Source organism: Rhinopithecus roxellana, chromosome 2, assembly GCF_007565055.1.
Source record: "Rhinopithecus roxellana isolate Shanxi Qingling chromosome 2, ASM756505v1, whole genome shotgun sequence".
In the NCBI taxonomy this organism is placed as follows: Eukaryota; Metazoa; Chordata; class Mammalia; order Primates; family Cercopithecidae; genus Rhinopithecus; species Rhinopithecus roxellana.
Genome location: NC_044550.1, coordinates 33,550,992 through 33,695,170, shown reverse-complemented (window position 1 = coordinate 33,695,170; position 144,179 = coordinate 33,550,992).

Sequence of the window (144,179 nt, the reverse complement as noted above, 5' to 3'; positions counted from 1 at the left end):
GGCAGGTTCCATATTTTTGCGATTGCGAATTGTGCTGCTATAAACATGTGTGTGCAAGTGTCATTTCCATATAATGGCTTCTTTTTCTCTGGGTAGATACCCAGTAGTGAGATTGCAGGATCAAATGGTAGATCTAGTTTTAGTTCTTTAAGGAATCTCCACATCATTTTCCATAGTGGTTGTACTGGTTTACGTTCCCACCAGCAGTGTAAAACTGTTGCCTTTTCACCACATCCAAGCCAACATCTATTATTTTTTGATTTTTTAATTATGACCATTCTCGCAGGTGTAAGATGGTATTGCATTGTGGTTTTAGTTTTCATTTCCCTGATCATTAGTGATGTCGAGAAATTTTCATATATTTGTTGGCCATTTGTATATCTTCTTTTGATAACTGTCTATTCATGTTCTTGGCTCATTTGATGATGATATTACTTGTTTGTTTCTCACGGATTTGTTTGACTTCCTTGTAGATTCTAGATATTAGTCCCTTGTCAGACGCATAGTTTGTGAAGATTTTCTCCCATTTTGTGGGTTGTCTGTTTACTCTGCTGGTTTTTTCTTTTGCTGTGCAGAGGCTTTTTAGTTTAATGAAGTCCTATCTATTTATCTTTGTTTTTGTTGCATTTGCTTTTGGGTTCTTGGTCATGAAATGTTTGCCTAAGTCAGTGTCTAGAAGAGTTTTTCCAATGTTATCTTCTAGAATTTTTATGGTTTCAGGTTTTAGATTTAAGTAGTTGATCAATCTTGAGTTGATTTTTTTGTAAGGTGAGAGATGAGAATCCAGTTTAATTTTTCTACATGGGGCTTGCTAATTATCCCAGCCTCATTTGTTAAATAGGGTGTCCTTTCCCTACTTTATGTTTTTGTTGACTTTGTTGAAGATCAGTTTGCTGTAACTATTTGGCATGTATTTCTGAGATTTCTATTCTATTCCATTGGTCTTTGTGCCTATTTTCATACCAGTACCATACTGTCTTGGTAGCTATAACCTTGTAATATTGTTTGAAGTCAAGTCATATGATACCTCCAGATTTGTTCTTTTTGCTTAGTCTTGCTTTGATCACACAGGCTCTGTTTTGGTTTCGTATAAATTTTAGATATGCTTTTTCTAGTTCTGTGAAGAATGATGATGGTATTTCAATGGGAATTACATTGAATTTGTACATTGCTTTTGGCAGTATGGTCATTTTCACAATATTGCTTTTACATATCCATGTGCATGGGATGTGTTTCCATTTGTTTATGTCATCTATGATCTCTGTCAGCAGTGTTTTGTAGTTTTCCTTGTAGAGGTCTTTCACCACCTTGGTTAGGTATATCCCTAAGTATTTATTTATTTTGCAGCTATTGTAAAATGGGTTGAGTTCTTGATTTGATTCTTAACTTGGTCGCTGTTGGTGTATAGCAGAGCTAACAATTTGTGTACATTGATTTTGTATCCTGAAACTTTACTGAATTTGTTTATCAGGTCTAGGAGCTTTTTGAATGAGTCTTTAGGGTTTCTAAGTATATGATCATATCATCAGCAAAAAGTGACAGATAGACTTCCTCTTTGCTGATTTGGATGCCCTTTATTTCTTTCTCTTATCTGACTGCTCTGGCTCTCCCATCCTATGTTGAATAGAAGTGGTGAGAGTGGGCACCTTGTTTTGTTCCAGTTCTCAGGTGAAATGCTTTCAACTTTTCCCCATTCAGTATAATGTTGGCTGTAGATGTGTCATAGATGACTTTTATTACCTTAAGGTATGTCCCTTCTATGCCAATTTTGCTGAGGGTTTTAATCATAAAGGAATGCTGGATTTTGTTTTTTTATTTTTCTGTTGAGATGTTCTTATGATTTTTGTTTTTAATTGTGCTTATGTGATGTATCACATTTATTGACTTGCAGATGTTAAACCATCTCTGCATCCCTGATATGAAACCCACTTGATCATGATGGATTATCTTTTAGATATGCTGTTGGATTTGGTTAGCCAGTATTTTGTTGAGAATTTTTGCATCTATGTTTGTCAGGGATATTGGTCTGTAGTTTTTTGGTTGCTGTTTTTATGTTCTTTTCTGGTTTTGGTATTAGCGTGATACTGGCTTCATAGAATGATTTAGGGAGGATTCCCTCTTTCTCTAGCTTTTGGAATAGTTTCAGTAGGATTTGTACCAATTCTTCTTTGAACATCTGATGGAAATCAGCTGTGATTCCAGCTGCTCCTGGACTTTTTTTGTTGTTGGCAATTTTTTTTTTGTAACCATTTTAATCTTACTGCTTGTTATTTGTCTGTTCAGAGTATCTATTTCTTCCTGGTTTAATCTTGCAGGTGTGTATATTTCCAGGAATTTATCCATCTCTTCTAGGTTTTCTAGTTTGTGTGTGTAAAGGTATTCATAGAAGATTTGAATGATCTTTTGTATTTCTGTGTTATCAGATGTAATATCTCCCATTATGTTTCTAGGTGAGCTTATTTGGATCTCCTCCCTTTTTCTCTTGGTTAATCTTACTAATGGTCTACCAATTTTGTTTATATTTTCAAAGAATTGGCTTTTTGTTTTATTTATCTTTTGTATTCTCTTGTTTCAATTTCATTTAGTTCTGCTCTGATCTTTGTTATTTATTTTCATTTCATTTCATTTCTTTTTTTTCTGCTGGGTTTGGGTTTGGTTTGATCTTATTTCTCTAGTTCCTTGAAGTGTGACCTTAGACTGTCTATATGTGTTCTTTCAGGGTTTTTGATGTAGGCATTTAACGCTACGAACCTTCCTTTTAACACCTTTTGCTGTATCCCAGAAGTTTTCATAGGTTGTGTTACTACTGTCATTCAGTTCAAGTAATTTTTAAATTTCCGTTATAATTTCATTGTTTACCAAAATATCATTCAGGAGCAGATGATTTTATTTCAATGTATTTACATGGTTTGAGGGTTCTTTTTGGAGTTGATTTTCAATTTTATTCCACTGTGATCTGAGAGCATATTAATACAATTTTGATTTTCTTAAATTTATTGAGACTTGTTTTGTGGCCTATCATATGATCTATCTTGGAGAATGTTCTGTATGCTGATGAATAGAACATATATTCTGCAGTTGTTGGATAGAATGTTCTGAATATATCTGTTAAGTCCATTTGTTCTAGGGCATAGTTTAAGTCCGTTGTTTGACTTGTTTTTGATGACCTGTCTAGTGCTGTCAGTGGAGTATTGAAGTCACCCACTGTTAATGTGTCATCACTTATCTCATTTCTTAATTCTAGGAGTAATTGTTTTATAAATTTGAGAGCTCCAGTTTTAGGTGCATATGTATTTAGGACTGTAACATTTTCCTGTTGAACTAGTCCTTTTATTATTCTATAATGTCCCTCTTTGTCTTTTTAAATTGTTGTTGCTTTAAAGTCGGTTTTGTCTGATTAAAGAATAGCTACTTCTGCTTGTTTTTGGTGTCCATCTGCATGGAATAACTTTTTCCATCCATTTACTTTACATTTATATGAGTCCTTATGTGTTAGGCGAGTCTCTTGAAGAAGTAGATACTTGATTAGTGAATTCTTATCCATTCTGTCATTCTGTATCTTTTAGGTGGAGCATTTAGGCCTTTTACATTCAGTGTTATTATTGAGATGTGAGGTACTATTCTATTCATCCTGCTAGTTGTTGCCTGACTACGTTTTTTTTTGTTTTTGTTTTTGTTTGTTTGTTTGTTTTTCTGTTGCTGGTGAGCTTGCGTGATCATTTGGGGTGTCAACGAAACTTGCCTTGTCGTATCATCAGAATTGTTTTTCTGGGTCCTTCTCATTTGGGTAGACTATTTCAGAGGAGAGATCTGGGACTCAAGGGCTGCTAATCCGATTTTTTTTTTCCCATGGGGTGATCCCTTGATGTGGTTCTCTTTTTCTTCCCCTAGAAATGGTGCTTCCTGAGAGCAAAACTGCAGTGATTGCTATTGCTCTTCTGTGTCTAGCCCCCAGTGGAGCTACTGGGCCCGGGCTGGTACTGGGGAGTCTCTGCAAAGATTCCTGTGATGTGATCCTGTGAAGACCTGTCTTCAGGCCTCTCAGCTGTGGATGCAAGTACCTGCTCCAGTGGGGGTAGCAGGGGAGTGAAGTGGACTCTGAGAGTGCAGGTTGTAGCTTGTTTAGTGTGCAGGTTTTCTCAAATGCTGGTTTGCTAGCAGTGAAGTTGTCATGTGGACAGACTCAGGACGTCTGGCTAGCCAGGGTGTTACAGGTGGTGTTTTCTCCTTTCTTGGAGTAGGATTGTTCTAAGTTGCTGTAATGACTTGAGTTGGTTGACCTCCAGCCAGGAGGTGGCACTTTCAAGAGAGCATCAGCTGCAGTAGTAGAAGGGGGATACAGGTTTGCCCTAAGTTGGTTAGGGTAAGTATTCGGTCGTCTCAGGCAATAGGTGAGGCCATAGAGCTCCCACAAGTTTCTATCTTTTGTCTCTGGTTACCAGGACAGGGAAAGAAAACCATCAGGTGGGGGCAGGGTTAGGGGGGTCTCAGACCAGACTCTCCTTGGGCTTGCAGTGGCCACTGTGAAGGATGTGGGGTGGTTCTCAGGCCAATGGAGTTATGTTCCATGGTAGATTATGGCTGCCTCTGCTGCTTCCTACAGGTTGCCAGGGAAGTGGTAGAAAGCCATCAATGATAGGCCTCACCCAGCTCCCATACAGCCAGCAAGGCCAGTCTCATTCCCATCATACTCCCCCAGCAGCCAACAGTGCCGAATTCATAACCAGGCCTCTGGTGCACAGGGCTGAGATCTTTCTCCAGGCTACAAGCCTCCCTGCTGAGAGAGCAAGCATGGCTTTCAGTCATCACCCTTTCCTTCCTGTTGCGACTTCTGTGCTCCTCTCTGTACCTCCCGTTCCCCACACCCCGACCCCCTGGACTGCCCAGGAAAATTTGTACTCTTTGGAAATTATTATAAAGTTCAGCTGGAAGTCTCCTTCTCCCTGTGGACCTTCCCTAATTCCACTGACTGCCCTCCTCAAGGACCCCTGTGAGATAAAGTCAGGAACGGCTACCCTTGGCTTCCCTGGGGACCAAGAGTGCCTACAGTTCTTTTCCCACTTCTTCTTTTACTTTTCTATTTCGCTCGGCTCTCTAAATCCATTTCAGCTCTAGGTAAGGTTAAACTCTTCTCCCGTCTTTTGGATTCTCAGGTTCTCCAGGGCCGATGTGTGTTCGGAGACGGATTTCCCCCCTCACACCTTAGGCACTCAGTTTTTTGGCACTCATGGAGTTTCCAGTGGCAAGCTGCTTATTTTAAATGGTCTGTGAATTCTTTTGGTTTTTCTGATGTGTTCCTGCTGTGGTTCTTCACCAATTTTATCTCGAATTATATTTTATTCTACATTATGATTGCTATTTTTCCTTATTTTTCTTTGTATTTGTGATGTATTTCTGCCATTTAAAAAATTTCTTACTACTTCTCTGACTTTTAACTTTTGGTCTTTTTCTATTAAGTAAAGATTTTAAAATAATATTTTAGTTTGAGAGTCTTCAGTTTTAATTGAACTACTAAACCGTTTTACACTAATTATATTATTCTTTTTTATCTTGTCAGAGATTCTCTATTTTGCTTACCTATTTCTTCTCTAGTTGTTGTTTATTATATTGACTACATTTTTTTTTTTCTTTTAGGGATTTGGAAAGGATTCCGTGATGGTTAATATTGAGTGTCAACTTGATTGGCTTGAAGGATGCAAAGTATTGTTCCTGGGTGTGTCTGTGAGGGTGTCACCAAAAGAGATGAACATTTGAGTCAGTAAGCTGGGAGACACAGACCCATCCTCAATCTGAGTGGGCACCATCTAATCAGCTGCCAGTGCAACTAGGATAAAAATCAGGCAGAGAAATGTGGAAAGACTAGACTGGCTGAGTCTTCTGGCATGCATCTTTCTCCCATGCTAGATGCTTCCTGCCCTCGAATATCAGACTCCAAGTTCTTTAGCTTTTGGACTCTTGGACCTTTGACCATAAAGACTGAAGGCTACACTGTTGGTTTCCCTACTTTTGAAGTTTTGGGACTTGGACTGGCTACCTTGCTCCTCAGCTTAGAGATGGCTTATGTGGGACTTCACCTTGTGATCGTGTGAGTCAATGCTCCTTAATAAAGTCCCCTTGATATATACATCTATCCTATTAGTTCTGTCCCTCTAGAGAACTCTAATACAGATACACAGAAAGTACACTTTTCTAAATTCTAAACATTTTAAAAACTTACTTGAGTCTATTTGTCTCTCATCATCTGTGGACAGAGTAAAACAGTAACTATTGTCATTCACATCCCTCCAGCTCAGATGATACGTTTGGTATAATTTTCACATTTCTATTTTTCCTTCACATTGGTTTGCTGATGTAATCTCAGATTTCAGATCCAGGTTATTATTAATTATGAGCTTCATAGTATGTGTTTTTATCTTGTAAATACAATATTTGAAATTTTAAAGCTAATCACTCTATAGAGCTAAGAATTCTATTTGCTGAGTTATTTATATTTATTTCTCAATTGACTTAAGTGACTTGTCAAATAGTTTCTTTTAAACAAAAGAATTTTAGATGACATTGCCTCTCAGTCTAGCATATCTAAAAGCAAATTTCTGTCACTCTAGCATATAAATATGAGCTTTTCTAACTAATACGCCTTGGATCTCAATCTTTTCTGCCCAAAGCTCTGTAAACATTATTTCATTCCTTTGCTTTTCTTAGCATTTAATATTGCAAATAAAGTCTGATCCAGAGACATTCTGTTTTTTGTTCCTTTATGGTTCATGGGCTTACTTTATATGAGAGGAATGTATTCTGAGGGGTACTAGAATATATCATTCCAAAGTATGCCTCTTTGGAGTACAATTTTTTTTTTGTTTTTTTTTTTTGCTAAAGGCCACTGAGAAAACTTCATTTGTTTGTCTCTAATTAATCTGTCTTTGGCTAGTCTAATTCACAGGGCCTCTGCTGGAGAACCTAAGATGAGTAGAGGAAATTATTTGTTGTTTTCCTCTCCTGAAATACCTAACTGTGGGTGTTCATATTAGTGATGATTTTTATCTTCACACTTTTTTCCTGATCTTAGATTGTTTCTTCCATAACATTGCACTCCTCGTGTTAGTCTTTTTCAAGGGAATGATAGAGAAATTTATCACAACAGCTCTTTATTTTATTCACTAGGTCAGAAAAAAAAGAGCTCATCCAGGCTCTCTGGTTGTCTTGACCATCACCGGACAGATAAGGTGCCTTACGTTTTGGAGCAGAAGGGTCACTGTAAGCTACCTGTCTACCTTCCATAAATGCTGATCTTCCACAGGGAGGACAAAAGTGAGCTGGTCCTTTAGGCTTCCATCAAATCTTCGACGTGGGCACAGATGCTCCTTGACTTACAATGGGGTAACATCTGGATGAATCCATCATAAATCAAAAATATCATTAGTCTAAATGCATTTAATACCCTGATAAACCCATCTTAAAGTCAAAAAACCATAAGTCAACCCATCATAAGTTGGGACCAGTCTATGTAGGATCTAGCAGATTGTTTTAACTTTCTAGATGTGGATGATTTTCTTAATAGTTTCCAGAGCTGATGCAAGCTTTCTTTTGTTTGATATTTGGTCAGCCATTTTCAAGTAAAAATGAGGGAACACAGGAGGATCTGTGCTCTGATCTTCAGTCTACCATATTCCCAGCACATTAGGAGTCTTAAGTCTGATAAAGTTTGAAAAGGAAAGAGAAAAGCTGCATTCTGTGCTCTCTGAGACAAGGAAGCCCAGCAGAAATAAAATATCCAGGATGTGGAGCGGGTGAGGTTGTGCACCATTAGTATGTAAAGCCTTGATTCAGATGAATGGTTAGGAGTACAGTGCCAATGAGAGAGAGAGAGAGAGACCTCTGTTTGGACCTGGCATCTTTGCTGTTTGGAAGAAACCTTTCATCCAGACAGTTTGAGTCTGACCTTACCTCATTCTACTGGTGAGCTGTACTATGTCTTGCATAGTGCTGCCTCCCTTTTTTTCTGTGGCTCTTTGACACCCCCACCTCCCTGCCAGCCTGGTGTGGCTGATCAAGCTGTTCAAACAACTGGAAGACATCAGAAGTTAAACACTCATTATTTTAATTTGATGCTAATCATGTGTTAATGAGACTAATCCTTGCAATGATTCAGGTAATTTGCTTAATGGCTGCCTAGAGTACAGATTATAGCAATCAGTCACGTCTGATAAGATGTCTGTTGTGGAAGAGGCTGTCAGGTGAATGAGGTGGGAAAAGGCTCAGGAGTAAGGGTCTGATGTCAGGCATGTTCTGTGTTGGAGGGTAGGAATTAAGGGAAGGAGACAGCTCAGAAATCCAAATTTTCAACCAGAAATGAACATCCTAGTGTTCTTGTTTAGAAGGAAGTTGGTGTTGACAGGCTTTCTCATCTTATAGTGACGCATACACACTGAGATAAGCATGACAGTTTGAAGAGAATTGGATATACAATTCATTTTGCTCTGGAGAAGTCAGTACAATTATTAGTAGGCATATTCCTACAACTATTAAAATTGAGTTAAAATCTTTTTTCCTATCAAAATGTCAAAGAAAAGACGAAACCACGCAGAGCAAAGGAAGACATATTTTTTCTTCTCATCTTAGGAAACAGATGCTAAAATCAAAATTCTAAACTGAAGCATTATTATGTTTTTATTATACCTAAGCATTGTAAGTCTATAGTCATCCCTTCATATCCATGGGTTTCATATCCATGTTTTCCATCAATCATGTCTTTGAAAATGTCAGAAAAAAAATAGTACAACAATAAAACTAACACAAAATAAAAAATGATACAGTATAATCACTATTCACATAGTATTTACATTGTATTACATTTTATGAGTAACCTGGAGATAATTTAAATTATAGAGGACAATGTGAGTTGGTTATATGCAAATACAATGCCATTTTATATAAGTGACGTAAGCATCACTGTATTTTGTTATTCTGCAGGGGCAGCACAGGTTAGGGCAGACATCCTGGGACAATCCCTCACAGATACTGAGGGACAACTGAAGCTACAGTCTCTGATGTGCTTAAACTAATCAGTGAGTCCTATGTTGGAGGCATGTCACTCTCTACAACTTTGCTGGATTGAATCATGATATATTTTTGAATAAAATATTGAAATTCAATAAATTATAGAATGTACAGATATAGAAATAACAAAATACCTCTAAAGTATATGTTCAAAAATTCTGCCCATTATTTGCTTTACTTTGTTCATACTGATAGAAAATTTAAAATTTATAGATTTATGATCTAGATATCTGAATTGCTTCATTCCTGTTCAGTATTTTGGTGAGGAAGGAAAAGTAAAAAAAAAAGAAGATAGATTCAGGCATGAAATTAAGATTTGTAATTTATTTTATGTTTAACTTAGTTGTTTTGATACATTCATGATACCCTCTTCTATCTTCTGTGGAATGCAATTTAGTTCAATGTAACAAACATTTCTCCAGTATATGTTATCTTCGAGGAGATGTTATTTAGTTTCTTTATTTATTTTTATTTTTTTGTTTTACAAGACAAGTGGCAAGCTTCTTTCTTGGGAACAAAGAACGTGCCCATCTTACGACAATGAGAGTAGAATGGACAGGGAAGGAAAAATTGGAGTCAGCTGTTTGAGGACTAGACGTTCAGCTGCTGTAACTCAGAATGTGAATTTACAATGAGGATGTAGAGGAGACACTGTAACATGAGCAGAATGTTTTGGATTGACATCAACAGAAGCATTACACATATGGGAGGGATCATAGCATCTAGGAAATATATAGATACAATTACAGGTGAGCATTAGTCCTGTAAACCCAAGTTAACAGTTTTCCCTTTTCACCCTAGTTAAGAAGTTATTTTATCACCATAAAAGGTTTTCATGCTACATAAGTGCAAATAAAATGCACTTGTATCAGTGACAATGCTATGGATGAGACTGGTTTCATTTTTAAGAACCAAGATGATTGTTTTATAAACATGCACCATAAAAAGAACAACTTGTGGCATGCTCTAGAATTTGAGAAGCTAATGCTCTTAAGGCAGGCAGACCATTGTTTTGGTAGTAGTTGTTTTTGTTGTGATTATTTTTATCATTAATTATTATTATCAACCCCATTTTATCTAAACAAAGGAGAATGGCTCATTTGGCTTGCTAATGATAAGATAATCTGCACAGAAGCAGGAGGTAAACCTCTCGAAACACTGAACTTTTACTTCATGGCTTCCTTATAGCACATTGCCACTTCCATTAAGCTGAGGCAAGAAATATATAGAGGAAATGAAGTGAAAAATGCTAAACATCTGTATTTATGTAAGACAATAGAGTTTGAAGAGAATAAGGTGATGCTTACAATGCTTCGTTTATTGGAAAACTACTTATATAGCCATGATGTAAGTGTTTTAGTACATTCAGGCTGCTATAACAAAATATCATAAACTGTATGTATTATAAACATCAGAAATTTATTTCTTACACTTCTGGAGGGTAGGAAGTGCAATACGAGGGTGCCAACGTGGTCAAGTTCTGGTGAGGGCCCTCTTCCAGGTTGCAGACTACGAACTTCTCACTGTGTCCTCACATGATGAAAGGAGCAAACTAACTTACACTAATCCCATTCATAAGAGTTCTGCCTTCATGTCCCAATCACCTCTCGAAGGCTCTAACTTCTTAAGGTTATCACATTGGGGATTAGGTTTCAGCATATGAATTTTGGGATGGAAAGGGCACAAAGGTTCAGGCTATAACAGTAAGTTAGTGTTATTTACATAAACTATAGTAAACACAGGTACCTCTTTAGACTGATCCCGGCTCTTGTTTCTCTGTAGTAACATAGTGTATCTTGGCATAATTGTTTTCATTCTTCCCTTTTATTTGAACTTTCACGTCCTTCAGAAGTTAAGCTAAATGGAAAATCCTTGAGGAGATACTTACACTAGCCTACCAATAGTAGGGTATTTGGCCTGTGCTGTTGAAATCACTTTAGACATCTTTGTTTGTTTTTAGGAGGACTTTGAAATAATACTTGTTAAGATACTGTGAAATTATACTTTCTTTTTAGAAGTTATGCAGTTTGTAGAATAATATTTTACAAGATCATAAAATCTCATAATTATTTCATATCTGCGACAAATGACACAAATTATTGGTTTTTTTTCTTCATGTTTTCCTCCATGAAATTTAATGGACAGTGCCGGTTCACTTTAACACTAGGTTTTCAGAGTATTAGGATTTATCTAAACACTAAGTTGATTGAGAAAATGTCTCTTTGCCTCATCTATATTGCTAAGCTCTTCAAATACTAAAGTGTGTTATTTTGCTTAAGTTATGAATATATTACAAATGATATAAGAAATTCAGAAAATATTAGGAGGAGGAAAAGTTTTAGCCCCAGGTAAAGGGATAATTTTCTGTTTTTCTTTAATTGTGGCATCTTGGTCTGACTTATTTTTATTTCTAATTTTCAGTTTAAAAGTCAAGTATTAAAATATTACTAAAATTATCTTCATTTCAAGATAAATTAATATGAATACATTATTGATATAAGTAAACTAATGTGAATTTCTCACTTGCAATTATTGCATTTGCATCTATTTTGATTAATGTGTTACGACCAAAGTGATTTTTAGATTTTACCACCAGAACAATTTGGTAAAGGGATTCATACTCCTTTAGTAACTTAAAACCGACAAGAGATTTAATTTTTTAAATAGATTTAATTTTTCCTATTCCTCTCACTAAATAAACAAAAACCCTGGAAATTATTTGCAAGGCAAATAGAAGACTGAAATGTGGAGGAAGGAAGGCAGACCAGTTAGGGACTTTGAGTCCCAAGGAAGTACATGGTGGTGAGTTCCATGTGAATGTATGTATGTAGATAGGTATTTATTGCCTCATAGATCCTAGACTTGGACCTGAAGTAAACAGCAATCAAGAAACACAAATGGTAGAAGACAGACAACAACAACAACAACAACAAAAACAACAAAGAGAAAACACCCACTTCCAACAAAAGCCTTCTCTCTTTAGTTAAGCCTGAAAAGGTACTTAGCAGGATAACAAAAATGTTTTAGAGAAAAGCTACTATATTTCAGCTAAACACCACAGAGAAAAACTGTGGCCCCACTCCATCCATACTAGCAAAGATCACATGGGGACCTTACACATTCATTTTTGCCAAGATAAAATAAGTTACCCCAATTTTCTTACTGGGATGGTGTAAGAGAAGGCTGAGTAGGAAGCCTATAATTTTACTCTGATTTAACAGGAATGAGATGCTCATTCCCCCACTGACTTTCACTACTGCCCAACAGTAAGAAGGCAATCTCACTATCACTCCCGTGGCTGGCCATCTGGGGAACAGTAATGAGGCACTCCTACTTCTCGCAGCCAGAGAAATAACAGTGAAAGCTTAGTATGGAGCCAAACTGCCACCACCACCCAACAGCAAATAGGGCTCTACCATTCCTTGTATGTCAGTGAAGGCTGAGGGGGGAACCTGGACTTCTAACTCCATCTGGAAGTAATGAGGCAACAACCTTCACCTCTTCTCTTGCTGGAGTGGTATCAGAGAAAGCCAGCTAAAAGTCTAAATAAAGTATACAGTCTCATAACATATATCTAAAATGTCCAAGTTTCATTAAAAACTTATTCATCATACCAAGAACCAGAAAAATCTCAACTTAAATGTAATAAAAAAATTAATAGACTCCAAAACCAAAATGTTAGAGCTCTCACAGTTATACAGCAAAAATGTTGAAGCAGTCACAATTAAAAAAAATAAAAAATCTTTAACAAGGAATGATGAACACATTTGAAGCAAATAAAGTAAATGGAAATTCTCAGTAAGGAAATAGAAGATATAAAGAAGAAGTAGGTAAAAAATTTAGTGTTGAAAAATACAATAACCAAAATAAAAACATGAGTGGACTCAATAACAGAATAAGAGGATCAGAGGAAAGACTCAGTGTACTTGAGGAAAGAACATTAGAATAACAGAAATGACCTGAAGTGAATCACAGAGAAAAGAAGTTAGCAAAATAAAAAGAGCCTCAAAGATCTGTGGAATTATAACAAAGCATCTAAAACTTATATAATCAGAGTCCTAGAAGGGGAGGAAAAAGTGGGTGGAATGGAACAAGTATTCAAAAATAATGGCTCAAAATTTTCCATATTTGGGGTAAAATATGCACTCACAGATTAAGAGACTGAGTGTAACTTAAACAGGATAAATCTCTGAATAACTCCTATCAAGGCACATGATAAACAAATAACTAAAAACTAAAGACAAGAACTAAAAATCTTGAAAGCATCAAGATCAAAATGTCACCTTATGGGGGAAGAGACAAACGAAACTGACATTACAACGGTGTTCTCTTCAGAACCTTGTGACAGAGGAAGTGGCACAACATTTCCGTGTGTGTGCTGAAAGGAAATAACTGTCAACTTATATACATTCTGTGAAAATGTCTGTCAGAAATTGAAGAGAACGAAAGCATATTCAGGTAAAGGAAAACTACGAGTGTGTGACCGTCAGGCTTACTGTAAAAGTATGACTAGAGAAATCGATCAATCAATCGATCAATCAATCATCTATCTATTGAATATTTATATAATACATAATATATACATATTTTTATATACATATATATATATATATGTAGAGAGAGAGAGGGAGCATATATATAATGCCTGGAGAAAACAGTAGAAAAGTTATACACAGAGATTCATTCAAACACCATATAGATAAAATAAAAATAGAGTTCTAAAAAACTTCCAGTTTACCCTCAAAAAGGCAAGAAAAGAAAGAGAGTAACATTTTAAAAGAAAACAGAAAGAACAACAGAATGAAAAATAAGATGCCAGACTTAAGCCTTAACATATAAATAATTACTTTAAATAGAAATAGTCTAAATATAACAATTAAAAGATAGAGATTGGCAGAGTGAATTAAAAATATGAAACAACAATATGCTGCCTACGTGAAACTCACTGCAAATATAATGGAATAGACAAGTTGAAAGTAAAGTAATGGGAAAAATATGTATCATGCGATGTGGTTTGGCTCTGTGTTCCCACTCAAATCTCATGTTCAATTGTAATCCACAATTTTGGAGGGAGGGTCTGGTGGGCGGTGATTGGATCGTGGGGGCACTTTCTAATGGTTTAGCATCATCCCCTTAGTGGTGGTGTGGCAAGAGGGAGTTATCAAGAGATCTGGTGATTTAAAAGTGTGTAGCACCTCCTCTTCTCCCTCTTCTCGCTGCCCTGGCCCCCTGTAAAGATGCCTGCTCCCACTTTGCCTTCTGCCATGAGTAAAGGTTTCCTGAGGCTTCCCTAGAAACCACTATGCCTCCTGCACAGCCTGCAGAACTGCAAGCCAATTAAACATCCTTTTTTTAAATAAATTACCCAGTTTCAAGTATTTATAGCAATGTGAGAACAGACTAATACATCATGCAAACCTTAATCAAAATAAGGCAGAAATATTTCTATTTATTATAAGAGAAAATAGACATCCCTGCAAAGAAAATTACCAGAGACAGAAAGGAAGATTGCATAATGATAAAGAGGATCAACTTATCAGGAAGGTGTAGCAATTTTAAATGTCTATAAACCAAACAATGGAGGTGCATAATATGTGAAGCAAAAAAATCTGCAGCAAAAATTACACTCTATAGTAAAAGACTGAATGCTTTCCCCAAGTCTATTAACAAGTAGGACTTATCTGCTGCCACCACTCTTATTCAGCATAGTATGGGAAGTCTTAACCACTGCAGGAAGGAAACAAAAGGAGAAGAAGGAGTTATACAGATTAGAAAGAAAGAAATAAAACTGTAGAAAATACAAAGTAATGTACAAAATTTTCTAGACTTAATAAATGAGTTAAGCAAGTTTGTAGAATACTAAGTTAATTTACAAAAATCAAATATTTGTTTGTAATAGACATAAGTACAGTAAAATTAAAATACAATTTTCTTTACAATTGCTCAAAAAATGAAATATTTTGGTATAACTCTAACCAAAGATATGAAAGACTTGTATGCTAAAAATTTCATATCTCCTCAAATTGATATATAGATTTAATGCAATTTCTATCAAAACATAACACTACTTTTATAGATATAGGTAAGACTATTTCAAAATTTATGTGAAAAATACAGAAACTAGAGTAGCCATAACAATTTAGAAAAAGTAGAATAAAATGGGAGAAATCAGTTTACTTGATTTCAAGACTTATATGGCTACAGTAATCGAGACTGTGTGGTCTTAGCAGAGGGATAGACACATAGAACAGTGGAACAGAATAGAGAACCCAAAATATAGATTTATATAAATAAATGCAACTGATTTTTGACAAAGTTGTAAAAGAAATACAATAGAAGAAAGATAGAGTCTCAACAAATCTATCAGGAAAGATAGAGTCTCAACAAATAGTACTGGAGCTATTTAAAATATCTAGCAAAAAAGAAAAAAAATCTTCCATTTAAACCTCATCTCTAAACTGAAATAACTCAAAATAGATTATGGATTTAAATATAAAATGTAAAACTATAAAACTTAAAACAAAGTCTTTGGGATCTGGGACTATGCAAAGAGTTACAATCTACAAACTAAGAGAAATGTTTGCAAATCACAAATCTCCCGAGAATCTAGTATCTATCCTATGTCTAGAACATATAAAGAAATCTCAAAACTCAAAATTAAGAAAATAAACAATCCATTTAGAAAGTAGACAAAAGACATGAATAGGCATTTTTCCAAAGAATATAAAGTTGAAAATAATTACTTGAAAATATATTTAACATCATTAGCTGTTAGGGAAATGCAAACCAAAACCACAAGAAGATATCCCTACACACCTATTAAAATGTCTAAAACAAAAAGTTGTAACACCACCAGATGCTGGTGAGGATGCAGAGAAACTAGTATCATTCATATTTACTTGTATAAATGTAAAGTAGACAACCAGTCTGGAAAATGGTGTGGCAGTTTCTTTAAAAACTAAACATGCAATTATAAAACCCAGCAATTGTACCCCTAGACATTTATTCCAGAAAAATGTAAACTTAGATTCACATGAAAATCTGTACATTAGTCGTGTTCATAGCAACATTACTTATAATAGGAAAAAATTAGGAACCATCTAGATGCCCTTCAATGGATGAATGACTAAACTATGATACATCCATACCATACTCAGCAATGAACAGGAAAATGCTCCTGATACATGCAACAGCCTGGTAAATCTCTAGAGAATTATGCTGAGTGAAAATAAGTTGATTCCAGTTATGTACTTTATGATTTCATTTATATAATTTTCTTGAAATGATCAAGTTATAGAAATTGAGAAGATTATTAGTGGTTACTAGGGATTAAAGAGGGGGTGGAGTGAGTGGAAGAAAAGTGGGCATGAATATAAAAGTGCAACATGAAGAATCCTTGTGATGATGGAAGTTTCTGTATTTCTACTGCATCAATGTCAGTATCCCAGCTGTGATATTGTATTATAATTTTGCAAGATATTGCCTTTGGGAAAACCTGGAGAAATATGGATGAGATTCCTCAAAATTATTTATTACAATTCTGCGTAAATCTACAATCATCATAAAACAAGTAGTTGTGGGGAAAAAAGCCATCCCCCAAAAGATCTCAAATTCACTCTCAACTCCCTAAACACAAGTACTTTTTATTTGGAATGTTTGAATTCGGCAAATTGAAGTGTTAAATATCCAACACATAGTTCCAGAACATGTGTGCTCTAGACTGATAATTAACCATTTAGCTGCTCTTCTGTCCTATCTACATTGTCTAATGCTTTTAAATAGTACTTGAAATATAGAAAGTTTTCCTCATTTGGAACAGGCGATGCATTCAGACATCATTCGCTTTTTATAATTTATGAACATTTTACATATTGCAAATGGAAAGAAACTCTGTCTTTCGTGAATGTATTATTGACATTAAATATCCATTAAATGTAAAAAACCCAAAACCTCCAATTCAATTTGCCCACCAGTTATAAGACATTGGATACTCTATGTTCTTGCAAAAATAGGGCAAAAATCAAACTTTTTTAGAGTTTGGCAATTTGTTGTTATTAGGGAATTATTAAATGATTTAGCAAGTTTCCCTCACATGTTTTACAAGTCATGGAAAGCTTTACCCTCCAATTTTGTTTCCAATTTCTATTCCTGAGTGTCCCTTATTTCCCGCTTCTCCATCAGCTATGATCTCCTTCTCGTGCTTTTGCACATCTTACTTTTTGGTTACCTTCTTCATTGCTACACTCATTCTCGAAAAAAGGTGTAAGAGGAAAAACTTGTTGCATCCCACAGAACTAACTAAAAATGTTACTGAGGGTATTACAGGCTATAGATCTAAGTCAAAAGTGTTAGTGTTTCCCAAGTAACTGTAACAGAATTTTTACAGTGTCTGGGAACCACAGATTTGCTTTCATCTTACAGTTTTTGTCAGTAGGCTAAAGATGCAGAGTGAATTCAAAAGACACGTGAGAACAAATACACTTATATAACCCCAAGACACGTTTTAGTCTTTATTTTCAGACTGATGCCTTGGAAAAGATCACTTCTGTTTTGAGTATATTTCTTAGGGCCAATTTTGCTAATTCATGTGTATTTATATTTGGGGGGTTATGGAGTGTGCATTTGAAACTCAAAATAGCACATCTCCTGGAAAAGAAGTGATGACTTCTTTCCAAAGAAAAGAAAATGGAGCCTGGCATTTTTTGCTTAACGTCTATGACCCTAGACAGAAATTTATATCAGTATCAAACAGCTGTAGTTCTCCAAGGTTTCCAAACTCCACCTTCCTTTTAGGAGAGACATTTTTCAGTCTAAAATTAATTACTAAAATGTGAAACAAATCAAAAGACAAAACAAATCAGGCTGTTAAGGCAAACATTAAAAATCAAATTATGCTCTCAAAATAGGCAATTTACAGCTTGGAAGGGTAATTGGCAAACCTGAAATGCATACAAATAGTTGAAATTACTGACTCAAGCTGTATATTACCTATTGGAGGGTATAATTTGACAATGACTCTTGCAAAAGGGTAGAGATTCTATCATTTTTCATGATTTAACAGCAAAATATGGTATAGCACTCTGTCTAAAAGAGTCTGAAGGCGAATTAAATTGAAGAAAGAGCTTTAGCTGAAAGGGAAATGGGTGTTGAAGCTATATGTCAGGAAGAAGCATGGGCTGGTTTTAAAGTTTCACAGTCCTGTGTTAAATGAACACTCTCTCCAGAGGCAACTACTGACCACAATGTTTCAGTAAGTCATTTTAGGAGTTTTAACTTGCTGATTTTGGAAAGGAGGATAGGAAGTATTCAACTTGACAGCTGAATGATCAAACATGGTTTTTTTTTTTGTTGTTGTTGTTGTTGTTACACTTTAAGTTCTAGGGTACATGTGCACAATGTGCAGGTTTGTTACATACGTATACATGTGCTATGTTGGTTTCCTGCACCCATTAACTCATCATTTACATTAGGTATTTCTCCTAATGCTATCCTTCCCTCTGCCCCCCAACCCCGACTGGCCCCAGTGTGTGATGTTCCCCAACCTGTGTCCAAGTGTTCTCATTGTTCCTTTCCCACCTGTGAGTGAGAATATGCAGTGTTTGGTTTTCTGTCCTTGTGATAGTTTGCTCAGAATGATGGTTTCCGGCTTCATCCATGTCCCTGCAAAGGACATGAACTCATCCATTTTAATGGCTGCATAGCCATTAAATGTGCCACATTTTCTTAATCCAGTCTATCATTGATGGACATTTGGGTTGGTTTCAAGTTTTCGTGATTGTGAATAGTGCCACAATAAACATACATGTGCCTGTGTCTTTATAGTAGCATGATCATCTCAGACATAAAGTTCTCTGAACATTAACACATTTACTTACCAAATTCGATTTCAAATTCTAAAACAAAGAACTCACTATTTGCACTTGTAGAAAGGTTCGTATTGCCAGTATATTCTTTTGTTTATTGGGAAAAAAACAATAATTCACTTGAAATGGCAATATTTAGAATTTTGGTAGCAGTAATGTGGGACAGGCGACAGTAGCCAAAGATGGTACAGAGGAAAATATTAAATGTCAGGAGAGGGACAAATCCCATGTGTCTCAGCTAGATTGTATATTTTTCTTGGGGCCATTCATCAATCCCCTCAGTTCTAGTTTACCACTATCTTCTAGCTGTGATGTTTCTTTCAACTGTATCATTTGGTATTCCCTTCTCAGGACAACCTCTCTGCCCTGCAGACAGATTTAGTCACATCCAGATTTTTTCAGCTTGGGCAATTAATATTCTTATGACCAATAAGGCTACAATTTCTATATATGCTTGACACAAGCTATACCCGAACAGGGTTCTTTTATTAACCGCTTTATTGAAGCATAGTTAATGTATAATAAATTATAATGTACAATTTGATAAGTTTTGACTGACGTTTGCACCTGTGAAACAATCACTACAATCAAGATAAGAAACATATCCATCACCTTCAGACGTTTCCTAGTGCTCCTTTTAAGTCTTTCCTTTCCACCCATTCTTTTTCCCTCTCCCCAGGAATCCACTGATATAACTTATGTCACTATAGATTATTTGCCTTTTCTATAGTTTTATGTAAATAGAACCATATAGTAGATGCTAAATGGAATCACATAGCAGATACTGAAGTTTCTCAGTCAGCATAATAATTTTAAGATTTATCCATGTTGTGTGCATCAATTGTTCATTCCTTTTTATTATTAAGTATTAACAACATTTCATTGTATGAAAATACCAAAGTTTGTTCACCTGTTCACCTGTCAATAGATATTTGAATGGTTTCCAATTTTTGGCTCTTACAAATAAAATTCTTAATACTGTGCACATTCACATACTAGTCTTTCCATAAATGTATGCTTCAGAAAATATCTAGAATTGGAATATTTGGATAATATTGGGGTTATATTTTTCATTTTTAAAGAAACTGAAGAACTGTTTTCCAAAGTAGTTTTATTATTTTACTTTCCTAGTAGCAATGTATAAAAGTTTTAGTTCTTCTGCACCTTCCCTAAGACATAATATGATCAATCTTTATTTTAGTCACCCTCATTGGTGTATAGCCATATCTCATTATTTTCTTAATTTGCATTTTCCTGTTGATTAATTGTGTTGAACATATTTTTGTGTTCTTATCTGTCATTACTATATCTTTTTTAGTTAAGTGTCCATTTACATATTTTGCTTATTTTAATTGGGTTGTTTGCTTTTTATTGTTGTGTTGAAGAGTTCTTTACATACTCTGGATATATGTCCTTGATCAGATATATGCTTTGCAAATACCTTCTTTTAGTCTATGGCTTTTCGTTTTCTTGAAGTTACTTTGACAAGCAGAAGCTTTTAATTGCAATAAGATACAATATATCACTTTTAATTTTTAGGGATCATTATTTTTGCATCATATTGAAAAAACTTTGCCTAATTCAGAGTCACAAAGATTTTTTTGTCCAAGTTTTCTTCTCAAACTTTTATCATTTGCAGTTTTACGTTTATATCTATAATCCATTTTAGTTGATTTTTGTGTATGATGTGAGGCACAGTTTGAAGGCTTTTTGTTTTTGCATATGGATGGCCAATTGTATCAACATTACTTCTGGAAAACACTATCCTTTCTCTCCTGAATTGCCTTCATAAGAGTTCTTAACAACAACCCACAGCCCTAAAGCTATTCACTAAACAATGTTTGAATGATAGCATGAATAAATTCAGGAATCACATAACTCTACATATTTTAGTAAAGTGCAAAATACGTATTTATAGGTCTCCTATACAAGAGTAAGATTAAGTTAATCACCAAAGACTTTGATAAGTGTCCTTATAATCAGTACTTAGGAAATGTTTGTGAATAAGTAAATGAATAAATGAACAAATAAGTAGTTTATTAGAATGTGTAGATCATGTTTTTAGTTCTGTTGTTTAGGTCATTCATTCTTTTCTTTTATCTTCTTGTAACTCTTGACTTCAAATAATACTCGGAGTTTATGAAGTTTTTCCACGGGGAATGAGAGTCCAGCTAGTTCACAGGATTTTACTGCTCTCCACATAATTCAGTTCCAGAAAGATTAAGTCCCAGTTGCTAACAATGGCAAAATGTAAATCCGTGTCTATTTATTGATTTTTGTTTACCCTTCCTTTCTCACTTTCCCCATTCACTCACTTTTGCTGCCTGAATCAATCCCAAATAAAGTACCTGAATATAAGATCTGGTTTCCAGGTGCTATGGGGCAAATCCAAATGAAGGCATGGGTGGATTAGTGATATAATTCCTCTGAAAAGCTGCCAGACTGACCAAAGGGGATCCAAATATGGAGTTTGGATTTTTTGGTAAAAAGTTGAGCCCATAGAAACTTTTACGGATAAATTGAATAACCTAGTCTACTTCAATTTTTCATTATTAAATATAAGCAGAACTGAAGGTTGTTATGAAAACAATGATGATTAAATGTTTTATTTGTGTTGAACTTCTCTGTGAAGTTGTTCATAACACATTTTATACACCATAAAATGGAAATTTGACTACCTAAAAACCTTAACATGTAGACAATTGCTTGAAACATACTCTTTGACCATTGGATATGTTTCAATGCCTATAATATAATATTAATTCTAAATATTAAAATTCAAATCTGCCTCATTCTTAAAATGGGTATTAAACAATCTAAAAAGCTTAGAATATTATTTGCTGTAAAAATGCTGTATTATTTGCTTTACTTTCATATCATTTCTGATTTATAGATAATATCTTGAATACATTTTGTACATATATATTTCACAAAAGTCAAGTCAAAAGAACATGAAAAGAATAGAATAGACAGTAATAGATAACCGATAGAGCACATTTAAATTACTTACTTGTGTGTAGTGCTGCTTTAATATGTAAAATCTGTTGCATATCTTTTTAAAAAATTATGACTGATTTTGATGCCAATATTATAATTTCTATTTTGACTTTATTGGAAAGATGGATTTGATTTCTTGTGCCCATAACTGTAATATAGAGATATCCCCAAATTGGAATTTCAACCTATCTCCACCCAGGTTCTTATGATTTAATTATGACGATTGTTTTTTTTGCCTGTGATTTTTGCTCATTATACATTATTCTCTGCTCAGTTAGATAACATTGTCATTGGTTTGTTCAGTCCTCAGTTTTTTCAATTATTTTTACACACTTTGGGTTTAATCAATTAATTTTCCAAGCTGTAAATTATGCATTTTGAGATCATAATTTGTTTTTAATGTATGTCTTAACACCATGATTTGTTTCATGTTTGTAATTAATTTTGGGCTTTGAAAATAAAATTGCATGACAAATCATTACGGGTAATGCCACTGCCATAGACAGTAAAGCTGAAATTTCTCAGATAAGCAAATTTTCTTTTCATTTTGATTTGTTAAAAAAAGTTTAAACAATTAAAAATGAGTGATATTGAGTCATGGCATTCCAGGAAAATACCAAGCACATTTTCACATTAAAGCAGCACTACCAATATCTAAGTCATTGTGATACATGCTGTATCATTACCTATTACTGCATAACAAACCCCTCCAAAACTTAGAACCTTAAAATAATAACCATGCATTACTTTTCACAAGTCTATGGATCAGATGGACTTTTGTGTTGATCGGATCCAGGCCTGATTGATCTTGACTGGACCTGCCCATGCATTTATGTTCAGTTAGCAGGTCATCTAGGTGACTCTATTTCTGGGAGTTGACTGGTTGTTGGGTGGAGTGATGGTGCTACTGGACCATATTTCTCTTAACAACCAACAGGGTAGGCAGGGTTTGATTATTTGGTAGTTGCAGGGCTCCAAGGGCAAGAGTAGAATCATGGAAAACTCCTTGAAACCTAGGTTCAGAACTGGCAGATCCTTTTGACCACATTCTATTTGCCAAATCAAGTTACAAGATTCAATTCAAGAAATGGAGAAATAGAATTCTCTTGATGGAAGTAGCAGAGACTCAAATTCAAGGAGAAGAGAATTATGGCAATTTAAAAAATCTCCTCTTTTCAAATAAATCTGATCTCTCAACCAACCTTTCAGTTTTCAATTACCCTCTTCTATCTCATTCATAAAGTGTATTTCTGAAAATATATATTTTGTGCATGCAGATGTATTATTATTATTCAGCATTTCACAGGTCATTATACTATTCAACTGCTTATTTTTCCCTTGTAAAAAATATGGTGTTCACAAAAGTATAGAACAAGAAAGTTTAAATAATTAAACTTTGTGTCCTGTTTGGTATTATAAATATGTTACTATCTACTGTGGAAACCAAATTTTTTATAACATATAAATATATGTTACTATCTACTGTGGAAATCAAAATCAAATTTGTCCCAGGTTACCATATAAACCTGAAAGTCTAGTTTTAAATTTGTTCACTGTCTATGTAGATTTCATTGATTCAACTCCTGACTCTATCTCTTGGGAAAGTAGCTTATCTTTTGTGCCTGAATTTCCTCATCTGTAAATTAGAAATAATAATCGTACCTGCCTTATACTTTTGTTTTGAGGATTAAATGAGGTTAAATATGTAAAACACTTAGAACAGTTCCTAACATATAGAATTACTCAATACCTAACAGATAATGTTTTGATTAACAACCAAATGTCCATAATTGGCTTTCAGTTGACCAGTCTTTATCCTAATTTTTTTTGGGGGGGGGGGGTCTCTGTTATATCATGTAACTAAATTGGGGAGAAAAATGTTTTGGAATTCAGTAAACTGTACTGATCGGGAAAATTAAACTTGAAATGTTCAATTTACATGTCAAAATAGAAATACAAAATTAAACAAAATTTTGAGCAACAGATATTTGACTATCTCCTGCTATGTTAGTCCTTGTGATAGATGCTGTGAGTGTAAGGAAGAGTAACACACAGTTCTAACAATACAATGCAAAGATTCCCTATAATCCTATAATCATCTTATCCTGGGCTACCATGTTGACTACAATAAGTTTTTAAGTGACTCCTGGGCATATATCATCGTCAAATATAAACAACATTATTATTACTTATTTTTCTTTACTGGTTGCCAATAGAGGATAAAAATGACATTGTAAAATCTGGAATAAGTTGTGGTATGGGGATTGGAGGTGGGCAATGTGTTAAACAAATTGCAGAAACCTTTTGTATCCTCTGAGGAGTACCCTTTCAGATCTATGGAATACATCACAGTGAAGAGGAGGGACTTAGGGAGAGAAAGAAAAACAGTTAAACAGTGGCAATTTTAAAAGAATTGTGGCCATTTAAAAAATCTGCTCTTTTCAAATAAGTCTGATCTCTCAACCAATCTTTCAGTTTTCAAACTTTTCACCATGATAAATATTATTTTCTCATCCTCTTCTCTCTATCTGATTCATAAAGTGTATTTCTGAAAATAGATATTTTGTGCATGCAGATGTATGTATCATTATTTCTCAATATTTCAAAGGTCCCAATACTATTTAGCCACTTATTTTTCCCTTGTAAAAATTATGGTGGTAGGAACAGCATAGCACAAGAAGGACACAGTGAAAGAGAAAGGGAATGAGAATAAGCACATAAACTTGAGCTGCTGGGGAAGGGAGTAGAAGGAGTAATCATTGATAATGATGGTAAGTTTCATCTTCTAGGGTATGAATGAGAAAAAAATGGTGTGCTGGCTTTTATACAGGTGTATGGAATGTAGAAAAAGCCATAGAATATTTCCAAGAAAATCTAGGAAAGCAAAATTAAGAACTAACTAAAATGTGTTATTCTAGACCAAAGAATAATTATTAAGAGCATTTTTTGAGATTTCTTCAACCTGTAAAACATTGACCCTCCCAGTTATTCATTTAATAATTGTTACTAACCATAACGACAATATGTGTGTTATTAATGTAGTTAATTTATGAGACAATAAATTAAATTTCTATAGCAGCCCTTAGGTTACAAACCACATGCACATTATGTCATGTTGATACCAAACCCAGGCTGTTTCCCCGTGGAGATCAGATTGAAAAGTCCTCAAAGAAAAAGTATCCATTTTCTTTCATTTGGAGAAGTGGCCCTTTCCATCAAATCCAAGAAAAAAAATAAACCCAAGAGGTAGAAGCATAACACAAATATATATTATGTTTGATAATATTTAACCATTTCCCAAATATGTGATGTCACTTTTTTTTTTTTTTCTTTTAAATGGAGTCTGGCTCTGTCACCAGGCTGGAATGAGTGGCACGATCCCGGCTCACTGCAATCTCCGCCTCCCGGGTTCAAGGGATTCCCCTCCCTCAGCCTCCGGAGTAGCTGGGACTACAGGCGTGCACCACCACGACCAGTTAACTTTTTTGTATTTTAGTAGAGACAGCGATTCGCCATGCTGGTCAGGATGGTCTCGCTTTCCCGACCTGGTGATCTGCCTGCCTCCGCCTTTCAAAGTGCTGGGATTACAGGCCTGAGCCACCATGCATGACCTACGTCACTATTTTTTAACAAACCCAATCACAGGCAAGACAAAATATGAAATATTATACCCATTTCATTATGTGAAGAAATTGCAATGCATTTTTATTTCTATTTGTACTTACCCTATACTTTAATAATAAAATCTAAGAAACAAAAATTGTATGAGAAAATAAACAATAATAAAATTTTTATTTAGTCGTTTGCAGAATAATTGACTTCTAAGAGCTTTATTTAAATATCTTTGTTATTTTTAATGTAAAATTTTGATAGATTGTGTATTTGACAGTTGGTAGCAGATTTCGGAACATTAGAAGGTGATTCTTAATGAGATCAGTATTATTATGTTAATACTCCCTAAGACTCCATTAGGAAAAGATTTAAAAATAGATAAGAAATATAAGGACGGGAGGAGAAGAGTGGAGAGAAAAAGAGAGAGAGGGAGAGGATAGACATCTAATTCTAGCTCTTAGATGTACAATATATAGTTTTATTTTGATAAAATGCCATCTTTAGTACTCAATTTTTCCTTCCTTCACCAAAGATAGTGTTCACTTTGCTATAATTCTCTCCACTTGCCTTATCTCTGTTATCTTTTTTCTACCACACATTTATGTTAGGCAGCTCAGACTAACTACAAAATAGAAATACATTTCTTAGCAGCTGTTACCATAATTCTAAAAATATACTTTTCTTTCTTACAGGATTTCAAACCTTCTGGGTTTCTTCCCAGCACTAAATCCTGTCGACTGGATTCACTAGGATGAATAGAAAAAGAAGTGCTACATTTTAAGGTAATTTCTTTACTAAACACACAGAAAGGTAATAATTCTGGCATTTTATAATGCATGTCAATGGGCTTTCTCAATGCTTTTTGTTTTTCAAATGTTTGCTAACCAATTTTGTTTTAGTTTTTTGCTTTCTTACGTATTTATTTTTTAATTATTGGGAGTCATGAACTCACTGGAAAGAGTACATTTAGAATTAGGGAGTTGGGTGCATCTTTGCATGGGGCAAATATGAAAAATATTAACAGCAATGATACTTACGATTAGCGTGCGCTACAGTGAACTTCCTATCATGCTCCCAGGAAGGAGGTTTAGCCTCTCCTGGAGTTCAATGTTATACTACTAAGTCTAGCACATTGCTTTGCTTTTCCAAAATAGCAAATGTCTTAGCACTTACCTAATGATGATCTAAGGAAAAGTACTAGGGAAATGGCATTATTCTGAAGACTTTGTTGACAGCTGCAAACCGTAGGCTATGACAGCATTGTGGGAAAGCAAGAGAAGACTCACCTTTACCACAGAACCCCGCCCCCCCCCCCCCCAACACACATTCTGGCTATACCCATGGTATACCCTTGTTTGAGTTCTGTTCATACTGGACATAATAATTAGATTTTAGATAGTTGGCAGTTACACTCCTCTTCTCCAAAAAGATTTCTTTTTCCTCTGCACTCCCCATCAGTTAATCTGAGCTCTTTTGTTCTGCTAAAGGAAGATAAGGAAAAAATATTTCGTAGCTCTATTTAATCACTGGCATGCCAGCATTGGAGCTACTGCTCCATGGAGACTGCCAAAAACTCGACCTAGTTACTGCTCCTTTTTGTGGCATCTTACCGTGCGGTTTGTGACACTTTGGAACACAAATTCACAGTTACCAGAAGTTAGGTTTATCACTGTTGCAAAGCCACTGAGTTCTGATCCAGTATCTCACAAACTGGTACATGCCCACGCAGATCTAGCCTGTCCAGATAGACGAACAGGAAGAAAAACGCAATGCCAAGAAGGAAGAAACGGGGTCCTAATTAATCAGAAACAAATAAGTCATTTTAATAGTGATGTTGCAGGAGGTAGAAATGTATTCTTATGAGAACCCTATGTTCCACCAGAATGACACTGTGAAATTATTCTACTGCCAGTTATTGTCACTAAGTTCTGGAATACTGAAAAACAAATGAGTCATTTGGAGTGTGTTCCTATTTTTTGTTTTTATATTTTAATGCACTTCAAGATGTAACACAGCTTCATGGTCTCCTTTTTTTTTTAAAAAAAAAATAAAATTTCCTTACACTTAATTCCAAAATGATCCTTGATTAGCAGATGGACAGATATGGAAACAACCACTTTATCTGTGGAATCAGTTATAAAAAGCGATAAAATACACTCAACACCCCAAAAATTCAGAGTTTAAGATGGGGAAATCCTTACCATTGCCAAAAGAAAAAAAAAGATTTGACTGTTAGTGGGACCATTTCATTCAGTAAATGTTTATCAGGCATTTTCACTTTTCTGCTTTTATTGCTCATTTGATTTCTGCTGCTTGAAATATTCTCCACTCACTGTCTTCCCCTGAAGACAAACACAAATGTCACCTATGTTTGAAGCTTTCTTTAATTGCCTTTTTACCCTGAACTCATGAGCCCTTCATTCTCCCTTTACCAAAATTCTCTACCATTTATTAAATACAGGATTGTTTAATACATGTCTTAAAAACTCTTCCTGTGCTATCAGTTTGAAGTCTCCATCTTTGAGAGTTAGGCTTTTCTTATTCATATTTGTATTTTTTGCCGTGCATTGAATCTAGTGGTAGCTCAAGAAAATATTATGTTCAATTTAAAAATCACTCTTCTATTTCTAGTTTTGCAACATCTTACTGAACCCCAGCACACACTGAAAATAGATCACATATTTCTCTGGCAAACAATTTACGATTTGCATTTTCAATGAGTCCAGCGCTGATGGAATTGTGACAGGACGTGTGATTATTTGATGGATTCAGAATGAACCTATTAATAGCTTTTCAGATAATTCATCTAACGTGGCTGTAGGAGAGTCACAAAGTAATAAAGAAGTTGAGATTTCAGTTAGGAGAGTATCAGATAATATGACTCCTGATGGACTGGGCATAACAACTTCCAGGAAGCTTTAGCAGAGATTTCATTTCAAATGGTAGAGAGAATTAGCCTCTCTCCTCTGTCCCTTAGCACTATGTCTAGGATTGGCTGGTATTTTAAATTCTTTATCAGAGAATTCCTAACACTGAAACAACATAGATAACAATGTAAGAAAATTCCATAGGGGAAATCTAGAAATGTTGACCTTTTATTTGAGAGGAAAGTACCTGAATTAGCTTTCAGATTGTCGAAAAGAAAATACAGCTATTTCCAAAACAACACAAAAAGTAAATTAAAAAAAACTATATTTGGAGAAGAAAATAATAGAAATAATCTGGAATTAGAGAATAAAAAGTATAGTATAAAAGAGCTTAAACTGAGCAAGTGTTTTTCAAGATAAATGAATGATTGGATCTTCTTTGGGATTTGATTGGTAGACATTTTTTGTGAGTTTCTGAAAATGGAGCTGTTCCATAAGACATGAATTGGCCTTCAATCTAATAACAATTTCTAACTACTGAACAGCATCTAGGAATCATTACTGTTTTGAAGTTTCTATAATATGTATGAATTATGACAACTGTATTGCCAGGCTTACAAATAAATAGTTGTTAAATAACAAGATAAATACATTAAAACGAAAAGCATTTTAAAATAAGCTCTGTACTCTCTAAATATCCACACTGTATTATCATCTTATTATGTTTATTTTTACATATTCATTTCTGAATTTATTTTTATAAATCAATCCTTCCATCTATATCTATATTTATCTATCTCTTTATATAGCATCCTCAAGATACAAGGCAGATGCCACGTTCCAGTATGTTTTATGGCATAAAAAGGTACTCAGTATATGTTAAATTGAATAAGTAAATATTGAAAGATATTGAGCTTAGACAGGCATAAATATAGTATCATATTGAAGGTGAGCTATGTGGAAATGTATAAGTGAAATTTGAAGTGACAGTTTCAATTTTGCTAATAAATACTTTCACAGTAACAATTCTTAAGGGAAGTGAAAGAACAGTGCTTTCCCTAGTATTATTTGCTAACATGAGTGAAATACACTTTAAGAGAAAATTACATGGATGAAACTGTCAACTTCCTGTGACTATTTCCTTGGTTTCTAAGTTAGTCATTAAATAATTTTAGGCCAAACACAAAAGTGATTAAGTGCACTAACGTCCTATCTCTACTTCGTATCGTGAGCAGACTTCTTCAGCTGCCTAGGACATAGATACCTTTTGCTCTGTTGTACTGGTATATTTTCCTTACATTCATGCAAAAGGAAACTTCTGACCTCACTCCAACTAGGAGACATCTGTCACTTCAGTCACAAGCTGAGGACTACAATTTAATAACCAATAGCTGACAAAGAAAAAAAATTTTAAAAACTCTCCAAATAGATGGTTTAATTAACAAAAAGAAGACCCCTAAAATGACAAAATAAACCCCAGAATAACGTTCAGTTAAAGAATAAAATAAACACTTCTCAGTCACCGCATTTAAGCTTGAATTAGGCTTTTGAAGGTACCTGTAAAGACCTTATACTTCCCTCTCGTTCTTGCCTTAGAATACCATCTTACGTTTTCAAATCCAGGTTCACAGCAACATATAGGTGACATTACATTAAGATAAAAGTTTGTATAATATATTTCTTATAATAACTTACTATTTAAATGGCATGTCTGGTTTAGGATGTCAACAGGACATGTAATGATTGGCAGTAAATGAACAAAGGTAAATTTGTACAAGAATTTTGTGCTAAGTTTTATGTAACTGGTTCCCAGAAGCTATGGGAAAATAAGGAATTCTGAAAGTGAATTAATAAAGAATAATGAATATTTTAAATATATACAAAACCTTTAATGTGCCTAAAATTGGACCTTAGGGGGTGATAGGGCTCATAGTACTTAGATTTTGTCTTGCTTCTCTGTAATAATGCATTCCAGATATCTTTCATGGTTATTGAACAGATCATTCAGGTGTAAGTGAATGGTACTGAACATATCACTTGGGTAGATTATTGTGAAACATCAGTTTCACTAGAGCGACATGATGAAAAAAACCCAGATTTTGAATTAAAGAATGCTGGAATTGTGTATGTATTGGTGATTGGATGAAGAGAAGTCCTATCTAAGGGACTGCTACTATGGGTTCAGAAATGGGAGGTTTCATAGACTGACTTTCATGAAATATAAAGCTATGCTAGAATCATCTACAGAAAAAGGACTAGGCATACCTGAGTAAAAAGTGTCTCAGATATTTCTGATTAGAGAGTGATGTTAATCTTTAGCCACAGACTGCTCATCTTCAGTGGAAAATAAAATTAGGAACACTTTATTATGCCAACTTCCCTGAATCTGACATTTACAACCTTGTCTTTGAAAAATTGCTAATCATGATTTAATTGAGATAATACTTTTTCCTCATTTTTCTCTATAGTGTGTGTGTGTGTGTGTGAACACTGATAAGTAAAAACTGAGACTATATACATATACATATACATCTAAATATGAAACATCAGGACCTGTTTTAGGAGATTTAGAACCAAAGCATAAAGATATTCAGAATGCAAAATTACAGTAGTATAGTTGGAGTGTAGGGAGGATAACAGAGCCTGGAGAGGGGTTAAGGCAGAAAGAAAACAGTGTAAGAAAACATTTAGGTGGAGGATGGTAAAAACAAGCACTGATGATTATTTTTTTTTTTCATCTGTGTCATGACTATTCTGCTTTGTTCCACCTTTGATGTCTTATAAGGAAGACCAATCAAGATGAAGTTGTTTTCATCGTGTGTGGTTTGAAGCGATTACGCTATTTGTTGGGAAAGTCTTACTCTGCACAAGAAATGCCTGAGATGTGTCTTGCAGGCTATGGTGTAAATTGCCATGAGCATTGGTTCAAAAGCATCAAAAGCCAGCATTTTTAAGCTCTTGTATTTTTCTCCACTCCTATACTTTCCCATGGTGTATATTCAGAAGTTGCCATGTTGAGTTTTGAGTAGCTGTGATCTTGTAAATATTCTTTCCTCAGCTTTTCTAAGAAAAGCCATGTCTGATAATGTTCTGTAGATGACAGGGAACCTGGATGGTACTGTTCATTCTACTTGACCCTCTGTTCCTTAACTGACTGAATATATATATGTGTGTGTGTGTGTGTGTGTGTGTGTGTGTGTGTGTGTGTCTGTATTTTCCAGAGGCTGTTATTTCCCATCTTCTTTGATGATATTTCTATATCACCAATAAACAACCACTTCTACTGTCTTAGTTTTGAAGCCCATCCAGTAGACAAATCACCATTCTTTCTCTTCTATTTGGCCTTTAGTGGGGCAGTCATATACTTGGACCAACCAAGAATCAAGTGACCAGGGTCATTTTCAGGACCGTGGTTAGACCTACAGAAACAAAAGCAAAATGTGTTGAAATTCCCAGTGTGAAAACTGTGCCTTTAAATAGAAAGCCTGCTATCAGTCTCAAAGGAATACAATTATTTCCGATGTCTCTGTCTGGGCAATTTTAGCATATCTACCAACCCATCTACTCTTGGGAAGAAATTGAAGCATTTCTACCAACCCATCCTCGGGTGATTTCCATCTCACAGGCTGCCTTAGGACTTTTCCTTATTAGTTAATGTTGCATTAAATATTGTAGCATAATAGTTACCTTGAGACAGTCACTCTGGGCTAGAATCAGTTTTTAAGATTTCATTTCAATCATAAGACTGAGTATCTATCAGGCAAAAAATACATTGTATCAAAAATGAATAAATGAAACAAGTCCACCATTTGAAAACCACTAATAAGAAATTTTCAAAGTATGTCCAATTTGATGAAATACTAAATGTTTTAAGGATACTAGTGAGTCTATGTGTCTTATTAAAAGTACACCTATCAATTGGTGAAAAGATAAAGATATAATTCAACACTAGTTTCTACCAACGTATTTCCCTTACTCCACATCATCAAAACAGTAAGCTGTTTGCTAGGAAATTGAAGTAATATCTTATGTAGAACTGGAAGCTATAATAATTATTGAAAAATAAGACTATAATTGATATTCAAAATGTTTTAGAAATTCTAGAATTCTAGAAATTCAAGATTTCTAGATAGGCACAAAATAAGTTTGATAGTAGTATAAATAATTTATATTACCTTGATAAAATACTCTTTATTTTCCAAAAGAAAAATCCCCACAATAGCAAAGGACACTATGTCAATAGTGCAAGTGCAAAAGAAAGTGCATATATTTTCTACCTAACATGTTTGGATTTCATTGCCCTCTATACTACTCTGGTCATTGTATTTTGTATAATCCTTATCAAAAGCAACACTTTTTTGTGTCCCCACTGTAAGGTAAGCCCCTTACTCTCAAGTTTTTTACAACCTATTTGGATAAGAACTATTTTCATTTATCTGTGATAGATGCTGACTGAACATCTATACTGTGCAGTGTACGGCGAGGAAGGAAAGCATATTGTCCCCAATTTTCAACAGCTCATTTACTCTACATTTTTTTCAAGTAATTTTCCATATTTCACTCTTAATTTGTCTTGTAATTCCTATAATATAACGAAGGTAAGTATCCTAAGAGAAAAATGGAAGCCTGGAACATATAAGAGAAAAAGTTTACAACTAATTGGCAGAAAATAAAATATTAAAGACTAAAAGGAGGTCTTCTTACTGGACCAGAAGTCTATTCTCTGTTTTGTGTTGTATTTTGTCAGTGATAAAATTTTTCTGAGTAGGAAAAAAAGTCTGAAAAAAAATTTGATCTTTTATGTACATAAAAATGTATAAAAAATCCTTCGCATACAGAATGTTAAGGAGAAAGCAGTTAGAAGAAGTTGTGTCTATACTTTTAGTAGTCAATTGGTCTGTGGGATTATGTCAAGACTACTTTTAAGGAGAACAATTAAGTGTGTTTCACTTTCATGGTAGTCATAAAAGGGATCTAAAAGTATTAACTTGCCAAAATTATATGATGAAATGCAGTGATTGGTTTAACCAAGGTAATTATTTTCCAATTTTTCGGGATGGTCTTCCCCTGGGCTACTGTAACAAATATACTATAGATTAGGTGGATTACACAATAGACATTTATTTCTCATAGTTCTGGAGTCTGTGAAGTCCAAGATCAAGGTACCAGCAAATTTGATGTCTGGTGAGGAGTTTCCTACTTGTTTGCAGATGACTACCTTCTTGATGTATGCTCGCACGTTTGAGAGAGAGAGCATATCTCTCATGCTTCTTGTTATAAGGGGACTAATCCCATTGATGAGGGCTCCATCTTCATGACCTAATTATTTTCCAGAGGCCTGACCTTCAAATACCCTTACAATAGGGATTAGGGCCTCAATATATGAATTTGGGGGTTGGGGAACACAAATATTCAGTCCATAGCAAGAATTGTTTAATAGATCCAGGGATAGAGACTTCCTGAATTATGCAGTAGGCATAACAAGCATATGCTACAGGCATCAATAAAACAGAGACGCCAACAAAATTTTTTTAAGAATTTAACATTTAATTTTTTAAAAAAGGAACTCAGTACTTTGTGGAAGAGAAACCAAGTGTTGTAAAGCTTCTTCACACTCATTTCATCATTTAGTATATATATATAATTTGTGGTTAACTATTTTGTTGTGGGTAGGGTTCTCTTGTCTTTTCTATCCTTATGACTTTTCTAAAGACCTTAATAACAGAGACCTGGCAAACAGTATGGATCCATAATGTGTATGGAAAGCATCAGACACAAGAAGGAGTCCAAGAATGCTCAGACGTATGCAAAACTGGAGAAGTAACACAGAAGCAAGGAGAGATCATGCTAAATAGGCATTGACAAAAATGATTATATGTGAAAGGACTTCGACAAGACCGGTCTCTTATTTTAATCCCAACTTTATCGATTACTAGCTCTGCGACCTCCTCTTCCTTAGAAAGCTACTTAATGTCAGATTACTCATTGGTAAAACAGAGAAACAACACAAAGGGCCATATTAAGAATTAAATAAAAAGATGCATATAAATAAATTAATTCTTGCACATACTGAGTGCTCAGGGCCACTTCCCTGCTAAGTTTATTATTACTGAGGCCTTCCAGATTCTATCCTCATGCCCCTCCATGTCCATGAAGGATGGAGTCTGTGTGATCCGAAAGGTTATTAATATTTAAAATAAAAATCCTGCTGAGTTGGAGCAAAACATCACAAATAAATTACCTTCTATCAGCAGTAGTTTCTTAATTGGAATTATATTACCTTATCATTTGCTTATTTATATGTAAATGCTTACTTGTGTTCATATCCTGCCACTATTTTCACATATGCAGCTCTTGTTTATTCGTGGAAGGGGGGACGTAAACCATTAGTAGGGAATAGGAAATTCAGAAATGATGGCCAATCTTCATTTAAAACTATTTTTGCTAATAGTTTTAATTTCCTTTCCTCGAGTGTATTTTTTGAAGGATCAAGCTACGACTAAGAAAGACATGGTCTCTGCCCTTGCTGAGTTTATGTTGGAGCTAAATACTAATCCATGCATCGTAACATTACTTCAGTCAGACATAGTGTGCAGGTTTCCAAAAGATAGTATAGAAAAAAGACCTACTAGTAAAAATGTACTTTGGGTTTCAGTTTTGTAATTATTTTTGCAACTCATATTTCCAAAATGTAGAAAAGTTAACACACTTTCAAAGATTCCCCTCTTTTTTTTTTTTTCTCCAGGAATCTTTTCTGGCAGTTACAAGTTCAGAATGCTTTTGTGCATTCCAAGCAGTCTTGCCCAGATTCTGCCACCTGTTCCATCATTCTGGTTATATTTAGGGTATAGTTCTTTTCCATATGGGCAGTGTAATTCCATTAAGTAGCAATCCAGCACAGTTTCTTTTTTTTTTTTTTTTAACGTTAAACCTCAAGAGTTAATCGTCTATCTGTGTGTAATCATCGATTCCATTAAGCCTTATGGCCTTGTCAGATTATCAAACATTTTAAACAGTACTCCTTTCTTCACAGGAAACACATTTGATAATTAAGGGCATGATGGAATCTAAGTTTTTGAGTCTGACTCCAAGGACTCACAGTGGCTTATGTTAATCCTGAGTCAAACTTTGCCTCCTCTAGATCACTGAGCTTTGGCTACAACAGGACGTATCATCGATCTTGTTTAGTCAGATTTCTAAACAAGCAGGATATGATGTTTAGATGTCAAAGACAAATCAAATGTTTCACTGGTTTTGGTTTCACCTGCAAGGCGTACTTTCAAATTTCTGTTCGCGATAACTGAATCACATGAGTATTGAAGAGAGCAGTCCTCAGCTATAGCCTGTGTGTGACACAGACTTCTTGCTTGTTTTCATAGGTTTCTGTTGTCTCTTATTGCAGAAGAGACTAGATTTTCAGACTGTCAATGAGGAACTTCATAGAAGGAGGTAGTGTGGGTGGGTTTCTTGTCAAACTGAATTTGAACTTTGATTTTTTATGAAGGGAAAAATACTAATAATTGTCCACAAAATATTGCTGGCTTTAAGTATTTTTGTCCTTATTTTGTTTATTAAGCGGGGATGAGCACAAGTCAAATGAGCAGAGCCTAGAGAAAATTAAAATCAAGAATTCTCACTCCAAGTCACAAAATACAATCATGATGTGTGACCAGGGTCTTGAGAGCATTAATTTCCCATTCCCTTGACAATGAATTCTCCTAATGTATGTATTAAAGACATAGGACATAGTACTTATTATCAGCATATCATAAATCTTCCATTAAAATAATACAAATAAAGCACTGTGCCTAGGCCACTGGAGATAAAACTGTTGCATAACTGACAGATGGTAAGTATTTTTTTAAATCAAGTAATAGAAAATTGTACTGCCTTCCACAGTGTAAATCCCAGAACTATCTTGTTATTTGTTCAATTTCACTTATTTTATTTCAGTGTGAATATTGAAATGTTTGTCTTCAGTCTACCAAAATCTAAATAATAAATTCATATTAAATTGTGTATTTTATTTCCTGAAACAAAACAAAGACGTTTTTATGATTGTGTAGGGTGTCTGGACCCAGGGAAAGTAGGCTTTGTATGGTCTGGTGGCAGAACTAGACGCACAAAGGGAGAATCTTGGCCTTTGCAGAGCAGCAGGTCTGGACAGCTTAGTTCACTGCACAGCCAACTCAGAAGCCCTTCCGGAGCAAATCTGGCCCAGAAGGCTGCACATATTTTTGCCTGGATAGACCTCTTCATGTTCAACAGGAGCCTCTGCAGCGATGATGGGGTCCTCCATATTGCTCACACAAAGCTACAGTATGGGACAGAAAATCTGGCTCTTTAACCCTCTGGCTGCTGCACATGACTATTTGGCTAGCAAAGCAGAAAAATGTCGACAGCCTAAGGTTTAAATGATTAGTAACAGGTTTTTGAGTGATTTTCCCAGAATGTGCTAGTATAAATAGAGGACTGTGAAAGTGTGGCTTGTGGTATTTTTTTTCTTCCTTTTGATATTGTGGCTTGTTTGTTTCCGTTTCTTTCCATGACACATTCCTTTTTATGACTGTGTACACCCAAGCCAAATACCCAAATGCAGGCTTGAAAAGGAAGGTGCTCACCTCAAAGCTCTTCCTGATTAGGAATCAGGTGTCTACATCCAGAATGCAGATAGGCTTTTTAACTCTCCAAAAATTGATCCATTATGGTGAGTTATTTTGGCTTATCCTACCCTAGATTTTGTTTATAGGCTGGAAGAGACAGACAAGACTATTAGTACATTATTACTTACTGTAATATTTGAGAATTTTCTCTTTTTAAAGAGTAAATAGGCCACTTACTAACAATGTGATGCCTTACTTAAGAAGCAATACTATACTTTATTTTTAAATGTTTCTTTTCTATAGTTACTATTATTATATTTAAAAAAAACATGAAACTGACAAATAGATTCATATCTTAGGTGGTTTGATAAATGTTGCTTATACATTGTAATAGAGAGATTAAAAATATGACATTTAATGAGTAGAAATGGCACCAAATAATGTAAAGCTTTGAGCTTAGTTTATTGAGATAAATCATATTACATCAACTTCAGCAAACATAGATATCTTAAAATGAATAATGACAATCTTCTGTTGGGAAAACAGTTCTGTTCAGTAACAAAGCAGTTTTTGAAATCAAGACCATTGTTTTGAAAATATTTGCAGGAGCCAGTCATTAGCTCCTATATGTGTCATGATATGGATGCAGGGCACAGATTATGATTTTCTATGTCTCAGTATGCATTTTTTGGTTACAAAAAGATTTTCTACTTTTTAGTGTGAAAGAAAACTGAAGCATCAGAATATGGGAAACCTCTAGGACTTGCCTAAGTGAATGAAATAAACCAACAGGCCTCTGATTTATATTTGTCACTACTCTTTATCTACTTGGCATTTTATGTTGGTAATCACCACAAGATTCCTTGTAAAAGCCATGTAAAAAGTACCATATTTAAACAAGAAAGGACAGAAGAAAAATGGTGCATTTTCTTAGCACTTATAGAGGTGCTGCTTTTCCCAACTTACGGAAAAAAAAAAAAAAAAAAAAAAAAAAAAACCTCTTTCTAGCCTTCAGAAAGACTATGCATTTCACTGAAGACAAAGCTCAATCTCCCACTGCCCCTTTACACATAATCTTGAGAGACAAAATCAGTTCACTGAATTCACTTTCTCACATGTATTCCATCTGTCTTGCACCCACCACTCTACTGAAACCGTTCTTACTAAAGTCATCTATGACCTTCAGATTGCTAAATCAGACAGACGTTTTGATAAATCTTGTCCTGTTTAATACGGACCTCACCTCTTCCCTAAGACATTCCATTATTCTTGATGTTTTCGTTACTTCTTTGGCTTCTATCATACTACCCTTTGCTAGGCTTCTTAACTGATCTTTCTTTGTGGGATTCTTTTCCTCCATCTGTCTTTTAATTTTCACGTTTCCCCTGATTATTCTATCTTAATCTTTTTCTCTCCTCACTTACCACACCCTGACCTGAGCTATGACACTCATCCTCCCAATGTGAATTACAACTCACTTGGTGAAAACCTCTGAGTTAGTTAAGATGCTTTTGGATACAAATAACAGAAATAAGAACATACATAAGGCATGAAACTCAAAATTTATTAGCTCACATATCTAAAACATTAAGGAGAAAGATAACTAAAGACTTGGCTGAATCCAGTAGTGCAAAAATATCAGCAGAACTGTTTCTTTTGTTAGCTTTTAAACTTCTGTATTGTCTTCATCTGCAAACTTTACCTATACGGAGACAAAGACACCACCAGTTACTCTGGGCTTACTTATTCTAACAGCTAGTAATTCCACTGAAGAAAATAAACACGACCACCTCTCTTCCAGCATCCTCACCAGTACCTGTGTTTGTTTTCTGATTGGCCTGACTTGATTCAAGTGCCCTCCACCATCAGAGGGAGAGGCATGGCCTTTTAATAGTCAAACCAGAATCAGTAACTCAGGAAAGGGGCATTTCATAAAAGAAAGAGTAGATTCGAAACAAAACAACACATGAAAACCTCAGTTACAACTCTCAAATCTAGAATGTTTTTCTATACCCTTATCCTAGGATCCAGACAAATGTATTGTCTTCATTTCAAAATTACATCCCCAAAACTTGAATTAGAATTCCTTCTAGTCACACTCCTAAACATATTTATCTTCGTAAGCTTTTGGTAGTGCTACCACTACTTAAAATATCATCCAATGCAGAAACACAGAAGATATCTTAAACTTCTGCCTGACAGTTCTATCTGCTAAATAAATACCAACGAAATACATTACATTTGTTTTTTTTCTCTCCAAATTTATTGTTACTTCATTATTACAGGTATATGTTATATTTGATCTGAAGAATATCCCAACTGGACTTATTTCCCTGGAATCTACTTTCCATATTGCTATTTCACTATCATTCTAATACTTAAATATATTCATTTTACTTACCTGCTTTAAGCCAGATCACCCCCAGGATGAGTTATTCTCCAAACTCCTTCCCTGTCAGTTCATGCTCTAAGCCAAAACTTAAGCCAAACTAATCTAGAGTTTTCCAAATATGTCATTCTATTCTTGCTTGAGTGCCTTTGAACACTGAATTCCTTTGTCCTAGAATAACCGTCCTCTCCTATCGTTTTAAATGCATTTATCTCGTAAGATCTATTTTAGGTGCTTTCAAGCTGAGTTAAAAACTTCCCCTTTTCAACCATGAACCTTGTATGCAACTTTTTTATTCCATTTATCAAAACATATTTCTTTACATATTAACCTCTCTCTCTCAAGACTGAACTCCTGAGGGAGGAATATGTTTTATTATACTTGTTAAGAGTTTATCTAATTCTGTCCAATGACAGTCACCATGTCTATAATATTGCATGAAAACAAATTTACACTGAATAAATGCATGCAGGCATGAGTGAATGAACGAACACAATAGTATACTTTGATAATCTAAAACTATGAAAACAATGATCACCACCCAAAAGGTAAAGAAGAACTTCATTTTTAGAAAACATTTAAAACAAGAACTTTAATTTCTGACACTAATAATTTCAATAATATTCATGGCTTATAACCTGTATGAATGTTTCAAGCACTTCTACACTGAAAGCATCATTTGCCTTTGCATTGTAGGCCAAAAGAAGTATCACTACCATCAGTGCTGCAGTGCTTATCAGAGGGAGGAGCTGAGGAGCAGATTGGTTGTGTGTCCATCCCAGGTTCATGAAGAGTGTTGGTCCATCAGTGCTGCAGTGCTTATCAGAGGGAGGAGCTGAGGAGCAGATTGGTTGTGTGTCCATCCCAGGTTCATGAAGAGTGTTGGTCCATCAGTGCTGCAGTGCTTATCAGAGGGAGAAGCTGAGGAGCAGATTGGTTGTGTGTCCATCCCAGATTCATGAAGAGTGTTGGTGGTAGCACTAGATCAAAAAAATTTGTTTCCCTAGTCATTTAAAAGCATAAATTAGAACTATTCTCCAGAATCAATGGAGAAGGCCAGAGCATGCTATTTTAATCAATTATAAAAGTTCTCCTTCTCCAATCAAAGAAAGGTATTAGTGAAATGAATGAGAGTAATTAAATCTAATTTAGTCATGCAAATGAGTTTAATTAAAAGAAATCTACCCTTTAATAACTTCAGGGGAAAATGCAGTTCCTTATGGAGTTTGAAATTTAGTTAAGCTCACAAGACACAATAGCTGAACTGATGAGACCACACTGTTGTAATCTGCTTGTGTAAATATTGACACATGTAGCATTTAGTTTGTCTCACAGTGATAATACTTGCTCTAGGCTTCTGATGAAATCTGGCATTTATAATTATTAAAAGATGCTTGTTAAAAATGTTCTTATCCATCATGTTAATTCTATGAATGAGATCGCTAATACATTGACCTCTAAAATAAAATATTGCCTAAACCAGAGTTTAAGAAAATGAATTTAAATTCAACACTTATGGAGCCCATACTCTACAGAAAACATTGAGCTACAATTATAGCAGGAAAACCAGGGGAGGAGCAACAGGAAGGTCCCTGTCCTGAGTATGCTTACAGTCTAATGGCTGCACTGTCTTCTGTCTGTAACAATTACAGACAGAATTATTCAGAATGAAACTACAAGACTTGGATGCCATAAGGAAAAAAACATAATTCCATGAGAGAACATAAAATGGAACACTTATTTAGAATGAGTGGGAAGAAACAGGAAACTCTTCACCAATGAAAGCAAATGTGACCTGGCTTTAGAGATAGAGGAGATTTTGACTGCAAAACATACAATGATGAGGAGAGAGAGGGAGCCATAAAAGACAAAATATTATAGGCAAAATATTGTCCAAAAGAAGGAAAATGCTTAAATGCTCTATTAGCTTGGTGGGCTACAGGAGAAAAAATTTTAGAAAACAGCTCCATAGCTAGTCAGAGGTCAGCTTTTGGGGGATTTTAAATGCCATACTTGGTGTCAGGACCCTTATCTGTAGACAATACAAAGGTGGAAGAGGTTTTTGAACAAAGGAGTGGCATGACTACTTGTTATTTGGAACGAAGGCTCTGATCAAGGATGAAGAAGAATTTATAACGGAGAAAGAATAGAGACCAACAGACTGGTAGTTGTAATTTGAATGAGGGTTCAGGATGCTGTGGTGTAGGGCAATGGCAATGGGAATACAAAAGGAGAAGCAGAGTCCAAGACTTTAGCAACCAATGAGCTTTAACATCAGTATCAGGGTGGACAGTGATGCTCTCAAACTAGAGAGCACAGAAAGACAGGGAAGAGATACCCAATGAAGCCAATCCACAGCTGTGCATTTCAAACACAACTTCATGCCCCTCACAACCCCCTCACTCTATTCTTTTTCTTTTTCTTCATACTTCTATCATATGATATGCTTTCTTAGGTATACTGCATCTTCTTTGTTAACTATAAGCTCCAAAAGGGCAGAGAGTATTTTGCTCTATTGTTCACTGATGTATCTTGAAAATCTAGCATATTGTAGATGTATCTTAAATGTCTAGCACAGAATACAGTCTAACACATAATAGATGCTTGAAAAGTATTTGCTAGAAAACAATTAAAAGATTGTAATAATGAAATCAAGTTATCAGTAAAAAACTAAAATTGATACACGGCTTCCAAAACCCTGAGTTATCTATCCCTGTTTACTTCCGTTTTTTCTTCTATTATTATTCCTCGGTGGTGTTCGATGCTCCAATTATACAGAATTCCCTTTAGTATCATGAAGGCCTGCTCTCTTCTGTTGTTGAATTATGTTCAAGGCCAATCACAATGTCTCTTATCTCCAGGCCTTTAAACCCATTCCTCCCTCTCCAAGGAATGCGCAAACTACTCCTACCTCCCTTATCTCTGCCCAGCCATCTCCTCTTCATTCTGAAGGGATCAATCCTTTCTCTGAGGAGCTTCTCCTTGGGAGAATGAGGTGGAAGAATTGCTTGAGCAGGGAAGTTGAGGCTGCAGTGAGCCATGGTTGCCCCACTGCACTCCAACCTGCTGGGTGACAGAATGAGACTCTGTCTAAAAAAAAAAAAGAAGAAGAAGAAAGAAACTTCTCCCAATTCCAAACCTGGTGTGGATGTCTCTGATTTGTCCCTACACAATATTCCATCCCTCTGTCAGAGAAAATTTTTACCCTGTATGATCATCAATTGCCCAGTCCTTGTTTACTTTCCCATCTGATTGTGTACTTATGAAGGAACACATGAATATCTTTCACTATTGTTTCCCCAGCAGGTAGCACAGGACCGGGCACACATGAGCACTTAATACTTTTGTATTCAAATAATAAACATGGTGAAAAAACACAAAACAAATAATAAACATGGTGGTTCAGTTTGCAAAAGTAAACTTCAAAAATTCTAACACAGAAAAGGAATACTTAGAATACTATTGTAGAGATATTCTAAATTAGAAGAGAAGAAAATTAAAATTCATTTATGATTGTACTGTTGTCTCATTTAAGTAAAATGAGAGGCTATTAATGACAAAGAGGGAAGAATTTGGGTTTGAGAGTAAATGGAAAGTAGGTACAACTTGGGATAATGAAGGAAATCAGGTAGAGAGAGGGAGCAAGAAGTGAACAAAAGAATAACATTACCAATGAATATCAAAGGACTCAGGAAAGGGCTCATTTGCAAAGAAATTGTCCTCTAAATGGTAAGAGAATGTAAAATTTAAAGTATTGCAAGTAACTAGATGACAAAACAAAAATAAAAGTTAATCTATTGCATTCTAAAAAAAAAAAAACAAAAAAACACAATATTTTGTAATGCAGAATCAGAGATCTGAGGGCTAAGAAGGGTGCTTATGTAGAGTTACTACTTTTATCTGTGCTGGTTGTATTAATACCTTGAACTGAAGCACCCAGTGTCGGGGGTGAGTGGGAGCTACAACACAGCCCATAGTCTGCTTGCCAAGCCAAACACCTGATGTGGGCCTATATCCACTAGGAAGAAGGGGTACATTTTTCTTGATACTACCATGACTTTGTCTGCCTGCCCAGCCTTCCAACCATATGCCGGCCTCTCTCCAGAGAGGAAGACTTTTTCTTGCTCTCCCAAAGACACAATATGAACTAGTCTCATTCCTTTATCGGGATGAGGAAATAGGAGGCTTAGTTCAAGTTTGACATCTAAATACTAACATTTGGAATTTTAGATTTATATTGCAAGTGCTTTAATACATTTGCCATCAAAAATAAATTTTAGGAAAAGGCAATAATAGTAATCTAATGAATGTGGGACGGTACTAACATCAACTCATCTAGGACTTCTTTAATGGAGTGATGTTGGCATAAGCCACTTCAAATTTATTTTTGAAAGAGCTGAAAACTGATTAAAAGGATTGCATGTGACAAATGAGAGATAAAATGTTGAATAAATAAATATTACATTTTTTGGTTCAAGTTGTATGGCAAATATTTTCTCTGTATTCCCCTTGTGTATGACTATTTTCCTTTAGTTCAGGATGAGGATTTAGCGAGAGAGATGGAATTGGGTATAGTTTTACCCTGGTTTCTCAGTCATTCTGAGCAAACTGGTATGGGTTTCAATGTCCTCATTTTTTAAAATGAGGAGAATAATGAAAGTCTGCCATGAGACTTCAAGGAAAAAATCATAAAGCACAAGAAAATATATTAGAGTAACTGATTCATCTCATCTGGAAGGAAGGATTTTGTCCTATCTATAATTGCAGTCATAAACATCCTAGAAGCTTCTATTCACAATATTCATAATATTTAGGGAGTAATATTTAAAGTTTATTTAATAATATTTAATATTTTAAAATTAAATAATTTAAATAACTAAATATTTTAATAATTCTAATACTTTAATTTAAAATAATAAGTTTAAATTTAAATTTAAATGCTTAATGTAAAATAATTTACATAATCAATTATTTAATAATATTTATATATTTAAATTAAAAATTTTTAATTATAACTTTGTTTAAAGGAACTTTGTTTAAAGTTTCCAATTATGGGACTCAGAGAAAAAAGTTCTTCAAGTCTGCGTCTATTTCTTCTAGAAGAACTAGGACACAATCTTGTTATAATAAATTATATCCACAAACACATGATCAATGGCTCGTAATGAACAGGTTTTCTTGCATACAATTCAAGTTTGCCCGTGTTTTATTTTTCATTCTTCAAGGAAATGGAAAAGTGAAGATAAATGTTCTAAAGAAATGGTAATTTAAAGTGACCCCCAAATTATTAACACCTCTTCTAAGTTAAGAACCCTGTTTTTTGTCCTGATTACTTTACATGATAAAATTTTTCTATTTTATTTTTTTATTTTGTTTTTATTTTGAAACATTTCTTCTCATGAAAGCTTACAGGTTAGTTTGCGATTCTACCCTGCTTAATTGCTCATTGCAATTTCCCGTGAGAAACAATTATTGAAAAAAGTAACATTCTTTTTTTGTGTTCACATTTGTAACTACCACTTAAGCAGAAACTACAATGCTTGAGCATTCAATAGTTTAAGGTGATTATGAGCAAATCTAGGAGTCTAGAAATTTCAATATTTACCAATAAATTTGATAGATTGTGGACATGATGAGGAAGCTAATGCAAACCATTAACATTGATATATATATAATATATATATATATATATATTTTTTTTTTTTAAAGGAAAAAGGAGAGGAATGCTGGCTGATTAATGAGAAAGCTAATGCAAACCATTAATATTGATACTGTGGAAAAGAAACTCTAGAAAGGTTTTTTTTTTTTTAAGGAAAAGGGAGAGGAATGGTGGCTGATTAGGAAGGTACATGCTTAATATTGCTGAGTTATTGTTTTATTATAAAATTCTTTCTATCTCTCATTGGTGCTGACTTCATTGAGAGTAGAACATTATAAGAAAAGCATAATTTCTTGAGTTAATGTACTAAGTTTGAATTCTGGCTGTGAAAACTTTAACAAGATATTTACATTTCTAAACTTTTGTTTCATATGAAAAAATGTAGGTGATGTGCTAGTATGTCTATATTACAAAATGATTTTGATTACTTGTGTCAAAGTAATATGTGGTCAGTTAAACAGAAGTCATCACATGTTTTCTGGATAATAAGTGCTTAATATCAAAATAGAGATGCTCACGATTGTTGACCCTCAAACCCCCACTGGAAGTCCGATAAGCTGCCTCCAATATCAGGGAAGAAATCACTGAAGATCTCATATTAAAGCAACAAATAGTGTGGTTCTCATAAAACTTCTGAGAAGTTGCTGCAATTTTCCAGAGTCGTTGAGAATATTTTATCAATTTTTCTGTCTGTAGCAGCAAAGCAGATGGCTGTCAAGGATTCATCAGGAAGCCTATGAGTCTGAGTAGATCAGCCTTGGAGACTAAGAGCTCCTTCACCTATGTCTTCCTAATTGGTTTCAGTTTCCTGTAATTTACAAAATCTAACCAGGAATCTTACAGAAAGAAGGATTCTGGAAAACAAATCTCCCAGCTTCACTTCTGCCATTCAGGGGAGGCCTTGGAAGGGGATAATAGTGATGCCAAGTAACGTTAGACACACGTTAGACATTCTAAAGTAGGGGTCCCCAACACCCAGGCCGCAGACCAGTACCAATCTGTGGCCTGTTAGGAAGCAGGCCGCACAGCAGGAAGTGAGTGGTGGTAGAGCAAGCAAAGCTTCATCTGTATTTACAGCTGCTCCCCATCATTCACATTACTGCCTGAGCCCACCTCCTGTCAGATCAGCTGCAGCATTAAGTTCTTATCGTAGGGCAAACCCTGTTGTGAACTGCACATGTGAGGGAACTAGGATGCATGCTCCTTAAGAGAATCTAATGACTGATCATGGTTCACAATCTGCCATTAACCCCAGATGGGACCATCTAGTTGCAGGAAATAAACTCAGGACTCCCACTGATTCTATATTATGGTGAGTTGTCTAATTATTTCATTGTATATTACAATGTAATAATAATAGAAATAAAGTGCACAATAAATGTAATGCGCTTGAATCATTCCAAAACCATTCCCCACCACCTGGTCCTGGAAACATTGTTTTCTACAAAATCAGTCCCTGGTGCCAAAAATGTTGGGGACTGCTGTTCTAAAGCATTTAGAATAATGCTTCATGAAAAATGAGTACTTGGTAAATATGACATAATACTCTATTGTATTTTGTTACTAGTGGATTGAATTTGCATAAGAAATCTAAGTCTGTAATGTATTCACATATATGCTTCTTGAATGATATCTCTGTTTGGTATCTTTTTCCCTCTTTTACTTTTTCCTAAAATTGATTAAAAAAAAAAAAACAAACCCAAACTTATCATGAATGAATGAATGAAAGTTGGTTAATTACCTATCAGGCCAAGAAAAGTACATCACTATAAGGTTTGATATGGGGATGATGAGTGGAGCCATTTAGCTCCTGAGTCCAGGAAGACCACGGTGGATAAAGTCTGGGTTAGGATCAACATTACTGCCATGTAATTACCAAGGCCCCAGCAATCATGATCGAGGTCTCCTCTGACATTTCAGAAGTAAACTGCTCCCCCAGCTTCTCACCATACTTAGCCATAAGTAAATCACTTATGCTTCTACTTTCAGAGGGTTGGGGTAGGGGCATAATAAAGAGATCAGAAGTAAAGAATACAGATATTTTTTCTTGATTGCGGATTTATTTATAATTTATTTTTAATTTATATGTAATTTAGCTATTATAAAATAAAAAATGGTATTACTGGTTTCTCTGTGTTTTTTTGTTGTTGTTGTTGTTGTTGTTCACTGCAACCTCCATCTCTCAGGCTAAAGCGATTCTCAGGCATCATCTTCCCCAGTAGCTGGGATTACAGGTGTGGCCCACAGCACCTGGCTAATATTTTTCTAGTTTTTTTTTTTTTTTTTTTTTTTTTTTGAGATGGAGTCTCGCTCTGTCACCCAGGCTGGAGTGCAGCAGCCGGATCTCATCTAGTTTTTAGTAGAGATGGAGTTTCACCATGTTGGCCAGGCTGGTCTCAAACTCCTGACCTCAAAAGATCTCCCTGCCTTGGCCTCCCAAACTGCTGGGATTATAAGTGTGAGTCAACATGCCCAGCCTAATTGAGAATTTTATAAATGCACCTTTTCTCTCTTGATAAGTCTATTAACTGAATTTTAGTTTGCCTTTTGTTTAAAGAATGTTTTAAGTTGGTAAATTACATATTATTCTCTATGATAGCTGAGCTGACAATATTGAAATTTTGGAGATTTTTACATACTTTACTTTTGTGATTTGAGAAATAGTTTTACCCATTCTAAGAAGAGAATTTTATCCAATAGTAATAAAGAAATAAATAAAAGTATGAGACTTCCTTGTAGATGAAAAATCACTGACTTCATTCCAGTAAATTTCAGTTTTCAATCAACTTGCTATTTTCCCATTTGCATTGCTGCAGTGCCTGTGTAGCGAAGATTGCTAATAATCACCAATATCCATTTCCCTGTTCTTCTTCTTCCTGGTTAAACAGCTAAACCACATTTTCTGTTCCCTTGCAGTTAAATTTGGAATACGTAATCCAGATTTAGACAATGAATGTAGCAGAAATGGTAAATATTACTTCCAGATATGCCCCATAAATATCTCTCCCATATAATCTGTCATCTTCTTCCTCTTCCAATAGTTATTCCAGGGACATATTGAATTCAGAGGCATTAGGAATAAAAGAAACATGTCTCTGAATGACTGATTGGTGTAGATTCTACTACTGGTCCTTCCCTCCCACTTCGGCAATATCATTTGACTGTTAAATGAGTAAACAAATTGCATTATATCTAAACATTGATATTTCAGCCTTTATGTGTTACTTCAGCCTAGCTTAACCTAACTGGCATAAAATAGGAAATAGTTGGCAAAGTAAATAACAAAAAAAATTACCAAAACTATCTTTCAGGTCTGCAAATCTTATACTCAGTTAGTTGATTTCCATATTCCAAGAGTGAGTCATTGGAGCTTAAATGCTCTGATTTGTGCAGGTGACCGAAGTCTGGATATAAATGTATTTTTAGACAACTTCCACGTGGAAAGAGGTACTCATCAAGTTTAGCTGAATAGTCTTGTGATTCACAGCTTGCCTTTTGAGAAGAGTGGAGGAAATCATGTCATTTATCATGGGTAATTCCAATATGGCTCACACCATCAATCTCCCTGACAATCTCCTCAACAACTCAAAGACCAATCTGTGGCTGGAAACTGTCCAGGTGATAAGCATCAGGATGCTGTGGGCCATGCCTGCTACAACACCTGCTCTAAAGTCAGATGTACCATCTGCAGTGAATGTAACCCAACTTATGAAGAGGAATCCAACAGTGTAACAATGTTACAGTATGCACGGAAAAAGGGACTTGGTGATGGCCCCAGTGGGTTCATCTCTCTATTTGAACTGAGCAATTTTATGATTATAGGAACAACTGTGTTCTTCTCTCATAACGTGAGTAAAAAAGCCTGATCAACTTCTGGTGGTATAAAATGTTCAGATTCTTAGTAAATAAGAAGTTTAGAGATGGAAATAAATGCTTTATGAATTTGTTGTCTCAGCTAGACACAGGCTTCGAGAATTTAAAATATTTTTCTTTAATATTCACTATTGGAAAAATAAATAAGAAGGGATTTTTAGTTTTAAGTGATTCAGTAGCCTTGTTTATACTATTTCTTTCTTTTTATAAAAAGTCTCTTTTGCTTCTGGTTTTAATTTATATTCTAAAAGCACCCACTTTGTTCTTATATAACTTGGTCTTTCTCATCAGAATGTTTGGTTAGGAAATCGCCACTTACCTCAATCTGAGCCAATCATAATACCTCAACCCTTACAGTGGTCCATCCAGAGATAGCCACATAATTCAAGTGGAACTAATTGAAGTCCTCCTCCAGATTTTTCAAATTTGACCCCCAAAGAAAGATCTTTATCTGGTTGATGAATCCATGAGAATGTAAGTCTAGGAGTTGTCAGCTGTCATCTTGAGGAATCAAGGCCAGCAATAGAGATAGTCCTGTAAAGAGAAATGGAGACAGTTTTGTCAATACTTGAGTTCCTAATTCTTGTTTTAGTTGAGGTAGGCTTCCCAGCTGCCTTTCCTATAGTATGAGTACATAAAGTATATATTTGACTATGTGAGCCAATAAATTCTTTTGTTGCTCGAATTTAAGATGTATTTAATATAATGAAAGCAAGAGTCTTAGTAAAACCATTGAGAGTTTTTAAATATTAACTTTGTTGCAGAATGATTTAAATACAATAAAATGCATATACTTTGTATATTTCCAATGAATTTTACCAGTTTATTTACTGATGTAACTCTGACCACAATTGAAACATAGAAGATATCTAACATCCCAAAATTCCCCTGCACCCTTATCCAGTCAATCTGCCTCCAACTTTCAGCCATAGGCAACCACTGATCTGCTTTCTATCACTAAAAATTAGATTTATCTTTTCTAGAGCTTCATATAAATAAAACCATACAATAAGTACTCTTTTGTGTTTGGTTTCTTGCTCATAGAATAATGTTTTTGGGACTCATCTCTGTTGCTCTCTATATATTGTTAGTTCATTTCTTTTTATTGTTAAGTAATATTCCATTGTGTTACATACCATAATTTGTTTATTCATTTATTTGTTGATGAACATTGAATTATTTCCATTTATTAGCTCTTCTGAGTCAAGCTGCTGTGAGAATTTGTTTTTAAGTCTTTGTGAGTAAATATCTAGAAATAAAATTGCTCTGTCATACATAAATGGTTAACTTTATAAGAAACTGCTAACCTATTTTCAAAGCAGCTGCACCATTTTACATTTCCAGTAGCAATGTATAAGAGTATTTTTCCTCATAATTGCAAACACTTTATATTGTCAGTCTTTTAAATTTCAGCCATTCTGGGGTATATTTTATTGTGGTTTTAATTTTCATATCCTAATGACTAATGATGTTCAGCCTCTTTTTATGTGCTTATTGGGCACTTTATCTTTTTTATAACATGTTTGTTCAAATGTTTTGCCCATTTTATTTATTTTATTTTATTGAGATGGGGTCTTACTCTGTTTTCCAGGCTGGAACACAGTGGCACAATTACAGCTCACTGTAGCCTCAAATTCCTGGGCTCAAGTGACCCTCCTGCCTCAGTCTCCAAGAATCTAGGACTGCAGGCATGCATCACCATGCCTAGCTAGATTTTATTTTTTCTTGTGGAGACAGGGTCTCGCTATGTTGTCTAGGCCAGTCTCAAACTCCTGACCTCAAGTGATCCTCCCGCCTTGGCCTCTCAAAGTGTTGGGATTGCAGGCAAGAGTCACCATGCCCAGACCTTGCCCATTTTATACAGTTACTTTTCTTCTTATTATCTTTTAAGAGTTTTTTATCTGTTCCGAATATGTCTTCTGCATATACATATATGTATATATATATATTTAGTAGAAGTACATATAGACAGACTGTGAATATGTTACCTTATTCTGTGACTGGCATTTTTATTTTCTTAATTATGTCTTTCAAAGAGTAGATATTTTTAATCTTAATGTGACCATTGAGATTTTTGTTAATAGGCTTTATTTCCTAAAACTGTTTTAAGTTCATACAAAACTGAGAAAACACTAGGAGAGTTCCCGTATATAGTATTCTCTGTCCCCACATAGGCACAGCCTACCAACTATTGATATTCCACACCAGAGTGATGTATTTGTGATGACTGATGAACCTACATTTACACATAATTGCCACCCAAAGTTCATAGTTTAATTGGGGTTCACTGTTCTTATTGTACATTCTGTGGGTTTGAAAAAGACTTATAATGACATGTATCCATCACTAAAGTATCATACAGAATAGCTTCACTAACCTAAAAACCTCTGGGATGTGCCTATTCATCTTTCCCTCCTCCCAGCTCCTGGCAACCACTGATATTTTCACTGTCTCCATAGCTTTGCCTTTTCCAGAATGTCACACAGTTGAACTCATACAATTGTATAGTCTTTTCAGATTGTCTTTTTTTCATTTACTAATATGTATTTAAGTTTCTTCCATGTCTTTACATGGAAATGATATGATAGCTCATTTCCTTTTAACACTGAATAATATTCCATTGTCTGAATCAACCACTGTTTACTTATCCATTCACTTACTGAGGGATACCTTGGTTGCTTTCAAATTTTGGCAATTACAGATAAAGCTGCTATAAACATCTGTGTGCACGTTTTTTTGTGAACATAAGTTTTCAACCCATTTGAGTAAATACTAAGGAGCGTGATTGCTGGATCACAAGGTAAGCAATGGACTAGAGTTCCTGTTGCTTCACATCTTTGCCAACATTTGATGTCATCAGTGTTCACATTTCTTTTCCATTCTAATAGGTGTGTGGTGTCTCATTGTTTTAATCTGCAATTCCTAAATGATACGTGATACTGAACATCTTCCGTATGCTTTGCCATCTGTAAGTCTTCTTCAGTAAGCTGTCTGTCAGGGTCTTTGGCCCATTTTTAATGGGGTTGTTTTCTTATTGTTGAGTTTTAAGTGTTCTTTTAATATTTTGCATAGAAATACCATAGATTTTAGTGTGTTCACATTGTGTCCTCCGACTTTACTAAAATCATTTATTATTCCTAGGAGTTTTGTTTGTTTGTTTTCAGGTTCCTTGAGATTGTCTTCCTTTCCAATCTGTATAACTTATTTCTCTTCTTGCTTTATTATACTTGCTACTGCTTTCAATCTAACATTGAATATGAATGGTAAGAGTGGATATCCTTCCCTTGTTTCTGATCTTAGAGGCAAAGGACTCAATCTTTGACCATTGAGTAAGATACAATATGTTCTTCAGATTGTTAAAATGATGGATTACATTAACTAATTTTTGAATATTGAACTAGTAGTGCATAATATGGATAAATGTCACTTGCTTATAGTGTATAATACTTTCTCTATATTGCTGAATTAATTTTTCTCTTTTTCAAAAATTGTTGTATATGTGTTCACGAGAAAATATGTATTATCTTTGGTTTTCCTCTCAGGGTAGTGCTGACTTCATAAAATAGATTAGCAGGTGTTGGCCAGGCATGGTGGCTTCCGCCTGTAATCCCAGCACTTTGGGAGGCCGAGGCAAGTGGATCACCTGAGGTCAGGAGTTCGAGACCAGCCTGACCAATGTGGAAGAAACTCCATCTCTATTAAAAATACAAAATTAGCCAGGCATGGTAGTGCATGCCTGTAATCCCAGCTACTCGGGAGGCTGAGGCAGGAGAATCACTTGAACCTGGGAGGAGGTTGTGGTGAGCCGACATCTCGCCATTGCACTCCAGCCTATTCTACAAGAGCGAAACTCTGTCTCAAAAAAAAAAAAAAAATAGGTTAGTAGGTGTTTTTCCTTCTTCTGTTTTCTGAAACACATTGTGTAGTTTTGTTATTATTTGTAATTTTTATTTTTTTTCTTCTCTACATGTTTCATAGAATTTACTTATAATACTCTAGGTCTATTGACGAGATGAGAGAAGAAGGCTTCAGTCCATCAAACTTATCAGAGCTAAAGGAGGAATTATGTACCCAGTGCAAATAAACTAAAAATCTTGAAAAAAGAGTGGAAGAATTGACAGCTAGATTAATTAATGCAGAGAAGGTCATAAACGACATGACAGAGATGAAAACCATGACACGAGAAATACATGACAAATGCACAAGCTTCAGTAACCAACTCGATCAACTGGAAGAAAGAGTATCAGCGATTGAGGATCAAATGAATGAAATGAAGCGAGAAGAGAAACCAAAAGAAAAAAGAAGAAAAAGAAATGAACAAAGCCTGCAAGAAGTATGGGATTATGTAAAAAGACCAAATCTACGTCTGATTGGGGTGCCTGAAAGTGAGGGGGAAAATGGAACCAAGTTGGAAAACACTCTTCAGGATATCATCCAGGAGAACTTCCCCAACCTAGTAGGGCAGGCCAACATTCAAATTCAGGAAATACAGAGAACGCCACAAAGATACTCCTCGAGAACAGAAACTCCAAGACACATAATTGCCAGATTCACCAAAGTTGAAATGAAGGAAAGAATCTTAAGGGCAGCCAGAGAGAAAGGTCGGGTTACCCACAAAGGGAAGCCCATCAGACTACAGCAGATCTCTCAGCAGAAACTCTACAAGCCAGAAGAGAGTGGGGGCCAATATTCAACATTCTTAAAGAAAAGAATTTTAAACCCAGAATTTCATATCCAGCCAAACTAAGTTTCATAAGTGAAGGAGAAATAAAATCCTTTACAGATAAGCAAATGCTTAGAGATTTTGTCACTACCAGGCCTGCCTTACAAGAGACCCTGAAGGAAGCCCTAAACATGGAAAGGAACAACCGGTACCAGCCATTGCAAAAACATGCCAAAATGTAAAGACCATCGAGGCTAGGAAGAAACTGCATCAACTAACGAGCAAAATAACCAGTTAATATCATAACGGCAGGATCAAGTTCACACATAACAATATTAACCTTAAATGTAAATGGACTAAATGCTCCAATTAAAAGACACAGACTGGCAAACTGGATAAAGAGTCAAGACCCATCAGTCTGCTGTATTCAGGAGACCCATCTCACATGCAGAGACATACATAGGCTCAAAATAAAGGGATGGAGGAAGATCTACCAAGCAAATAGAGAACAAAAAAAAAGCAGAGGTTGCAATACTATTCTCTGATAAAACAGACTTTAAACCATCAAAGATCAAAAGAGACAAAGAAGGCCATTACATAATGGTAAAGGGATCAATTCAACAGGAAGAGCTAACTATCCTAAATATATATGCACCCAATACAGGAGCATCCAGATTCATAAAGCAAGTCCTTAGAGACTTACAAAGAGACTTAGACTCCCATACAATAATAATGGGAGACTTCAACACTCCACTGTGAACATTACACAGATCAACGAGACAGAAAGTTAACAAGGATATCCAGGAATTGAACTCATCTCTGCACCAAGTGGACCTAATAGACATCTATAGAACTCTCCACCCCAAATCAACAGAATATACATTCTTCTCAGCACCACATCGCACTTATTACAAAATTGACCACATAATTGGAAGTAAAGCACTCCTCAGCAAATGTACAAGAACAGCAATTATAACAAACTGTCTCTCAGACCACAGTGCAATCAAACTAGAACTCAGGACTAAGAAACTCAATCAAAACCGCTCAACTACATGGAAACTGAACAAGCTGCTCCTGAATGACTACTGGGTACATAATGAAATGAAGGCAGAAATAAAGATGTTCTTTGAAACCAATGAGAACAAAGATACAACATACCAGAATCTCTGAGACACATTTAAAGCAGTGTGTAGAGGGAAATTTATAGCATTAAATGCCCACAAGAGAAAGCAGGAAAGATCTAAAATTGACACTCTAACATCACAATTAAAAGAACTAGAGAGGCAAGAGCAAACACATTCAAAAGCTAGCAGAAGGCAAGAAATAACTAAGATCAGAGCAGAGCTGAAGGAGATAGAGACACAGAAAACCCTCCAAAAAATCAATGAATCCAGGAGTTGGTTTTTTGAAAAGATCAACAAAATTGACAGACCGCTAGCAAGACTAATAAAGAAGAAAAGAGAGAGGAATCAAATAGACACAATAAAAAATGATAAAGGGGATATCACCACCAACCCCACAGAAATACAAACTACCATCAGAGAATACTATAAACACCTCTACGCAAATCAACTAGAAAATCTAGAAGAAATGGATAAATTCCTGGACACTTACACTCTTCCAAGACTAAACCAGGAAGAAGTTGAATCCCTGAATAGACCAATAGTAGGCTCTGAAATTGAGGCAACAATTAATAGCCTACCCACCAAAAAAAGTCCAGGACCAGATGGATTCACAGCTGAATTCTACCAGAGGTACAAGGAGGAGCTGGTACCATTCCTTCTGAAACTATTCCAATCAATAGAAAAAGAGGGAATCCTCCCTAACTCATTTTATGAGGCCAACATCATCCTGATACCAAAGCCTGGCAGAGACACAACAAAAAAAGAGAATTTTAGACCAATATCCCTGATGAACATTGATGCAAAAATCCTCAATAAAATACTGGCAAATCAGATTCAGCAGCACATCAAAAAGCTTATCCACCATGATCAAGTGGGCTTCATCCCTGGGATGCAAGGCTGGTTCAACATTCACAAATCAATAAACATAATCCAGCATATAAACAGAACCAAAGACAAGAACCACATGATTATCTCAATAGATGCAGAAAAGGCTTTTGACAAAATTCAACAGCCCTTCAGTGTTAAAAACGCTCAATAAATTCGGTATTGAGGGAACGTACCTCAAAATAATAAGAGCTATTTATGACAAACCCACAGCCAATATCATACTGAATGGGTAAAAACTGGAAAAATTCCCTTTGAAAACTGGCACAAGACAGGGATGCCCTCTCTCACCACTCCTATTCAACATAGTGTTGGAAGTTCTGGCTAGGGCAATCAGGCAAGAGAAAGAAATCAAGGGTATTCAGTTAGGAAAAGAAGAAGTCAAATTGTCCCTGTTTGCAGATGACATGATTGTATATTTAGAAAACCCCATTGTCTCAGCCCAAAATCTCCTTAAGCTGATAAGCAACTTCAGCAAAGTCTCAGGATAGAAAATTAATGTGCAAAAATCACAAGCATTCTTATACACCAGTAATAGACAAACAGAGAGCCAAATCAGGAATGAACTTCCATTCACAATTGCTTCAAAGAGAATAAAATACCTAGGAATCCAACTTACAAGGGATGTAAAGGACCTCTTCAAGGAGAACTACAAACCGCTGCTCAGTGAAATAAAAGAGGACACAAACAAATGGAAGAACATACCATGCTCATGGATAGGAAGAATCAATATCGTGAAAATGGCCATACTGCCCAAGGTTATTTATAGATTCAATGCCATCCCCATCAAGCTACCAATAAGTTTCTTCACAGAATTGGAAAAAACTGCTTTAAAGTTCATATGGAATCAAAAAAGATCCTGCATTGCCAAGACAATCCTAAGTCAAAAGGACAAAGCTGGAGTCGTCACGCTACCTGACTTCAAACTATACTGCAAGGCTACAGTAACCAAAACAGCATGGTACTGGTACCAAAACAGAGATATAGACCAATGGAACAGAACAGAGTCCTCAGAAATAATACCACACATCTACAGCCATCTGATCTTTGACAAACCTGAGAGAAACAAGAAATGGGGAAAGGATTCCCTATTTAATAAATGGTGCTGGGAAATTTGGCTAGCCATAAGTAGAAAGCTGAAACTGGATCCTTTCCTCACTCCTTATACGAAGATTAATTCAAGATGGATTAGAGACTTAAATGTTAGACCTAATACCATAAAAACCCTAGAAGAAAACGTAGGTAATACCATTCAGGACATAGGCGTGGGCAAGGACTTCATGTCTAAAACACCAAAAGCAACAGCAGCAAAAGCAAAAATTGACAAATGGGATCTAATTAAACTAAGGAGCTTCTGCACAGCAAAAGAAACTACCATCAGAGTGAAAAGGCAACCTACAGAATGGGAGAAAATTTTTGCAATCTATTCATCTGACAAAGGGCTAATATCCAGAATCTACAAAGAACTCAAACAAATATACAAAAAAAAACAAACAACCCCATCAAAAAGTGGGCAAAGGATATGAACAGACATTTCTCAAAAGAAGACATTCATACAGCCAACAGACACATGAAAAAATGCTCATCATCACTGGCCATCAGAGAAATGCAAATCAAAACCACAATGAGATACCATCTCACACCAGTTAGAATGGCAATCGTTAAAAAGTCAGGAAACAACAGTTGTTGGAGAGGATGTAGAGAAATAGGAACACTTTTACACTGTTGGTGTGATTGTAAACTAGTTCAACCATTATGGAAAACAGTATGGCAATTCCTCAAATCTAGAACTAGATGTACCATATGACCCAGCCATCCCACTACTGGGTATATACCCAAAGGATTATAAATTATGGTGCTATAAAGACACATGCACACGTATGTTTATTGTGGCACTATTCACAATAGCAAAGACTTGGAATCAACCCAAATGTCCATCAGTGACAGATTGGATTAAGAAAATGTGGCACATATCCACCATGGAATACTATGCAGCCATAAACAAGGATGAGTTTGCATCCTTTGTAGGGACATGGATGCAGCTGGAAACCATCATTCTTAGCAAACTATCACAAGAAGAGAAAACCAAACACCGCATGTTCTCACTCATAGGTGGGAACTGAACAATGAGATCACTTGGACTCGGGAAGGGGAACATCACACACCGGGGCCTATCATGGGGAGGGGGAAGGGGGGAGGGATTGCATTGGGAGTTATACCTGATATAAATGATGAATTGATGGGTGTTGACGAGTTGATGGGTGCAGCACACCAACATGGCACAAGTATACATATGTAACAAACCTGCACGTTATGCACATGTACCCTAGAACTTAAAGTATAATAAAAAAAATAAAAAAATAATAATAATACTCTAGGTCTAAAGACATTTGGGGGAAAGATATTAAACAAATAGGTTTATTCAGGTTATCTATGTCATCTGGAAAGAGTAAGGTTTAGCATCTTGAGGTTTTTGATGAACTGGTCAGTTTCATCTACATTGTTAAATTTATATGCACAGATTGGTTATAGTATTCCCTTTGTATTCCTTTAAAGTCTGATGTGCCTGTAGTGACATCCTCTGTTTTATGCCTTATATTAATAATTTGTGTATTCTCTGTTTTCCCTTTGTACCTCAGAATTTTCTTTTTAAGTCTTGCTAGAAGCTGATCATCAAATATATTTTTCAAATTCAAAAAGAGAAGGATAAGCTATTATATTTATCAATATATTGAACATCTGCCCCTTCTTTATTCCTGATGTTCTAAGTTTCTTCTGTCACTATTTCTCTTTTGTTTAAACAAATTCCTTTAGTAATTCATTGTGAGCAGGTATTATGGCAATAAATTCTCTTACTGTCTTTCATCTGAGTGTGTCTTAATTTCAGCTAGAGAGTGATTTTACTGAATATGGAATTTTGAGTTGAGAGTTCTTTTCTTTTTTAATTTTTCTCTCCCTTTTTTTTCTTCCTGAGACAGGGTCTTGCTCTGTCACCCAGGCTGGACTCACTGTCATCTCAAACTCCCAGGCTCAAGCTATCCTCCCACCTCAGCCTCCTGAGTAGCTGGGACTATAGGCATGTACTACCACACCCATCTATCTTTCTAAAAAAATTTTTCTGTAGAGATAGGGTTTCACTATGTCACCCAGACTGGTCTTAAACTCCTGGGCTCAAGTGATCCACCTGCCTTGGCCTTCTAAAGTGCTGGGATTAGAGGTGTGAGTCACCACACCCGGCTAAAACTTTTTTTCTTGCAGTTTGTTCTGTTTTCTTCTGGCTTCTGTGAGCTTTTCTTGGATCTTCAAATGCTGAGTAATTGTGGATTGTATTCTGGATATATTGCATATGATGTGAGACTGTGCGTCTTGTTTGAATTATATAGAGAATGTTGATAATTTTTGTATTGGCAAGCTATGTGGATTTGTCAGTTCACCAGTTCTGACACACTTTCTGTAGGCTGTGGTTCCTTTGTCAATTCAGTTTCAAAGTCTTTGCAGTATCATTCCAATATTGACTGTGAGATTAAATACGAACAGTAATATCCCATTTTGACATTTCCTTTTGTGTGCACTGCCCCAGTGGCCAGTCTGGAATCTGGGCAGTGGTCTATCTCTTAGTTTAATTCTCAAGGTTTTTGGTGTGCTTAAGCTTAGATCCATTCATGCACAGGTGGAGAGTGAGCCCAGGCGTTCACAAGCAACTTTATGGTGATTTTCCTAAATTTTCCCTCTCTGTGATTTCCATACTGTGATACTGTGATCCAGTGCCTTCTGGGTGAAATCCACTGCCAGTTTGATATTTCAAATTATGGTCACCTTTCTCATCTGTCTTATATTATTTACTTTTCAGAGTTCTCAACTTCACATATTCTGTCCAAGTTTCATAGCTGTATTCAGTAGAAGAGATGAGGTAGACTGTACTTACTCCACTTACCAGGTAGTTATTGTTTTGTTTATTACATGTAGATCTTCAATTCACCATTAATTGGTATATGTAAAAATCAATTGTATCTCTCTCTCTTTTTTTTTTTTTTTTTTTTTTTTTTTTTTTTTTTTTTTTTTGAGACGGAGTCTTGCTCCTCGCCCAGGCTGGAGTGCAGTGGCACAATCTCCGCTCACTGCAAGCCCTGCCTCCCAGGTTCATGCCATTCTCCTGCCTCAGTCTCCTGAGTAGCTGGGACTACGGGCGCCTGCCACCACGCCCAGCTAATTTTTTGTATTTTTAGTAGAGACGGGGTTTCACTGTGTTAGCCAGGATGGTCTTGATCTCCTGACCTCGTGATCCACCTGCCTCAGGCCTCCCAAAGTGCTGGGATTACAGGCGTGAGCCACCACACCCGGCCAATTGTATATCTCAATAAACAATAAGAAAATAAAACAAGAACATATCATATATAGTAGCATGTTGGCTCACAGGGTATTCATTGATTAATTTGTTTGTTTACTTATTTATTGTCTCTTCCTCCATTAATTTTAGGCACCATGAAGGCTATGCCTATGCCTGTTTTTCTCATTCATCCTCATAGACCCAGTACTTAACCCAGTGCCTGATAAATGGGAAGAGTTCAGTCAATGTTAGTTCAATTTGTAGGTGTCTGTGAATGAAAATGTGTTTTATCATAAGAAAATACGTACTGAATGTTGCTATTAAATAATATTAAAAAGTGCTACCATTTGATTAAAAGTAAAAGCATAATGAACAAAAAAGATACTGGAAGGATAGACACTAAAATATAAAGAATGCTTGCCTTTGGTGGAGAAGTTGATTACATACATATATTCTTATTTATTTGAGCTTTCTTTGTCTTCCCACTTATCTGCATTGTGTCAGTCTTTAAATTTAAAAATTGAATAAAAGAATTTGGCAGTAATCAATGATTGGCATAAACAGGATAGACTTGTAAATTAGAAGTTACTTCACCTAGGTTCAAATTATGAATCTACCTAGTAGAATTTTTGAATATTTTAAAAACAAATGTATAATGAGAAGCATTTAAAGAATGCTAAAGATCTTAGATCATAAGTGAGTGAAATAAAAATTCTAGCAAAAGGAGTATTGTGTCAAAATAAGAAACATGATTCTAATAAATAAATGATTTCTAAGTTACATGTTAGCATAAAAAGTTGGTTGTATGAGGTCTAGTCATAGCCACGTGTGAAAAGTCACCCAAAAATATAGAATCATTTTCGTGAGGGTTCTAGTCTGCTGCTACCTTGTCCATGATCTCTTTGACCCTCATTCTTGGATAAGTTTTCACGTTTCTTTTTGCTCGATTCTTGTTTTCTACAAGTTCCCTGTTGGTGGTCCACCTTGGCTACATAGCACAATCCTTTCAAATTAAATGTGAACACTAACGCCCCATTTCTGATGTCCCCTTCTGTGAACATGTTAATACAATGCTAATTATCTCTTCTATACCCCCGTCCTCCTAGAAACCGAGGCAGCAAAGCTATGCGGTTTTTTTCTATTCTTCATAGGACCTACCTGATCAGAGGAAGTATTTATTTTTGTTAGTTTCTTCATTATGATAAATTAATAGCATCAAGTCCCTACAAGCAAAGTCAAGCACAGCCTGTGATTTGGAAATAATTTTGGCTTTAGAATTAGGAAATCCTTAATTGTCTCAAACTTAATCTCTCTGTTCTAACCTAAGCTTTTATTAGGATTAAAAGCAATACATTGATTGTATCTGCTTCACAATTTTTCCTTTTTTCCCGCTGGTTCAAAGTTCGAAAAGAGAAAATCAGGCCCTTTCGACGTTTAACAGTATCATAGCCTGGATGTTCTTCACTGACCCTAAACATTATATCTCTACCTTCTTCCTTCACACACATCATTTCGCTCTACCCAACTCTATACTCTTTCTTTTTTTTTAATTACACTTCAAGTTCTAGGGTACATGTGGACAACATGCAGGTTTGTTACATATGTATACATGTGCCATGTTGGTGTGCTGCACCCATTAGCTTGTCATTTACATTAGGTATATCTCCTAATGCTACCCTCCCCCTCCCCCACTCCATCACAAGCCCCGGTGTATGATGTTCCCTTTCCTGTGTCCAAGTGTTCTCATGGTTCAATTCCCACCTATAAGTGAGAACATGCAGTGTTTGGTTTTTTGTCCTTGTGATAGTTTGCTGAGAATGATGGTTTCCAGCTTCATCTATGCCCCTACAAAGGACATGAACTCATCCTTTTTTATGGCTGCATAGTATTCCATGGTGTACATGTGCCACATTTTCTTAATCCAATCTGTCACTGATGGACATTTGGGTTGGTTCCAAGTCTTTGCTATTGTGAATAGTGCTGCAATAAACATACATGTGTATGTGTCTTTATAGCAGCATGATTTATAATCCTTTGGGTATATACCCAGTTATGGGATGGCTGGGTCAAATGGTATTTCTAGTTCTAGATCCTTGAGGAATCGCCACACTGTCTTCCACAATGGTTGAACTAGTTTACAATCCCACCAACAGTGTAGAAGTGTTCCTATTTCTCCACATCCTCGCCAGCACCTGCTGTTTCTGACTTTTTAATGATCGCCATTCTAACTGGTGTGAGATGGTATCTCATTGTGGTTTTGATTTGCTTTTATCTGATGGACAGTGGTGATGAGCACTTTTTCATGTGTCTGTTGGCTGCATAAATGTCTTCTTTTTAGAAGTGTCTGTTCATATCCTTTGCCCACTTTTTCATGGGGTTGTTTATTTTTTTCTTGTAAATTTGTTCGAGTATTTTGCAGATTCTGGATATTAGCCCTTTGTCAAATAAGTAGATTGCAAAAATTTTCTCCCATTCTGTAGGTTGCCTGTTCACTTTGATGGTAGTTTCTTTTCCTGTGCAGAAGCTCTTTACTTTAATTAGATCCCATTTGTCAATTTTGGCTTTTGTTGCCATTACTTTTGTTGTTTCAGACATGAAGTCCTTGCCCATGCCTATGTCCTAAATGGTATTGCCTAGGTTTTCTTCTAGGGTTTTTATGGTTTTAGGTCTAACATTTAAGTCTTTAATCCATCTTGAATTAATTTTTGTGTAAGGTGTAAGGAAGAGGTCCAGCTTCAGCTTTCTACATATGGCTAGCCAGTTTTCCCAGCACCGTTTATTAAATAGGAAATCCTTTCCCCATTTCTTGTTTTTCTCAGGTTTGTCAAAGATAAGATGGTTGTAGATGTGTGGTATTATTTCTGAGGGCTCTGTTCTGTTCCATTGGTCTATATCTCTGATTTGGTACCAGTACCATGCTGTTTGGTTACTGTAGCCTTGTAGTACAGTGTGAAGTCAGGTAGCGTGATGCCTCCAGCTTTGTTCTTTTGGCTTAGGATTGTCTTGGTAATGTGGGCTCTTTTTTGGTTCCATATGAACTTTAAAGTCATTTTTTCCAATTCTGGGAAGAAAGTTATTGGTAGTTTGATGGGGATGGCATTGAATCTATAAATTAACTTGGGCAGTATGGCCATTTTCATGATATTGATTCTTCCTATCGATGAGCATGGAATGATCTTCCATTTGTTTGTGTCCTCTTTTATTTCAGTTGAGCAGCGGTTTGTAGTTCTCCTTGAAGAGGTCCTTTACATTCCTTGAGAGTTGGATTCCTAGGTATTTTATTCTCTTTGAAGCAATTGTGAATGGGAATTCACTCATGATTTGGCTCTCTGTGTGTTATTGGTATATAAGAATGCTTGTGATTTTTGCACATTGGTTTTGTATCCCGAGAATTTGCTGAAGTTGCTTGTCAGCTTAAGGAGATTTTGGGCTGAGACTATGGGGTTTTCTAAATATATAATCATGTCATCTGCAAACAGGGACAATTTGACTTCCTCTTTTCCTAATTGAATACCCTTGATTTCTTTTTCCTGCCTGATTGCCCTGGCCAGAACTTCCAACACTATGTTGAATAGGAGTGGTGAGAGAGGGCATCCCTGGCTTGTGCCAGTTTTCAAAGGGAATGCTTCCAGTTTTTGCCCATTCAGTATGATATTGACTGTGGGTTTGTTGTAAATAGTTCTTATTATTTTGAGATATGTACCATCAATATCTAATTTATTGAGAATTTTTAGCATGAAGTGCTGTTGAATTTTGTCAAAGACCTTTTCTGCATCTATTGAGATAATCATGTGGTTTTTGTCTTTGGTTCTGTTTATATTCTGGATTATATTTATTGATTTGTGTATGTTGAACCAGCCTTGCATCCCAGGGATGAGGCACACTTGGTCATGGTGGATAAACTTTTTGATGTGCTGCTGGATTCAGTTTGCCAGTATATTATTGAGGATTTTTGCATCGATGTTCTTCAGGGATATTGGTCTAAAATTCTCCTTTTTTTTGTTGTGTCTCTGCCTGGCTTTGGTATCAGGATGATGTTGGCCTCATAAAATGAGTTAGGGAGGATTCCCTCTTTTTCTATTGATTAGAATAGTTTCAGAAGGAATGGTACCAGCTCCTCCTTGCACCTCTGGTAGAATTCAGCTGTGAATCCCTCAAGGTCCTGGACTTTTGTTGGTTGGTAGGCTATTAATTATTGCCTCAATTTCAGACCCTGTTATTGGTCTATTCAGGGATTCAACTTCTTCCTGGTTTACTCTGGGAGACTGTATGTGTCCAGGAATTTTTCCATTTCTTCTAGATTTTCTAGTTTATTTGTGTGGAGGTGTTTATAGTATTCTCTGGTGGTAGTTTGTATTTCTGTGGGATCAGTGGTAATATCCCCTTTATCATTTTTATTGTGTCTATTTGATTCTTCTCTCTTTTCTTCTTTATTAGTCTTGCTAGCCGTCTATCAATTTTGTTGATCTTTTCAAAAAACCGGCTCCTAGATTCATTAATTTTTTGAAGGGATTTTGTGTCTCTATCTCCTTCAGTTCTGCTCTGATCTTAGTTATTTCTTGCCTTCTGCTAACTTTTAAATGCGTTTGCTCTTGCTTCTCTAGTTCTTTTAATTGTGATGTTAGGGTGTCAATTTTAGATCTTTCCTGATTTCTCTTGTGAGGATTTAGTGCTATAAATTTCCCTCTACACACTGCTTTAAATGTGTCCCAGAGATTCTGGTACATTATGTCTTTGTTCTCATTGGTTTCAAAGAACGTCTTTATTTCTGCCTTCATTTCGTTATGTACCTGGTAGTCATTCAGGAGTAGGTTGTTCAGTTGCCATGTAGTTGAATGGTTTTGATTGAATTTCTTAGTCCTGAGTTCTAGTTTGATTGCACTGTGGTCTGAGAGACAGTTTGTTATAATTTCTGTTCTTTTACATTTGCTGTGGAGTGCTTTGCTTCCAACTATGTGGTCAATTTTGGAATAAGTGCGATGTGGTGCTGAGAAGAATGTATATTCTGTTGATTTGGGGTGGAGAGTTCTGTAGATGTCTATTAGGTCCACTTGGTGCAGAGATGAGTTCAATTCCTGGATATCCTTTTTAACTTTCTGTCTCGTTGATCTGTCTAATGTTGACAGTGGGGTGTTAAAGTCTCCCATTATTATTGTGTGGGAGTCTAAGTCTCTTTGTAGGTCTCTAAAGATTTGCTTTATGAATCTGTATGCTCCTGTATTGGGTGCATATGTATTTAGGATAGTTAGCTCTTCTTGTTGAATTGATCCCTTTACCATTATGTAATGGCCTTCTTTGTCTCTTTTGCTCTTTGTTGGTTTAAAGTCTGTTTTATCAGAGACTAGGAGTGCGACCCCTGCCTTTTTTTTGTTTTCCATTTGCTTGGTAGAGCCTCCTCCATCCCTTTATTTTGAGCCTATGTTTGTCTCTGCACACAAGATGGGGCTCCTGAATACAGCACACTGATGGGTCTTGACTCTTTATCCACTTTGCCAGTCTGTGTCTTTTAGTTGGAGCATTTAGTCCATTTACATTTAATGTTAATATTGTTATGTGTGAATTTGATCCTGTCATTATGATGTTAGCTGGTTATTTTGCTTGTTAGTTGATGCAGTTTCTTCCTAGCCTCGATGGTCTTTACATTTTGGCATGTTTTTGCAATGGCTGGTACTGATTGTTCCTTTCCATATTTAGTGCTTCCTTCAGGATCTCTTGTAGGGCAAGCCTGGTGGTGACAAAATCTTTCAGCATTTTCTTTTCTGTAAAGGATTTTATTTCTCCTTCACTTATGAAGCTTACTTTGGCTGGATATGAAATTCTAGGTTGAAAATGCTTTTCTTTAAGAATGTTGAATATTGGCCCCCACTCTTCTGGCTTGTAGAGTTTCTGCTGAGAGATCTGCTGTTAGTCTGATGGGCATCCCTTTGTGGGTAATCCGAACTTTCTCTCTGGCTGCCCTTAACATTTTTTCCATCATTTCAACTTTGGTGAATCTGACAATTACATGTCTTGGAGTTGCTCTTCTCGAGGAGTATGTTTGTGGTGTTCTTAGTATTTTCTGAATTTGAATGTTGGCCTGCATTGCTAGGTTGGGGAAGTTCTCCTGGATAATATCCTGCAGAGTATTTTCCAACTTGGTTCTATTCTCCCGTCACTTTCAGGTACACCAGACATAGATTTGGTCTTTTCACATAGTGCCATATTTCTTGGAGGTTTTATTCAGTTCTTTTTACTCTTTTTTCTCTAAACTTCCCTTCTCACTTCATTTCATCCATTTGATCTTCAATCACTGATACCCTTTCTTCCAGGTGATCAAATCAGCTACTGAAGCTTGTGCATTTGTCACATAGTTCTTGTGCCATGGTTTTCATCTCCATCAGGTCATTTAAGGACTTCTCTACACTGGTTTTTCTAGTTAGCTATTCATCTAATCTTTTTTCAAGGTTTTCAGCTTCTTTGCAATGGGCTCGAATTTCCTCCTTTGACTCGGAGAAGTTGGATCATCTGAAGCCTTCTTCTGTCAACCCATCAAAGTCATTTTCCGTCCTGCTTTGTAAGGTGCTCTGATTTTTAGAATTTTCAGCTTTTCTGCTGTGTTTTTTCCCCATCTTTGTGGTTTTATCCACCTTTGGTCTTTGATGATGGTGATGTACAGATGGGGTTTTGGTGTGGATGTCCTTTCTGTTTGTTAGTTTTCCTCCTAACAGTCAAGACCCTCAGCTGCAAGTCTGTTGGAGTTTGCTGGAGGTCCACTTCAGACCCTGTTTGCCTGGGTATCAGCAGTGAAGGCTGCAGAACAATGAATGTTGCTGCCTGATCATTCCTCTAGAAGCTTCATCTCAGAGGGGTACCCAGCCGTGTGAGGTGTCAGTCTGCCCCTACGAGGGGGTGCCTCCCAATTAGGCTACTCAGGGGTCAGGGACCCACTTGAGGAGGCAGTCTGTCCATTCTCAGATCTCAGACTCCATGCTGGGAGAACCACTGCTCTCTTCAAAGCTGTTAGACAGGGCCATTTAAGTCTGCAGAGGTTTCTGCTGCATTTTTTTCAGCTATGCCCTGCCCCCAGAGGTGGAGTCTATGGAGGCAGGCAGGCCTCCTTGAGCTGCAGTGGGCTCCACTCAGTTGGAGCTTCTGGGGCCACTTTGTTTACCGACTCAAGCCTCAGGAATGGTGGGCGCCCCTCCCCCAGCCTCACTGCCACCTTGCAGTTCGCTCTCAGACAGCTGTGCTAGCAATGAGCGAGGCTCTGCAGGTGTGGGACCCTTTGAGCCTGGCACAGAATATAATCTCCTGGTGTGCCATTTGCTGAGACCATTGGAAAACCACAGTATTAGGATGGGAGTGACCCGATTTTCCAGGTGCTGTCTGTCACAGCTTCCCTTGGTTAGAAAAGGGAATTCCCCAACCCCTTGTGCTTGCTGGTTGAGGCGATGCCTTGCCCTGCTTCGACTCACACTCGGTGGGCTGCACCCACTGTCCCGCACCCACTGTATGACAAGCCCCTGTGAGATGAACCTGGTACCTCAGTTGGAAATGCAGAAATCACCTGTCTTCTGCGTGGCTCGCACTGGAAGCTGTAGACTGGAGCTGTTCCTATTTGGCCATCTTGGAACCCCGGGAACTCCATACTCTTAAATGAATATATAACCTTCATTCTGATGAAATACTCCATAATTTATTTTTCTGGCCTATTAAAAGCAGCATCAAGTTGCTATTCAAGAATGTAATAAAGAATGTACCTCAGATAAACAAAAGCCTCTGCAGGTTGAATAACTCGTGTGCAAACTGAGAGAAAGGGCTTTATTAAGTGAATGTAGGCTTTTATATCAATGAGTTTAAATGCTGAGTCACTTGACACAATTACATAGTCATTCTGGAAATGGATAATTAAGCCATGCATATTTGGGTGTGTTTTTATTAAAACAGATTCTTCTTTATGAACAATAAGTTGATGTTTGTGCATTTTTCATACATTCTTAAGTTATTAATAATTGCAGCATTAAGTAGTATAACAGAAATGATTGTCCTTGATCACAGCTCTTTGTCAAAGATACAGACATGAAATTAAGAATCTGATATGTACTATACTTTTTCTCAAAGAGGAAAATAAAAAATATGTTTATTAGACATTATATCAAGTGTATTATGAAGTATTCAAATATTAAAAACATTTTTTCCTGAAGCAGTTTATAAGAAATCTTGACACCATCCCATTTGCAGACAATTTAGCAGGATTTGAATGTGATCTTTAAATGCATTACTTTCAGTTTCCTAAGTTGAAATATACAGCAGTAGCTGTATGTTTTGTATAAATTAGTAAGCCTGTGTGATTGCTGGGACTCAAAATGTTTAGACAGTTACAGGTACACGGTAGTCTAGAGAGGTTTCCCTGGAATCAGTGAGATCCTAGCATTTACATGTGAAACCCTAAGACTATATAAAATTCATACCATTCTATGAAATTATAAGCAAAAAATCAAGTGAGTGTGTCTTCATGTGTATTATTCTGCAGAAAGAATATACAGTTTTCATCAGATTTTTCAAAGATACTTATAATGTGAAATTTGGCACTTTGGGGCTCAAGTAAGTTGTATTTAATTGCCAGAAATAATCTGGCATTTCATTCATTAATTCATTCAGAAATAATTATTGAGTGGATAGTATGTATCAGACACTGTTTCAGATACTGGAGAACTAGCAGTAGACAAAACAGTACCCGTCTTCATGAAGTTTACAGGCAAGTAGGGGGAGATAAATACGAAAGAAGTTAGTAAATGTATTACATATCTGAATATGTCAGATAGTTTTAAATGCCACAAACTGATTAATAATTTAAAAAACTCTATAATCTTCTGCCTACAAGAGACACACATAAGGACACCTAAGACCCAAAAGAAAGAGGTGGAAAAAGATCTGTGAAGCAAATGGAAAACCAGTGAGCAGGGGTAGATACTCTTATAGAAGACAAAACAAAATTTAAGCCAACAACAGTATAAAGAAAAAAGAGAAGAGCATTGTATGTTGATAAAGTGTTCAATATAATAAGAAGATTTAGCTCTCTTAAATATATACACACCCAACACTTAACACTTAATGTTTTAAGCATCCAGATTCATAAAACAAATACTATTAGGCCTAAGAAAATAAACTGACAGCAATACAATAATAGTTAAGGACTTCAATACCCTTCTGACAACACTAGATAGGTCAGAGTGTCAACAAAAAAAACTCTGGATATAAACTGGACTCAATGTCAAATTGAACTAATAGAGATTTAGTGAACATTCTATGCAAGAACAACAGAATATACATGTTTTTCATCTGCATGTGGAACATTCTCCAAAACTGACCATCTGCTTAGCCATAAAGTAAATTTCAATAAGTTCAGAAAAATGAAAATCACGTCAAATATCTTCTTAGAACACAGTGGAATAAAATTAGATATTAATACTAAGGGGAAATCTTATTTACACAAGTATATGAAAACTAAACAACTTTTTCTTGAATGACTTTTGGGTAAACAAGGACATCAAGGCAGAAATAAAAAAAATTTCCAAAATAAGTGAAAATAGAGACACAACATAGCAAAATCTCTGGGATATAGCAAAAAGAGTCCTAAAAAATATATATATATATATAGCATTAAATGCCTACATCAAAAAGAAAGATCTCGATTAACAACCTAATGTCACAACTGAAAGAAAAACAAGAACAAATCAAACTGAAAGCTAGCAGGAGAAAAGAAATAACAAAGATCAAACTAGAACCAAATGAGACTGAGACTGACAAAATGATAAAGAGGATGAACAAAACAAAACGCTGTTTCTTTAAAAGGATAAACAAAATTGATAGAACACTAGCTCGTTTAACCATGAGGAAAAGAGAAGATTCAAGTAAGTACAATCAGGAATGATAAAGGCAACATTAAAATAGATACCACAGAAATACAAAAGATTATCATAGATTACTAGGACCATCTCTATACATACAAACTAGAAAACCCAGAGGAAGTGGATAGATTCCTGCAACCATGCAACCTCCCAAGATTGAACCAGGAAGAAAAAGGAATCCTTAACAGACCAATAATGTGTAATGAAAGTAATTCAGTAATAAAAAAATCTTCCAACAGGTAAAATCCCAGGATCAGCTGGGTTCACAGGCAAATTTTACCAGACATACAAAGAAAGGCTGATACTAATCTTATTGAAACTATTCCAAAAAATAAAGTAGGAGGTATTCCTCTCTAACTCATTTCATGAAACTACTATTACCCTGATAACAAAATCAGACAAGAACATAACAGAAAAAGAAAAAGAAAATTCCTGGTGAGCACAAATGCAAAAGTCCTCAACAGAATAATAGCAAACTGAATCCAACAGTACATTAAATAGATAATTCATCATAATCAAGTGGGTTTTCTTCCAGGAATGCAAAGGTGGTTCAACATTCACAAATCAATAAATGTGATTCACCACATATACAGAATTAAAAACAAAAACCATGGATCGTCTCAACTGATACAGAAAAAAAGCATTCATCTGAATCCAACATACCATCATGATAAAACCCTCCACAAACTAGGCATTGAAGGAATGTGCCTCAATGTAATAAGAGACATATATGACAAACCCAAGCCGACATCATACTGAACCAGAAAAAGCTGAAAGCATTCCCCCTAAGAAGTGGAGCAAGATAGGACTATCCCGTTTAACCATTTCTATTCAACATAGAACTGGAAGTCCTAGCCAAAACAATTAGGTAAAGGAAAGAAATAAAAGTCATTGTATTTGGAAAAGAGGAAGTCATATTATTTCTGTTAATTGATAGCATAATCTTATTATACCTTGAAAATCCAAAAGACTCTTCTAAGACTTGTAGACTTGATAAACAACTTCAGTAAAGTTTCACAATACAAAAATCAATATACAAAAATTAGTTACAATTTTATGCACTAGTAACATTCAAGCTGAGAACTGAATCAAGAAGTCAATTCCTACAATAGATACAAAAATAAGTAAATAAAATACATACATATATGTTTAACTGAGGAGGTGAAAGATCTCTATAACAGGAGCTATAAAACACTCATGAAAGAAATAATGGATGATACAAATGAATGTAAAAACATCCCAAGTTCATGGATTTAAAAAATTAATATAGTTGAAATGATCATACTGCCCAAAGCAGTCTACAGTTTTGATGCAATTTCTATTAATTGCATTCTGGCTGTTATTAAATATCATGAAGCAACAGATACTGTTGTGGATGCAGAAAAAGGGTTTGCTTATACGCTTTTGGTGGGAATATAAGTTAGTAAAACATTTGTGCAAAACGGTGTGGAGATTTCTCAAAAAACTAAAAATAGAACTACCCTTCAACCCATCAATCCCACTACTGGGTATATACCCAAAGGAAAAGAAATTGGTGTGTAAAAAAAAAACCTGTATTTGTATGTTTATCATAGCACTAATAGCAATAGCAAAATTATAGAATCAACCTAAGTGTACATCAGTGGTTGAATGAATAAAGAAAATGTTGTATATATACACCATGGAATAATATGCAGCCATGAAAAAGAATGAAATCATGTCCTTTGCAGCAACATGGATGGAGCTGGAGGCCATTATCCTACGTGAACTAACTCTAAAACAGAAAATCAAATATTGCTCATTCTAACTCATAAGTGGGAGCTAAACCCTAGGTGCACATGAACATAATGATGGAAACAATAGATACTGGGGACTCCAAAAGCAGACAGGGTGGGAGAGACATGAGAGTTGAAAAATTGCCTGTTGGGTACAATGGTCACTATTTGGGTGATGAGTACAATAGAACTCCAAACCCCCATTATGCAAAACATCCATGTGACAAATCTGCATGTATACTCCCTAAATCTAAAATAAAATAAAAATTTATACAATATAAAAAATGAACTAACTAACTAAATAAATGCCACAGTTTGAAGGGTGATAAGATGGACAGGTGTGCATGTGTAGAGGAAAATTGTGAGGGAGACTGCTACTTTATAAAGGGAGATAAAAAAAAACTCCCTAGTCATGTGACCTTTGAGCAAAGACCTGTAAGAAGTGAATTTTGTGGATAGATATGTGATTGATTGTATATTGACCAAGATGGCCTTGACTTCCCTTCATCTTGACTTAAATTTAGACAAGTTTTTTTCTGAGTATAGACTCTTGGCCTCCCTTTTCTTTGAGCATTTCCTTTAGAAATTTTGCAATTTTAAATACTTTCTCTATTTCTCCGAAATGTAAATTTTCTGCAACTCAGGTATGTCTCTCCAAAAGAACTGTACACCTTTTCTTTTAAATGTAATAAGCTAGAAACCCAGGGCCCTTATCTCCCAGTCTCTGTGAAAGGGAAGAAGAGCAATAAATGACAATTAGCAAACACAGATGGTCTACTGGCATTGACCAACCTCCTGGCTAACTTTCTCCAGTACTTTTGGACTATCTCACCCCTGAGCTTAATATCTCTCCTACTTTTTGTTTCAGTCTATCTCTCTTTTTGCAATGGACTTGATCCTCATTGTAGTAGTGTTGAGTAAAGTTTTTCTTTTTTTTCTTTTTTTCTTTTTTCTTTTTTGGAGATGGGGCCTGGTTCTGCACCCAGGCTGGAAGGCAGTGGCATGAACATGACTACGATCACCTCAACCTCCTTCCAATCACAGCATCCCAAGTAGCTGGGGCCACAGGTGAATGCCACCATGCTTAGCTAGTTTTTGTTTTTTCCCCTTTCTGAAGGGACAGGGTCTCACTCTGTTGCCCAGGCTGCTCTTGAGCTCCTGGGCTCAAGTGATCCTCCCACCTCAGTCTCCCAAAATTCTGGGATTACAGGTGGGAGACATTGCACTGAGCTGAATAGTTTTCCTTGCCTGATGAATCACTCCAGAGCATATTTTTCCTTTAGTTTAGAGTATGAGAGAAAGAGAAAAGCGAAAATCGTCCCAAGAAATTTGACCTGAGCAATTTAAAATAAACAGTTGTCACTGATTCAGAAAAGTAAAATAGTTTTGGAAGGAAGAAGAAAATAAATGAAGTCACCTTTGCAGCTGTTACATTTGAGTTATATATTAGATATCTAAGAGGAGAGGTAAAGTGACTAGTTGAAAATAAGAATGTGGAATTCAAGATAGGGTACTTAACGGAAATACGAATTTTTGCAAGTGTCAGTGTAGGCATAGTATTTACATCCGTAGGGTGAAATGAAAGTCAGTAGGTTTTGCCAAATAGAGGAAAGAGGTCTGATGATTAAGCCCTGGAAAAGTTCATTATTATAAGATGATAGGAGACCAGAAAAGTAGAATAACCAGGTACAGTAAATAAGATGAAAGGAGAAGAGTGTCCTGGAAGCCAAATGAACAGGGTACTAGAAGAAGAACTGATCAACTGTGTGGAAGGCACAGATAGGTTGAATTAGGATAAAAATTATGAATATAGGACTTGATTTATCAAAATGGACATTGCAGGGACTTTGACCAGAGCTTTTTGTTGGAATGGCGAGAACAAAAGCCTAATCTTGGTGGGTTCCAGAGTGAAAACAGGAGAGGAAATGGAGATAATGAGTACACACAACTATTTTGAAGCTTTTCCATAAATAGAAGCAGAGATACGGTATAGTGGCTGAAGAGGAATATGAAATTGAAAAGTATTTCCCTCTCTCCCTTCCTCACTCTCTCCCTCCCTCCCTCTCCTCCCTCCCTTCTTCCTTCTTTCTTTCCTTCCTTCCTTCCATCCTTCTTTCCTCTCTTTCTTTCACTTTCTCTGTTTCTTTTCTTTCTTTCTCTAGATATAAAATATTATAGTATGCTTGTGTGCTGATGGGGGGTTTAGTAAAATGAGGGATTTAATGTGATTAGAGAATAATTTATGTCTATTAAAGGAGGAGTTCATCCTAAAGAAAGTCATGGGCTGTACGTGGTGTCTCACGCCTGTAATCCCTGCACTTTGGGAGGCTGAGGCAGGTGGATCACCTAAGGTCAGCAGTTTGAGGCCAGCCTGGCCAACATGATGAAACTTCACTCTACTGGGTGTGGTGGCACGTACCTGTAATCCCACTTACTAGGGAAGCTGAGGCAGAAGAATCACTTGAACCTGGGAGGCGGAGGTTGCAGCGAGCCAGGATCATGCCACTGAACTCCAACCAGAACAACAAGAGCAAAACTCCATCTCAAAAAAATAAATAGGTAAATAAATAAACAAACAAATAAATAAATAAAAGTCATGGACAGTTTATTCTTGCTGAGAAGCAACACGGCAGAGTATATTAGCCGTATTTGGGTTGGTTGGTAAATGTAATGCTGGAAATATGCAGAAATTAAGTTTCTCAGAAATGTAAGACACATAATCCTCAATTGAGTTTGAGGGAGTCAGAGGAACTATTAAAGGTTTGAGAAGATTGAAGTATGCATGAGGTAATTATCACATTTAGCTGTTGAGATGCAAGATTGACTAGATCAATCAAGATTGGGATTCTGCCAAGTGGGCACAATAAAGCGAGTAGGCAGGGCAGTTGAGGGTTAATATTATATATAATAAAGTGATTTTAGTAGTGGGCCATTAATACCAACTAATTAAGGAAGGAAGTAAAAACAAAAGGAGTGATGAGAAATAATTAACTAACAATTAAATAACCCTAGATCCAGTGGGAATGAAGGACTGTATGAGCTAGAATGCACAAAGGTAAGGGTTGGAATGATAGAGGTGGTGATCAGAGAGTGGCATGCTTGGAACTGAGAGAACGGAAGGGTACATTTCTTGTTATTGAGAAGATGTAAGTTGTGTCTATGGGGACATATTGCTTAGGTACGGTAGGCAACAGACTGTCAGAGGAGAGAAGGTCAAGGAACTAAAAAGCCTTTGTATTTTGAATTCCCTCATATCCTTATTCAGAAGTCATCTTCTTAGTGATATTCTTTCTGATCACTCTTAAAATTTCAAAGCCCCATCACCCCACCCCCAAACATACACATTACATAGCTATGTTTCTTGGTTTATCTTTTTCTTCTTCTCAGCCCTTATCATTATCTGAAATACTATATTTTTTTACTTTTTGATTTTATTTATTTTCTGTCTCCTCCACTTGAATACCAGTTCCTTAAAAGCAGTGATTTTGTTTTTTGCTTTACTTCTCTATTTCCCACCTTGAGATTAGGGCCTGACAAATTTGAGGCCCTAATCCTTTATTTGACTTATAAATGAATGGACAAGTTATTGAAAACATTGTTTTTACGAATCTTAAAATAATCATTGTAAAGCTGCAGTATGTAAGAGAAATGACGGTGAATAGGGGACTAAAATTTTTTAAAGAACGAAAGCAAGTGGACCAAGGTGCTGCAAATCTATTAGGAAGGATAAGAGTGATATATTCTGATGGTATAAGCTTAAAATCCAGGGATTTCAGGGAGTAGGAGAAGACAGCAATCTGAAAGTAGCTATAAGAAGCAAGGAAGACCTCTGCCATACCTCCATGGTCATGGTGACAAAAAAGCGAAGGAGACAATGCTATGATGAAAAGAATGTCTTAGGGAAAGAGGCAAGTTTCAGATAGAGTTAGAAGGAAAAAGGAACAATAAAAGAAAAAATACACAAGCAAATACAATCATCCCTCAGTATCTATTTTGTGACAGTATTACTATTTTTCCTTCATAGAGAAAGCATAAAATGATTTGACTTTTGCAAAAAATGTAGAAGAGAAAAACAGGACTCAATGAGGTTTAATTAATTGCCCAACATTCCCTGACTAGAAAATGGTAGCCTCAAGACTTGACGCTCTTTTCATTACATCTAAACCAGGAAGCAGATACAGTAGGTGCTGTGCTAATTTAGGTATAAATATAGTTTATTGGAAACCTTGGATTAGGAAGTAGTAAAATTAAATAAAGCATGGTATGATGGTTAATATTGAGTGTCAACTTGATTTAATTGAAGGATGCAAAGTAGTGTTCCTGGGTGTGTCTGTGAGGGTGTTGCCAAAGGAGATAAACATCTGAGTCAGTGAGCTGGGAGAGGCAGACCCACCCTCAGTGTGGTTGGTCACCATGTAATCAGTTGCCAGTGTGGCTAGAAAAAAGCAGGTAGAAAAAGGTAGAAGGAGCTGGCTTGCTGAGTCTTCTGGTCTTCATCTTTCACCCACGCTGGAAGCTTCCTGCCCTTGAACATCAGACTCCAAGTTCTTCAGCTTTTGGACACTTGGACTTACACCAGTGGTTTGCCAGGGGCCCTCGGGTCTTTGGTCATAGACTGAAGGCTGCACAGTTGGCATCCCTGTTCTTGAGGTCTGGGACTCGGACTGGCTTCCTTGCTCCTCAGTTTGTAGACAGCCTATCGTGGGACTTCACCTTGTGATTGTGTGAGTCAATTCTTAATAAACTCCCCTTCATATATACATATATCCTATTAGTTCTGTCCCTTTAGAGAGCCCTGACTAGTACATATGGGGTTGTGTAGTTGGCTAATATTAAGATGAGTCAAAGGGGAAGATGTTTTTTCAGGGATAAAATTGTTCTGCGTTTGAAAGTAAAAATTCCAAGTTTTAGACTTTTTTTTTTTTGGAATGGATTGATAACTGTCTGGTGTCCCCATAACACTTGGCTAAAGGTACAGGAGAGTAGGTGCAGCTGAGCCTCCTATTTATGTTTCATCTCTCCTTTCCTAGGGCAGAGGAAAGGGATAGTATTATCACATCTTCACCCCTTACGTTCTTCCTTAGAATTTGGACATTTCCCTCTTGCCTAGAAATGCCAAGGATTTACACTCATAGTCCCTTAAAATTAAGATTTTTACCTTTGCCTATTTATTTACAACATGCTTAGACATTTGCTATAGCATCTCATTAACTAATATATGAGAGGGATATATGTAGAATAGTTAATTTTTTTTATTTTGAGTTTCCAATTTTGTAAAAGGGAATAGTTATACTTATTCTAAATATGTATATAAATGTTATATATAATTTTATAGATAATAGGCTTAATTAAACAAGGTTATTTATGCTTTAATGCTAGAGTTTTTTTCTTTTCTGCCCTGCATTGGCTTGCAAAATTATGCAATGTTACCTTCCATGCTTTAAATTTTGCAAACACTGTTCATCTCACAGAATTAGTTAAAGTCTTTCCAGATGTGGATTTGATTAATAGAAGCTTACTAACTGTGGCTAATTACTGATAATGATAGTATCACAAGGCAACTTCCTCTCCAAAGTCACCTTGGTCTTTCCTGGTTGCTAGAATAGAAAGAAACCCGACAGCCATCCCTCCCCCAATCAAAATGGAAACAGAATAATATTTAAACTTTAATTTGGTTGGCAATTAATACAGCTGATATAACACTAGGCTTTTAGAATAAAACAAATGATCGTTTATAGATATGTGAGAACTTCAGCCCTCCAGACTGGTTTCAGTGTAGATAGATGAATCACGCTGAACTAATGTCTGGATGTTCAGAGTGATGGGCAGTGACCTAATCTTCTTTATCTCCTTTGAACTAGATTTCCATTTTAGTTGTTTCTATCGCCTAGAAACAGAGGAACAGAACCAGTGTGGTAATGATCTAACCTGAAATGAATGTATCTTTCCCTGTCTTACTCATTTTCTAAAGAGGTACAGTCCTCTAGTATTGTTGACTGTTCCCCCTGCCTTTGCTCTTCCAAAGCCATACGCCGCTTCTCAGTAAAATGCCATTAAAAGTGAATTTCTCTAAAGATATGAAAATAGATAGTAATTAATCAGACAACAACTTGGAGATGCCTTATTTATCTTCTATTAGAATAGATAACAAAACAATATAGACAAAGATAATATGCTTTCTCGTACGTCCACTTGGTCAGAATACCATTTGACCAATGGACTCTTACACATATGCACGAATTTCTGCTATATTAAAGAAGCAGTCTGTTGTTCAAAAAATCTGTACAAGAAGTTGAGTTAATGTCCCACACTGCCTCTTTCATAGCAGAAATTAATGCTTATGTGTAAGAGTCCATTGGTCAAACTGTATTCTGACCAAGTGGACGTATGAGAAAGCATTAAAAATTATGGTCATCCAATTCTTATGTGTTTGAGTCATTTAAATCAGTCTAAGAAATGTTTTGTATTATGAAAATGTAAGAAATAGGGTTCAAGCTTCTTTTGATACACTGGAATGGAAAAGAGAATGACTATCTGCAGAAGAGCTAGAGAAACGAGGCAGTGGAAGATCTTGGAAGAGTGAGTGCTTTGCAATAGACAGAGCTGATCTTTAAAAACAAAATATAAATCCTGTATTTGTGCCCATTTTGTGATGATTTCTTTTGCAAGGATATTATGATTATTAAGAAGCAAAATGATGATGCCAACATCTCAAAATAAATCATTTATTTTGGACAGATTCTATATTATGTCTTGCTAGTTATATAGCTTATAACATTCATTCAGTTTATTTTAGTAAAGTGGTCTTGTAGATTTGCATATGGGGTGCTATACAGGGGGTTCTGGAAGGGCAGGGAGCAGAAGGAATATTTTGGGCTTATCAGAGTGCTAAGCTGTAAGAATAGCACCAATGAATTGAACAAAAAGAAAATGTGGGTGACAAGCCACGTATTTTATACTTTGTTCTTGTAAAATTGACCACAGTAATACTGATATTAGTAAATGTCAACATTAGTTTGCAGATGGATAAAATTGTTAATTGAGTTTCACAAAATTCAAAGCATTATATTATGAAATATTTATGTTGTAAAGTGTAACATATATATTATAAGCCTCATGATCCTAAAAATATAATACAAGAAGCAATTTTTAAAATATATGTGATAATGACATTACTCCCCTTTAGGCTTTATTGCCAGAAATTGGATTGCCAACATATGTCCAGTTATTTGGGGGTTAGGGAGAACTCCCAGTGTGCTTATTCATGGAAACTCTTTATATTGGGTTCTCTTGCCTTTTATTGCTGTGTTTTGCTGCTGCCTTTGCTATCACCAACTATTAATAGATTTCTATTGCTGGGTACAACAGTTCTTCACTGATAGCTATTGCTGGAATTTCCAATATGGTCTTAGGGAAAGGGCACAACTCTTTCACTAGCTATTCTTTCTAAAACATGGTATAGGTGTTTTTAAACTTTCCATAGCACAAAAGAGATCATGCTGTAACTGTAAACAAGACTCAGGTATGATGGATATGAAGTGTGGTGTAGAGAAACTTTCATCACCTATTAAAAGTGGCCATACTTGAAGCAAATATTTTCCATAGGGGAAACACCCACACAGACTTTGATGTCCCTAGAAGAACTATCACTGGAGTCTTGAAATACACTTTTTGAAGTGTGGATTATTTATTTTTAACTAATTACCTTGGGTAACACATCACCCATCCATTCCAGATTGCACTGTGTTTATCCTTGACTGGTTTCTTTCCAGACAGAGTCTACATGACCCTTCTGTAGTCTTTTCCAACTAAGCATTGCAACTAGAAAAGACCTGCGTCTCAGAACACATTCTACTGTGCAAAGACATCCAATTATGTATGAGTCAGAACAGTCTAAATTCAGATTTCAAAGAGAGACATTTCTCTATAACAAAGGGTATACACTGTTAGTTCGTGAGCCATATCCACTCAGCAGACATATTCTATTTAACTCACATAGGTTTAAAATTATGAATTGCTTGCCAACATTTAAATGATGGGATATTTTGTGTAAATATCTAGAACATTAGCTTCTTTTGAAAAACTAAAATACATGGCAATCGTAAAGTCAGATTTCTGTATGATCATAATATGTTGAGACGGAGTAAATGTTACCCCTTCAACATAGCATAAAATCTTGGGTTACCTCAAGCCCCACCTGGCTTACTTCACTCATTTACTTTATCAGTCTTCTCTCTGAAGACATTTGAGATTCAATCCCTGCTCCCAAATCTGCAAGGGTGTAAGTAGACTAAGATATAGTTAATTTAGATTACTAAATAAAAAATACACTTCTTGATCTGGAATGGTGCTTTTTTGTTACTTTTAAGACATACATATAGGTAGGTAGGTATTTTCCAAAAACTATGGGCAAGCATTTGACTTAAATTCACATCTAACAATTTACATTAATCTTCTCCAAAAGTACAGTTTACTTTAAAATTAAATTTCAGTCTTCATCCTTGAAGTTCATAGCGCTTCGTAAACTTTAAATGGCATTTTTGCCACTGTCAACAAATCTCAGTCACCATTCTTCATTCAGGTAATGCATTAGGAGATTAAAGGTCTATCTTCTTACAATGAGACTGGAAAGACCAAGCCAGTGTGTGCCCCATCATCATAGCACAGGACTAGTGGAAATTGGAGCAAACCATAGAACAACCTGCCATGTGGTACAAATGGGCTGACTTTTTAAACAAAGAAAACTTTGAAGAAATAATGCAAAAACCATCAATTACTTCAGTTTCAGCTTACATAAGATGTTATGTGTACTGAAATGATGGACCTGCATCAGATTTCTAGACACACATGTCTGTATCTCCTGTCTCTTCTGGTTCTTCAAGGACAGTAAGAATTTATTGAAATAAATATATAAGAACATTCAAAATATTCGTTCTCAGTGAGCTTTCATCATTTAAAACACATTCATTCATTCACTCAGTTTTTCATTCATTCAGACATTCAATGGATATCTATTAAGCCCATAGTCAGAGCTGGTTGTTAAGTCTATAAAGGTAATTTGTCTGCAGGACTCAATAGTCCATTTGGAGGATCTCTCACGTACAAACCTTAATCATTCAATGTAATAAATATTAAAAGCTATTCAAAGACAGAAAGAGAGTGATACAGTAGGGGAGAACCTAAACCTGAAAGATTGATTACTTAGGAAATAGCATTTAAAGTGACATTTAAAGGATGAGTATGGGTTTTCCAGTCAGAAAACAGGTATGGGGTTTGAGGGTGGTGGGGAGGGGATTCCTAATCAGAAAACAAAAAGTAAAAGAAAGCATGGAGACCTAAAAGAGTAAGGCTTCTTCCAAGAATTAGACTCAGTTTTGCAGTATAATGTACCAGGAAAGTATGTTAAATGAGCTTAACTAATTAGACAAGAGTTGCTAAAATGTTCAATCAAACTTCACAAAATCAGGCCAACTGGGAGATGGCTGTATAAATATTTTTTAATCTCGTATAGTTTTCTTTCTTTCACTAATTTGGATTGCCTGCAAATAAAAAGTTTTCAAATAAAGGTCCTGTTAGGCCTATTTTAATTTCCAGATAGCATTCAATACTTTATGAAAAATTAATTTGCTAACAAGTTAAAAGGGTAGGTTTTTCCAACTCTGCCCTCTTACTTAGATAACTCCTTTTCATATGTAGGGCAAGGGTTGCAGGGCAAAATCATGAGTCCAACCCAGGTCAAATGATTACACATCTCAAATTAATTGCAGCTGAGCTAATGAGGCTGTATTGGCTTTGTAGTGGACTAGACAGGAATTGAAAAGAAAGTTGACAATAGAGAAAAATTGGAGTCCATGTAGAAAATTCTTAAGTGAACTTAGATCAGTGCCTCTTAAACTTTACTGCATATATGAATCACCTGGGAATTTGTTAATAATATATATTCTGTGTTCTCAGTATGCCTGGGTTTAATTTTATTATTATGAACTGTTCGTAAACTCCTAGGTGAGGCTGATGCTTTTGGTCCATGGACCACACTGCCAGTAGGAAAAGTAGAATATTTCCTGATCCTTAAAATTAAGAGAAATAAGAAATCTTAGAAAAATACCAATATGTCAATGACATATGTCTTTATAGGAATCAGTCTTTATCTACTTAAAATGAAAGAGAAGCAAATTTAAGTCTTCAAGAGTAAATCACAACATTAAAAAAAAATCTGCTTCTGGATACTTATGTTTACAAATAAGCCAAGTAATTTGCTCATATAGGATGACCAACCACCTCAGTTTCCCAGGAGGATTGTCTTCATATTAACACGGAAAGTCTCATGACCCAGAAATCCCTCGGTCCTAGACAAATGGAGTAGTTGGCCACCCTTTATAAGGCACGTGTTGCAGGAAGAGAGTTTTCATGGTCTGTTCAAAGTGTCATCTTAATGTCTATGAAAACATTATTTTAAAAAATTAAAGTGCTTTATTTGGAATCAATTTGTTTTGTCATTTGGAAGAAGAAAGAAGGGATATTCATCTCTTTTATGACAATGTGACCTAAAACTTACTTGCTGAGACAAGCAATTAACCATGTGACTTTTCTTGCTCTTCCAGTTCTTAAAAACTTGAACTAAAGAGAAAATATTGATTTAACATAGAAAGTGAACTTTATTTTTGACTTTATATCTGTTCGTCTTTGTTTTACCTTGTCTACCTCTCAATTTTTCCACATTGTTTTCTGATATATTATTTTAATTATTCAAAATATTAATGGAACAGAATATCTTCTTTTAAGTTATGAATGCAATCAATTTTGAGTCTTTAATTGTAATTTTTTTCCATAAAATCTTTTAATTTAGCCTAATATAATGGCACATCAACCAGTAATAGGTACATTAAATTGAATCATGATGCTCATATACACATTTTATGACACAATCAAATATCTTAATGCATTAATTCATATCAATCAGTTAATAAAATCAAATAGGAAGCATTTCTCTATTGCCACTAACTGAACTTATCCCATTTACTGGATGAGAAGTCTAAAAAAATCTCAACAACTTGATTCTCAGGACTTTTTTCCTTAGATGTCTGGGACTTAGCTATCACTCTAGGTTTTACTAAGTTTATTGGTTGGTGGATTAACTAAGAAGCTGCCCCAAATTCTACTTTATGCTTCAGGTTTTCATGAAGTCAAACCATTCTTGTCAAATTAGTAACACATGGAATCATGCAAATGTTGTGCCAAATCTGATGGAAAAAGTGGTAATGGTTCCCCAGAGATACCTTAGATCTTGTCTATCAGTGGCACACCATTAGGAAGTTATTACTTCTGGTGCATCGAATAGTAACCCAGAGTCTTAGAAAAGTTAAAAAGTGAATGGACAAAAGCAAATTGTTAGATCAATTAATTAGATTTTTTTTCTTTTTTCTTTTTTCTTTTTTTTTTTTTTTTTTTTTTTTTACTATTTTTAGCCTGGAACTGTAGTGGATATTATTTGAATTTGAGATAACTTAATATACAACATATAGTATCTTATTTTAAAGAGTCAAATACTATTTGGTAAAGCATGATTCATATACCTGAAACAATTAAAACCTCATCTACAAAGAACTATCTATAAACTTAACAGGATTTTATGTTCAATATGTTGCTCTTTTTTCTATTTTTCTCCTTCATCTTCTTTTCTTTTCTTTAGACCCAGTATGTGTTTCATGCCAAGCAGAGTATATTGCATTCTGCTTTACTCAGAGAACTGGTTCAAAGTAGCTTAAGCAGAGAAGGTGATTCATTGAAAGGACACTGGAGTGTATAACAATACTGAAAGAAGAGTTGACTAAATAAACTGCAGGCAGAGTAAGGGTTCCACTGGGCCTCAAGAATTAGACGATAAAGCGGACAGGCCATGTCTGTAATCCCAGCATTTTGGGAGGCCAAGGTGGGAAGATTGCTTGAGGTCAGAAGTTCTAGAAGAGCTTGGGCAACATAGCAAGACCTCCATCTCTACAAAAACAAAAAAATAGCTGGGCATAGTAGTGTGCACCTGTAGTCCCACCTACTCAGGAAGCTGAGGTGGGAGGATTGCTTGAGTCCAGGAGCTCGGGGTTACAGTGAGCTATAATCATGCTACTCACTCTAGCCTGGATGACAGAATGAGACCCTGTCCCTAAAAGAATAAAAATAAAATGATAGGGACATGAATTTCATCAGGACTTTCTCCTTCTCTCCATGCCAGCTCTCTTCTGTCCTACTGCAGACCATAATCCTCCATATGATAGGGAACATCGCTGCTGACAGCTCTTCATTTTACATTTCATGAGTACCACACCAGATGCTACTTTCTTTCCCTATTTGAATGCAAAACATTGCAAAAAAGAATTCAAAGTAGCCTAACAGGGCAGGTAGCTTCCATACCCACATTGATAATATAGGATCAAGTTGCCTGAGTAATAATAAGTATAACAATACCCAGCAAAAATTATGGTGTGGAAGGAGGATGGTTCTCATAGAAAGGGAATACTATTCCTGGAAAAACGAAAAGGAGCTGAGCAATTGGATCATAGAATCCACCATGTACACAATTCTCATGTAATCCTTTCAAACCTTTAAAAGTAAGTATTTGTATTTTATTAAAGATTATTATTTTCATTTTTTCTTTTTTCTTTTTTGAGACTTAGTTTCACTCTTGTTGCCCAGAATGGAGTGCAATGGCGTGATCTCGGCTCACCACAACCTCTGCCTTCTGGGTTCAAGCGATTCTCCCGCCTCAGCCTCCCATGTAGCTGGAATTACAGGCATGCATCACTATGCCTGGCTAATTTTGTATTTTTAGCAGAGACGAGGTTTCCCCATGCTGGTCAGGCTGGTCTCGAACTTCCGACCTCCGGTGATCCGCCTGCCTCGGCCTCCCAAAGTGCTGGGATTCCAGGCATGAGCCGCCGCACCTGGCTATTTTCTTTATATATTTGAAAATTTCTTTCTTTCCCACATTATACTCTGCCAATTTTCTGTATGTAAGGTACCATATGACTGGTAATTTCACCAGTTTAGCTTTATCTTTGACTCTGTTAGAGCTATGAATCCTTCCACAAATGGCTAAATACTGAGGACATCTTGAATAGCGTTTGTAGACCCCTACCTCACTTGAACTCCAAAACCTGCCTGTCTTTCATTTGGTCCTCCTACTTTGAAATTTGACCTTGACCTCTGCCCCAAATCATTGTCTCAGTTTGGGTGCCTCACATGTAGATATGCAGGCTGTCAACTGTCCAACTGGTAGAATGCCATTTTCCAAATGAATGGAGGCCCCTCGGGTTATAAAATGTGGAGGATCCTTCTCAGACTTGTGCATCATTCTAACCATTTCTGCTTCACTAGGCCTTTCCAGCTTATTCCATTTTTCCATCTCCTCTCTTCCATTGTCCAGACTAACTACTTCCGAAGGTGAGATATTTTTCTTTTCTTGTCCTCCTCAGAAAGATGGGTATTTTATACAATAAGATGAATTAATTGGATATGAAGACCTACAGGATTTCTTGCCTAATATGCAATGAACTCTGAAAGCCAAGTTGGTATCCTCTAATACCAACTTCCCAATTATTTAACTGCACCATCTAATTGTAGCCACCTGGTTAACCTGACATCTTTTTCTTGCCTTTGCACAACCATGGCTCAGCTGTGTAGACCATGTGTTTGTTATCACTCAGGGCTTGCCATAAATTCTATCCTCAAGCTCTAGCTAAGGAACTGGTGAATTATCATGTATGTGGAAGGGACTAGCACATACGCATTAATGATGACAATGACATTTAGAAATGGGTCATTTTCCCCTTTCTCAATAAAGATAGTCTTTGCGGATTTAAATCATTAATTCTGGTTTTTTCCCCTCAGTATTATGTTACCATAAAAATATTGAAGTGTAACAAATGATTTGCTTATCTATTACTACTAATGAAATGGTTGGAAACAGCTTAGAAACTGTTTTCTGCTTTTATTTAGCTGGAAAAAAAAAAAACCAGTTTCTATAGCTTCTTCTTTATGTAAATGAAGATGCCTACTCTTTTTGCAGACGTTATTATGGAAGGATATCATTGATCATGTCCTCAGGGTAATAAATAATTACTCTACTAACGTATTGCTCTGAAAGAAACTGACATGAAGTAGTTTCAAATTAACCACTGATAATGGCATGCATTGTTTCATACTTATTACTGCAATCTGATTAACATGCTACTGAATAGAACTGGCAGGAAAGGTTCTTTCTGCTCTATTTTAACTTGTCTTAGTTAAAAACTTGGCTAAATGTGAAATTTACAGAGTTAGAAAGTTAAATCCAGTGCTGAGGAAAACAGGATCACTGTGGTATAATGAGTTTGACCACTGCCAGAATTTTTATTTTATGAATTTATGTTTGATACATTGACATATTTTTAGAATTCCAATAGGAAAAATGTCCTTTATTATATGCACAATCTATTATAGATTAAAACACTATAAATCTCTGATATGAAGTTTTTCAGTAAACTCTTCAACATAAGAAAAACAGTGCAACTTTTCAATGTAAAATGAAATTTGTAAGAATAAAAACATCTCAATTTTGGCCTTGTTACTAAGTTTGCCATAAAAAATCTGAATTACTATAAAATGGAACTTTAAAAATGGTGTGTATTTGCTATTATAATTGTTATTCCTACTTATCTTCCCAAGATAAATGTGATGATATAGAAGGACAAGTGAAATTGTTATGCTTATAAAAGTAGAGTTAATCAGTTACACTAGTGAGCATTTTTATCATAGCTATCCTGTGCCTCTGTCCTAAGTTCAAGGGTGAATTATATACTGAAAATGGTATTTTGATAAAAGTTGCAAATCTACATTTTATGTACCTTAATTATGCAATTATGCATCAGTCTCCATGCAGCAAATGCATATGTTGTTCTATGCAGTTTACAGTTACTAACTCATTTAATTTTAAATGACACGATGGTACTATTAATATTCCTATTTTAATAGATGAGAAAACTGAGGCACAGAGAGGGTAAGTATTTTTCTCAAAGTTTCAGAGCTAATATTTGATACATGGCAGAGCTAGAATTCAAGCCCATGGTGTCTGACTGTAAAAACCATACACTTAGAACTGGGCGCAGTGGCTCATGCTTGTAATCCCAGCACTTTGGGAGGCTGAGGAAGGTGGATCACCTGAGGTTGGGAGTTTGAGACCCGCCTGATCAACATGGAGAAACCCTGTCTCTACTAAAAATACAAAGTTAGCTGGGCGTGTTGGCGCATGCCTGTAATCCCAGCTACTCCAGAGGCTGAGGCAGGATAATCGCTTGAACTTGGGAGGCGGAGGTTGCGGTGAGCCAAGATCACTCCAGTTGCACTCCAGCCTGGGCAACAAGAGTGAAACTTCCTCTCAAAAAACAAAAACAAAAAACAAAAAGCAACAACAAAAAATGCTCGTTACTGATATACTATGCTGTCTCAGCATATGGCCCTGGAAGATGCATTGTATCAGCAGATAAGGTAAAATGTATGCTTTTGGAGGGTGGCTTTGAAACTGATTCTTATGTTGTTATAACTTTGAAATGTTGGCCTGAGCTTTGATTTATAACTGATACTGTTCCCCAGCTGCACACAGCTGATTTGTCTATGGTCTTCTGGTCCTTCCTTGGATCCCTATGTCTATCCTCCTTTCTATGGCCCAGGGTTTACTCAGCACCCTGAACCCTAGAAGTTCACTTATAATCACTGGTTGGCTGTAGCCTCCTCACACTGGCCTGGGCTGTACACTCGTCTTTCCAGCTCTGAGTTTAATGACCCCACATTGGTGACTTGGAATCAGCCAGGGCAAAAGTCTTTACAGCATAGAAACCAGCAAATGCCTTCTCCCCCGTCCCTTGCCCCATCACGATGGCAATCTGGTTACTCACACAACACTGCCTATGATCTACTACCATTCATATCCCAGGATGGACATACCCTGAATATGGAGGTTTTCATATATTTTTACTGTATGCTCCCATATGGCATTACAATATTAACATTTATGGGTCTAAGCCCTTCCTGGACACCAAAGCAGAAGAAGAACAACAACAACAACAAAAATGGCAGGATCTCAGCAATACTGCAGCAGTGGCAAAATATGACATGTGCTTTCCCTTACAATTCTGCATTTATTGCAAACATTACTAATCACTCATGACATGACAGAGCCTGGCCCCAGAGCCAGAATCCTCATCAACATAGCACTCTAAAGTCTCAACAGCCACTGCCAACCACTCAGATTTTGTTCATGAGATGAAATTATTTACTGTCCCTCTTAGAACCAGAAATTCTCATTTCTCCCTAGGATATTCCTACCCTGTATTATTTATAACACTTCCATAAGTTATAGAAAGCTTTCTAAAAATGATGACCATGAAAGAAAACTTGTTAAGTTGCCCCCAAAATTTAAATATTTAGAGCATAAGACCTATCCGCTATTCTGGCTGGTAAAATCAATTATGCAATACTTTACAAAGTACTTCGCATTTGTAATTTTCCTAAGGACTCCATGCTCATGTATTGATATTCATCCATAATAAAATATATATGTTTGATATCAATATTCCTTTGTTAGTCAATGGAAATATATGAGTTCATTGTTCATTGAAACCAGCTCAATGGTAATATTCTTTGACTGGTGATTAAAAGAAAGGAACTTTGTCTTGCTACAGATGTCAAAACTGTATCATTAAAACATTTTCTGAATATAGAACAGAGTAAGAAAAAGTTTAAAATGTTACTTATTATTTTTCATCCTCCTCTTTTCTACCTCAAGCTCAAATTTTTAGAAACAATTCCCTTAATTTGTGCTAGTTTCAAAAAGAGAATTGCAGGGATATATGGAGATACATTTATAGAGTTTGAGTAGCTTAGAGGTATGTATAAAGGGGAGCATTAATCTATCAATACAGTGAAAAGCATCTATAAGTGGTGAGATTGTATGGCCTATATCTGATATAAATAAGCTCACTTAATACCTACATATATAGCAAAGACTACTCATAATCTCAAGAGATTACTATCCAGACATGTGAAAATGGTATATTCACTTGTAAAATTCCCAAATAACATGAAGAATGCATAAATGCAAATTGAGAGGTTTACAACAATAGCTGTCAGAGGAAAACCTGAGCTAACTGGTGAAAGTTGTTAGAGGCAAGGTTCTGAAGCATGAATGAGAATTGGATGAATGAGAAATGAGAACAGAGGGAATGTGAGAAGGCCTGCATGAGCAAAGACTCCAAAGAAGGATGGTGCAAATCTTATTTAATGGAAAAGCACATCAGAATAGGGGCATTTGTAGCGAGGGTAGTGGTCATAAAGAGGAGGTGACTTTGAATGTCAAAACAAAAGAATTGGGTTTTATCTAGAATTGTGTATACTCTCAGTCTATGAGGCCATTATATTTTTATCTCATGTTTTATAGGCAGAAGTATACTAATCTTTATATGAACCCTTGCAGAGCAAGGGTAAGCTTCTTATCTAATGTTACAGGAGCTGTGAAACAAGCATAGGATTAAGACTTAGAAAGCATGAATTTTAATTCTGGGACTGCCGCTTACTAATGGATGATTTTTGCATGTTGCTTAACCTCTCTGAATCTTAGTTTCTTCATGAAGATCATAATACATAGCTGTTGAGATTGGAGAATGGAGATAGGATTAATCATACTTCTTTCTTCCACTCCAGTTCTGAAACCAATTGAGAGATCAACACAAGCTTTGGAGAGGAGATCAAAATATCTGCTTCACTGGCAGGAGTTTTGGATTGCTGGACAAGGTTCAGATCTGTAACATAATCAGGCTTCGTCATCCTGAACCAAAGTGGTTGTTGTATCTGGTAGTTGTCACCTGAGAGCTGACTGACCTGTTTCAAGCATATGTGAGAGGCCTTCTGGAAATGCCCGGAAACATTTAGGTAATGGGATGAGGTATTTCAAAGTTGAACTTCAGCAAGAGCAAGTGGGATAAAGGGCAAAAAGCAGCACACTCCTTTCAAAATGGCCCCATTTTAAACTGCAGGTTAGAGTAGACAATGGAAATATGTGACACATAAAGAAACTGGTGAGATTATTAAGCAGAGAGCCCTGTGGGGAGAATTAAAAAATGGGCAAGAAAAATTTCTCAGACATGGTGATTCTAGAACTGAAAAATCATAGCCTCTTTATCTTCTCTCTCCTTTAAAAGCTTCCAGATGAATTATTGGATCTGGCTACTGAGCAAATATATGAATAATAAGCGAGGATCAGCTGGGTAGAAGAGGTTTCCACCAGAGGTCCATGAAAACCAATGTTTTTAAGCATCTATTGGGCAACTACCATAAACAATCAGCAAGATGTTTAAACAGTTGATTCTGCTGGCGGCCCAGCCAGTTTTTAACTGTATCATGAAAACTGGCCTGGGGGTACAGTCTGAGATTATTCCAGCCCTGCTTTTACACTGCCAGAAATTCCCTTTCTGTTACAAATTTCTACCCCAGTGAGGTTTGCATATTTTTTGGCATTTTCACTGCGCATCCGTGAATCAGCTAGCCTACAGGCCAAGGAGAGGGGAAAAATAATCCCAAATAAAACTCAACCCACTTAGGATGTCTTCATCTATTTTTCAGTGGGGAAAAATACAGCTGGACTGAGTGACTTCAGTCAAAAGCAAACATTACTAGTTGCTTCATTTTTCTAATTTTTGTTTTTGACTCTCAAGTTTTGGAGGGTGTAATAAAGACACAGCCTCAGCAATGTCACTTAGAAGATTGAGTTCGTTATTTTGCAAAGCTTGGGTAGTGACACTTCTGCAAAATGCACAAGCACATGAGCAAACAGAGAGATGTGTGAATTCAGGAAAGCAGCCAAATGCACATCAGAGCTGAGGAATGTCACAGTGAAATGAAGAAAACTTGTAAACACCTATCAGTATTTTTAGGTAGAGAATGTTCTAACATATTGCCAATGGGTGCTGCCTGTGTGTTGCTTCCACTAAGCTTTAAACTCAACTGATATTGAAGGTGATTTGAAAACAATGAAAAATGACAGCTTTATTAGTCTAGATGGTGTGTGTCAGAGAGAGAGTGTATGTGTGTGTGTGCACATGCACGCGATGTGTGACTGCTGCATATACAGACTGTGCATTTTTACTCTGGGCCTTGCACAGACGAGGGAGCCCTCTACTGATTGGAAATTGTACTAGATGTAAACTATAGAGGGATGCTTTCAGTGCATTGCTCATGTATCCTCCAAAATCCAGATATTTTGCTTATTTATTTTTCAAATTATGACAGCACATGCTTTATTTTTGAAAAGGAACTAGAGATGTCAGTCATCATAAGCATACAAGTATATGTAATTCCTTGTATTTAAGGTAAAATTCTTTGATTAAAAATATCTACACCCAGTCTTCAACCTTTTAATATAAAGATGATTTTGCTGTAACACAATTAAACCACAAATGTCTACATGACTATGATGACAATGAGTGACAGATGATAGCCACATTTATCTACTATCATGGTTTATCACACATTATTTTCCCTTATGCGTGTATTTTTTATTTTATATATTTTTTTTCTCAGAGCATAAAGACAGTTTTAAGGGTGACAATTTGAACTAATTCATGTGGACAGGTTTCTATGTGCTATATTTTCATATGCATATTTAAATCATATTATTAAGTCCTGTGTACAGGCAAGATTAATATTTAGTTGCTTTTATGTTTAGATACGTGATTTTTAACCTCATGTCTTTATAAAATAATTATAATTCAACTTTTCAATAATTTAAATCAATGATAAAAGTAAAATATGGCTGGGTGCATTGGCTCACACATATAATGCTAGCACTTTGGGAGGCTGAGGCAGGAAGATCTCTTGAGTCCAGGAGTCCAAGACCAGCCTGGGCAACATGACAAAACCCCAGCTCTACAAAAAATACATGCCGGTATGGTGGTGCATGCCTGTAATCTCAGCTACTTGGGGGGTTGAGGAGGGAGGATGGCTTTAGCCCAGGAGGTGGAGATTGCAGTTCACCGAGATCACACCATTGTACTGCATCCTGGGCGACAGAGTGAGACTCTGTCTCAAATAAATAAATAAATAAATATAAATATTGTTTAGTTATTTTCAACATCACTGGCCTAATCCTATTATGGGATAGTATTTCTTACGCTAAACATGTTTTTTAATAGACTGGTTATTATTACAGTGCCAATCATTCTGATTTTTAACAAAGAATTAACATTTTTCTTGGAAGTTAGCTTAAATGTTTATTAGTTTTATATATGAATTTTACAAGGGAGACTTTATTAAATCAATTCTTTTAGAACTAAACTCAGTTTGAGTCTCATTCTCTACATAACCTTAACCCTAACCCTAGTTGAAGGCACTGTGCGCTGTTGAACAGCTACACCTGGAATTAACACGGCAGCATAGCTGACTGGGACATGAGAGTGACGCAGCTTTAACATCTGCCATCTTTTGATCACCAGCATTAATTTTGTTTCTTCATCCAATGTCCTCATCCCTCACCAATCTGTCACTCTTTCTGTGGTTCCCACATTACAGAATAGCCGTTGCTTTTATTTCATTGAGGATAAAACACAAAATGTCAACCTAGGATGATCGATTTACTCTGCCATTTACAGCCACCACTTACGAAATGCCTACTGTGTGCCAATCCCTTCTCAAAACAATGACCCAAACCTTAGAAATCTCCAGTTTGTTGGTTGGTATTCTTTTTGTTTGCAAATGACAAATCCTATTCAAACAAAGTTCAGCAGAAGAAGGGGACTTTATTACAAAGACACTGGAGTATCTCATATAATCCCAAAGGTCAGGTATTGCTTTCTCAAATGACATGTCCTAATGGCTTCGCCAAAGTTTCATTTATTTCTTACTATGGGTTCACTGAATGTTAGGCATGTTTAAAAACATCAGTCATTATTTCTGGGTATTAAACTACAATGATTTTTGGATATGGCTAATTTCTAATATCCCTAATTTTAATTTTGTTTAAGGGAGAAAATCATTTTTTTGCTGATTTTTCTCTAATGTTGTTCACACATATCTGAGTAAAAATAAATGCCAAATCAGTTTATATACCAGTTAAAGCGTTTCATAAACTTGCTACATACCTTGTAATGCTTGCAAACTAAAGGAGTAGGCAATAATCAACTATAATAAGTGCTATAGAGTTTCACATTTAGTTTTTATTTCTGTCACTTGTCTATGATTCCATAACAAAGCTCTGGCAATGGTCTGTTGTATCCCTTCCCCTTGTGGCTGAACGGCTGGTCAGTGCAGTGACTGGGGAAGTGACCACAGAAGGAGGGCTGGCAGGATTGCCGCTGCGGCGGCTACTGTGTCTGTCCTCATAGTTTAAGCATGTCTCTACGTTGCTGATGGAACAAGTGGTGACTCTCTGAATGTAAATGCTCCCAATCTAGTTTAATTTGCCACCATCACTGGAATCTCCCTTTCATTCTAGCTTGTCTACTGAACTCTGTTTTGAGATTCTGCTCTGGTCTGCAGCTCTGCATAAGAATGCCCTGTATATTAAACCTGAATAACAATAATTCAGTGTATTGATGGACAACTTACATTATTAGCATGCAGCACTGGGATTAGAATATTAGGTGGTGAGATCAGGGATAAGGTGAGATAAGATCATTTAGGATATCTGGTTTCTCAACATTACTGAGGTCATTAGGGACAGGGATGAGAAAGGTTGAGTTGGATATGCATTTCACTTACAGTAAAGACCTGCTTTAGTTAGACTGTTCTCCTATCACTAGATAAAAATGAGATCCTAACGTACAATTTGTTGGGGAGTATGTGCCATTCACATAGCCTATGTATATAGCATTCCTTAGAACATAGCCCCAAATACAGTGCAATGCCCTAGAACTGCCGTTACTTGAATTTGCCTAATAATAGAGATGGATCATGCAGGGTCTGTGCTCTGTTCAATGATCAGAAATGGATACATAAAATTTGGGCACAGATATAAAATTTGTACAGGCAGAGGAAATTTAATCAAGCCTGAAAAAGAAATGATTACATGTTACTTTTTGGAAGGAATCATTTAGTATGCTACATTTCCAATGAGTTAATTTAACTGTCTGGGGAAAAAAATTCCATGAAATATTATGCTCACGTACACTCACCAAAGGAACAGTATTATTTTAATTTGGAAGCTGTTACTCCTCTTCATATATAATCGCTAGGTGAGCAAACTGATTTTTTCATACCATACAGTTGGCAACCGAATAAAAACAGGCAGTTACCCTGTATGTATATTTTCAGCACATTTTGTCTTGTGATAGGATTGAGTTCTAATGCTTTCTTGTTGTTATTCATAATGGTGTAATTTTTGCAATATACTTCAAAGTGAGGGGCTTTCCAAACCTTGTAGCTGAAGGCCTTGAAAGCACACTGTCGCAGGAGGTCATTGGACTGAAAACATGGTTCTGGTTAGCGAGCACAGCCAGCACAGGGGTGCAATGCATTCTGCCCAGAGAAGGCCTGGACTGAGCCATTCGGTTGAACATGTCTCAGCTCTAGTCACCTTCCCAGTCTAGGAATGACAAGAATACTTTTTAATCATACAGCTGATTTGGTCTCACTAAAATCTGCTGTAAACTCCACTGTAAACTCCATATATTGCTTCTGGAAATCTCTTAGACATTCTATTAACTCTTGAAGCCTGATTTCATCTCCTGGACATTGGTTCCCTTCAAAACCTGATGTCTCTTGAAATTTAAATATATAAAGAATAAACTTACAACATGACAAATATATAAAAAAATAAACTTACAGTGGAGATGCTTTTAAGAATAAAGTAGGTAATGTTGATAAATCATTACCTTCAGTGCCTGGGACATAAAAAGTACTCCTAAGACATCATTATTGCCATGACTCTTCTGGGTTTAGTATTCAAGTGAAATTTTGTCAACTGTCCTTAAATCCCAAATAGAATACACATCAGTGCTAAATAAATTTAACTACTCTAGGTGTCAGCATAGATAATCATATAATGATACGAAAATTTAAAATTCAAAGTTGGCAATTACTTTTCCATCTGATTGAAGGAGTTAATGGATAATTGTGAACTTGGTCACCTGTTTTACTCAAGTGTTTCAGTAGGTAGGGTACCCTACAGAGATTAAGACTTGGGGTCCCATGATTTGGAGTCAGAAACCTGAATTCAATTCCAGTTCTTCCATTCAGTAGCCCTATGTTTCAAAGTGATTCACAATTGCTACAACATCCATATTCTCTAACTCTTCCTAAATACTCTTCTTTGACAAGAACTCTGCAAAGCCATTTCATACACAGAAAGAAGAACAAAAGTTAAGAACACAGAATTTAGCATCGGACAGAACTGGTTGGGTCCCCTTTTTAACATTCACTAGCTATGTGACCTTGGACAAGTTTCCAAACCTCTAAAACTTAGTTTCTTCCTCTGGATACTAAAATTAAAAATAGCATTAATCTTACAGTTGGCTGTAAAGATAAGATCAATTATAGAAGAATGCTCACAGCACAGTGCTTGCAACATGCGACATTGTGAAAAATTACTAATTTATTTTATTATTTTCTCATCACTAAAATTGAAATAATTTTATCTTCTTTGTCTATGCTATAGGTTGTTTTGAGTATCAAATGAGGCAATGTGGTATATAAAACTATACATATAAAAAGGAAATTTATAAATGATTTTCTTGAATTTTCTTGGGCAGAAACATACTTGGAAAACAGTGCCAAATGCTAAGGCTTAGAAAATGTTTTGCCAGAAGATATGTTAATCTTAAGGTTCTCTTCTGTCTACTACTTTAACAGTAAGAAAGTAAAACTGGGACAGTAGTTACTCTTACAAAGCTATCACTCTCTGTCAATGACAAAGCTACATTGTCCTAAGTCAGTAAAGTAAAACTTCTTGATGTCATATATACAAAATCACCATCTCAATTAATTTTTTTCCTTTTCAATTAATAAATGAGACACTGTATTTTGTTGTTGTTCTTATTATTCTCCAAATAGGAAGCATTTAGTTTCTGAATATTTTATCTCCCTTAAGATTCCCTGAAAATTAAAAAAAGAAAAGAAAAAGACTATTAACCCAACGGTAGATATTCACTAAAACATATATACTTAGAAATGGGATTTTTTTCATAGACAGGTTTTATGTTTTTTGTATTCTCCTAGGCAGCTTTCCAGATTTTCATTCTTGAATTGATAATCTAAGGTCTGGTCACTGTAAAGAATTGTGTTAACAGTGTATTAGAGTCTTAAAATAGTTTGGAGAAATTTAAAATATATATTTATATAAAGTTACTATGCAGATACTGCTTCTATCATTTCTTCCAAAAGTCTCAAAATTATTGATGCAAATAAAAAAGTGCAGAATATTTTAGTACATGTTTATATTGATTTTATGAGACTAATCTGAAAATATTTACTACATTTATTGATACGGAATTTAAATTCAGGCTTTTTTTCCATTATACTGGCCAATTGGATGGAATTTTATCCAGATTGAAATATTCAAACAAATAATAAATGCACCCAAAAAGACGTAAGTAAAGTAGATATAATGATAGAATTAAAATTAACATCCTCTAATTCCTGGATTGACCGTTAAATAGGAACATTTTCTAAGGATCTATCATTAATTCTCTTTTCTTTTCAGTAATGCATTCCATGAGGGAGATTGCGTCCAATCTTTTTACTTTAAATTTTACTCTTACTCCAAGTGATTTTCCGTTTTCTACCTTTCTTTTGAGGTTCATATTTATATTTTCCAGTACCCACCAGAAAATTGTACCTGTGTGTTCTGAATAACCATAATTGAACTATCTTCTTTACTCTTTGTCATATGCCTGTTTCCTTTATATTTCCTGTACTGTTGAATGCCCCGTTATCTGCCTAACCCTCCGAAGTAGAAATCTAAGATAATTTATCAGCTTTTATCCCCACCAACTTCTACATCTAAACATTTCACAGCACCGTCCACTTTATCACTGAAATAGCTGTTTTAGTCCAGTTTCTAAGCTCTATCTCCTTCTTTGGTGTGATAAGGAGGAAGATGGTCCCAGGCTTTGATGGACCAAAATCTATTGCCTCAAGGACAGGGCAGTAGTAAATTTTTTGAGGAGATTTGTAGGGGGTCAGCTTCTTTTCTGAGAGGACAGCTTGCTGGGGACCAGTCTTGGACAAGTGACCTTTTATTATTCAAATATTATTGGATATTGTTCTAGTCATAGTTATTGAATACAAAAAGTGACTCTTTTACTGCCCTGCTATCTCTGTCTTTGTTTCAAACCTCATTCCCCTCCAATACAGCTACCTTTGTCGAAGTTATATTCCTAAAGTACATAAATGCTCATATTACATACTTAAAATCCTTCCATAAGACCCCATTGCTCATTGAAATCCAAATCCTTATGTGACCAACACAATGACCAGGCCTCACTCCACAGACTTAGGCTTACAATTATTCCCATGACAATTTTTATATCCTATGCAATGCATTTCATTTGGTATTTTCTTCTTACACTCAGTTTTAGGTTTACAAATTCTCACTGATTCTCTAAGAGTTTGCCTAAATATTTCTGTGAACCTCTCCTTGACAGTCTTTTTCTACATTTCCCTCCGGAGTTGTACAATGACACAGCCCTGTCTGTGTGTGTCTATCATACGTATATTTGTAATTGTTCCCTTATAGATTTGCATTTGCTACTAAGTTGGCTGTAAGCTCTTTCAGGAATTTTGCCATTTAAATCCCTGTACTTAGCCAGTCACACAGTAATCAGTCAATATCTGTTTTAAATGAAAGAATGTGTGAGTGAACAGAAATGAAGTAGGCTATGCACTTGAACTAGAAAATGAACACTCTTCTGTGGTTCACTAATGTCTGCACCGTGCGTGAAAACTTTTTGAGTATAAAACTACATCAAACATTTTTCTCAAAAAGAAGTAGTTCTCACAGACATAAAGATGGGAGCAACGGACACTGGAGACTTCCGAAGGGAAGAAGGGTGAGGGCAGAAGGACTGCTTATTGGATGCTGTGCTCACTGCCTGCATGATGGGATCTTCTCTACCCCAAAATTCAGCATCATAGAGTGTTCCCATGTGACAGACCTGCATATGCACCTCCTGAATCTAAAATAAAAGTTGAAAAGATATATATATATTTTTATTATGCTTTAAGTTCTAGGGTACATGTGCATAACATGCAGGTTTGTTACATATGTATATTTGTGCCATGTTGGTGTGCTGCACCCATCAACTCGTCAGCACCCATCAATTCATCATTTATATCATGTATAACTCCCCAATGCAGTCCCACACTCCTCCCCCCTCCCCATAATAGGCCCCAGTGCGTGATGTTCCCCTTCCCGAGTCCAAGTGATCACATTGTTCAGTTCCCACCTATGAGTGAGAACATGCGGTGTTTGGTTTTCTCTTCTTGTGAGAGTTTGCTAAGAATGATGGTTTCCAGCTGCATCCATGTCCCTACAAAGGACGCAAACTCATCCTTTTTTATGGCTGCATAGTATTCCATGGTGTATATGTGCCACATTTTCTTAATCCAGTCTGTCACAGATGGACATTTGGGTTGATTCCAAGTCTTTGCTATTGTGAATAGTGCTGCAATAAACATACGTGTGCATGTGTCTTTGTAGTAGAATAATTTATAATCCTTTGGGTATATACCCAGTAGTGGGATGGCTGGGTCATATGGTACATCTAGTTCTAGATCCTTGAGGAATTGCCATACTGTTTTCCATAATGGTTGAACTAGTTTACAATCCCACCAACAGTGTAAAAGTGTTCCTATTTCTCCACATCCTCTCCAACACCTGTTGTTTCCTGACTTCTTAATGATTGCCATTCTAACTGGTGTGAGATGGTATCTCATTGTGGTTTTGATTTGCATTTCTCTGATGGCGAGTGATGATGAGCATTTTTTCATGTGTCTGTTGGCTGTACGAATATCTTCTTTTGAGAAATGTCTGTTCATATCCTTTCCCCACTTTTTGATGGGGTTGTTTTTTTCTCGTATATTTGTTTGAGTTCTTTGTAGATTCTGGATATTAGCCCTTTGTCAGATGAGTCGGTTGCAAAAATTTTCTCCCATTCTATAGGTTGCCTGTTCACTCTGATGGTAGTTTCTTTTGCTGTGCAAAAGCTCTTTAGTTTAATTAGATCCCATTTGTCAATTTTTGCTTTTGCTGCCGTTGCTTTTGGTGTTTTAGACATGAAGTCCTTGCCCATGCCTATGTCCTGAATGGTACTACCTAGATTTTCTTCTAGGGTTTTTATGGTATTAGGTCTAACATTTAAGTCTCTAATCCATCTTGAATTAATCTTCGTATAAGGGGTAAGGAAAGGATCCAGTTTCAGCTTTCTACTTATGGCTAGCCAGTTTTCCCATCACCATTTATTAAATAGGGAATCCTTTCCCCATTTCTTGTTTCTCTCAGGTTTGTCAAAGATCAGATGGCTGTAGATGTGCGGTATTATTTCTGAGGACTCTGTTCTGTTCCATTGGTCTATATCTCTGTTTTGGTACCAGTACCATGCTGTTTTGGTTACTGTAGCCTTGTAGTATAGTTTGAAGTCAGGTAGCGTGACGCCTCCAGCTTTGTCCTTTTGACTTAGGATTGTCTTGGCAATGCGGGCTCTTTTTTGGTTCCATATGAACTTTAAAGCAGTTTTTTCCAATTCTGTGAAGAAACTCATTGGTAGCTTGATGGGGATGGCACTGAATCTATAAATAACCTTGGGCAGTATGGCCATTTTCACGATATTGATTCTTCCTATCCATGAGTATGGTATGTTCTTCCATTTGTTTGTGTCCTCTTTGATTTCACTGAGCAGTGGTTTGTAGTTCTCCTTGAAGAGGTCCTTTACATCCCTTGTAAGCTGGATTCCTAGGTATTTTATTCTCTTTGAAGCAATTGTGAATGGAAGTTCATTCCTGATTTGGCTCTCTGCTTGTCTGTTACTGGTGTATAAGAATGCTTGTGATTTTTGCACATTAATTTTCTATCCTGAGACTTTGCTGAAGTTGCTTATCAGCTTAAGGAGATTTGGGGCTGAGATGATGGGGTTTTCTAAATATACAATCATGTCATCTGCAAACAGGGACAATTTGACTTCTTCTTTTCCTAACTGGATACCCTTGATTTCTTTCTCTTGCCTGATTGCCCTAGCCAGAACTTCCAACACTATGTTGAATAGGAGTGGTGAGAGAGGGCATCCCTGTCTTGTGCCAGTTTTCAACGGGAATTTTTCCCGTTTTTGCCCATTCAGTATGATATTAGCTGTGGGTTTGTCATAAATAGCTCTTATTATTTTGAGGTACGTTCCATCAATACCGAATTTATTGAGCGTTTTTAGCATGAAGGGCTGTTGAATTTTGTCAAAAGCCTTTTCTGCATCTATTGAGACAATCATGTGGTTCTTGTCTTTGGTTGTGTTTATATGCTGAATTACGTTTATTGATTTGCGAATGTTGAACCAGCCTTGCATCCCAGGGATGAAGCCCACTTGATCATGGTGGATAAGCTTTTTGATGTGCTGCTGAATCCGGTTTGCCAGTATTTTATTGAGAATTTTTGCATCAATGTTCATCAGGGATATTGGTCTAAAATTCTCTTTTTTTGTTGTGTCTCTGCTAGGCTTTGGTATCAGGATGATGTTGGCCTCATAAAATGAGTTAGGGAGGATTCCCTCTTTTTCTATTGATTGGAATAGTTTCAGAAGGAATGGTACCAGCTCCTCCTTGTACCTCTGGTAGAATTCAGCTGTGAATCCATCTGGTCCTGGACTTTTTCTGGTGGGTAGGCTATTAATTGTTGCCTCAATTTCAGAGCCTGCTATTGGTCTATTCAGGGATTCAACTTCTTCCTGGTTTAGTCTTGGGAGAGTGTAAGTGTCCAGGAAATTATCCATTTCTTCTAGATTTTCTAGTTGATTTGCGTAGAGGCGTTTATAGTATTCTCTGATGGTAGTTTGTATTTCTGTGGGGTTGGTGGTGATATCCCCTTTATCATTTTTTATTGCATCTATTTGATTCCTCTCTCTTTTCTTCTTTATTAGCCTTGCTAGCGGTCTGTCAATTTTGTTGATCTTTTCGGAAAACCAACTCCTGGATTCATTGAGTTTTTGGAGGGTTTTTTGTGTCTCTATCTCCTTCAGCTCTGCTCTGATCTTAGTTATTTCTTGCCTTCTGCTAGCTTTTGAATGTGTTTGCTCTTGCCTCTCTAGTTCTTTTAATTGTGATGTTAGAGTGTCCATTTTAGATCTTTCCTGCTTTCTCTTGTGGGCATTTAGTGCTATAAATTTCCCTCTACACACTGCTTTAAATGTGTCCCAGAGATTCTGGTATGTTGTATCTTTGTTCTCATTGGTTTCAAAGAACATCTTTATTTCCGCTTTCATTTTGTTATGTACCCAGTAGTCATTCAGGAGCAGGTTGTTCAGTTTCCATGTAGTTGAGCGGTTTTGATTGAGTTTCTTAGTCCTGAGTTCTAGTTTGATTGCACTGTGGTCTGAGAGACAGTTTGTTATAATTTCTGTTCTTTTACATTTGCTGAGGAGTGCTTTACTTCCAATTATGTGGTCAATTTTGGAATAAGTGCGATGTGGTGCTGAGAAGAATGTATATTCTGTTGATTTGGGGTGGAGAGTTCTATAGATGTCTATTAGGTCCGCTTGGTGCAGAGATGAGTTCAATTCCTGGATATCCTTGTTAACTTTCTGTCTCGTTGATCTGTCTAATGTTGACAGCGGAGTGTTGAAGTCTCCCATTATTATTGTATGGGAGTCTAAGTCTCTTTGTAAGTCTCTAAGGACTTGCTTTATGAATCTGGGTGCTCCTGTATTGGGTGCATATATATTTAGGAGAGTTAGCTCTTCCTGTTGAATTGATCCCTTTACCATTATGTAATGGCCTTCTTTGTCTCTTTTGATCTTTGATGGTTTAAAGTCTATTTTATCAGAGACAAGGATTGCAACCCCTGCTTTTTTTTGTTCTCCATTTGCTTGGTAGATCTTCCTCCATCCCTTTATTTTGAGCCTATGTATGTCTCTGCATGTGAGATGGGTCTCCTGAATACAGCAGACTGATGGGTCTTGACTCTTTATCCAGTTTGCCAGTCTGTGTCTTTTAATTGGAGCATTTAGTCCATTAACATTTAAGGTTAATATTGTTATGTGTGAACTTGATCCTGCCATTATGATATTAACTGGTTATTTTGCTCGTTAGTTGATGCAGTTTCTTCCTAGCCTCGATGGTCTTTACATTTTGGCATGTTTTTGCAATGGCTGGTACCGGTTGTTCCTTTCCATGTTTAGTGCTTCCTTCAGGGTCTCTTGTAAGGCAGACCTGGTGGTGACAAAATCTCTAAGCATTTGCTTATCTGTAAAGGATTTTCTTTCTCCTTCACTGATGAAACTTAGTTTGGCTGGATATGAAATTCTGGGTTTAAAATTCTTTTCTTTAAGAACGTTGAATATTGGCCCCCACTCTCTTCTGACTTGTAGAGTTTCTGCTGAGAGATCTGCTGTTAGTCTGATGGGCTTCCCTTTGTGGGTAACCCGACCTTTCTCTCTGGCTGCCCTTAAGATTCTTTCCTTCATTTCAACTTTGGTGAATCTGGCAATTATGTGTCTTGGAGTTGCTCTTCTGGAGGAGTATCTTTGTGGCGTTCTCTGTATTTCCTGAATTTGAATGTTGGCCTGCCTTACTAGGTTGGGGAAGTTCTCCTGGATGATATCCTGAAGAGTGTTTTCCAACTTGGTTCCATTTTCCCCCTCACTTTCAGGCACCCCAATCAGACGTAGATTTGGTCTTTTTACGTAATCCCATACTTCTTGCAGGCTTTGTTCATTTCTTTTTCTTCTTTTTTCTTTTGGTTTCTCTTCTCGCTTCATTTCATTCATTTGATCTTCAATCGCTGATACTCTTTCTTCCAGTTGATCGAGTCGGTTACTGAAGCTTGTGCATTTGTCACGTAGTTCTCGTGTCATGGTTTTCATCTCTGTCATTTCGTTTATGATCTTCTCTGCATTAATTAGTCTAGCTCTCAATTCTTCCACTCTTTTTTCAAGATTTTTAGTTTCTTTGTGCTGGGTACGTAATTCCTCCTTTAGCTCTGATAAGTTTGATGGACTGAAGCCTTCTTCTCTCCTCTTGTCCAAGTCATTCTCTGACCAGCTTTGATCCGTTGCTGGCGATGGGCTGCGCTCCTTTGCAGGGGGAGATGCGCTCTTATTTTTTGAATTTCCAGCTTTTCTGCCCTGCTTCTTCCCCATCTTTGTGGTTTTATCTGTCTCTGGTCTTTGATGGTGGTGACGTACTGATGGGGTTTTGGTATAGGTGTCCTTCCTGTTTGATAGTTTTCCTTCTGACAGTCAGAAGGACTGTCTGTTGGTCTGTTGGAGATTGCTTGAGGTCCACTCCAGACCCTGTTTGCCTGGGTATCAGCAGCAGAGGTTGCCGAAGATAGAATATTGCTGAACAGCGAGTGTACCTGTCTGATTCTTCCTTTGGAAGTTTCCTCTCAGGGGTGTACTCCACCCTGTGAGGTGTGGGGTGTCAGACTGCCCTTAGTGGGGGATTTCTCCCAGCTAGGCTACTCAGGGGTCAGGGACACACCTGAGCAGGCAGTCTGTCCGTTCTCAGATCTCAACCTCCGAGTTGGGAGATCCACAGCTCTCCCCAAAGCTGTCAGACAGAGTCGTTCGCGTCTGCACTGGCCCCCGCTGTTTCCCCTGTTGGTCTTCAGCTGTGCGCTGTCCCCAGAGGTGGAGTCTACAGAGACAGGCAGGCTTCCTTGAGCTGCTGTGAGCTCCACCCAATTCGAGCTTCCCAGAGGCTTTGTTTACCTACTTAAGCCTCAGCAATGGCGGACGCCCCTCCCCCAGCCTCACTGCTGCCTTGCCGATAGATCACCGCAGACTGCTGTGTTAGCAGTGAGGGAGGCTCCGTGGGCGTGGGACCCTCCCGGCCAGGCGTGGGATATATTCTCCTGGTGTGCCTCTTTGCTTAAAGCGCCGTATTGGGGTGGGAGTTACCCGATTTTCCAGGTGTTGTGTGTTTCAGTTCCCCTGGCTAGGAAAACGGATTCCCTTCCCCCTTGCACTTCCAGGTGAGGCGATGCCTCGCCCTGCTTCAGCTCTCACTGGTCAGGCTGCAGCAGCTGACCGGCACCGATTGTCCAGCACTCCCTAGTGAGATGACCCCAGTACCTCAGTTGAAAATGCAGAAATCACCGGTCTTCTGTGTCACTCGCGCTGGGAGTTGGAGACTGGAGCTGTTCCTATTCGGCCATCTTGCTCCGCCCCCCGAAAATATTTTTTAAATAGTGTTTCTCCATCAATTACTTGTCCATGTAGTCATTGATTGTATTAAACACACTAGACAAATGAGTTTTGATTTGTACACTCTTCTAAGGTAGTCAGACTCATTGTTTTTGTAGTTGGTAAGAATAAACTTTAAATTTCCTCCTTATAATAGCATTTTACATCCAGAAATTATAATTTATCTGGGAATACATTTCTTACATTATTCAGGGTTGATTCACCCCCTTATAAATGTTGGCTGAATTTTGTTTTCAGCAACAGGATTCATAAAGAATTGTTCAAAGCTAGAGAGAACACTAGGTTCAAGCTATAAAATAAATGAAAGATTATAGAGGGATGAGGTGTGTATATGTATATGAATTGTGTGTGTATGTGTGTATATATGTGTGTGCTGTATGTATAGTGTATATTCTGATGGTTTACTTTGGAACATAAAAACATCTTGTAAAGCATCTTTTTTGGACTAAACAGAATTTCATCACCTCTGCTGGAAAACTAGAAAATTACATCTTTTGTATATTAATTTACGCTGTGATAAATTAGTTTGGGTTATTGTTACTTCATTATTTTTCATAATTCTCCTACCCTCAATTTATTCAATTCAATCTCAGAGTTATAGCTTCTGGTACTTGACTATAAAGTTGTATATATGTCGCAGAGGCAAAGAGATATTACCCACAAGAGCTTACAAAATAGATCCTAAACTTTAACACTTGTCAGAAGTATTAGCACTTATCAAATTGTGCATTGCTGTTTAAATAAAGCACTTGTGACTGTGTCCCTGTAATATGAATGTTACTTGACCCAGAAAACTATTCCTCCTGGAAAACATGTGCAATATCTGCCAAAAAGGCACTTGGATACTTTGTTGTGACAAGACTTATTTCCTCTCTTGGGCAAGATTTGAAACCAGAGCCAGGAGAATTTGTACTGGTCAATAATTCCCAGACAAATTTTTGGATAAGACATGAAGAATTAGCCTCAGCCTCAGCCCATTTCCATTTGGCTAATTTTTTTGCACCTGTTAAAATTTTTCTGCATGCTGAGTGGCCTTTATGCTCTCCAGATAGTTTGTCTCAGGCCACAGAATCCTGAGTCTATGCATGATTAAAACATTGATATGTCCTGCCAGAGTGCTTTATTTTTCAGTACACTTGGTGCAGAAACCGTAAACTGGACTGAATGCTTACAGGTAAAAGGTATGAATCTTTTGTTATAGATGGGTGTTGCTCTAACAAAATAAAACGCTGAGTCTCTGGTATAACTCTACTTTATTCTTCTAATGGCTGCTGTAACAGGAATGAGTTACAAATGATGATAAATAATAGAAAGTTTGACCAAGAGTAGTATAAAAAGAGAAGGGTTTATTTTTCTTGCATGACCAGATATTGAGGGGTAGGCAGTCCAGGCTGACACAACAGACTCTGAAAAATCTCTTTCACTGTGTAATCCTAACATCTTGTCTTTCATCCTCATGCTTTTCAGATCATGGTTACCAGATGGCTGTTGCCCTTCCAGGCTTCCAGCTCCTATGTTCCAAACTGAAGAAGAGGTTGAGAAAAAGGGTCAGACATCTTTCTCCTAGTGCAGCTTCGTTTGATTAGGAAGAAACAATTCTCCCCCTGAGATTTCTGCCTACATCTCATTGGCCTGAATTGTGACACCTAGTTATTTCTGTTTCACTCTCTAACAAATGTAGAATGTGTTAGTAAGGAAGACTGGAGTAGCATACTTAGAAATGGCGACAAGCAATGCCTCCCACAGCTGCACAATATCCCAGTTTGTCAGAATCTTCCATGTGTTCCTTCAGATCTACTCTCTACCCTTCTCACTCTGCTGTGTACTCTGGAGGCTGATCTCCAGGGCTACATTTCACAGGCCACCGTTGTTTCCCAGGCCAAGTTCTTTAGAAATAGATCCTGAAGTGGGGATTTGAGTACACATGACATATTGAGAGAGTGCTCCCAGGAGCAACCCTCATGGGAGTGAGGGAGGCAGACAAGGAATGAAAAGGAGCTATGGAAGAATGTGGTTTCAGGTGAAATCTAGCTTTGGCATGATCCCATGGAAAGCTCTGGAGTGTAAATTCTGATGCAGAGTCTTTTACAACTTGGGACAAGGAAACAGGGACTTTGCAGAGCCTCTTCAGTCAGTCCTGGGCCATGGCCCCTAGGTGGGGAAAGAATGTATGATTCCCAGGCACCTCCAGGTAAGGTGACCTCAAACACCTAATGGTAAGCCTTCTGAGAAAGGTGTAGGTGTAAGTCTATAGCAGAAGCACCTGCAGCGACTGAGGAATGAGCACACCAACCAAATCATTGAGGGGGATCTCAGGGCTCTGGGCTGCATAGCAACAGCTTCTATCTGTGCTTTCTGGCTTCCACTAACTTTGGCCAATGGAGAGCTAGAACAGGTGATGAAGGTATTTCCCTTGGCTCATTCTCTGCTGGGTTTCTTCCCAAGGATTCTTGGACGAGTGAGGAAATGTCATTTCATGAATGTTAAACTAATTTGACTTAATTTATAAAAGATATGAGGCATATCAGAATACTTGAGCTAAACAGCAAAAGATCATCAAGTAAAGAGTAAATAATGGTCTTTCGTGGAAAAGAAAATTTATTTAGATTTTTTAATTCACAGTTATTGAATAAAAATAACTCCAAGCAGATATAAGTTTGAGTATTTCACTTTTTAAAGATTGTTTTTTAATAAAAATCTAGAAAATAGAGGTTTTCCTAAATCATAAGAAATTTCAAACTATATAACAAACATGACGTTATCTTCAAACACGTAGAAGTAAGAAGAACATGGAAATGTTTATATAACCGTGAAGAGAGGAATCACATACAAATTATCCCCCAAACAATTTCTCTACAGACTGTTTTCTTATCATTGTGTATCAAGTGTAGTCTTGAATTAAAGAGAAATTTGAAAAAGAAATAGCAGTATACTACATTTTATAATCTTCTTTATAATATTCCAGTGTTTAAAAATTTTTAAGTCAAACTTAAATACTCTGTGAACCTAGCTATTGCTTTAAGAGGAGGTGAAATTGCTGCATAGGGGATAGTGACTTATATGATACATTTAAAATGTTTTGCAATAAATTCTATGATAATCACGCATCCAATTCTACCCTATTGCAATAATTAAACATAATTTGTAAAATTCATGATTAATTTCTGAATATAAGGAATACTTTTAAAATGTCATTTAAAAATCCCAAGTATTACTTTGTCAACAAAATGAAGTTTCTCTAAATTGAAACTTATTAAAACAAACCATCAAAGAGCTACAATGTTCCAAGAAAGAATGGCTAATCTGTAATTGCTACAAAATATTGCCAAATTATGTGAAAATAGTGATTACAACTACATAATTGGTGATTTTGCTGAAAAGAAGGTAAACATAAATTTATTAAAAACATGTATTTGTGAATTATGTATCTTCATTTTATTATTTGTTAGAGCACAGCAGGCCTAAAGAGAACATTCAGAAAAGCTAATAATTAAATTAAGCTCTCTTGATATTTTACTGGCTTGCAGTCATATAAAAATACATAGCTTTATGCATACATATGCATTTGTATATACAGTGATCTTGTTACTATTAAGGTATATGATCAAGATAAGAGAATAGGACATGTTTTATTTATGAGTTATTTGCCTTATTTACAACCTTTAAATATTAGATGTGTCTTATGTCATTTTCCATTTGTTGTTTTGCTCTAGTCCCACAAATGAGAGCACCTGCCTCTTTACATATTCAAGAAAAATTGTAAATACTTATCCCTTGAGGACATTTTGTGTGGTTTTAGCCATTTCAGAAAATCTTATGTTCAGGTCACAGTGATTTAAAGATTTTTGGTTTAGGACTTAAAGTTGTTATGTTTCCTCTCTTGGAAAAATATAAATCATGGAAGTAATACTATATAGGTTCAGAGCAAAGACTTTAAAAACAAATCTCAGTATAAAACTTGATCTCATCAATATTATCTAAGAAGATGTGGGCAAGTTAATTTTTTTTACTTTAATTTCAGTTCTAAATTCAAGACAATTTAATTACTTCATTGGGTTTTTGCAAAGACTCTTAGTCTTCAGCTCAGTAAACAGTCGTATAGTGACTGTTATTAATGTCATGTCAACAAGGCATGTGGCTGGATAGCACACACACCAGACTTGCCAGAGCAGCATTCTAAGATGGGACTCTGGTTGTCTATGCATTCTCAGGCAGACACAGAGGACTAGTCGAGCCAGACTTCCAACCCTGGAAGAAAGACTATTCCCTCTGTTGGGGGAAGTTCTTAAGCAGGAAAATTACAGACCCCTCCATCAATTCCCTGGCTTGAGCAGGGGCTAGGATGCAATAGCAGTATGATTGTGGAGGAATCTTGTCTCCAGCCTCATATTTCTAGCAAGTGAGTGCACATGTTTGGAGGATGGAGCACCAGCCTCCTCAACACTATACAATCGGGGGGCTGCAGTCCCAGGCACACAGTGGAGCTGAATGACAAGGGAAGCTTGCTGCAGGGTTTACCACTTCCACATTTATGTTGCGGGAAGCTCTGTCTCCTCCTCTGGTGTGATGAGGAGGATGATGGTCCCAGGCTTTGCTGGACCAAGATCTGTTTCCTCAAGGACAAGGCAGTAGTAAATGTTTTAGATTTGTAGGGGACCAGCTTCTTTTCTGAGAGGCCATCTTGCTGGAGAACAGTCTTGGACAAGTGACCTTTTATTATTCAAATATTATTGGATATATACTCAAAGGAAAATAAATCGTTCTACCAAAAAGACTTATGCACCCATATGTTCATCACTGCACTATTCATAAAAGCAAAGACATGGAAACATAGGTGACCATCAATGGTGAACTGGAAAAAGAATATGTGGTACATATACACCATGAAACACCATGCAGCTCATATAGAAGACTGAAATCATATCCTTTGCAGCAACATGGATGCAGCTGGAGGTCATTATCCTAAGTGAACTAATACAGAAACAAAAAAACAAATACTGCATGTTCTCACTTGTAAGTGGGAGCTAAACATTGAGTACACATGGACTTAAAGATAAACACTGTGACCTACAAGACGGCGAAGGGTGGGAAAAGAGAAAGCTTTGAAAAACTACCTATTGGGTATTATGCTTGATACCTGGGTGACAGGTTCAATAGTAATCCAAGCCTCAGCATCAGGCAATATACCTTTGAAACGAACCTACACATGTACCACCAAATCTAAAATGAAAGTTGGAAAAAATATTTAGTATGTGTATATAATTTATATGTGTATATATAATATGTGTATTTAATATGTGTATATAATTTATATGTGTATATTTAATATGTGCATATAATTTTAATTATGATAAAACGAGCTTATATTTTCATTGACTACCACTTACATTTTGGACTATCTAAGCTTGAATAGTAATTCACTTATAATCTTCTATACAAGTATGTATGTGGAAGGAGCTTGTTTAATACAGAGCTACATTTTATTCTAATCTATAAGAGATCTTTAAAAGGAAAGTGCAGTTTGTAAGTGCATGTATTTTTAATGACAAGGGAAAAGAGGTCACAAATAATTACAATTAAAAATGTCAATATAAAGAAAGGAAGGTGGTAAAATGTTTTGGTATAAGAATTTATGACTGAATAAAAAATTATCCTAAAAAGCTGTATTTTGAGATAGGTAGATGATTTGATCATGGCTTTCACTTTATTATTCTCTCTTTATGTGAGAACTCTGTACAACAAATTCATCATGCAGACAAATGCAAAAAAAAAAATTTAAGTAGCTGATCTTCCATGTGCCAAAATTCCACCCCAAATTGCAGATATAAACCCTTGCCAACAAGAGTTTATTTTTAAGACTCGGACAGTCTGTTCACTGTGGCAATTCTAGCAGGCGCCATCAAACCACTAATGACATAGAAGAGAAATGAGAAAGAATTGACTTGGAGTAACTTAGTGATACTACATTGTAAACTAATGTCAAGCATGCACTGTTCCCTTAGAGATACTAATAAAGTTGATTGAAGAATATATGTGCTTTAGTTCTATGAGACTCCAAAAGAGATGCCTATTGCTCATTTTTTTCCTTAAGCATGTGAAATTGTTAGTCAGTGTGCTCTTGCAAGGGCAAGTTAGATTTTTGTTGTAGGATACTCAGTTTTCTTCCTCCCCCGAAAATGTTAATTTTAGTGCTTCAAGAAATAAAGAATTAAGATTGGTAATTTGCCTCTTTATAAGACTTGGGTACATGGTCTCACAGCCTATCATAGATCAGGGGAATAGATCAGGGAAATTCTCTTATTCCTTCCACAACTGAATGTTATTCCTGGAACAATATAGTCTCCCCTTGGGCAAGGCAGAAGTGATTTGAGAGTTTCTTGGAATAATTGATTTTATATATACAAGCATAATGTTTGCTTCCTTCGTCTGTTTTAGTCTACTGCAAAAGTCTGGGGGATTCTGACAGTCTTGGATAGGTGAATACAAGCAGGTTGACCAGGGGCTAGAACTTAACACTATTCTTAATAATTCGTCATGACCCACATCTTTCCCTCCCACCTTTTGTGCACTATCTCCTCACTGGCTCAAGCTTGCTTTATTCTATACAAGCTAAGGAATGTTGACATTTTGTCCTGCTTTTTCCATTTAGAGTATCTGATCCTGACCACTGCTGATCTTCCCTACACCTCATAAGCTAAGTTCTTCCCTTTAAACTCTGGCCCTGATTTTGACCCCACTACTCCAGTCTTGTCACTGCTTGTTTGTAATGACTGTTCCCTGTTGAGCCACGCAGAACGAACACCTCCATTGTGGGCTCTTATTATTTATAATATTTGAGTTTCTCATTCAGATAAGTTTTATTAAGTTATAAAGTGCTTAGAAGAGTTAGGTAAATATGTAAGTAGGGAAGAAATGAGGCCCAGGAATTTTCTTCGTTTTCCCCCATGACCCTTCTTACGCTATCAGAAGTGGAGTAGGTTTAAGACCCAGAAAACAATCCTACCTGGTCTCTAAACAAATAATGTCTGGCAGCAAATACATGCTAGAAATTTTTATTTCAATAATTATTGTTAAGAGTAAAGTATACTTGTTTTAAACCATAGGCAGGTATAACAGTTACTTTTCCTTCTTTATAATTAACTATTACATTCAAGTATATTCTACACTGAACAAGAAGTCATTTCAAACAGTGGTGCATGAGAGAGAAGAGACAAGTTAAAATAAGACAGGAAACAGTTACTTTCTAGTGTTATTTGTAGGTTAGCATGTAGCCAGGGGCCCAAAGAGAGGCTTCTGAAAAAAAAAAGTGTACTGCAAACACTTAAAGGAAATTTGTATTATTCTGACAGAAGGCACCCATATTGATTTCCTAAAGAAATTTCAAACATGGTACTACAAAAAAGAAAAAAGAAACAAGAAAACAGACTTTTCCACTTGAAATAGTAAGTGATAAAGAAAAAAATGGATGAAAGCCATACAAGGGGCTTAGGATTATATAATGGAAACAGACTAATTCTCTGGAGACTGGACAAGTTCCTATTAAAGATTGGTTTAAAGAATAATTCTGGGTGCATTACTATATCCACTATGCCTTATATCAACACATAATATGGTGGCTAGTACATTAAAGTTTACTATGTGTTTTCACTTTTAACTTCTCAATTAATGTTAATAGTGACTATGTGAACTTTACAATTCTGCCCACCATTTTATTTTTTAGTTGAATAAAGTGAGACCCAGAGAGCTGTCAATAAGGTAACCCTCAAACAGGCTTGTATTAAAAGCCCAAACTTGATCTCTTGACTATTGACTCTAAAACTTATGACTCATTCCTTTACCCTTTTTACTCCATCACAGCTACTTTATACAATGTTGTCATGAACCATGAAAATTAGAAAAGACCTTACAGATCTAAGTTGTCCAAACTTTCTTCCAAAGCAGGGTAACTCTGTAACTCTGCCAGTGGTCCTGTCTCAGGATTAGAATTATTTTCATCCCATTGTTGAAGTTCTCTAAATCATTACAAGATTCTTTCATATAAGAGAGCAAAATTTTACGTAGAGTGTATCCTGGTCAACCAAGTAATAGCTAATGTAGTGTAAACGCAATGCCTTTAGGTTTGAATTTTTAAAATAATCTTAAGACTAACCTTAAGAATAATTCTACTCTAGAACAAATAGAGTTACAGCAAAATTTCTTATCTGTGGTGAAATTGGATGAAAGACAGAATGTGCTCTTTAGCCACATCAAGACCCAGATTCAAATCTTAGCTTCACCCTATGTTAGTTCTTACTCAATTTTTTAAAAACTAAAATGAGTATGATAACACCTTTCCCAGGGTTATTGTTAACATTGATTAGCATATGTGCAAAGAGGACACTTTAGTAAACAACTATCCTTAGTCATGGCTAATGACTTTTACTCACAATAACCTTATACAATAGAATATGAATTTTCTAGTTGGGAAGTATTGTTTCTGTAACCAATCTTTTGATGAACTACCTTACAGTTTATGAGAATTCCAACAATTTATTTTCATATCTTGAGAAACTCAGAAAATACTTAAGAACAAAGTTGATGAAAGAATAAATAAATGGATTAGTGGAAACCTACATATTTACTTGCATAGGAGAAGGTTTTCACTCGGTATATGCATGAAATAAGTTTTCCCATCCCAAACATTTTCATATTGGCGTTCAGGAAGGGGAACATTTGAGGTATGGTAGGGTGGCCTATTGCTGCAGGCTTATCATCTCTTTATTGTTGTTTCCCCTTTTCCACTCTAAGGTCTTCATACACCCCTCTAAACTAGTGAAATTGCCTGCAAGTTAGTAAATGTGTGTGTTCTTGAATGATTCTAAATTGAGAATCTTGGCAATTAGGGTTTGGGCATAGGAAGACATTTAAGCATCACAATCATTCCATAATACAACGATTTCAGTTTATTTTGCTCCCTTAGGTCTTATTTTTTCCTGAAGTAATAGGTCTGGTTGACTGTATTTATGATATCTAATTATAATTCTATGTAGGCAAGGCAAGCCTCTGATGAGCTCACAATAAAAAAGTGTTCATTTTAAGCAAAGAAATGAACTCTAATTGCTGCAACGTGTCCCTGGTTTAGGAGTGTCATTGACAACAGGATAGACCAAAATTATGCAATTTATATATTTGTGTGCCCTCATTAAAATCATGAGAAACATTAATGTGTATAAATGGTAGAGATTTCCAAATCTAAAATTATGCTAAATATCCAGTGTGGTCTAAATTGTGCAGATTGGAATTATGACATATACTTTTATGACTCTGGAGGTCTAATTTATGAACATTGTTACAAGGTTGTTAATGAAGTGAAAATGAAGTCAAATTAAATTTCTTCCTGGTGGCATTAAAGCTCCAATCACAACACATAGACTAATAAATGTTACTTTTTAGATAGTGACTGTCCCATCAAAGCCTCTTTAATTTGAGTGAAATTGTAATAGGGAATGTTTTGGACACTAAAGAAAATCATAGTATACCAGCTCTATATAGAGCACACATTTTGTTCAACATTCAAATTTTGAGCTTCTAGTTTATGCAAGGCACTGTATTCATTGCTGGGTAATATATACAATGTAATGAGGCAAAGTTTGAAACTTAAGGGATTCACAAACTAGTAAGGTGCTATCAGTTGTGAGAGGCACCCTTATTTCACATAACACAGAGTAGAGGAAAACAAAACAAAACGCTGCCAAGTAATTATAAGATATCACTGCATTCACTGAAAGATGCATGCCAATTCCAAATATGTTTCAGCGTGAAAATCTATCCTAGAATTCATGAAATATGGTGGTTGAGAACTTGCATATAAACTATGCTTTATCAAGAGCTGTAACAAAGATGTAACATGTCCCAAAAACACAGGAGGTAATACTGATTTTGACCAGAAGATCAAAGAAAAAACAAGTATGTGAATCTTTGAAAGAAGACTAGAGTTTAGCCTTATGCATAAAGGGTGGATAAAAGAACAGCACTCTCATAAGAGAGAACGGATGCTTAAAAGTTTGGAGAACCACAAGAATCATGTAAAAGTGAACAATAAGCCACATGAGAATACTAAGAAACAAGTGAAACAGAAGACAAATTGGAAGTTTTGTCTGAGGCATTCATATACAATAGAATGCTGAACCGTATGAAACATTTCCAAGGATTTGGCTGAAAACCAATTATGTGACCCTTTTGAACTTCTCAGCATATCAAATTGCAAAAACACTGAAAAACAAAAGTGGGAAAATTAGACAGAAGGATTTCTTGAGAGAAACCTGCACTGGGAGATCTCTAACTCTTCCATTATTACTTCTTCTCATAATTTAGTGAGAATTTCAATGGGGGGGTCACCAGAGGCTTTAATGTGTGTGTCCTGTCATCAGGGATATGTCAAACTGCAACCAAACTCTGGACCCATGGTCTTTGCAGCAAAATAGGAGTTACAGCTTCATTTATAGCTAGTCAGATATATGTAAATTTGAAGGACGGGCCATGGAAACTAAAGTGGGTTAGTTGCTTTGAAAAGGATTGTATCCAAGATGGTAGTCTTACATACAGAGTGAACCTCCAGCTGTGAGAGGTTATGTGGGACTACTAGGAGCTGAAATAAATTTGGGGGATGCAGCTGAGGGAGAGGCCTTGCTCCCATGATTAAATGCATTCAGAGAGGCTTAATATGAGGAAGAAATAGTAAACATTGACCAGGACCAGAAAGCCTAAAGCCATCTTATTTTAGCATTGGTCAGTGAGACTTCCCTTACCCTCTCTCTCTCCTTCCTACTACAGGTTCCACCTTGGCATGGTCAGAAACAGCAGTTGACTAGTGAAGGAGGAAATGAATGAACAAAAAGGAAAATGTCTCTTTTCTATAGTAGTTTCTCACAGGATCCAGCATAGGCAAAGAAAAGAGATTTGACTTCACATTAACTTTTGAGCTTTGATTCATCTGTTTAACTGGAAAATTAAGTCACAGAATTTAGATTATGCATATAATTTAAAAGGAGTAAAAGAAAGAAAAAATCTAACAGGAAGAAAAAGGTTGTGAAGTTGTCTAAGTTTGCAACTAGGAGCAGGGGAAGGAGTACGCATACCGAACAGGTTTAACGGGATGGTGAAAGATTAAAAAGCAAATTACTTTTATAATAGTATTTCATTAATTCTTTTCAACATATAGGTTATTCAAGACAAACAGAGGAGTTTGGATAAAATGGCATAAAAATTCTGACTTCTGGACTAAGAATTCTGGATTTTATTCTGCAAGCTGCTGGAGAGACATCAAAGGGTTTTGAACAGGAGACTGACAGGTTTACAACTCTGTGTTACAGACGTTAGTTCTTTGCATAAAAGTATATCCTCCCTTATATTATGCACTTACAGAGGGCCGGCTTTGTTTAACTTGTCCTACATAACTTTCAGTACTGAAAGTGAGCATTATACCATTGATGAGGTTGCTATTAAACCTCTGTAAAACATCTGTGCTATCAATAATTTTTGGTATTATTATAAAAATCAGATGAAAGAACTGGATATCATAGGAAAATTTATAACAACTAAACATACAGAAGAGATTTTTTTAAAGGCCTAAAGAAAGGATGTTGTAATGGTTAACTAGGAGCACAATAACATTGCATAATGAAACGAACAAATTCTCAGAGTCTTGTAATCATAAGGTTGTATTTAGTTAATGTGGCTATGAGTTAGCTGGAATTGGCTGATTTGGACTGGGTTCAATTGGGGCAACTCAGTTCTGCTTCATGAGTCACTCATTTTTCCCTTGGGACCAGCAGGCTGTCCCAGACACGTTATCTCACAGTGATAGCAGAGATGCAAGAGGACAGGTAGAAACACGAAAGTGCTTTTAAAGCCTTAGGTCATGACATGCCAGCTAACATTCAATGACTAAAACAAGTCACATAGCCAAATCTAAGTTAAAGGGTGAAAAAACAGTTTATATTTTTTGTGGAAGTAACTGCAAATTCACATGGCTAGTTAATTTTACATGTCAACTTGACTGGGCCATGTGGTACCCAGACATTTGGTAAAACATTATTCTTGGTGTATCTGTGAGAGTATTTGTAGATGAGATTAATATTTCAATCAAAGCCTGAATAATACACATGGCAAAGGGCTTTCATACAGGGACTGGTGAAGACTCAGGGCCACTAATATAACCTACCTGTATACTTACCTAAATCAGTGGCATTTAATAAAAAAGAGATAAAATATGTTCAAAATACAGACCCCCCACCACACAGAATCAAATACCATGCAACAAATGCCACAGTTATTATCAGTAATACCAACAATAGTATTGCTAAGTTTGATGTCTGTGAGATGGGGTAGGTGGCCTTAAACCTTCTTCCTGAAAATCTAAGAGAATATCGAGAAGGAAACTATATGTTATTCAATAGTAGTGGAATTAAGGCAAGTTCTAGCCAGATGGAGGTGAGGGCAATGGACATTTCTGCTCGATTGTTTGGTTTTTATCAGTGTTTGCTTTACTACTGGATACTAGGGGCCCCACAGGAGCAGGGTGTTGATTAGATCTCCTTCAAAACCTTGGGTATGAAGACATGTCTGAATTAGGCAGGGGTGCTAGATTCTAGTGCTTTTGCCTGAGACTTTCTACTTAGGCAATCCCTCCAAGAGTGTCATGCCTCAAGGCCTAAAGCACCAGGTTTAGGTGCTTTTTGTGGAAAAAGGAGGAAGTACAGAATACCTTATTTCTCTGCAACTGTGCTCACCCATGCATCTCATGCTGCTTGTATTAAGCTTTACATTTATTTTGCCTAACAGTTCTTTTGCCTTTATGCCATCTATATTATTTATTTTGTTTGTTTTTATTTTTTCTTTATTTAATTTTTACAATTTTATCCTTCTACTATTTTCTTTGAGCAAATTATAACTGTGTACTTTCTTGTATTTTAAGTTTCTTTTTTTAACTTTACTTTTAAAAACAGCAGCCCGAAAGCTAACATCCCCTAAGGGTAATAGTTGATTATAAATTATTCTACTACAAAGACACATGCACACGTATGTTTATTGCGGCACTATTCACAATAGCAAAGACTTGGAATTAACCCAAATGTCCATCTGTGACAGACTGAATTAAGAAAATGTGGCACATATCCACCATGGAATACTATGCAGCCATAAAAAGGGATGAGTTTGTGTCCTTTGTAGGGACATGGATGCAGCTGGAAACCATCATTCTTAGCAAACTATCACAAGAAGAGAAAACCAAACACCACATGTTCTCACTCATAGGTGGGAACTGAACAATGAGATCACTTGGACTCGGGAAGGGGAACATCACACACTGGGGCCTATCATGGGGAGGGGGGAGGGGGGAGGGATTGCATTGGGGAGTTATACATGATATAAATGATGAATTGATGGGTGCTGACGAGTTGATGGGTGCAGCACACCAACATGGCACAAATATACATATGTAACAAACCTGCACGTTATGCACATGTACCCTAGAACTTTAAGTATAATTAAAAAAAAAAAAAAAAAGAATGCCAAGTTTATTGTATGAGATTATAGGGAAAAAATCTATATTCTCACTTATCCAAATTTAAATTTTTTAGAAGGACCTCATAGTGGTTACTTATAAAAATGCCTATATTATACATAATTATCACATTTGAAGATAATTTTTGTTAATTTTCTGCTTAAATTGTCAATATCTGCAAGGCATGCTGATTGGAATTAGAAACGTATTACATCTGAATGCTGTGGGCTCAGAGCCTATCTCCAGATCACTTAGTGACTTAATGTCACATCCAACCTCTACCATATTGTCATCCTCTTCCAAGATCTCTAAATTATAAAGCTTCCTTTTAATAATCGCATTTGTTTGTGATCCCCACACTCCTAGTTATGGTTTGATCTGACGATAACTTGATTCTTTTTATTCATAGCAGATGAAGTGTAAATAAATAACAGAACATGTGTTGGTGTATACAAAGAATGATGGGGTTGAGAAGCCAAGGTATCTTATTGTTTGACAGAAAGGCAGAAAGCAGATTTAGAATATTTTGGAAAGAATATGGAATGATGGGTAAAGGGCCCATAGTATCTTCTGTAAACACAACTCATATGATTACATTTTTTTCAGATGAAACAGGAACTAGCAAAATGTCATAACAACACTCAGGTATGACACGGAGAGGTCTTAACGCTGACGTGAAGGAGCAGTTAATGAAAACAAGAAAAGAGTAACTGATCAGCTGAACTTCAAGTTATAAATGCAAGTAACCAGAATAGGCTAGTTCAGGATCTAATAAAGTAAAAAGGCCCCCATCTTCTCTGATTTGCTCATTTCCTGTACAGCAGCTATGTTATAGACCAAGTTGACGTTTCTGATATACAGACATATTTAGCAGTCTTCATAACATTCTCCTTCAATAGACTTTACTGATAAAGCATTATAGAGTGCCAAAAATTTCCCTCAAGCTGTTTGCTGGCTAGGCTTCCCACAATCTGAGAGTGAGAGGGTTAAGTGTTGTGATCATAAACCATACAGTAATTGCTCTCAGACCTATTAGCAAAATGTCTTGCATAGAGTGTCATCCTGCCATTCCCCATGGGTCCTGTTCACTAAGCCCTTGCATTTTGACAGTTATTATCATCCAAGCACAAAACATCATTGCTGCAACATGGAGCTATCTGCATAGTAATGTATCGACATTACTTGGTCTCCAAGAATAACTATTAAAATACTGCTATTAATTGGAATCTGAAAAAGGAAAGGAAAGCTTTCGCATTTATTTTCAAAAGGCACTAACAACAAAATTAGTTTAGGTTGAAATCACAAGAAATACAACTACATACATCTCATTCTAAAGCAATGTTGCCCAATTTACAGAAATAAGAAGTCCTTGGTAGACTTCCTGCACACTCACTTTGAAAACATTGCATGAGAAGTTCTGGGAAAGCTGTTTCAGCAAAATAGAATGTTTTTCCTTCCTAACTCTTCCTTTCTCTGGGATGCTTGCATTATAAAATATGTTCCATTCCTCAGGATTGCCCATCCCTCCTTTATTCCTATGTATTTCCTTATTTGTAGGCTTAGCTTAATTGGATTTTTTTCCACTCCTTAATCTTATTTCAGGGAGCAACTGTAATAAACAAAGAGCTTCCTGTGTAGCAATGTTGAATCCTCATTCCTTCATTCATTAAATAAATATTGTACTCAAATTTTAAAATAACTGACTAGAATTAATTAATTTGTCTTTTTATTCATTCACTTATTGACTGAGTGCCTATGATATTGTGAATATACCGGAGACTCTCCTAGGTACTGGGTATACAAAAAAATACATTGATTGTGCTCTGGAAAAGCTCATTTTCTGGCAATGGATTGTAGCCTCTGGTTATGTAATGAGTCAGAGATGAGATACTATTATGGTGGTCTCATTCACATACAGCTAACTTACCCTGAAACCCGACCATGGTTTATTTACCCATCTTTAAATAAAACAATGCCTATGGAATACTAACTTTTGCAGAAAATGTATAATTAGTTAAGTTTTTAATTCAATAAGACACAACAATGCTACATTACACGTTATTCCAAACCTCAGTGGCTTAAAATAATAACTAGATTATTATTATTATTATTTATTCCTTTTTTTTTTTTTTTTTGAGACAGAGTCTTGCTCTGCCACCCAGGCTGGAGTGCAATGGAGCAATCTCCGCTCACTACAACCTCCACCTTCCAGGCTCAAGCGATTCTCCTGCCTCAGCCTCCTGAGTAGCCGGGATTACAGGCAAGTGCCACCACGCCTGGCTAATTTTTGTATTTTTAGTAGAGACGGGGTTTTACCATGTTGCCCAGGTTGGTCTTGAACTTTTGACCTCAGGTGATCCACCTGCTTCGGCCTCCCAAAGTGCTAGGATTACAGGTGTGAACCACCACGCCTGACCATCACAATAACCAGATTATTATTATTCACAAGGCTACAGGTCAGCAGGAAAGTTCCTGTAGTTTCAGCTATGCTCCGTATGTGGTGACCAATAGCTGAGTGTTGGGAAAGTCATTGTGTTCGTTTTGACCTAGCTCTCACATACGTAGGGATCAGTGGCTGACGACTAGTCTAGAATAGCCTCAACTCTTCTTCACATGTGCTCATGAAGAGACAGGTATAAGAATGAGCAAGCTCAATTGTTAGGAGCACAAGTAGAAATACACATACATTTTTAAACCCTTTGCTGTTGTTACATTTGCTGACATCTTGCTGGCCAGTCCTTGTGCTCAAGTGGGATGAACTATTAAACCACAGGGTGTGCATTCAGGGTGGGCCTTAAGTAAAATTATGAATACTATTAATTTGCCACAATGTATAATATGCTCTGATGTAAAAAGCTCACAATCCAGTGAATATACACACTGAAGACAGATTGCTAAATGAGGCATAGCTAGTGAACGCTATTGAACAGCAAATATTGACCAGATACGGAATATCTTATATCGGAAGTGTAAGATATAGAGATTATCTCATAAAAACAGGAGTCAAATTACGGATTGAAGATCAGCAGCTTAGAGGAGGAAGAGAGAGAAAATAAAGAGAGAAAACAAGCAGGATAGTGGGATGGCTTACCTTCTTTTATTCAGAAGAATTAAGATAGCCAATAGTATCATAATTTTCCAGCTAGGTAGATTTAAATGCTTCCATAAACAGAATTACTCCTAAGACTTCATTTGTCCTTGCTTAAAATTTCCCATTTTATGGTACTAGAATTTTATAAGAACAAATTGTATGCAATTGATGCTGTAAATTATGGTCAGCCTCAAGTGGCTAGCTCTGCTTTGGGCAAAATCTGTGGAAGACTTTGAGAAATTTGTGCTACAGACAAAAATGAGTTCAGAGAGGGGTAAGAATGTAATTTGTATCAAAGGGGTCAACTTAAGCTTTCACATTGAAAAACAGGACTATTCACTGTGTATTGATAACTCATTGCTCCTCCTAAGGACTCTGGTCAGGTATACTAAATACAAATCATGCAGGTATACATCTCAGTTTTCGTCCCATCTTCTCTAAAGTGCTACTTCAAAGGGCACCAAAAAGTCATGAGCCCAGGACAGGAAAAAGGTGGAACTTATTCTCCATGTGCTCTATTTTGGAGTCAAGGACGTCTTACCATCATCCTGGAGAGCTGGATCTTCCCAGAGTGAATGAGTTGATATGTACTCAACAGTCTTCTCAGTACTTAATCATTTCTCAGTCATTTTGCTTTTTATCTTACATAACGGCTCCTTTTCATTTGGCGTCCTTGGTATCTTACTATGTAGTTCTTACATCTCCCTACTTCAGTCATCTACAATTCCCCCATACTAATCAAAGAATTTGACCCCAGCATTTGTACTTCTTTCTAACCTAAGGACTTTAATTATAAGTGTTTTCTTGAATAATCCACAAACATATTGATTTAGAAATTTTTTTAAAAATCTGTTTTACTCTGACAACCTTCGACTTTATCCACCGTAGCTATCTACCTTCACAGCCATACCTTCAATCTTGTCATTATTTGGAACAATTCTAACTAAAGAATATTTCATACCAATGTTCAACGTCTTAACCATAAACTGGGTTTCTAGGTTGCCTACGTCTTTAATCCCATTGTGATCTTGGCATGGTATTACAGCATTCAACAAACATTTATTTATGATGTATTTATTTTCTCTTTCAACTTTTATTTTAGATTCAGGGGGTACATGTGCAGGTTTGTTACCTGAGTATATTGCATTATGCTGAGGTTTGGGGAACAAATGATCCCTTCACCCAGGTCCTGAGCATAGTACCCAACACTTAGTTTTTCAACACTTGTCCTCTTTCCTGCTCCCCAGTAGTCCCCAGTGCCTATTGTTGCCATTTTTATGTCCATGAGTACCCAACGTTTAGCTCCCACTTGTAAGTGAAAACATGCAGTTTTTTGTTTTCTGTTCCTGCATTGATTCACTTAGGATGATGTCCGCCAGCTGCATCTATGTTTCTGCAAAGAACAAAATTTTGTTCTTTTTCATAGCTGTATAGTATTCCATGGTGTATATCTTTTATATTTTCTTTATTTAATTCAACACTGATGGTCACCTAGGTTGAGTCCATGACTTGACTCTTGTGAGTAGTGCTGCAATGAACATGCAAGTGCATGTGTCTTTTTATTAGAGTGATTTGTTTTCTTTTAAATATATATGTAGTAATGGGATTGGTGGGTTGAATGTTAGTTCTATTTCAAGTTTTTTGAGAAATCTCCAAACTTTTTTCCACAGTGGCTGAACTAATTTACATTCTCACTAACAGTTTATAAATGTTCCCTTTTCTCTACAGCCTTGTCAGCATCTGTTATTTTTTTGTCTTTTTTATAATAGTCATTCTGACTGGTATGAGAGAGTATCTCATGGTGGTTTTGATTTGCATTTCTCTGATGATTAGTGATTTGGAGCATTTTTTTCAGATGTTTTTGGCCACTTGTGTGTCTTTTTTTGAGAAGTATCTGTTCTTGTCCTCCTTTGCCCCCTTTGAAATGGAACTTTTTTTTTTTTTTTTTTTTTTCGCTTCTGAGCTGTTTAAGTTCCTTAAGATCCTGGATATTAGACCTTTGCTGAATGCAGAGTTTTCAAATATTTACTCTTATTTTGCGGATTGTCTGTTTACATCTTTGATAGTTTATTTTCCTGGACGGAAACTGTTTAGTTTAATTAGGTCTCACTTGTCAATGTTTGTTTTTGTCGCAATTGCTTTTGAGGACTTAGTCATAAATTCTTTCCTAAGGCCCATGTCCAGGAGGGTGTTTTATAGCTTTCTTCTAGGATCCTTATAGTTTGAGGTCTTATATTTAAATCTTTAACGCATCTTGGTTAATTTTTGTATATACTAAAAGGTACAGTCAAGTTTCATTCTTCTGCATGTGGCTAAAAAGCTATCACAGCACCATTTACTGAGTAGGAAGTCCTAACAACATTGCTTATTTTTGTTGACTTTGTCAAAGATTAGATGGCTGTCAGAGTGTGGCTTTATTTTTGTATTATCTTTTCTCTTCCACTGGCCTATGTGTCTCTTCTCACACTAGTACTGTGCTGTTTTGGTTACTGGAGTCTTATAATATATTTTTAAGTCAGATAATGAGAAGCCTCCATATTTGTTATTTTTGCTTACGATTGCTTTGGCAATTCCAGCTCCTTTTTGGTTACATATGAATTTTAGAATAGTTTTTTGCCAGTTATGTGAAAAATGATCTTGGCAGTTTGATAGAAATAGCATTGAGTCTATAGATTGCTTGGGCAGTATGGCCAATAGTAATTCATCTAATCCATGAGTTTTTCATGTTTTTCCATTTGTTTGTCTCATCTATGATTTATTTTAGCAGTGTTTAGTAGTTGTCCTTGTAGAGGTCTTTTTTTCCCCCTTCTAAGCTAGATGAGTTCCTAGATATTTTATTTTTTTTTTTTCTGGCCATTTTAAATGGGATTACATTCTTAATTTGGCTCTCAGTCAGGAATATTATTGGTGTATAGAAATGTTACTAATTTTTGTACACTGATTTTTGTATTCTGAAATTTTACTTAAGTCATTTATCAGTTCCAGGGGCCCTTCGGTGAAGTCTGTAGGGTTTTCAAGATATAGAATCATATTGTGCGCAAGGAGAGATAGTTTGACTTCTTCTTTTCCTATTTGGATGCCTTTTTTTTTCCCCTCTTGCCTGGTTCCTCTAGCTAGCACTATGTTTCAACAGGAGTGGTAAGAGTGGGCATCCTCACCTTGTTCCAGTTCTCAAGGGTTGTGCTTCCAGTGTATGCCCCTTCAGTATGATGTTGTTTGTGAATTTGTCACAGATGACTCTTATTTTTTTAGGTATGTTCCATCAGTGCCTAGTTTGTTGAGGGTTTTTAATATAAAGAGATGTTGGATTTTCTCAAAAGCTTTTTCTGTACTATTGAGGAGATCATATGGTTTTTGTTTTGAATTCTGTCCTTGTGCTGAATCACATTTAATTTGTGGGATATGTCAAAGAGGAAGTTGTCCTGTGGCTGTATAGATCATAAAAGAGCTTTTAGCTAGAAAATATATTCTAATACTCTTCTGCTCCACTCACCAGCAAAAGCCCAATCCTGCACTGGTCAGTAATTTACCAACTTTAATCATTCCTACAACAGTGGTGGTAAGTACTGCTGAGAAAAAATAATGCAAAACTATGTGACTCAATAACACTCAGTGTTGATTTATGTTCTAAGTCTCCAGTGCTTCCCCAATGCCACTTGACCAAGTCATTTGTTTTACTTGAGCAGCTCTTTCTCTCTTTCCTCTCATCAAGCAGTCTAAACCTTCCCCACTACTGTCTACCAACTGTCAAATGGCAATCCTCCATTATTGGCAGATTACCTCTCTAATTTTAGACGAAAACCAAAAAGAACATTGGGAGCAGTGTGTCCTTTAACTTTATTATACTCCTCTCTCCTGCTAACTTATTTACAACTTAACTCTTTCCTCCAGTCTCAGAAAATTAAGTGTTATCCTGATAGCCTCTAGATAATAGTCAGTCTCATCTGCTCTCTATTCTCTCTTCCTCTGGGCTTCTTTTCTCCAGACTACAAACATGGACAAGTCTCAAGAGAGAATTTAAAAGTTTTTCCCTTAACACTGACTGTCCTTTTTATTTAATCCCTACATGATGCCAAATTCTGCACCTGTTTCATGAATTTCATCTGTTCTTCCTTTTCAGGAAACTCACACTATTGATTATCCTGTCCTTTTCTTGTATATTCTACTTCTGTCACCTAACTTTGTTCTTCTTATCAGTTTTTAATTATGCTCAAGTTCCAAATCCCATTTCAGGTACTATTTTATCTACTTTTTCCCCTTACCAACATCTATTATCATTATTTCCAGTGCTTCTTTCCTTCTCCAACAATATGGATATATTTTTGCTTTGTATTACTTCTTTATCTTTGTTTATGTTACATCTGTAATGCTTTTTCCCCTTCACCAGCCAAATTCCTCGTCTTTCAAGGCTCAGCTTGGGCACTAATTCCTCTGACCGTTTAGTCTAAGCTATGTGTCTCTAGTTCCATCATGATGCAGTCTACTGGTCATGCACATGAATGAACACTGAAGTCAAAAAATATGAGCCTAAGAGGAGACATTAATAGTTTATGCCAAGTGCAGAAGACTGTGATGAGAGTTAATTGAGTTAATACAACTCCTCTTAGCCTGTGTTTCCTGGAACATATAAGTGATGCCAACGTTTTTGTGTGAATTTATTATTTGGAGGCAAAATCCTAGGGAGGCAAAATCCTAGTGAGGCAAGAGAGAAGTCAAATGAAGAAGAAAAGAGGAACAAGGCAGGTAGAGAGAGAACATATTCTCAAGTCGGTGCATTACGGAAGTAAACACAGCATTGCAATACAACAAAGCCAGTTGTTCAGTCATGTGAGGCAAAACTGATCTGTCCTAAATCACTGAGTCAGGAGAAGACAGGTGAGCAATGTTTCTGTGACTCCTTCTACACTCCTGTCTTCCATTGGTCAAGTCATTTACTCCCCCACATGTAAAGGTTAAGTTATTTTGTCTAGCAACTAATAGGGAAGCTGTAACCTCTGTGGGTTTAGTCTGACCACCACAAGTGTAGAATGGTCTCCTCTTGCCAGTTGGCATGACAAGTGAGGGCAGCAGGCAGGATTTTATGGCCACAGGAATGAAGCAAGATTTTGAGAGGTCCACTCTGACCGGGAAGCAATGGACATTACTGAGGTGGGGAACAGGCAGAGTGGTATGGATCTGGGGATGCACATAAACTGGGACCGATGTGCCAGGGAAGTTTAAAGCACAATACTTTACACATGGGAAGTACTCTGTCAGAACAGCAAACGTTACCCAATTAAAATTAAATTACGGTAGTCTATTTGCTTTTATGCCTCTCTTTTATACATCTGCAAACTTCTTGAATATGGTTTTTACTCATGTTTGTATCTCCAATTTCTAGCCTATAACATACAGGGCATTAGTACATGTTCATAATTTGATTCAAGTGCTATAATAGAGCCAAAAACAAAACTGGAGAGGGAAAGATTACCTTTACTGAAAAACAATTACTCATCCAGTATTATTTTGGCGATCTAACAAGAACCACATACATTTTCAAGAGGCAAAAGTACCATATTAGTTGTCTTCCATCCAGATCGGCCATGTCATAGAGACATGATCATTGTTAATAGCTCTAAAAAGCTTAGAGTAGCTTCTATCTGAAAAAAAATGAATCAGTAAAACTTCTACCCTTCACACTCATTTCTCCTTCAAAAACTTTCTCTGTGCCTTCGTTCATGGCTGTGAATGTGAATTCCTGCTTCTCCTCTAAGCTTTTCTAAAAGGGTATTCTAAACTTCTTGAATTCTACTTCTCCTTTCCCTTTTCTTCTCTCCCCCTTTCCTTTTTTTCCACTTCTCTTCCCTTCCTTTCAGTCTCCTTCTTTACCCTACCTATTCTCTTGCCTTTCTATATTCTTTCCTTTCCCTCTCTGTAATGTTGGATTGGATATTGAAGTATTGATGAGATCTCATAGTTTTCAATGTATTTTGATACATATAGAAATCAATACAGATGAAAATATCCATATATATTATGAAAGGATCTGTAGACGAGATACCCCAATAGCAACTAGCACCCAAATATTGGTTTCTTAATTCCATTTGCTACTCAAAAGAAAAGTTGTTCTTGGAGAAATAGTTGATTCCTAGGACTGAGGCAAAGAAAGTAAAAGATGAGACTGGAGTATTTGTGGTTCTACTACAATTATGGACACATGCCAAAAAGACTCAAAAGCCTACAGGAAGGGGCTCCCATTGGCCAAATCAGGAAAATTTTACCATAAAAATAAGGAATAATCATATGGTTTACAAAAAATAAGATAAAATTGGAATCCACCAGCATATATGTATAAAAATAAGTAGCTGAATACATTAAAATTTCAATGAAGAACAATAAATGTATAAAATTTCAAAGTGCCACCCCAGAAAATATGTATTAATGAAAAAGAAAAAATAACTATATTTGCAATAAGGATGCCTAGCAGACACATCATTAATCACTTGACTAAAAGGAACATTCTTAGTAATAGAACAAATTGACACTGTGCACCACCAGATAGGGTGCAATAAGAATGCAGAATCACTTCTGTGATGTTTTTGCCAAAGATGCATAACATGACTCTAGGCATAAGAAAATATCAAACAAACCCAAATTGAGGAACATTCAATAAAATAACTGGCATGTTGTCTTCAAAAGATTCAAAGTCATAAAAGTCAAAGACTGAGAAATTGTTTTGATTGAAATAAAACTAAAGAGACATGACTAGGGCGGAGCAAGATGGCCGAATAGGAACAGCTCCAGTCTCCAACTCCCAGTGCGAGCGACACAGAAGACCGGTGATTTCGGCATTTTCAACTGAGGTACTGGGACCATCTCACTAGGGAGTGCTGGACAATCAGTGCTGATCAGCTGCTGCAGCCCGACCAGCGAGAGCTGAAGCAGGGTGAGGCATCACCTCACCTGGGAAGTGCAAGGAGGAAGGGAATCCCTTTTCCTAGCCAGGGGAACTGAGACACACAACACCTGGAAAATCGGGTGACTCCCACCCCAATACTGCGCTTTAAGCAAACGGGCACACCAGGAGAATATATCCCACACCTTGCCGGGAGGGTCCCACGCCCACAGAGCCTCCCTCATTGCTAACACAGCAGTCTGCGATCTAACCTCAAGGCAGCAGTGAGGCTGGGGGAGGGGTGCCCGCCATTGCTGAGGTTTAAGTAGGTAAACCAAGCCACTGGGAAGCTCGAACTGAGTGGAGCTCACAGCAGCTCAAGGAAACCTGCCTGTCTCTGTAGACGCCACCTCTGGGGACAGGGCACAGTTAACAACAACAACAACAACAAAAGCAGCAGGAACCTCTGCAGACGCAAATGACTCTGTCTGACAGCTTTGAAGAGAGCAGTGGATCTCCCAACACGGAGGTTGAGATCTGAGAACGGACAGACTGCCTGCTCAAGTGGGTCACTGACCCCTGAGTAGCCTAACTGGGAGACATCCCCCACTAGGGGCAGTCTGACACCCCACACCTCACAGGGTGGAGTACACCCCTGAGAGGAAGCTTCCAAAGGAAGAATCAGACAGGTACACTCGCTGTTCAGCAATATTCTGTCTTCTGCAACCTCTGCTGCTGATACCCAGGCAAACAGGGTCTGGAGGGGACCTCAAGCAATCTCCAACAGACCTACAGCTGAGGGTCCTGACTGTCAGAAGGAAAACTATCAAACAGGAAGGACACCTATACCAAAACCCCATCAGTACATCACCATCATCAAAACCAGAGGCAGATAAAACCACAAAGATGGGGAAAAAGCAGGGCAGAAAAGCTGGAAATTCAAAAAATAAGAGCGCATCTCCCCCTGCAAAGGAGTGCAGCTCATCGCCAGCAATGGATCGAAGCTGGTCAGAGAATGACTTTGACGAGATGAGAGAAGAAGGCTTCAGTCCATCAAACTTCTCAGAGCTAAAGGAGGAATTACGTACCCAGTGCAAAGAAACTAAAAATCTTGACAAAAGAGTGGAAGAATTGACAGCTAAACTAATTAATTCAGAGAAGGTCATAAATGAAATGACAGAGATGAAAACCATGACACGAGAAATACGTGACAAATGCACAAGCTTCAGTAACCGACTCGATCAACTGGAAGAAAGAGTATCAGCGATTGAGGATCAAATGAATGAAATGAAGCGAGAAGAGAAACCAAAAGAAAAAAGAAGAAAAAGAAATGAACAAAGCCCGCAAGAAGTATGGGATTACGTAAAAAGACCAAATCTGCGTCTGATTGGGGTGCCTGAAAGTGAGGGGGAAAATGGAACCAAGTTGGAAAACACTCTTCAGGATATCATCCAGGAGAACTTCCCCAACCTAGTAGGGCAGGCCAACATTCAAATTCAGGAAATACAGAGAACGCCACAAAGATACTCCTCCAGAAGAGCAACTCCAAGACACATAATTGCCAGATTCACCAAAGTTGAAATGAAGGAAAGAATCTTACGGGCAGCCAGAGAGAAAGGTCGGGTTACCCACAAAGGGAAGCCCATCAGACTAACAGCAGATCTCTCGGCAGAAACTCTACAAGCCAGAAGAGAGTGGGGGCCAATATTCAACGTTCTTAAAGAAAAGAATTTTCAACCCAGAATTTCATATCCAGCCAAACTAAGTTTCATAAGTGAAGGAGAAATAAAATCCTTTACAGATAAGCAAATGCTTAGAGATTTTGTCACTACCAGGCCTGCCTTACAAGAGACCCTGAAGGAAGCCCTAAACATGGAAAGGAACAACCGGTACCAGCCATTGCAAAAACATGCCAAAATGTAAAGACCATCAAGGCTAGGAAGAAACTGCATCAACTAACGAGCAAAATAACCAGTTAATATCATAATGGCAGGATCAAGTTCACACATAACAATATTAACCTTAAATGTAAATGGACTAAATGCTCCAATTAAAAGACACAGACTGGCAAACTGGATAAAGAGTCAAGACCCATCAGTCTGCTGTATTCAGGAGACCCATCTCACATGCAGAGACATACATAGGCTCAAAATAAAGGGATGGAGGAAGATCTACCAAGCAAATGGAGAACAAAAAAAGCAGGGGTTGCAATCCTTGTCTCTGATAAAACAGACTTTAAACCATTAAAGATCAAAAGAGACAAAGAAGGCCATTACATAATGGTAAAGGGATCAATTCAACAGGAAGAGCTAACTCTCCTAAATATATATGCACCCAATACAGGAGCACCCAGATTCATAAAGCAAGTCCTTAGAGACTTACAAAGAGACTTAGAATCCCATACAATAATAATGGGAGACTTCAACACTCCACCGTCAACATTACACAGATCAACGAGACAGAAAGTTAACAAGGATATCCAGGAATTGAACTCATCTCTGCACCAAGCAGACCTAATAGACATCTATACAACTCTCCACCCCAAATCAACAGAATATACATTCTTCTCAGCACCACATTGCACTTATTCCAAAATTGACCACATAATTGGAAGTAAAGCACTCTTCAGCAAATGTAAAAGAATAGAAATTATAACAAGCTGTCTCTCAGACCACAGTGCAATCAAACTAGAACTCAGGACTAAGAAACTCAATCAAAACAGCTCAACTACATGGAAACTGACCAAACTGCTCCTGAATGACTACTGGGTACATAACGAAATGAAGGCAGAAATAAAGATGTTCTTTGAAACCAATGAGAACAAAGATACAACATACCAGAATCTCTGGGACACATTAAAAGCAGTGTGTAGAGGGAAATTTATAGCAATAAATGTCCACAAGGGAAAGCAGGAAAGATCTAAAATTGACACTCTAACATCACAATTAAAAGAACTAGAGAGGCAAGAGCAAACACATTCAAAAGCTAGCAGAAGGCAAGAAATAACTAAGATCAGAGCAGAGCTGAAGGAGATAGAGACACAAAAAACCCTCCAAAAAATCAATGAATCCAGGAGTTGGTTTTTTTGAAAAGATCAACAAAATTGACATATCGCTAGCAAGACTAATAAAGAAGAAAAGAGAGAAGAATCAAATAGATGCAATAAAAAATGATAAAGGGGATATCACCACCGACCCCACAGAAATACAAACTACCATCAGAGAATACTATAAACACCTCTACGCAAATCAACTATAAAATCTAGAAGAAATAGATAATTTCCTGAACACTTACACTCTTCCAAGACTAAACCAGGAAGAAGTTGAATCCCTGAATAGACCAATAGCAGGCTCTGAAATTGAGGCAACAATTAATAGCCTACCCACCAAAAAAAGTCCAGGACCAGATGGATTCACAGCTGAATTCTACCAGAGGTACAAGGAGGAGCTGGTACCATTCCTTCTGAAACTATTCCAATCAATAGAAAAAGAGGGAATCCTCCCTAACTCTTTTTATGAGGCCAGCATCATCCTGATACCAAAGCCTGGCAGAGACACAACAAAAAAAGAGAATTTTAGACCAATATCCCTGATGAACATCGATGCAAAAATCCTCAATAAAATACTGGCAAACCGGATTCAGCAGCACATCAAAAAGCTTATCCATCATGATCAAGTGGGCTTCATCCCTGGGATGCAAGGCTGGTTCAACATTCACAAATCAATAAATGCAATCCAGCATATAAACAGAACCAAAGACAAGAACCACATGATTATCTCAATAGATGCAGAAAAGGCTTTTGACAAAATTCCACAGCCCTTCATGCTAAAAACTCTCAATAAATTCGGTATTGATGGAACATACCTCAAAATAATAAGAGCTATTTATGACAAACCCACAGCCAATATCATACTGAATGGGCAAAAACTGGAAAAATTCCCTTTGAAAACTGGCACAAGACAGGGATGCCCTCTCTCACCACTCCTATTCAACATAGTGTTGGAAGTTCTGGCTAGGGCAATCAGGCAAGAGAAAGAAATCAAGGGTATCCAGTTAGGAAAAGAAGAAGTCAAATTGTCCCTGTTTGCAGATGACATGATTGTATATTTAGAAAACCCCATCGTCTCAGCCCCAAATCTCCTTAAGCTGATAAACAACTTCAGCAAAGTCTCAGGATACAAAATTAATGTGCAAAAATCACAAGCATTCTTATACACCAGTAACAGACAAACAGAGCCCAATCAGGAATGAACTTCCATTCACAATTGCTTCAAAGAAATAAAATACCTAGGAATCCAACTTACAAGGGATGTAAAGGACCTCTTCAAGGAGAACTACAAACCACTACTAAGTGAAATAAAAGAGGACACAAACAAATGGAAGAACATACCATACTCATGGATAGGAAGAATCAATATCATGAAAATGGCCATACTGCCCAAGGTTATTTATAGATTCAATGCCATCCCCATCAAGCTACCGATGAGTTTCTTCACAGAATTGGAAAAAACTGCTTTAAAGTTCATATGGAACCTAAAAAGATCCTGCATTGCCAAGTCAATCCTAAGTCAAAAGGACAAAGCTGGAGACGTCACGCTACCTGACTTCAAACCATACTACAAGGCTACAGTAACCGAAACAGCATGGTACTGGTACCAAAACAGAGCTATAGACCAATGGAACAGAACAGAGTCCTCAGAAATAATACCACACATCTACAGCCATCTGATCTTTGACAAACCTGAGAGAAACAAGAAATGGGGAAAGGATTCCCTATTTAATAAATGGTGCTGGGAAAATTGGCTAGCCCTAAGTAGAAAGCTGAAACTGGATCCTTTCCTTGCTCCTTATATGAAGATTAATTGAAGATGGATTAGAGACTTAAATGTTAGACCTAATACCATAAAAACCCTAGAAGAAAACCTAGGTAGTACCATTCAGGACATAGGCATGGGCAAGGACTTCAGGTCTCAAACACCAAAAGCAATGGCAACAAAAGCCAACATTGACAAATGGGATCTAATTAAACTAAAGAGCTTCTGCACAGCAAAGGAAACTACCATCAGAGTGAACAGGCAACCTACAGAATGGGAGAAAATTTTTGCAATCTACTCATCTGACAAAGGGCTAATATCCAGATTCTACAAAGAACTCAAACAAATATACAAGAAAAAAACAAACAACCCTATCAAAAAGTGGGGAAAGGATATGAACAGACATTTCTCAAAAGAAGACATTCATACAGCCAACAGACACATGAAAAAATGCTCATCATCACTCGCCATCAGAGAAATGCAAATCAAAACCACAATGAGATACCATCTCACACCAGTTAGAATGGCAATCATTAACAAATCAGGAAACAACAGGTGTTGGAGAGGATGTGGAGAAATAGGAACACTTTTACACTGTTGGTGGGATTGTAAACTAGTTCAACCATTATGGAAAACAGTATGGCAATTTCTCAAGGATCTAGAACTAGATGTACCATATGACCCAGCCATCCCACTACTGGGTATATACCCAAAGGATTATAAATCATGCTGCTATAAAGACACATGCACACGTATGTTTATTGCGACACTATTCACAATAGCAAAGACTTGGAATCAACCCAAATGTCCATCTGTGACAGACTGGATTAAGAAAATGTGGCACATATACACCATGGAATACTATGCAGCCATAAACAAGTATGAGTTTGCATCCTTTGTAGGGACATGGATGCAGCTGGAAACCATCATTCTTAGCAAACTATCACAAGAAGAGAAAACCAAACACCGCATGTTCTCACTCATAGGTGGGAACTGAACAATGAGATCACTTGGACTTGGGAAGGGGAACATCACACATCGGGGCCTATCATGGGGAGGGGGGAGGGGGAAAGGATTGCATTGGGAGTTATACCTGATATAAATGATGAATTGATGGGTGCTGACGAGTTGATGGGTGCAGCACACCAACATGGCACAAGTATACATATGTAACAAACCTGCATGTTATGCACATGTACCCTAGAACTTAAAGTATAATAAAAAAATAAATGAATAAATAAATAAAAAGTAATAAAACATATATAAAAAGCAAAAAAAAAAAAAAAAAAAAAAAGAGACATGACTGGTAAATGTCATGTGTTGTTCCTAACTGGATCGTTTTACTATAAAGGATACTATTGCAAGAATGAAGAAACTTGTCTAGAGCCTGAGAATCTGAAGGTTGTAATCTATAAATAGTAGCTTCTTGCTTTAGATATGTTATGTTAAAAATGTCTTTGTAGAAAATGCACGTTTAGGTAGGTAAGGCTGATATCATGTCTGGTCAGCAACTTACAAATGGTTCAGCAAAATAAAAAATTATTTGCATTGAATATACAACTTTACTGTAATTATTTCAAATTTTCAAAAATTGCCCCCAAAGTTTCCCCCCAAAACCACAATGTTCTTAAAACCAATGGTACACTATTGCCATGAACACAAAGAAAAATCTATATACAATATAGTCACTGAACAAATGGAGCTGATCATAGACATATCCCTTAGTTTTAATCTTAAGGAAATAAAATAATTTTAATTTTAAGGAAATATTTATTAAGCATTTACTTTTTGCCAGCCACTAAACATGTTATCTCTAGTCCTTTACTAGTATGCACTAGTAAACTCCAGGAACATGTTTTTCAGGAGAGGTAAGTCACACTGTTAGCAAGGCATACAGCTAAGATTTAAATTTATGTCTCTCTGGCTTCAGAAATCACTCTCTTCCTGCTGGTTATGCTGCCACCGCTTTGTCCAGGAGCTGCAGCGTCTAGCTGTTATGATTTGATATGAACACTCCGAATTGTTTCCATTTTCCTCAAATATTTCCCACATCAGCTGGACACATAATTGAATTTCCCTTTGCTGTCATAATATCTTAGAGATAAGCAATTTTTTCCAAAAGCGCCTGGAGAGGTAGTCACTAATGGATGAGATATATCTTGATGGACCAATGAGGAAGAAAAATAAATAGAATTTTGTACTTTTAGGAAAACCAGAGCAAAAGAACACACCAAAGTCTGGAAATTAGAAGAATTGAAAGAAGATCGAGGGTAATCTCTGTGAGAGTAGGACTTTTTGCTTAGAATAGTGTCCAGTGCATAATGGGTACTTAATAAACAAATTTTGAATAAATGAGAGTAAATTGAAAACAAGGGGATTCCAAAGATAAAATTTGGTTTACTTTACCATTTTTGCCTAACAGTAATTTGAATGCCAGCCAATAGGTGTTAGAAATATTTGAGAGAGTACTACGGTCATAGTTAATCCAGTTATGCTAAATAACTGCTCCTTAAGTCATCCTGGTTTCAGCAGGAAACATTTAAATATATTTTTTCCATGATGTCTATTAATTCTAATGTAAATCTTTCTGATACTGCATAATGAATGTTAATCATGGGTAAAAGATGGATGATGACTGTTCAAGTGCACTCTAATTTGATTTGGCATATCCAAAATATTTTTGTCCCCTGATAAAGCTCTTACAATAAATGTCTCAGTGTTCCTGCCAGAAGATATCAACATGACAAATACAGAAAAACTATCCAATGCAGGTTAAGAACAACTTCCAAGTGTGGAACAATTCCCAAGTGTCTTGGTGTAAAATAGCAGCAAAAACAAAAGAAAGGTTCTTCCGTGGTCAGTATTCTTATGTCCGGTTGTTGATAGCAACAGAAAATATCACCACATAAACCAAACCCCAGAGTTCCCATCAGTCTTTATGGATGGAACCCAGGTTGTACGGCTGCCCAGAATGGAGTGGGAATTAATTCTTCCTAGACACCATGTGTCAACCTAATTTGTGGATTCCTTCCCTCCTGAGTTATTGGCAGAGGAAAATATAGTGTCAGTTGCATTGTTTTCTACCTGAGCCATGGTTAGTTCATGCTAGTGTCAATATGAGCAATTACCAACAGAAATGAAGTGGTGACTGATATATATTCAAAATTTTGGAAGTTTTTGAAATATTTAAATTAAATCCTCTGTTAATGTGATAATACATTTTTATGTGAAAAAAGTCATGTTTCTGAAATATCATCAAATATTTTGTTTTTTTTGCACACCATAAATCAACAGCTGTATGTCCATCCTTATTTTAATTCTACATGTAATGTAGGTACATCTAATCCTACCTGTAATGCTCTATATATTTTTCCCATGCCTTTTGTTTATGGTCATGGGTAAAGATTGAATACTTTCGATTTATTATCTATCTTGGTTTGTGGGGGCAACATTCACCAATAACCTAAATTAAAATCCTGGAATTTATTCTTAACTTTTTTCTTTCCTCACCTCGTCCAACCCTCATCCTCCCTAGAGTGTGATACTTGGGGAGTGGAGACCACGACTTCTTCACTTTTGTATTCTCAGTACAAAGCACAGGGCTTGATACACTCAATATCAACATGTTGAATGAATAATTGTGGTCCAAATTAGAAAAAAAAATAGGGATTGTGCTATATTAATGTTACTGCTGTGTTTGTGCTTTTAAAAATGAAGACTTTTTAATCAAATTCTTTGTCCCAGTGAGCAATAATAAAAAAGTATATTTAAATTTCAGCAGTCAGATGACATTTTAACACTATATTTTTGCCTTTCTCTGAAGGAACCTAGGCTTTTCTAATACCTCCTTTGCTAGCATCTGTAATCAAGACATTAACTTTCACTCATACTGATCAAATATTACGAATTATAATAGTAATGTAAGGAAATCATTGTTTAAATTTGTGACTTTACCTTCTTTGCTAAGTCTATTTGCTGGTGTTCTATCTTTAGTAAATACAGTTCACATAAGCTCTGTCTTTCTAAATCACAGGCATCACATTTGAAATGAAATAAAAAGACTTTTGAGCAGAGCTTCTTTTTGTGTGATTGTGAGGTCTGCCCTTTAATTAGCACTCCTATCTGTTGTTTGCAAAGCATGCTGTTTAATCCAATTTCGGTAAAAAAAAGAAAACCAGAAGAGTATTTCTTGCACAAAGAGACAGTGACAGAAAGATATGTTTGAATCTTTTAATCAAAGGGATATGAACCACTTAAGCTTGGGTATTCATTGCCTCTGCAAGAGTTCTGATGGGCAGAAGACTCAAGGGCACTGGTGTTTGGGAGACATGCACTGGGACTGAGGCAAAGGTGATGGGACTTGGAAGACATGCAGTAGGGCTTAGGTGAGACTTAGTTGGATGCGGAGTGTCTCTCTGTGAAGCATGGCTGCTATTTTTGTTAGCAGTAATTGGTGATCAATAGTGACTGGCTTTGTCACTTCTACTCTTTTGAACTGAGTCTGATGTGTCTCTTGTTACCCATGAAGATGCCACCTTTACCCCCACCATACTTTTCAATTCATTATTCCCTTTGGACAAGTGATTGAGTCCCCCTGTAATGTCTTTAATGGAAGCTGTGTTGCTTAATCAAGAAGCTTGGGATGGAAAAGACAGGTATTTTTTTGTAATGGGGTCACCCTGTGTCAGGTGAAACTCTCTGATTATGGGTCAAATGCAAGTGTCACACTGAGTGGATGTTTCTGTGGGATGAACAAGGACTGGAGCTGGTTCACGCTGTGGTTTCTTAGCCACCTGTCTTGGAAAATATGCACGCTAACCGGCTTATAAGTCATCCTTGTTGACAACTAGTGTCATGGAATAGCAAGACTCAAAGATAGAAGTTGTTCATTTTTTAAAAAATTATATGTAAATACTTTGTCTTGTTGATATGTCAGAAACTGAAAATTCTAGTAACTGGACCCCTTTTTGTCTACTATGCAGGGACGGGGGGTGTGTGGTGGTGGGCAGGTCTTGGCAAATATTAGCTTTATCTTTGCCCTTCTGAATAGGATTGACCTAGTTTCTATGATAAAAATCTTTGTATGGTGTAATTTATATATTGGGAATCATCTTATCCTTTCTCAAACTTTTCACCTTCAGTACTTTAGAAAACCCAATTTACGTTAGTAAATCACTGTACTTTATTAAAGTTTTATTCCTTGTTTTAGAAAAATGCAGAAAGTCCATATTGCACATTAACCCATTCTGATTTCTCCCCAATGTTCTGTTTCCAAAATTCAAACGGATTACTAAATTACATATGTTTCAGTCACTAAAAGTTTTGACCATGGTTCTGCTCCTAACTAGCTGGATAAAGTATGGGTATGGTTTATTTTACAAATAAAATAATGGGATTGAATGACAGCTTTCTCACATTTTGATTTTATGAGCTTATGATTTTATGTACTTTGGGAGGCCAGAAGACTTAGTACATTACCTATGAAGTGGCAGAATATCATTCCTACAAATTATCTGTATAGTATTTAATCTATTCATTTCTATGAAATTTGAATCTTTATCTATTCAGTAAAATAAAGTAACTAACACAATCTTAGAAAGCAACCAGGTTTTTGAAGGTTTGTTACATCATTGAAGGTTTATTACAACGTATTTTCCCTCAGCTGTCAGGATTTGGCCCATTCTAATGAACAAATGAACCAAGCAAGGCATGTGTCTCTAAGAATCTATCCAACTCAGATAAAACATAGGCCAACCACCTTAACATGTAACAATGAGGGATTTTTTTTCATTTTAAAAAGAATTTCTTAAAAAAGTATTGGCCATAAAGCTAAAAAGATGTGTAGGATACACTTAAAATAATAGGTTTATTCAGTACAGGCAATAAAATGTATCACATAGGGACAATAAAAATGTGTCAAGTAGCTACCCTGTACCAGGCTTCTGTCTAATAATTGAGGGTGTAAGATGCATTAGGCAAGCTGCTTTAAGGAACTTATAATCTAGGTGGTGAATAAAGCCAACAACAAGGAGTGTTTTAATAAAATATGGTGAGTTTAATGTGAACTCTGATAGGGAGACAAAGAGAAGACATCTTTAGAAGAAAGATTGAGCAAATGAATCAGACAGATTCTAGGAAAGGAAATATCAAAGCCACATTTTGAACAATGTGCAGGAATCTGCCAGGTTGGAAGTGTCTTACTGTAAGTGTCAAAGGTGTGAATGCAGCTGTAGCGGTAACAGGCAAGGGAGGGAGGCAAATAGCTTGAGGTAAAGAAGGAGCAAATAGAGAAAGTTTATATTTTTATTAAATGTAGCAATTAAACAGATGGATGTGGTATAGAGAAAGTATCTAGTTGGTTAACTATTTTTTTAAATTGGTTGGTTTGTAGCCATATAGATCCAATTGCAGGTAACACTTAACTCTGCAAAGGCAAATGCAATGTTAATTTATGAGGAAGACCAAATGACTGGTGACTCTGCTAATTAAACACAGTGTTACTGTAGAACTCTTCCCTTTATATATGATACAGTCATCCCTCTGTAGCTGTGGGTTCCACAACCATGGATTCAACAGACTGTGGTCCAAAAATATTCACAAGAAGTTGCGTCTGTATGGAAAATGTACAAATGTTTTTCCATGTCATTATTTCATAAACAAGATGGTATAACAACTATTTACATAGCATTTACATTCTATTAGGTATTCTAAGTAATTTAGAGATGATTTAAAATAAACGAGAGGGATGTGTATAGGTTATTTGCAAATACTACACCATCTTGTATCAGGAACTTTAGCATCTGTAAATTTTGGTGTCCGTGGAGGTCCCAGAACCCATCCACTATGGATACTGAGAAGTTACTATAATTATTACTTGTTACTTAAATAAGTATTTTAAATACATCATGGAAAAACATTGGGAAGTGAAGGTAAAAAAGAAATTCACCAACATAACACATTGACACTCTTTTTCTTTTGAGTTCCTTTCATTTTTTTACATTTACTTCTTATTTCACATAAAATAAATATAACAATAATAAAATTTACTATTTTAATGTATAGTTCTGAGTTTTGAGAAGTGCAGTCATGTAACCACTGTCACAATCAGGAAACACAACAGTTCATTTCCCTCCGAAAATCCCCTCATGCTGCCCTTTTGTAGTCAAACCCTTCTGCCACTCTTGACCCCTAGCCACTACTGATCTACTCACTATCCCTGTAGTTTTGCTTTTTTCATATAAATGGCTGCAGAATGTCATATAAACGGAATCAAACAGGTTGTATCACTTTGCCCATAGAGTCTATCACTTAGCATAATGCATTTGCGTTAAGATTCATCCATGTGGTTGCATGAATCAACACACACACACGCACACACGCACAGACATATATGTATCTTTATAAATGATTGGCAAAATACACCATATATTTCGTACTTTTGAGAATGCCACTGAATGACTGCACTACAGTTTAAGTATATTTGCACTGTTTCCAGTTTTTTGAGATTTTAACTGAAGTTGCTATAAACATGCATGTAGAGAGCTTTGTGTAAATAAAAGATTTCATTTTTACAAGTTGGACTGTTGAGTCATGTGGTAAGTATATATTTAATTTTATAAGAACCTGCAAAACTGTTTCTAAAAAAGCCACCATTTTGCATCCCCACTAGATGTATATGAGAGTTCTAGTTAATCTAATTCTTCACCAGCACTTGATATTGTCAACATTTTTTAAGTTATCCTAATATATGAGTAGTGGTGTTTTGTAGTAGTTTTAATTTGTATTTTCTTAATAATTAAAAATGTTGAGCATCCTTACTTATGCTTAATTGCCATCCAAGTATCTTTGGTAAAATGCAAATTCAAATCTGCCTATTTTTAAATTGTTTGTTTTCCTACAGTTGAGCTTAAGAGTTCTTTTCATATTCTTGATACAAGTCCTTTGTTGGATGATTAATTTGAAAATATTTTCTCTCAGCATGGGCCTGTCTTTTCATTCTCTTAATAGTGCATTTTTGCAAAGAAAAATTTTAATTTTGCTGGGGTTCTATTTATCATTTCTCATTATATATAAATGATGCTTTGGGTGAGATTTTTATCCATTTAAAATATGTTTTAAAATATTTGTAACCATAGAATACATGCAATTTTTATTCTCTGTTTTCATTGAGTATTATAGCAGGGGTACCTTTTAGTGCTGTATACTTTCAACAATCATTGAAAAAATAACATAGTTTTCTGTAGAGGATAATACTTCATGGATTTATTCAGCATAAATGTATTAAATGCCTGTTATATAGAGAGCATTATAGAAGCAAGCAAAAACAGTAATGGTTCTTTCCTTCACATTAAGCTCACATTTTATTACAAAATCCTCCAAAATTGCTTTATCTATTTCTTAGAAGTGCAGACTATCTAGTCCTTTTCCTGATTTAATAGACGTGAGGTGCAGCTCTCAAAATTTTTTTACAATTACCTACAAGTCAAATTTCAATAACATTAATTACATAGACATTAGTAATATCATACAATGTTTCATAATTATTTTAACTTTATTGAATATTTAGATCACTTTTGTGTTTTTCTATAATAATTATGTTAACAATGTCCCTTCATTATTGTTAGCAAAGTCCATCAACACAGGTGTCTTAGTTGTGTTTTTATATCAGAGTACCACAGACTGGGTAATTTACAATTAACAGGAATTTATTGCCTTATGGTTCTGGGAATTCCTCACGAGGTTGGGAATTCCAAGACTGAGGGGCTGTCATCTGATGAGGACCTTCTTGCTACATCATCCCATGAGAGAAGTGCAAAGAGACAGCAAGAGTGAATAAGAAGGGGCTGAATGCATTATTTTATAAGAAACCCACTTCTGTGATAATGACTTTAATCCACTAATGCAGGTGGTGCCCCATGACCTGACCATCTCCTGTTAGGCCTCACCTTTCAATATCACTGAAAGTTAATCATTGGAGATTAAGTTTTTGACACAAGAACTCTGGTGGACACATTCAAACCATAGAAACTTGGCAACAATAAAGATGAACAGTATTGAACTTACAGAGAAATCCACATACATATGCACCCTATGAAAACAAATTATATTGTGTTCTGTGCAACATCTGATAACAGCAAGGTCCAGATTGCTTAAAAAGTAGGTATATTCTTGTCTTTGCATGAACCCGACTGGAGTCTACATTTATGGAAATAAGATAGCTTTTCTCGTGTGTGTGACTACTTCAGATAGACCACTTCAGAATACTTCAGAATAGTATGAATTACATTTATGTTGTTTTACTGAGAATGTCTTAATGCATTTTCTGAAGGCTGGAACTATGTGGGAAGACAAATGAAACACCCTGAAGGATCACAGAACTTTTCAGCCAAGCAAATGATGTTCTTTTCAACCAAAGTTATAGCAGCTGCACTTTATTTAGTTCTTTGAACTTCTAACTCTATTCTCTTCCTACAGGAGAGCAGAATACCCAGGAAAGTTGACAAAATGTACATGATTGTTGTGATTGGGGCCAAATATGAGGAGTTGAATGAAACATTAATGCAAACCCATTTCCTTCAGTGACCTTAACAGTGCCTTAGGTTTTGCCAAATAAGTACATGTATGACCTGGTTATTGGCCTTTTGAAACTGGAGACTCCTTAATTGACTTAAAATAATATATCTACACAGAATAAGGAAAATCTTATTTGAGTAAGGGCTTGTTTCTTACTTCGCACAAATATGCATGGTGAATCTTTCTAGAAAGAAGTGACCAAATTCCAGAATTTCAGGATCAGTATAATATAATACTCAAATAAATGATAGATGGGTACAGTGTAAGTATCTATTTCTACTAACTATAAACTTTGAAGAGGCATAAAAATGAAACGTGGGAGGTTTATATAAAGAATATGTATGAAAAAATATATGCTCAATAGCTGGTTTCCATATCATAATTACTATATCCAACACACTGCAACTTTTTAAATAATCATTTTCATCAAGTTCAAAGAACTCTCTCAAGTTCAACACTTTGGAAAGCACAAAAATATTTCCAGGCTTTCAATTGTGCATTTCTGCCCTTGTACCCATTTTTTAAGACAAAGACCCAGTTCAAAGCTAACAAACTTCTATCAGTTCTTATAATATGAAAACCACTCAACTCACCTAAGGGAAAGGAGAAAGAAACTAATTTTTATTATATACTGGGTATTAGTAATTTTGCATGGTTCTTCCCATTTTACCCATACAATACTCTTTCAAGGTTGACGTAATCATTTTAGGAATGAACTCAGTCAGAGTAACCTTGAAGTGAAGTTTTCTTTAACCTTTAGTATTTTGTACCTCACAAGCAAATGTAAAAAGCAATCTCTGTTGATGGGGTACTATCAGGTGATCTCATGAATGTGCTATTAGTTGGTGTCAGAAATAAAACTATAAGAAGATGCCATACCATTGCAATACTCCTTGCCAACCATTGAAAGACACCAGAACAATGAACAGAATACTTAATGTTTGCAAGATGAATGTGTCTAAATGATTACCCATAAACACTTGAAAAGGAACATGATCTCCTTCTTGATTCATCTATCCACAGACTAATAATTTCTCTCTCTTTTAACATTTATCAAATAAATATTGTGAAACTGGTCTCTTAATCCACATTATTATTAATACTTTTAAAAAATCCAAACTGAATTTTGTGATTCCTGATTTACAAATGAGGAAACTAAGCCTTGGAGATGTGAATATAATTCCAGCAGTCAGTGGCAGAGTCAGGCTGTCATCTAGATCAGCTGAAATAAAAACCTGTGACATTGCTTTTGTACTATTTCTTCTCTCGATGGTTAACAATTGCTCAATCTGCAATCTGTGTTACACTTTCCACCCTATAGTTTTACATTTCACCTCAAATAGACATCCCTGAAATTCCACCTGAAACATACTTTTCCTTTCTTATACTTGGCACGTCATGTCTGCTCTCCAGGTTGGTATCTGATGAAATCTCCCAGTTTTAGTTTAATTGGCATTGGCAACATGTGGTCCCTGATAAAAAGCATATTTTCTTTCGAGATTGCAATCATCAGTTGGGCTCATTTTTCTTGGCCCCTCCATTGAGCTGAACTTTTTTGGAAAAAGAAACAGCAGCTTGTGGGTTACTAAATGCCAGAGAGCTGAACTTGAAAAAAAAGAGAGGGGAAAAAAAATCACAAAGGAAAACAACTTAAAAATACATTTAGAAAGCCTGCGTGCATGCATGTGTGTGTGTGTGTGTGTGTGTGCATGCGAGCATAGACTTGCATTATTCCTTCAGTTCACATATGATATATATGCAGAACTAGTGTGTGTATGCAAAACTCTTAAAGGGCATGATTTTTATCCATAGCCTATTTATTCCAAACATAGCTAAATGAGGAGGCCAAATATAGAAAAGTGATGCTCCAGGGGCCCTACGGCCTATATAGAATTTAAACTCAAATGATTTGCAAAATCACTACTAAGACAGCTTGCTCATACTGTCAGTGTGCCAGCACCAGAAGCTTGTCGTGTATTTTTGTCTTGGCAGATGCACATTCTGTTATAAAGGTCTGTTCATCTGATGCCTTCCTTGTTTTCAGGTAATGCTCAGCGCCTTCTTGCAGAGGGAAGAGTGAGCCTGTGTCGCTTGTCCATGTCCTGGAGGAGACAGTCTGCACTCAGACTCTGACCATGTGCTGGTGTCCTGGCTTACCTCCATTAAGAGTTCGTTTCTGCTCCATAAAACTACAGGTCATGAGTGCTCTCATTCCTTTCTTTTTGTATTATTCAATTTTATTTCTGACATTTGCCAGGGCACAGGGAAATAAACCAGTGTTAGTTAATATCAACAATGACT